Source organism: Oncorhynchus clarkii, chromosome 15 (assembly GCF_045791955.1).
Source record: "Oncorhynchus clarkii lewisi isolate Uvic-CL-2024 chromosome 15, UVic_Ocla_1.0, whole genome shotgun sequence".
NCBI lineage: Eukaryota > Metazoa > Chordata > Actinopteri > Salmoniformes > Salmonidae > Oncorhynchus > Oncorhynchus clarkii.
The window spans coordinates 25,385,334-25,512,616 of NC_092161.1; the positions used below are offsets into that span (position 1 = coordinate 25,385,334).

The 127,283-nt window shown below is 43.0% G+C and overlaps 2 protein-coding genes across 6 annotated transcripts in view; one reads left to right on the forward strand and one right to left on the reverse strand.

The window, feature by feature from the left end:
• The window catches only part of LOC139367102 (sulfatase 1), a 72,653-nt gene extending 61,652 nt beyond the window's left edge, over positions 1-11,001 (forward strand). The window contains exons 14-19 of one of the 5 annotated variants that reach the window (XM_071105148.1): positions 40-117; positions 1,065-1,237; positions 2,277-2,419; positions 2,584-2,710; positions 5,008-5,041; positions 7,476-8,249. In XM_071105148.1, the coding sequence (XP_070961249.1) occupies positions 40-117; positions 1,065-1,237; positions 2,277-2,419; positions 2,584-2,710; positions 5,008-5,041; positions 7,476-7,509 (589 nt within the window). In that variant the 3' untranslated portion in view covers positions 7,510-8,249. Of the gene's footprint in view, positions 1-39; positions 118-1,064; positions 1,238-2,276; positions 2,420-2,583; positions 2,711-5,007; positions 5,042-7,475 lie in introns of all 5 variants that reach the window. The other 4 variants (XM_071105150.1, XM_071105145.1, XM_071105147.1 and 1 more) reach the window with 4 other exon arrangements.
• A 5,534-nt stretch (positions 11,002-16,535) lies between these two features.
• On the reverse strand, positions 16,536-114,876 carry LOC139367104 (solute carrier organic anion transporter family member 5A1). Its single transcript, XM_071105152.1, has 10 exons — positions 114,797-114,876; positions 112,567-114,272; positions 43,835-43,967; positions 43,497-43,708; positions 36,834-36,998; positions 32,090-32,288; positions 24,154-24,313; positions 19,743-19,984; positions 18,697-18,761; positions 16,536-17,019 (listed from the first exon to the last, which is right to left on the reverse strand). Exons 2-10 carry the CDS (start codon positions 113,567-113,569, stop codon positions 16,553-16,555), a joined length of 2,646 nt encoding a protein of 881 aa, XP_070961253.1. The 5' UTR covers positions 113,570-114,272; positions 114,797-114,876; the 3' UTR covers positions 16,536-16,552.
• Between the last annotated feature and the right edge of the window lie 12,407 nt (positions 114,877-127,283).

Below are 127,283 nucleotides of genomic sequence, written 5' to 3' on the forward strand. Positions count from 1 at the left end.
CGGCATATTTAGTTGCTCTTCCCTCTCTACTAAAACCAGCTACTATAGCAAAGGAGAGAGAAACAGAGAGAAGGCAGAGAGGTTGAAGAACAAGAATGATCAGCTCCATCCCTTTAAGTGAGTTCGTCCTCTCCTTTAATTCAGTGTGTCCGTGTTTGCCACACATCGTCCGTCGCCCATCCCTGTTCGTCTCAACCATATTAACACTAAGGTTGCATCACAAATGGCACTCTATTCTCTATATAGTGCACTACTACCCTATAGGCCCTTGTCAAATATAGTGCACTACTACCCTATAGAGGGAATAGGGTGCCATTTGGGATGCACAGTGAGCCTGCAGTCTAGAAGTGCTCAACTGACCAATAGAATTTCATAGATGTACTGCATCTTTAATACTCTGTGAGTTTGATACGTTTCATCGCCAGTGTGGCCCCATTTGTCTTGTGCGTTATCCTGTCTTGTGGTACGTCTGCATGGTACTTGCATGGAGTGTGCATGCTCTCCAGTCAAACCCGGGCCGGCCTTTCAGTGCAGAGATCTGGAAGTGATCGTCCCAAGCAGCAGCATGGAAACAAAATAGTGACTCAGTGGAAGGAGGGAAACAGCCCATCTCTCTAACACAGCCATCGCCTTGCACTAGGTGGTTGAGTCTCTCACTTCTCATCAGGGCCCATAGGGCTCTTGTCAAAATTTGTGCACTATATAGGGAACGGGGTGCCATTTGGGATGCGCAAAGGAGGCACAGGGAACGGATTAGAATGCCAATACGAAGCAGCTGTGTTATGTAGTGACTTGTGTGCTTAGGAAAATGGGGCTAGGGAGAAGGGCAGAGGCTAGAATGGCCCAGAGAAAAATGATAATGTGGTACGAGAGGAGCTAGAACCTGTCATGTTCTTGGCTCCACCAGACAGGAGTTTGGGAGTTCCTGCCGATGGTTCCATCCATCGCCATGGTAACTGACTGGCAACATGGAGAGGGCACTGCGAGGGCAGAGAGTGTGATGATATCACTCTGTTGGGTCGTTACTGTAACCTGACTGGTGGGTGTGTCTGTCCGTCATGCAGGGAGGTTGCTCAGGAAGTGGATGGGAAGACCCAGCTGTTGAACGAGATCAGGAGGAAGAAGAAGGAGAGGAAAGAGAGGAAGAGGCAGAAGAAGGGAGATGACTGTAGTCTACCTGGTCTGACATGTTTCACTCACAGCAACGACCACTGGCAGACTGCCCCCTTTTGGAACCGTACGTTACTATGTTACTACAACTAAATGTAACTACACTAAGTAGTTACTACAACTAAATATAACTACACTAAGTAGTTACTACAACTAAATATAACTACACTAAGTAGTTACTACACCTACATGTGTACTGTACTAAGTAGTTATTACACCTAAATGTAACTACACTAAGTAGTTATTACACCTAAATGTGTACTGCACTAAGTAGTTACTACACCTACATGTGTACTGTACTAAGTAGTTACTACACATACATGTGTACTGCACTAAGTAGTTACTACACCTACATGTGTACTGTACTAAGTAGTTACTACACATACATGTGTACTGCACTAAGTAGTTACTACACCTACATGTGTACTATACTAAGTAGTTACTACACCTACATGTGTACTGTACTAAGTAGTTACTACACATACATGTGTACTGTACTAAGTAGTTACTGCACAGGTATTGCACTATGTAGTTACTACACCTAAATATAACTGTACTAAATAGGTACTACACCTACCCGTGTACTGTACTAAGTAGTTACTACATATACATATGTACTAAGTAGTTACTACACGTAAATGTAACTGCACTAAGTAGTTACTACACCTACACGTGTACTGTACTAAATCGTTTCTACACCTACACGTGTACTGTACTAAGTAGTTACTACACCTACACGTGTACTGTACTACGTAGTTACTACACCTAAATGTAACTGCACTAAGTAGTTACTACACCTACGTGTGTACTGTACTAAATAGTTGCTACACCTACATGTGTACTGTAATAAGTAATTACTACACCTACACGTGTATTGTACTAAGTAGTTACTACACCTAAATGGAACTGCACTAAGTAGTTACTACACCTACACGTGTACTGTACTCACATGCATTCTCATTTTAGTCATTCAGCACTGTAGCCTACACAGTAATTAAGCCACATTCACACATTTATTTTGGTTTCTCCCAGTTAGAGGGTTCTCTCTCTCTCTGTGTGTGTCTGTGTGGGTTCTATTGGTTAACCCTGTCCTTCCTCTCCTTCAGTTGGAGGGTTCTGTGCGTGCACCAGTTCCAACAACAACACCTACTGGTGTGTGAGAACCATCAACGAGACACACAACACCCTGTTCTGTGAGTTTGCTACGGGCTTCCTCGAGTACTTTGACCTCAACAACGACCCCTACCAGGTGAGGGGACCATAGACATGGAATCAATTCTATTTTCTATTTTACTCCATTTTCTGTTCTATTCTGTTTCTACGGAGTGGACTACTCACAGGCACCTTTCATTAGTAGGTTGTTTTATCAATAACGATGTATTAACCTGTGTGGATGTGTGTCTGTGTGTGTAGCTGACCAACGCGGTGTACTCGGTGGACAGAGAGGTGTTGAACGCCCTCCATGCTCAGCTGATGGAGATGAGGAGTTGCCAGGGACACAAGCAGTGTAACCCCCGACCCAAAGGCCTGGACACAACAGGTAAACACACATATACTACAGTACTAGTAGTAGCTACACTGCTACTACTACTGCTACTACTACTATTACTGCTCTCTCTATTGGGTTACCTCAGAGTATGGTAAAGTTGCCCCCAGGCGCTGATTGAGGGTCAGTTTGTCATTTCCCCCGCTAATGGTTAAGGTGAGGATTGGGGGAGTCGAAGCTGATCCTAGATCTGTACCTAGGGAAAATTTCACCCTAGACTGAAACGGATATGAAGACTAACCACTGCAGTGGTTGATTAGGGTAAACAAGTCGTACATTCAGACCAAATGTGTGTGTTGTTAATAAAACACGTTTCTCACTTTAGGGTTTAAAAATTTCAGTAACTTTTCCAAAATTCCCAGGTTTTTCAGAGCTCCCGGATGGAAGATACCTGGAATCAGTATGGAATAAGCAGGAAATCTGTGTAAAAAGTTACTGGAATTTTGAAGCCCTAAACTGAAACAAGATACTAGGTGTATGAATAGCACTATTTGACCCAGGTTCAGTCCTGACCTGTACCTGCATGTCATTAGTTGCATGTAAACGGGGGTGATTCTCTCACTGATGTACGCAAACATTTCAACATAGGAAGGAAGGTCGAGGGGCTCATCATTAAGTCCTCTGTGTGTCTCTCTTATGTCTCCATTGTCTGTTTATTTCTGTCTAAAAACACACACACACACACTCCCTGTCTTAGTTCTGACCTCAGGGATTCGTGTCCAGTCCGCAGCACCCCGATTTCTACTTTCACAGGAACTTGGACATCCATAATGTTTTCATCGCTGCGTGATTTGTATCGGTGTTATCCAGAGTTTATGGTCATTGGATTTCCCCTGGGTTTTACACAGTGAATATCTTGGTTTGTTTTGTATTGTAGTCATGACACGCACAGGGAAACCCTCTGCAGCCAAGCCGAGCCAGTCACTCAGAATGGTACGGCAACAACCCGAAATAGAGCTTTGAATTGGTTTCTGATAGAATGATAACCTAATATTGTGTCCCTCATTTCAACTCCTTCTACTGTGGAAGTGGTTTAGGTTTTCATCCCAAATTGCGCCCCATTGCCTTTGTAGTACACTACTTTTGGCCAGGGTCTACATAGTTCTGGTCAAATGTAGTGCACTACATAGGGAATAGGGTGCCATTTGGGATGCACCCTAATAGTGTGTCCCTCAGTTTAACTCATTCTGCTGTGGGTAGTGGTTTACAATCAAAATAAGCCTCCCATGTGGCACCCTATTCCCTATTAAGTGCACTCCTTTTGACCCGGGTCTATAGGCCATTTTGGACATCCCCCAAGTATTTTGCCACGTTCCCTATCCTATTGTGTGCTCTGGCCAGACACCCTGCCTTCAGTGACTCACACAGTGTTAGCTATGAGAGCTCTGTCAACAAGCCTATTGAGCCTGGCTACTCTGACGACTATGTCTAGCTTTTCACCACCATGACGGCTATTTACAGCTAAGTGTCCCTGAGAGATGACATCACACTAGCAGCAGTTAAAAACCTTGCCACGGTGATATAAGCTCTTGGTTTTAAACTTGCGCTCAATGAACTCGTTATACCAGCACAGTAGACGCACAATAGTTTATATTTCTGTGAAGGTATATATTTTTTTTGGGGGGGGGGGTGGGGGGGTGGGGGGTATATTGGCTTTGTGCTACGACGTTTAAGAACAAGTTGTCATATCACTGCTTGATGATTTGGAAACATTAACAACATCATGTGTTTGTGTTTTGGACTCACTCATGGACATCATCATCACCTGAATGACTGATTTACCTCCAAGGGAAGCTGGGACCCTTCATGAAGCCACACTCTCTATCTAGCTAGCTACAAAAAAAATGATTGCAGTAAAAGTGCCTTAACTGCAGTCGAAAAGCTGCCGAACTGCACTTATACTGCACTCTAACTACAGTTACACAGCAAAATGACTGCAGTAAAGATGTTTTTATTTTGGATGCAGTATTTACAGCATACTGCACTCTAACTGCAATCTTTTTTCGTAAGGGAACCCAAAGAAATATACCTTCATCCCTTCATCCCTATCTTTCCATCCCCTCCACCCTGCCCCAACCTGCACCTCCTCTCCTCCTTGTTCCATCGCTTCCTCCCTCTCTCCATCCATCCATACTCAAATTGCACCATCATTTCTCCTCTAGGGGCCTAGCGGGGTCTGTCCCGTGCATGAAGAGGCATCTCCAATGTGAATGATTCCTTATTTTCTCTTATCCCCCCTCTAATTTGATTTGAGACATTAACATTGAAACTGCTCTTATTTTCCTGATCAGGAGGTAAAGATGGAGGCAGCTATGAACCACACAGGTATCCACACTTCTTTTATGATCTCTCTGGATATGTCCCAAATGGCACTCTATTACCTATGGCGTGTACTACTTTTGACCAGAGCCCTATGGGTCCTGGTCAAAAGTAGTGCACGCCATAGGCTATAGGGCGCCATTTGGGACGTAGCCTCTCTCTTTGAAAGAGGCTTCTCTTCCTAATAACTGCATGGGCCAACTCATTGACTCATTCGCACTAATAATCCATAAGGCGCCGAGCTGCATGGTGTGTGACTGCATGCCGGGGAAGTTACCTACGCTAACTAATAATCGATTGATTGGATCTTTTGAATTCTTCTTAATTGAAGGTAGCTTCTTCCAATGTCATCGTGAAGTCTGTGGGGGTCATCTTTCTACAATGCAGCCAAATTCTCCATAATTACAGCAGAAAAATGTTTACCCGTCTGAACCCCCCCCCAGATCATACACCAACTTATCTGCTGTTTGAGTCAAACACCAACGTGCACATCTCTTTCTGTAGCTCCTTGCACCACCACATGCATCAGTCATATCCATCAGAATATCTGTCTGAAAAGTCACTTTTTGGCCGGTCTTGGCTTAACCACTAAGCTCAGAGAGCTCAACTGGTATGCCCGGCTCCAAGTTGAGAAGAAATGTATATTTAGTCAAACTGAATTGGACCTTTCTGGTCAGTGTGGCAGTTGTCAAGAAACATCAGTTTAATCACAAGTTTATCCTCAAAAACAAAATGCTGATAATTATTATAGCATTATATTTGATAGACATGAAGTATGAAAGAGCACAAAACATTTTCACATAAGGAACCCCCCTCCCCACACACCTGATAAATGTGTGTCCCCTGCATGTGAATGAAAACGCATGACAGCATATAGAGTCAACCATTCATCCATTTAATTCATGCATCGCACGATCACGGACATGTTACTAATATAACATCACCATCTTCCACACTTACCTGACCAAAGACATGGGCTGTCTCTCAAATAGCACCCTATTACCTATGTAGTGCACTATATAGGGAATATAGAGTCTGTCATTTGGGACGCACCCATGCATAAGTACATCAACTTACTTTTAGTAAGCCATAATGACACTCAGTCATTGTACTTGTGCAACATGGCATCATTCAAAATGGCATCCATTTTCCTCGTGGCATCATTAGAGTAGTAGAATGGACACGAGTTGCGGGGACTTCGTTCTCCCTCTTCCTCACCTCTGACCTATTGACCTCTGTTTCTGGGCACCTGCTTACCAGGCAACAGTGGCATCGAAAGTGGTCAAAGAGGAGACCAAGCCAGTCCTTTCTGTGAGTCTCTTAGCCTATAGTATACTGATATAAAACCCTCCCCTATTTTCCCTCTTTACAACAGGGAGACCTAAATCTGGGCCTCGAGTCCAGTTCCACTGCTTATTTTTAGTCCTTTAGTAAGGGACTGATTTAGACCTGTGACACCAGGCGAGTGCCATTAACTGCCAGGTAAAAATGACAAATGGAACTAGACTCAAAGTCCAGGTTTGAGTATCCCTGCTCTTTAGTACATCGTACATGCCCTGTAGGCCAGAGTGAGTTTGAAAGAGCTCCCTCTAGTAATCAACAATGATACAGGGTGTGTCTATCAGGGTTAGGGGGGTCGGTTCCATTTCGATTCAGTCAAGGACTTGTCCAATTGTTGGAATTTCACTTAATTTACTCAAATGAAATGGAATCCACTCCAACCTTATTGATAGTAAGCAGATACCCTAACTATGATTCCAATTTTACTATATTGGCCGTAACTGTATTTTTCTAATGCACCACACAGCAGGCTCATCATTCACTCTCTCCTTCCTCAACACTCCTTTTTTTTGCAGATGTTCATCATCCTATTTTCCTCCCCTCCTTTATTTCCCAGATTCCATTTTCTTTTTTTCCAGGTTACCTGGATACTCATTCGAAAACAACAAGCCTATCATCAGTCTTCTTTTTTTAGTTTAGCTAGTCTAACAGTAGATCTGAGAATGTTATGTATCTTTCAGGAAATATTGTCATTTTATGTCAAGATGACTAGTGTGTTTGCTCTGCTGCTTATGGCTTCAGCTTGGGTGCTGTGTTTACCGGGCCAAACTGTGTGTGTGTGTGGGGAGGGGGGGGGGGGGGGGGGGGGGGGGGGCACTAACCCCAAGGAGCTGACTGCCATAGAGGAGGCTGCAGGCTAGATTCTGCTGCTGGGCATGACTGCATGACATGTGACCCAACACAACCACACACTTCCCCTAATTACACCACACACTACCAGTCCGATACAACATTACCACCAATTCTCCCACTCACACTCCCATACACTACCACACTCCCAGTCCCATACAACATTACCACCAACACTCCCACACACTTCCACATTACCACCAACACTCTCTGCTCCAGCCCTTGACCCTCTCATCCTCTCCCCTCATAGCACTCAGCCAGTCTGGGACGGACGAGCGGGTTAAGCTGCCCAACCTGACGGAGGAGGAGGTGGACTGGCGAGGTCTGGAGGAGCTGTATAGTAGTGTAAACCAGAGCCTGTACCAGCACAGGACTGACTACAGCCTCAGACAGGACGACTGGCACATCTTCCAGAAGGATGTAGATAATATGTTTGCACTGAGACACGTTTTAGACTCAAAACTTCAAAACAACGACAACAACCAAACCCATAAGCTTGACTTAAAGGATGACCCGGCATCGGCAACTTCCCTGGCAGAGCAGGGTTCCGGGTCTGGGGCTGGGGGGCTGGAGGAGGGCAGCGGAGGAGAAGGTACGCCCAGCCGGGACATCTGGCCAGAACCGGTCATCCTGAATCGGGCCACAGAGGGATTACCGGAGACCCCATGCACTACCCATCCTGCCCCTAGCACACCCCCACCACCACCTCCTCCATTAACACCCACACACCCCACACCTCAGAGGTCAGAGGTTAAAGTTCAACTAGAATCTGTGAATGACCTCCCTGACGAGACTTATCCATTAGACAGACCCCCCAGAGTGGTGTCTGGGATGTCAGCAGGTCAGAGGAGAGGAGGGGTCAGAGGGGGGGAAGTGGTTGCCGGTGGTGAAGTGTGGTTGGCCCATCAGCTGGAGGAGGACTGGCTAGATGGCGAGGGGGAGGGGCTAGTCTTCAGCGGGAACGGGAACAACGGCCTGACTGAGATGGAGACGCGGCACGACGACCTGCTCCGCACCCACAACAGCCTGGAGATGGGGCTGGGACTGGGGTCTTACCCAGGCCAGGCCCAGACCCAACAGAGCAGTCTCATCCAGGGACTGGAGCTGGGACTAGACAAGGAGGAGGAAGAGGACATATTCCAAGGCCAGGGCTACCTCCCCCTCTCCCCACAGACACTGAAGCCCAGAGTACAGGCCTCCACCACCACCACTACTACCAGCACTAGGAGCCCGCCTCAGACTCAGACTGGCGCCCCACAGGGGACTGGGGTGGTAGTGCATAACCCCCAGCTCCAACAGGCACATCTACAGATAGAGGTACAGGTCGAGTCCCAAGCCCAGCTCCAGGCCCTGGACTATGAGGGTAGTGGGTCTCCCCCCCAGCCCTCTTCCAACCACACCCAGTGAGACACATACAGACAAACGCACGTGCTGGCCTGACATTGGGCGGCCCAGCCGGTCACCATAGAGACACAGAGAGACACAGAAACTGGGGGACATGGAGAGCCAAGAAGGCCAATGATGATGCCACCACCTGTCAGTCTGACTTAGAGCTGTATTATTCATGAGTATTAAAGTTATTATTATTGTTGATTTTTTTTTACAGGTGCTTCCATTTATTATTAGAAGAACTACAGTGTTATGTTGTTTTTCCAAAATATATATTTAGAAAAAGAAAAGCCTTAATGCAGCTGAAATTAACAAAATATGGGAATTTTAATAAAAGTCCAAGTGGATAACACCATTGTTTTAAATATATATTTTGAACAATAAAAACAGGTTTAGTCTGAAGGTTAGTGGTCATTTAGCGTTACCAGAGAGGAAGTGGCGAAGCGAGAGGGTTTACCAGGCTGAACATCTGTCCACGTTAAGCTAATTATTAAGCAATGAGTGACGAATTTTGTCAAGATAAAAATGTAAAGCTATTTTGATATGTGAGGCTTATTTGATCGAATAGAAGTTTCTTAATGCTTAGGTTGTTACGAGTTTACCGATATAAGTGTAATGCACGTGACATCCCAGCAACTTTGATAGTGTTTTTTTTCTCAAAGTTATACCTGTCGAATATCGAGACGGTCTATGCATTATCAGGAGGCTAGCATAGGATCTCACTCCATTGAATACAGGCGGTTGACATCAACACCCCTCATTGAATATTCAAAAAAGTATTCAAATACCGACATGTATCCACCAATCCAAAGATAGTAACAGATGGGAGCGTGATAGCCCACCGTTACGCTCTGTGGACAATGAATCCCATTATTAGGGCGGAGACACAAGCTTCTTGTCATTATATCCAGTATCTCTGGCATTACCTAACACCTTTGTGTGCTACAATGGCGTTGGCTAATGCTAACGTCTTGGTATGTGCTTCAATAGAGTTGGCTAATGCTAACATCTTGATGTACTACAATGAAGTTGGCTAATGCAAACACCTTGGTATGCTACAATTGAGTTGGCTAATGCTAACGCCTTGGCTAATGCTAACAGACTCAGGCCGGGATGAAATCCGATCAGCTTTAGATCTGCGTAGAGTGCTTTGACATGTAAAGGTAATTTCCAACTGAACGTTTTCCATGAATGAGATCTCCACGAAAGTGGAAACATTACCTTAAAAAGTTGACAAAGGAGGATAGGCTTGAATCCCGGCCTCAGTCATCTCTCGACCAATTATCACAGTGCAGTCCCATCAGAAATATGACCACTGACAAATCAGATGATCACAATAGTTTGACCATAAATGCACTTTGAACATTTATTTAGCTTTTCCCTTGTACTAACCGTTGCCTTTAGTTTAAATGTTTGTGGTTTGGAAACACGTATTCACTGTAACTCCAATGGCATCTCAAAGCTTAACACTAATCATTGGTATTTCATTTTTAACACAGTGAATTCACTTAAAGGGTAAGTTGGTTTCATGGATACTTGCTACTGCAAGTGCAACACTGAAAGTTCAGTTTTTTTTTTTTTTAAGTTAGCAATGAACATTGCTAACATAATTTTGTGAGTTGTAATTATTTAACTTAGTTCACTGTTATGTTACTCTTCTAGCTACAGTAACTTCAAGTTCACTTTTTGTTCTACACTCAGCCATCATCATCACCTAATTAAATTAAAACTTCAGATATTAAGCACAAATGAACTACCGCACACAATAAAACTCACATTAGACCAGTATTCCCTATTGCATTGATAATCAAGGATGCACATAATCATCCCCAAGTTACATCTCAAAAAGAGACAACGACCACAAAGCCAAAACCTAAGTATGTCCCAAATGGCACCCTATTCACTTTAAAGTGCCCTACTTTTGACCAGAGCAACATGGGCCCTGGTCAAACGTAGTGCACTACACTATATAGGGTGCCATTTGAGATGCCACCCCTAATCTTTTCCTCCATTGCTTGAATAGCATATGGCATTATTACTATGAGGTGATCTATGCGTCATTTATAATACTGTCTGTTAGACTATACTGTATATGCAATAAGCAAAAAATCATATGATTTAATCCACACCACTCCCATTACATATCATTGGGTATGTTTGCATTGGCCTGTGTCATCGCCACTCATTCTTACATCTTCTACTGATGGTTACGTTTTGGTTCAATGTTGCTTCCACCTAAAACCAACATTCATTGATTCTTAGATCAACAGTATTTTCCAGTATTTTCTTCCTTTCCTTATTCTGTGTGTAGAAGTGTTGCAACAATTCTGGTTTCAGGAAAGCCAAGAAGCTGTTTAGAAATAAACGTGTCAAATATTTTAGTGACATTTCAGCTTATTTAATTACCATTTCTTCATACATCCATCCATCCTCCCACACTCCTGTAATTTAGGTTTGCCAGAAATTCCCAGTTGGAATATTCCCAGAATCAGGATAGAATAAGCAGGAAATCCAGTATCCTCCAACCACGATTTCTAGAAAATCTGGGATAAAAAAAATAAAAAATCCTAGACACACCCTACCACATTATGGAAGCGCTTGATCAAAAAAAATCTGCTATACTGATTGCATAAACATAAACCAGACCCAAATCTCCTTTTTACAGTTTTTTAATGACACATATCAAGTATTCAAGGCATTTGTAAACCAAGGGTCCATTAGTTTAAGTTCAGAGTTTTTCCGTCTCAAAATGTGCATCAGCCAATTAAAATCGTTGATGTAGTTTGCACGTGATAAAACATTACTTTGGAAGTTCCCATTAGATAACCTGGCACATTTAGCCCTATGCTAACCTGACCAGGTGGCAGTGATCATGCCCGTTAACAAATTCTGCATCAGCCAAATACAAATGCTAACGTAGTGGGCCACTTTTCCATGAGAGCATCTTTAACATGACTCAAACCATCTGCTAATCAAAGTTTACTAAAATACATGCAACATTTCAACTGGACGGATAGGTCAGTGTTGTAAGTCTGGCTTCTGGTAATTTTTTTCCCTTCATGAGATGGGGGACCTCTAACCCACGGTTACTGTACTCCGAAGATTCACAGTCAATTACCTTAGTGGCATACGCTAACGATGTACGATAATAAACGTTTTATAGACCTTTATCTTTTTCCCGTAAAAGCACATGAACGTGTGTGAAATGGATGAGCAAAAATGTGCCTCTTGAATTTTAGTAGCTTAGTCAAGGATTCATTGTCATGAAATATTGGCACACTACAATTGTGACAGATCAAGTGGAGCAAAAGTAAACCTTTAATTTGGAAGTTTAAAATATACATCTGGTGGCCAAGTCGACCTATTTTAAGAAATGCCATTGGTTGATGGATATAAAGACTTAAGATCTTGATAGGCTGATGTGGAATTTCTAACAGGAAATAATCACTGCCGCCTGGTTAGCATATGGCTAAATGTGCCAGATTATGTAATGGGAACAACTAACATATAGCATTTTACAAGGTGCAACTATGTCACCGATTTGAATTGGCTGATGCGCATTTTGAGACTGAGAAAATGTTCTAATGTTCGCAAGTATGGAGCCCAAGTGTCCACAAATATGGTTTAGACTTCTGCTCCTGAGGAACACAAATCAAGGGCTGCAGACCTCCAGTTTGCATCCCAAATAGCAGCATATTCCCCATATAGTGCACTACTTTTGACCAGAGAGCCCTATGGGTAGTAGTGCACTATATAGGGAATAGGGTGCCATTTGGGATGGAATACACTGTCAGAGTACACTGTCAGTCCATGAAATAATGAAAACACGTTCTGAAGAAATACTGATCAAAAGAAAGAGAGCGAGAGAAAGGAGAGAAAGAGATGGAAAGCAAGTCTACAGTCTACCTTGGAGAAGTGTTGCGAGAAGGCTAAGGCTACATCTGCAATTGCACCCTATGCCCTATAGTGCACTATATAGGGAATAAGGTGCCATTTGGGATGCAGTTCAAGCCTTCCTATAGTACTGCTTACACCTTGTTGAATGGAGGTAAAGGGCATCCTGGGTAACAATACCATCCTGTCCCAATTGGCACCCTTTTCCTTACATAGGTCACTACTTATGGCCAGGTTGCGTGGGAAATAGGGGATGCATGGGGATTACTTTTGCACTACCAGACCCCTATGTGCACTATAAAGGGAGTAGGGTGCCATTTGAGATGCAAACTAAGTAGTTTTGGATGGAGCCAAAGAGAGGGCCTCAACACCAACCAATTCAAATGGAGCCATCAACAAAAAAACATATTGCAAAATACAACCCACTCCCCAATCTCCCAAATTCAATGTAACAGGTCGCTCCTATGTAAAATACTGTAGGTCATTCAGGCACAGAGAAGCAAATATACGGTTTCCTTGTTTTTGTATTTTTAAGTCATTTTATGATGTCGTCTACAATGGTTAGGGTTAGTTAATAAATACCTACTTCTAACTAAGTTTAAGCTCTATAATACGGTGATTGTATATCTTTAAATATTTACATGATAATAGTTTGGGAACAGTTAGCTACTAATTCATGATAATACTAATAAGAAACCATAACTTGGCATTTTTCAGCCAAGTATCATCATAGACGCACAGCAGTCTCTTACATAACTTGAGGACAAAGACATTTAGGCTGGGATTTAATCCCATCGCAGCCTTTGGACAATGTGCCATTTAAAGTCATTTCCGTTTGAGCCAACATATGCATCCTTTACTGTGACTGTGGTCTCCGCGCACGAGGGAACATTGCCTTGTGGACAAAGCCCATTGAATCCCAGCCTAATTCATACAACTTTACCACTGCATCAGATAAATCCGCTGTTCTTTGGAAACCGGTTTTAAAATCGCAAATATATAATGGATATGAGGCATGCCTCATGCCAAACAAGGTATAAATACTGTAGTTGCTGTTCATAATGGTTTATCTCCTTAAAAAGTGTCCTAGAAAACAAAAAACAAGTAGTAAATTCACAGCAGCAGTCCAGTTGTACAAAAACAGTATTAGTAGTAGGTCTGTGTAGGGTTGCAAAATTCCAGTAACTTTCCCAGGTTTTCCAAAAATTCCGGGAGGATTATGGATTTCATGCCTATTCCCTCATGATTCCGGAAATCTTCTTACTGGAATTTCTGGGAAACCTTGGTAAAGGGTAGACCGTTCACTGTCTTTTTCACTCCGGGCTGCAATTCATGTTTATGTCCAGCAGAGGGTGGGTCCCAGTCACTCCTGAACTGAATGATCAAAAAAAATCAGTTATATTGTTTCTTGTTATTGTGACTTATCTGTTGATATAATGAGCTTTGTTGATTTATTCCTTACTACACTACTTCTTAAATGCCTAAATGTCAATACAACAATGCTGAAATGAAGCAATATTGGACCTAGTGTAGAGTCAGTTTGTAAATGGGCTGGGTTCATGCTAGTAGATACCCATACACTTCCAGTCATTGCGCTAACACTAGTTAGCATTGGCTCGCAAAACTACCTCTAACTTCCTTCATCAAAATGGTATCCACGAGTTCATCTGACTTTGGGGAAGTAGATTGCCAAAATCCCGAATTACCCCTTTAACTTAAAAAGGGAAATTAAATTCAAAACAAATTCAATACTTTTTCAAACAAGTAAAAAACAAAAAAATACATTTTGTAGATATTTTTGGATGAGGATTATGACTGAGTTTTCCCTTCCAGCAAAGACCACCTAATGTTATGTTATAAATACAATACTGTGTTTGTGTTCCCCATTGCCCTGGAGTAAAGTTAAAGTCCTAATGAAGACTAACTCCACACAGACTAACTATCTATGGTGCAGACCACCACTCCTGACTAGGTGGCCAGTTCGTTAGTAACTCGTCTTTGGATATAGGCAGAGAGGAAGAGAGAGGCCCAACTCGAGGGAAAATATGTCTCCCTCGTTTGTTCGTTGTTTCACCCACCAAGCCTTGCTTGGTACGGAGGCTAATAAGAGTATCGAATTTGGTCAATACATTTTTTTTATGGCTTATTTGCTACATGAGGTTTACTTGATCTAATAAAAGTGTTGTAATGCTTAAGTTGTTACGAGTATACTGATATAACTAGGACACATGACATCCCGGCAACTTTGAGAAAAAACACTTCATATGAGTTGTCTCAAGATGGCTATGCATATTCATGGCATGAGGCTAGTAGCATAGCATCTCTGCCCATTGAATATATCGGTTCACGTCAACAACCTTCCATCGAATATTCAGGATTACATTAATGAAATGTATCCACATATCCAAAGAAAGAATAGCTGGGAGCTAGACAGCCAGTCGTGCTGCTTTGTGGACAATGACTCCGGTTGTTAGGATGGAGAGACATGTATCTTGTCACTATATCCATAATCTTTGATATAGGCTAGTTAGCCGGTTAGACTGGTAGCTATTAGCATTAGCCAGTATCTGTCCCTTGGATATTAGCTAGCTAGCCGGTTAGCCTGGTAGCTATTAGCATTAGCTACTAACTAGCCATTGGATATAAGCAAGCTAGTTGGCTAGCAGGTTACCCTCGTAGCTATTAGCATTAATCAGCTAGCCAGCAACCAATGATAGGCCCACACAGCCTGAGTTACTGTTTCAAAGGGGGCTAAAGAGTCAAATAAATGGGTGGCCCATTCTCTGCTCTGAACCAAGAGTTTAAACAGACGGTCACAAGGACAGACAGAACTGGACAAATGTCTCATGTATGACTGAGTTTTAAGTCGATATAATCCCCTCCTAAATAGTACTGTTTAATGTTGCTGCTAACCACATTCAATATTAGCTGGATATGCTCAGCTGTGGTATAATGTGATTGAATGGGTGATAGGCTGTGTCCCAGAAGGAACCCTATTCCCTGTATAAGGCACTACTTTTGACCAGAGTCCTATGGACCCTGGTCAAAAATAGTGCACTATATAGGGAATAGGGTGCCATTTGAGATGCAAGCACAGAGAGGGGTACAGTAAGTCAATACAGTACTGAGAGGTGTATGTCTGTCTGTATGGTAGTACACAGGACCTTGCATAGAATAGAACAGGTTTGTCAGTTAGTATGTTGTGCTTGAGAGAAACGCTGCAACTGTGATGAGGCATCATGGGTAATGTAGTACCCACATGTCCCTTCTGAGAAGAATAATATTAGAATATACTAATGCCCAGCCCATTTTACAGTACAGTAGCACCATGTGATCATGTTGATACACAAACATTTTGATTTATGAAATGTATCAGGGTTGGAGTCAATTCAGGAAGTGATTTGAATTTAAAATTCCAAAATTGAAAACTTTACATAAATAGCTTCTTTTCAGTTTGAGAAGTCATTGACTATCGATTCAGTTTGCTTCCTGAATTGACTGCCTTCAATTCGAATTGATCCCAAACACTAGCTCGACTCCCTATTGACCTACAGAGCTGTCTGTCTCTGCTGTGCACATCATTAGCTGCAGAGTGGAGGCTAGTGGGAGGAGCTATAGGATGGGCTCATTGTAATGGCTGGAATGGTATCAATGGAAACCACTTGTTTGACTCCATTCCATTAATTCCATTTCAGCCATTACAATGAACCTGTCCTATAGCTCCTCCCACCAGCCTCCATTCTGCAGCTAATGATGTGCACAGCAGAGACAGACAGCTCTGTAGGTCAAAAGGGAGTCGAGCTGTTCCCCTGTGACACGCCCATATAACTGTGGCCAGCTCTTTAATACCACAAATGCCCTCTGTCACTATCAGTCTATTGGTCTCTCTGCCTGTCAATCAGAGCCATGGAAATCACCGCCCCCACCGCCTGATTGGTGTATATTTTAGAAACAGGGTGGAGACAGGAACAGGAAGGCACGTGTCACAACCCCCGGGGAGGAACAGGTAGAGGTGTGACCTAAAGAGGAATAGGTGTGGTCTATTTACTTCCTGCTCTCATATGTGGGCGGAGCTACTGTGTGTGGCATCAGCAGAGAGGGAGGGGGCGGGTTTATTGCTCTGTTAACGAGGGTGATAGTGCTGTGACCCCGGTTGAGAAGGAGTGCCACGGGAGGGTGGTCGCAAGGCGGGATGAACACCGGGCAGGAGCGGGTTCGGGCGTGGCTCTTCTGGCCCCCCACGTGGCAGATGAGGTCAGAGACAGTGCCCAACGGGGGTAGTCGCTGGTGCCAGCGCTCCGCCTGCTCCTCCTTGTACTTGATGGAGTACCAGGTGAGGAAGATGAAGATGAAGCCAATGAACTTGAGGCTGGCGGCCAGGCCGAAGTAGACGAAGCGGAAGGAAGTGACGTCGTACTCCCAGCAGGAGCCGTGGACGCCACAGTCCTGCTGCCACAGCATACAGGTGGTGTCGATCACCGCCCCAAAATAGATGGGAGTAGGAATATATGCTGGCGGAAGAGAGAGGAGAGGAACAGTTAGAACACAGTATACAGGTGGTGTTGAAGTATGTACACCGCTGGGGAGTGAACAGAGTGAGAGACAATGCCATCTGCCATTCAGCTATGCTGCCTAAACTAGTGTTTGCAAAATACTGTTGGTTGTGACTGATCCCTTTAAGGTTTGTGTGCTTCTAAGTGCTAGACTGCAGCCGGAAACATGTTTTGAATGTTTAGAAGAAGTCTTTAGCTGGGTCTTACAGTGAAAACCAGTTTATGAATAACCACTAGTCATTCTAGACTAATGTAAGCTACCCCATAGAAACTAGCCTATATGATCTGCATGGGCTATACTATGCTGACGATAAACAGGAGAAAAGTCAACGCAGCAGTTGTCTGTGCAGTACTGATATGCCACCACTGGGTGGCGCCATATATCCACTACTGAGCTGAGATGAGTCGGCCCTAGATGCAGATTTTGGGTAAATGGAGCATTTCCCCCACTAATGGTTAATGTTAGGATTGGCGGTGGGAAGCTGATCCTAGATCTGTACCTAGGAGTAATGTCATCCCAGAGCTATAGTGCATGAGCCAAATATTTCAGATAAGTAGAGTCTGAAGTTCACACAAACCAACCCTGGACTAAACACCTAGATCTAACGCATTCCTTCTGGGTCGAATGGTGGTACTGATTCTGACAGTATTATAGGTGACATACTGCATCGTACTGTGAATGAAGTTACACACACACATGAGGCACACACCTTTTCAGGGTGTTGAAATATGAGAGTTCTATTCACATACCAGCAGTGAAAAGGTCAGAAGCAAGGTTATTATAGAAACGAAAACTTAAAAATGAAAACTAATCATAAACACTTTCATAAACTGAAATAAAATAATGAATAAGCCTGTTTGAAAAACTAAAACTATACTGAAACTCTTATCTTTGACTCCAAAACCAAATAAAATAAAAGCCATCATGAATTATGTTCAGTTCTTATCCTAAACTTTGGGCAAAAATCTAATGGGGTTTTAAAGCTTTTTATTCATAGTTTTCACACTTTTTCATGTCCTGGCAGCATTTACCTGCCAGATTCAGATGTTTCAAATAGCCATAGCTTGTGCATCACTATCACTACCTATCACTGGCTAACATTGAAGAAATACGCTACTTTCTGTCAGTAAACCTTAAATTAAATAACATAAAACAAAATAGAAATGTTTCTATAAAACTCAAACTAAATAAAAATGAGTAAATCAGGTCTGAAAACAAACTGAAACTAAACTGAATTTCAAATAAAAATCGAAACGAATATATATATTTTTTAAAGAATATAAAAACAAAATGATAATACTTTTGGTCAGAATGATGTTCTAGTATTACCCAGGCTGTTTCAGACCAGTCATGAAAGACCTTTTCAAATACTTGACTTCAGTGGTGGCTGGTGGAATTTTAAATCTAAGGAATGGAATATCAAACATGTTTTTCATGTGTTTGATACCATACCATACATTCCGTTCCAGACCAAAATTACTATCAGCCGTCCTCCCCTCAACAGCCTCCACTGGTTGGTTGAGTGATGTGGGAACACTACAAGCTCACTGTGCCTGTAAAAATACCCAGTAACTCATATAACTACATATAGAATCACATCATATGAATGATAGGATCTCTACGCAGAAACTTACCCAGAGTTCTTAACAGGACAAATTGCATCCCCAGAGCGAATGGTCTCTCCTGTTCATCCACAGACCTGAGGAGTGATGGACAGAGACAGATGGACGGAGAGTGAGACTGGATTACAGAGGAACACACTAAAATATAAAGTGCATACACTTCCTTATAAAAACACTAACATATACACTGAGTACACAAAACATTAAGAACACATGCTCTTTCCGTGACATAAGGGATCATAGCTTTCACCCGGATTCACATATGAAAACACTAACGTATACATTGAGTATACAAAACATTAAGAACACCTGCTCTTTCCATTCTATGTCATGGAAAGAGCAGGTGTTCTTAACATTTTGTATACTCAGTGTATATGTTAGTGTTTTTATAGGTGTATCCAGGTGAAAGCTATGATCCCTTATTAATGTCACTTGTTAAATTCACTTCAATCAGTGTAGATGAAGGCGAGGCGACAGGTCTTGAGACATGGATTGTGTTTGTGTGCCATTCAAAGGGCTAATGGGCAAGACAAAATATGTGCCTTTGAACAGAGTATGGTAGTAGGTGCCAGGCACACCGGTTTGTGTCAAGAACGCAACAGTTTCCTGTGTTCATCAAGAATGGTCCACCACCCAAATGACACCCAGGCAACTTGACACAACTGTAGAAAGTATTGGAGTCAAAGCCCCGTAAATCTAACATTTTGCAATCTTGTTTAAACTGGAGCTGGGCTCCTTTAATCGTGTTAATAGCAAGAATTTCAGAGAGTGTTAGCAATCTGACCTATGATAGATAAAACCTTCTCAACGCATTAATGCCGAATGCACATAATTCTGCACTTTTCACACATTACTACATTCAACACCGGAATTGAATTCCTATGTCAGACTTCCTTCATGATGAGTTAGGAATGAGTTAGATCAGTGTTCATGAAGGAAAGGGTTCAAGGGAAGGAATCTGGGTAACACTTTACTTAGTAGCGATATGCAGCATTCAGAAATCATTAATTTGCATGGCAAGGAGTTTTTAAGAGCTTGAGTGGCCACAGTCCTCCTACCTGAGAGTGACTATGATAGCGGAGGGCTGAGCGCAGGCGGTGATGAGTGTGACGATGAAGAGGAAGATGAGGAAGGGGATGAGGGTGTTACAGGTGCGGTCACACTTCCCCGACACCGCAAAGCCGTTCTCGTTCAGGTAGGTCTTAACGATGACCAGCTGCAGTTGGTTGCCTTGACCACCAGCGGGAGGGCTGATGACCTGTCGGCTCTGGACACACGTACACTCTGTGTAGTTCCTGATCTGTTGGTGGAGGAGATGGACATGTTTAATACATATACACTCCCCTAAGTATTTATTTGGACAGTGAAGCTACATCTTTTAACTTGGCTCTATACTCCAGCATTTTGGATTTGGGATCAAATGTTTCATATGAGGTGACAGTACAGAATGTCACTTTTAATTATTTTTTCAGACATATCTGTTTTACCGTTTAGAATTGAAAGCACTTTACTTATCTAGTACCCTCATTTCAAGGTGTTATAAGTATTTAGACAAAATCAGTGTATTACATTTAGTCAAAAGAGTAGTATTTGGTCTCCTCATCCCGGCACACAGTAGACAGCTTTCCACCACCCAGGGGTTTGCCCACAAAAGCGACATTTATGGAAACGCCAGATGTAGGAGGCATTTTCTAAAGATTGAATACATTTTTATATGTTCGACGGCTGGATTTGTCTTTTGCCAAAGTTTCTTCATTGCAACAAATGAGGGAACGTGTATTTCAAATAACTTCTATTGCAGAATCATTTTGAGGGTACGCCGGGCGGGGCACATGATGTTATCACGTCACATTTGTCTTCTAGGTGCACTTTCTAAATGTCGTTACAAAACAAATCACTGGACAAGTTAATGGAAACATAGCTAATGACGACGTCAAGCTTGTTGGATGCCGTCGCAGTTTGTTTTGATTGTGTTTTGGATTATGTTGTGCCCGATATAAATTAATGGTAAATAATGTATTGTGTCATTTTGGAGTTGCCTTTATTGTAAATAAGAATAGAATATCTCCCCCCCAAAATGCTAACCTCCCCCGTTATTGATAATGGTGAGAGGTTAGAATGTTTTATGGGTATGATCATTGTGCATTTGTAACCTTCTTGATAATCTTTATTCACGATTCATTCGTGATTATCCGTAATCATGGTGGCATCCACATTCATGTAGAAGTGTTGAGAAACAATAATGACACAGTATACACACACACCTGGCTGTGACTCCATGCAAAAAAAGACATTTCCATTTCACACCTCACACTTGTACACCCTCTAATTATACGTATACAAACACACTCTTCCATGTAAACACACACACACATATTCACAGACACAGTTTATGTGGTTTGCAGGAAAGGACAAAGTTAACTTGCACACACACACTCTTTCTGGGAAACTTGCCAGTGGGACATTGTATTCCATCTCCTAAAACCCTTAATGCAGCAGAAACATTCAACCCTCACTGGTAATCAAACCCATCCCTGCTCCCTTGGCTACATCAAAGGCACCTTGGGATGTTATACTGTACTGTAGCTATGTGGTGAGACTTCTGCACTGTGGGTGCATTGTGTGCTCAGCCAAACACGCATTCTCTCTAAGGCCAGTGTTGTGCCTAAATAATCTAGGGGTGTGTGTGACACATGAACACTGGTAAAAAGTAAGGCACTATATAGGAAATAGGGTGCAATTTGTAACCCGCCCCTAGGCATTTCCCTGTCTAGCTTTGCTGTGATATCCTGTCTGATATTGTTTTTAGGATGAGTCTTCCTGGCCAGGGTTTACCTCTCAGAGAAGGGGAGAGGGGGTAGAGGACTCAATGTTATTGTAGGCTGCAGCTAAATGGCTTACAATGGGCTAGCATAACATATTAGATCATCTTTTCAGGTTTACTCCCAAATCAACTCTCACAGAGCTTAAAAGTAAGATACATATTTTACTGAATACCGTACAGACTCGTTTGACCTTTTTTTTGTTTATTTTGGCAACCAGGGTTATTGGGAATAAGATGCATTTTGAATCCTGAATAATCTTCAGGAGACAGCTGGGATTAAGTCATGAAACAGTTCTGAACAACTGTTCTATTGCTGCTAGGAAACCAGCACACCTTTCACTGAAGCACCATGTGCGTCCTAAATGTCACCCTAATCCCTATATAGTGCACTACTTTTGACCAGAGCCTTATGTGCCATTGGGGACACACACAAATGTCTCCCAGAATGTCTAAAGGGCAGATACGGTTGTCGAGTTCCAGTGCGACTGTCCAGCTAGCTAGGGTTGGGCGATATGGCGTAAAAATCATATCTCGATTTTTTTTCAAATTTATGGGCGATTTACAATATACACTCAGTGGCATGTTTATTAGGTACACCACCACGTTAGTGAAAATAGTTGCTCCTACAGACAGTGAGTCAGGTACCTGTGACTTGCTATATAAAGCAGGCAGTCAGGCATCAAGGCATTCAGTTACTGTTCCATGTAATGGGCAAAACGAGTGACCTAAGAAACTTTGAGCGTGGTATGATCTTCAGCGCCAGGCGTGATTGTTCCAGTATCTCAGAAACATCTCCTAGTTCAGTCTCCTAGTCCAGTCTTTACACTGTACAACAGTGTCTAGGGTTTACCAAGAATAGTGCAAAAAACAAAAAACATCCAGTCAGCGTCAGTCATGTGGGCAAAAACAGCTCGTTGATGTGAGGTCAAAGGAAAATGGCAAGAGTCGTGCAAACTAACAGGCGGGCCACAAACAAGCAAATAACGGTGCAGAACAACAGTGGCATGCAGAACGGCATCTTGGAACACACAATATGTCGGTCTTTGTCACGGATGGGCTATTGCAGCAGACCACACCGGGTTCCACTCTTTTCAGCTAAAAACAAGAAGAAGCAGCTCAAGTGGGCACGCGATCACCAACACTGGACAATTGAGGAGTGAGAAAATATCCAACATACCCCTGTTCCTGTTGCGTCATGCTGATGGGAGAGTCAGGATTTGGCATTAGCAATGGCTCCATTCTGCCTGGTGTCAACGGTACAGGCTGTTGGTGTAATGGCGTGGGGAATGTTTCCCAGGCACACATTAGGTCCCTTGATACCAATTGAGCAACATTTGAACCCAGTATTAGATGGATGTACCTAATAAACTGGCCATTGAGTGGATATTGCGATTTCTCTGGATACGCTTTGTTGTACAATTAATGGTCAAAACACTGGATTTCAGACAATCAGCAATACTCTAATGAACTCAGGGCTTGAAATTATACCTAGAATAATTATTATTAAAAAAAATATATATTTCACCATAATTTAACCAGGTACGTCAGTTGAGAACAAGTTCTCATTTACAACTGCGACCTGGCCAAGATAAAGCAAAGCAGTGCAACGCAAACAACAACAACAGAGTTACACATGGAATAAACAAACATACAGTCAATAACGCAATATAAAAAATCGATATACAGTGTGTGCAAATGAGGTAAGATTAGGGAGGTAAGGCAATAAATAGGCCATAGTGACGAAGTAATTACAATTTAGCAATTAAACACTGGAATGATAGATGTGCAGAAGATGAATGTGCAAGTAGAGATACTGGGCTGCAAATATGGGGATGAGGTAGTTGGATGGGCTATTTACAGATGGGATATGTACAGGTGCAGTGACCTGTAAGCTGCTCTGACAGCTGGTGCTTAAAGTTAGTGAGGGAGATATGAGTCTCCAGCTTCAGTGATTTTTGTAATTTGTTCCAGTCATTACAGCAGAAAACTGGAAGGAAAGGCGGCCAAACGAGGAATAGGCTTTGGGGGTGACCAGTGAGATACACCTCCTGGAGCATGTGCTATGGGCGGGTGCTGCTATGGTGACCAGTGAGCTGAGATAAGGCGGGGCTTTACCTAGCAAAGACTTATAGATGACCTGGAGCCAGTGGGTTTGGCGACGGATATGAAGCGAGGGCCAGCCAACTAGAGCATACAGGTCGCAGTGGTGGGTAGTACATGGGGCTTTAGTGACAAAAACGGATGGCACTGATAGACTGCATCCAATTTGTTAGGTAGAGTGTTGGAGGCTATTTTGTAAATTACATCGCCGAAGTCAAGGATTGGTAGGATAGTCAGTTTTACAAAGATCCACTAATTGTAATTCATCAAATGTATTTATTTGATACAGCTGGCACACAACAGACCACTTAATTCAAACAACTGCCCAAATGACATCATGTATTGTCATTCAGTGAAAAGGGGCCTGTGGTTGTGTGCTGGCGCTAACAATGTGAGTTGAGCTGTCTCTCTACAATCTCTCAGGATCAAGGATACAGAGTCTTGAACGCGGGGAGCAAACACAATTCTTCAGGTCTCAGACAAGCCTACTCCTCACATACACACGTGTGTACAGGTGTTGCCTGGTCCGTCGAGTGTGTACTTACCCCAGTGCTGCCGTTGCTCACCGTGCTGCACCCAGCCAGGCAGGGGTTAAAGTAGGTGATGCTGTCAGAGCCACACACAGGGGCATACTCATGGATCTTACAGCCACAGTTCACATTACAGCCTCCAGTCAGGTTATGATGGGTCATAGTCAGGGTGGGCCTGGAGAGAGAGTTGAGTTACATTTCATTTTATTGGAGTAATGATATGTTGCACACCCGTATTTCCTACATTTTCAGAACATACAAGGAATTGTAAGATAGAAAAAGAGAGAGATGTGTACAAAACATTATGAACATGACATAGACTGTCCAGGTGAATCCAGGGGAAAGCTTTGATCCCTTATTGATGTCAATTGTTCAATCCACTTCAATCCGTGTTTATGAAGGGTAGGAGACAGGTTGAATAAGGATTTTTAAGCCTTGAGACAGCTGAGACATGGATTATGTGTGTGCCATTCAGAGTGTGAATGGGCAAGACAAAAATGTAAGTGCTCCTTGAACGGGGTATGGTAGTAGGTGCCAGGCACACCGGTTTGTGTCAAGAACTGCAACGATGCTGGGGCTTTCCAGGCTCAACAGTTTCCTGTGTGTATCAAGAACGGTCCACCACCATCCAGCCAACTTGACACAACTGTGGGAAGCAATGGAGTCAACATGGGTCGGGGGGGGGGGGGGGGGGGGGGAGGTGTTCTTTATGTTTTGTACACTCAGTGTGTGTGTATCTATATATATCTATATATCTATATACAGTGCCTTGCGAAAGTATTCGGCCCTCTTGAACTTTGCGACCTTTTGCCACATTTCAGGCTTCAAACATAAAGATATAAAACTGTATTTTTTGTGTGAAGAATCAACAACAAGTGGGACACAATCATGAAGTGGAACGACATTTATTGGATCTTTCAAACTTTTTTAACAAATCAAAAACTGAAAAATTGGGCGTGCAAAATTATTCAGCCCCCTTAAGTTAATACTTTGTAGCGCCACCTTTTGCTGCGATTACAGCTGTAAGTCGCTTGGGGTATGTCTCTATCAGTTTTGCACATCGAGAGACTGACATTTTTTCCCATTCCTCTTTGCAAAACAGCTCGAGCTCAGTGAGGTTGGATGGAGAGCATTTGTGAACAGCAGTTTTCAGTTCTTTCCACAGATTCTCGATTGGATTCAGGTCTGGACTTTGACTTGGCCATTCTAACACCTGGATATGTTTATTTTTGAACCATTCCATTGTAGATTTTGCTTTATGTTTTGGATCATTGTCTTGTTGGAAGACAAATCTCCGTCGCAGTCTCAGGTCTTTTGCAGACTCCATCAGGTTTTCTTCCAGAATGGTCCTGTATTTGGCTCCATCCATCTTCCCATCAATTTTAACCATCTTCCCTGTCCCTGCTGAAGAAAAGCAGGCCCAAACCATGATGCTGCCACCACCATGTTTGACAGTGGGGATGGTGTGTTCAGCTGTGTTGCTTTTACGCTAAACATAACGTTTTGCATTGTTGCCAAAAAGTTCAATTTTGGTTTCATCTGACCAGAGCACCTTCTTCCACATGTTTGGTGTGTCTCCCAGGTGGCTTGTGGCAAACTTTAAACGACACTTTTTATGGATATCTTTAAGAAATGGCTTTCTTCTTGCCACTCTTCCATAAAGGCCAGATTTGTGCAATATACGACTGATTGTTGTCCTATGGACAGAGTCTCCCACCTCAGCTGTAGATCTCTGCAGTTCATCCAGAGTGATCATGGGCCTCTTGGCTGCATCTCTGATCAGTCTTCTCCTTGTATGAGCTGAAAGTTTAGAGGGACGGCCAGGTCTTGGTAGATTTGCAGTGGTCTGATACTCCTTCCATTTCAATATTATCGCTTGCACAGTGCTCCTTGGGATGTTTAAAGCTTGGGAAATCTTTTTGTATCCAAATCCGGCTTTAAACTTCTTCACAACAGTATCTCGGACCTGCCTGGTGTGTTCCTTGTTCTTCATGATGCTCTCTGCGCTTTTAACGGACCTCTGAGACTATCACAGTGCAGGTGCATTTATACGGAGACTTGATTACACACAGGTGGATTGTATTTATCATCATTAGTCATTTAGGTCAACATTGGATCATTCAGAGATCCTCACTGAACTTCTGGAGAGAGTTTGCTGCACTGAAAGTAAAGGGGCTGAATAATTTTGCACGCCCAATTTTTCAGTTTTTGATTTGTTAAAAAAGTTTGAAATATCCAATAAATGTCGTTCCACTTCATGATTGTGTCCCACTTGTTGTTGATTCTTCACAAAAAATACAGTTTTATATCTTTATGTTTGAAGCCTGTAATGTGGCAAAAGGTCGCAAAGTTCAAGGGGGCCGAATACTTTCACAAGGCACTGTATATAGATATAGATATATATACACATATGTATATATATAGAGAGAGAGATAGACAGAGAGAGGGATATAGAGAGAGAGTGATAGGGACTGAATAAACATTACAGCAGTTCTGTGGGAACCAGGTTCTAACTCAAACAATGATCTGATCCCTCTAAACACAGTGGGGAAGAGAAGCCTGTCTCCAGTTGACTCTGGGAGTTCCAACACTGAGCTCTATCGGAACGATAGAACACAACACCTCAATATTCGGAGAACTTTCCCGAATACCCTGCTTATTTCCTCCTGACTCCGTGAATCTTTCAACTGGGATTACTGGAAAACCTGGGAATTGTTAAAACCGTAGTCAGGCTACAAACACCACCTTGCGAAAACACACAGACAGGAATATACTTTTACATTCAAAACATACAAATAGCATGATATTTTCCCCCACTTATATCATTACGCCACTATGCACCACTAGACCATGTTATGGCAACTCCAAATGATGTAAGCAGTCACGTTTTTGCTGCCTTTATTTAGTCATTGAGAACACGTTCTCTTTTACAATAACGACCTGGAGCCCCTAAATCAAATGATCTACCTTGTCAATCTGTCCGGTTAGGTCAGTTCAGGTCAGGTTGAGATAACCCTTCAGTTGTGAGTTGGGTTGTTAGGTCTGACCCTGACATAACAAACCCCCATCAAATTCCAGCACTAGGCCAACAGGCAGGGGAGGGGGCACAGAAGGGAGTCAGTCTGCCCCTGCTTGGCGAACCACTCGCACTATGGTGATTACAGATCCCCACTCTAGACAAAGCCACTGTGACTGGCTGGCTGCACCAGTTGGAGCCAGCAGATGCTACAGAAACATAAAATAACAATTCATATAGTCAACAGGATACAGATTAGTATACTATAGCAGAAGAGGGGGCAGTGGATGAATTCCCTGGTACTGTAGTTGTTTCACTACTGTTGGTATAATGTTCGCCTTGGGCGATAGAGGTCAGAGGTGAACTAGGGTCAGACACATAGTCTGCTTCCCAAGTGGAAGCCTACTCCCTATACAGTGAACTACTTTTGACCAGAGCCTGTATAGTGCACCAGTTTTTACCCAGGATAGCAATGCCCTATATAGTGTATAGGGTGCCATTTCGGATGCGGTCAGAGTGTGTGTTAGTGTGAATCAGTAGTTATGCCACTATTGACATTCCTCATGATATTGCCAGTAAACCCAGTCCTCTTCATCATCAGCTCACAGCTTCCTGTTAACTGATCTATACACAGACTCTCTGAGACAAAGGAATGCTCAGAACAGTCTGTCTGGGACAATGGTCAGGTCAGACAGGACAACGCTGACTCTCAGAGACAAAGGAATGCTCAGAACAGTCTGTCTGGGACAGTGGTCAGGTCAGACAGGACAACGCTGACTCTCTGAGACAAAGGAATGCTCAGAACAGTCTGTCTGGGATACTGGTCAGCTCAGACAGGACAACGCTGACTCTCTGAGACAAAGGAATGCTCAGAACAGTCTGTCTGGGATACTGGTCAGCTCAGACAGGACAATGCTGACTCTCTGAGACAAAGGAATGCTCAGAACAGTCTGTCTGGGATACCCGTTCAGCTCAGACAGGACAGTGCAGAAGTAGAAAAGAGAAGAGGGTCTGATACGGTAGAGTGGGTTAGAGACACATTACATACTGTCTGCGTCCCAAATTGCACCCTATTCCCTACATAGTGAACTACTTTGACCAAGTCCCAGTAGTCCACTATAGCATTGTGCACTACCATGACGTGATTTGGAGTCCCATAGGGCAGCGCACAATTGGCCCAGCGTCGTCCGGGTTTGACCAGGGTAGGCCGTCATTGTAAATAAGAATTTGTTCTTAACTGACTTGCCTAGTTAAATAAGGGTGAAATTAAATAAATAAATAGAGGAAATGGGGTGCCATTTAAAAGGCATCCACTGTACAGCTGTTGCTTTGGATCACATGTTAGCAGTGTGTCTGTGTGTCCATCCGTGTGTGTGTGTGCATCCACAATTTCCATGCCATCCAGGGACGCAGGATGGGGACCAAGCATGAGGAGTGATGATTACACAAACACCCAACACCTTGATGGGACTATATAAAACAGAACAGAAATAGAAGGTGATGTGGGGATGAATCCTCTGTGTTCCACAGCAGATGATAGTGTTGCGTGTGTGTGTGAGTGTGTGTGGTTGCTAATGGACCAGTCACGCCAACACCACGCCAATAGAACTAACGGCTGTTGAATAGGTGTTGATGATGGTTAAAATAGAACACTGGTGTTAAATAATGCATTCGCTCACAGTGGCAAATGATAAACCATTGAAGAATAGCAATAGTCTTCAGTGATATAAGGACTCATAGTAGTAATCATGTATAAGTCTTGTAGCCAATACCATAGAGTAACATAGTAGTAAGATAATACTGGGATTGCTGCTTGATATCAAGTCAGCTTTAGTGCTCAGTAACAGTGTTTCACTTCAAGGTGGACCCTGGAGTTAAACAGGACTGCATCATTGCACCCAGCCTGTTTTCTATCTTCATTGTGGCCATCCTCCACCTCACAGGCTCAAATCTGCCTCAGGGAGTCCAGATCCTGCACAGAACAGACTGCAAACCTGAACAGATTCAAGGCCAAGAGCAAAAATGACCAACACTTCCATTGTGGAGCTCCAGTATGCAGATGATAACACCATCACTGCCCACCCGGAAGAGGACTTTCAGTGCATCCTGGACTCTTTCGCAAAAGGTAGACAAGCTTCTCGGTCTGGCCGACCAAAATCCTCCACCAACCACAGCGTGACAAAAATACACCAGCCCCAGCAATACAAATGGACAATACCACTCTTGAAAATGTGGACCACTTTCCCTACTTTGGCAGCCTTCTCTCCTCCAAAGCCGACATTGACGCTGAGATACATCACCGCCTAAGCCATGCCAGTGGAGCTTTCTCAAGACTGAGCAAACGAGTCTTCAAGAATCGCGACATCCAGGCCAGAACCAAAATCCTGGTCTACAAAGCAGTACTTCTCCCTATTCTACTGTATGGGTCAGCAATATGGACCACATACAGCAGCCATCTTAAAGCCTTGGTGTCACCAAAGATGGCCTCAGCAACATCATGAGGATCAGCTGGGAAGACAAGCGCATCAACACCAGTGTCCCCACGGAGGCAAACATCAGTAGCACCACTCAACACCAGCTCTGATGGACGGGCCATGGTGCCAACTCGCCTCCCGAAACAGGTCAGTGGACTCCTGGAGGGAAAAAGAAGTGATACCAAAGACTTACCGCTAAAAGTACTACAAAAGACAGGTCGACATGGAGAAAAACTGTCCAAGAGGGGGTAGCGCAGTACAAAGAAGATCTCCGCCGTGGCGCAGAGCACAAGCGGCGACTTCGAAAGGAGAGACTTTCCATCAAGAAGGTCCAACCATCACTCACCCCCTGCCCATACTGCACCAAAATATGTGGCTCCCAGATCGGCCATCTGAAGACCCACAAGCAGGACCCATCAGGGGGACAATCATGCACGACCCGCCGATGATGATGAGTATATAGTAACGACTCTTACCCTGTGGATTTCACTGTGGTAATAGTCACAGTGATATCAGCGATCCTTATCCACTTAATGTAATAGTAACATCGGTGTAATAGTATTGTAGTAACTCTTACCCAGTGCTGTATGGGACGTAGCTAGATGTAATAGTTATACTACAATATTATTACTCTGATATACTGTATCTTACTCTGTGGTGTATGGTATATTGATGTAATAGTAATATCTGTAGTAGTATTGTACGAGTAATGCGGTAACTCTTACCAGGCGGTGTATGGTATGTTGATATAATAGTATACAGTACCAGTCAAAGGGTTTTTCTATATTCTTCATTGTAGATTAATAGTGAAGACTTCAAAACTATGAAATAATACATATGGAATCATGTAGTAACCAAAAAAGTGTTAAACAAATCTAAATATATTTTAGATTATTTAAAGTAGCCACCCTTTGCCTTGATGACAGCTTTGCTCACTCTTGGCATTTTCTCAACCAGCTTCATGAGGTAGTCAGCTGGAATGCATTTCAATTAACAGGTGTTGCCTTGTTAAAAGTTAACATGTGGAATTTCTTTCCTTCTTAATGCATTTGACCCAATCAGTTGTGTTGTAACAAGATAGGGATGGTTTACAGAAGATAGCCGTATTTGGTAAAAGACCAAGTCCATATTATGGCAAGAACAGTTCAAATAAGCAAAGCGAAATTACAGTCCATCATTACTTTAAGACATAAAGGTCAGTCAATATGGAAAAAGTTTCTTCAAGTGCAGTCGCAAAAGCCATCAAGCGCTATGACCGCCACAGGAAAGGAAGACCCAGAGTTACCTCTGCTGCAGAGAATAAGTTCACTAGAGTGACAGCCTTAGAAATTGCAGCCCAAATAAATTCTTCACAGAGTTCAAGTAACAGACACATCTCAACATCAACTCTTCAGAGGAGACTGCACGAATCAGGCCTTCGTGGTCGAATTGCTGCAAAGAAACCACTACTAAAGGACATCAACCAGAAGAAAAGACTTGCTTGGACCAAGAAACACGAGCAATGGACATTAGACCGGTGGAAATCTATCCTTTGGTCTGATGAGATTTTTGGTTACAATCCCCATATCTTTGTGAGACGCAGAGTAGGTGAACGGATGATCTCTGCATGTGTGGTTCCCACTGTGAAGCATGGAGGACGAGGTATGATGATGCTTTGCTGATGACACTGTCAGTGATTTATTTAGAATTCAAGGCACACTTAACCAGCATGGCTACCACAGCATTCTGTAGCGATACGCCATCCCATCTGGTTTGCGCTTACTGGGACTATCATTTGTTTTTCAACGGGACAATGACTCAACACACTTCCAGGCTGTGTAAGGGCTATTTTCCCAAGAAGGAGAGTGATGCATCAGATGACCTGGCCTCCACAAACAGCATATGTGGGAACTCCTTCAAGACTGTTGGAAAAGCATTCAGATGAATCTGGTTGAGAGAATACCAAGAGTGTGCAAAGCTGTCATTAAGGCAACTTACCCAGTGGTGTATGGTATGTGTTGATGTTATACTAATATCTGTTGAATAGTAGTAGTATTGTAGTAGTAGTAACTCTTACCTAGTGGTGTATGGTATGTTGATATTATAGTAATAGCTGCAGTATTATATTCATAGTTTTTCTCCATAACTTACCCGGTCGTCTATGGTATGTTGATATAATATTAATATATGCAGTATAGTAGTACTATTGTAGTAACTCTGTACTTGTATTGTAGTAACTCTTTAACTGCTGCCTAGTTGGGTTAAATAAAAAAAATAAAAACAACTCTTACCCAGTGCTGTATGGCATGTATAGTATTATATGTAGTATTATATTAGTAATATTGTAGAAGTAGTAGTAGCATTGGAGTAGTAGTAGTTGTGTTGTAACTTACCCAGTGGTGTATGGTACGTTGATGTAATAGTAGTATCTGTTGCAGTATATTAGTAGTATTGTAGTAGTAGTAGTATTGCAGTAACTCACCCAGTGGTGTATGGTATATTGATACCTCCCAGGTTGATGCTCTCACAGCCCACGATGAAGAGCGTAGAGAAGCAGAGCAGAGAGACCCCACTACAGATCATAGCCAGCTTGGCTGACTCTCTGGCTCCCAACTTCAGCTTCTTGATGATGTAGCCCCCTAGGACGATACCCACCCCAGCACTGGGCACGATGATCACTCCTGGGTTGAGGGAGAGAGAGTGAGAGGGAAAGAGAGAGGTGGGAGGGAGGCAGAGAGAGAGAGGGAAAGACGGCAAGAGTGATTGAGTGTCAATTATAGTTCAGGAAAAGCATTCAAGACAAGAAATGGGCAGAGGGCGTGGTATTAGAGGGATATTGTAACAAACATGGACAACAAGTTGTTGTGAAACATATTATTCATGGCTTGCACTTTCCTCACTCGGTCGCATCGTTGCCATTGTGATCAACGTTCTACAGATGCCTCAGCATATTGATGTCGCACTGATGCTTAATCCCAAGTCTTTCTGAACGGTGGCTAATGACTGTTTCGTCAAATTTACACGATAGTGGCCTGGAAATACGATGGCATTGCTAAAGTAGAGTAATAATTAGTAGGAAACAACTTTGCCGCCATTATGATGTGGTCAGGTTCACTTTAGAGAGATGTCAAATGGTACCATTAGCTAGCAAAGTTAGTCAGAAATAACTAGCAATGCTAATGGTAGCTAGCTAAAATTTCAGCGTTCTCCACTCTAGACAACGTTATACTGCATCTAAAGTCAATCTGGAGACATCACAATGATGACAAAAGCTTGTCCTACTAATTATTTGCCTCCTTTTGAAATGTCGTTTCTCCAAGCCACAGTAAATCACTTTGACGAAATCTTCATCATCACCCATTGAGACTGCATTGAGTAGAATGTTCAGTTGGGCATTAGTCCTAAAACAAAAGTTCAAAACAATATTGTGGCAAAATGCAACCCATTAATAACTGTGACAAAGAAGCTGTTGGGCAATAAAGTAGCAGGAGGTCGGTTACTGTACTGTATAATAGCAGTGAGTAGTGTGGGTTGGGGCTGTGAGTTATATTAGGGCCGGCTGGGGGAGGGCTGTAGTAGTTAGAGGCTAGAGCCGGGTTCGGGCAGCAAACACACCCACACCCTAGTTGACAGGCAGGGTAAGTCAAAGCTGACTGCTGGCAGCAGAGGCAGGACGGGGTCAGTGTGTAATTCCACTGGAAGACTAGGACCCAGAGAGGCTTCACATGCCTGACCTCTATCCCAGCCACAGGCCCTCTCGGGTGGGTAACAAGGCAGGGGAGACAGGGGATGAACAGGGATGGAGGGAAGACGGTAGGAAACATAGGATCAGAGAAGAGAGTGGTCTGAATACCGTGTGTGTGTTTGCATGGTTGGACACTCACATAGTATGTGCTATATCTCCCTCTCGCGTTCTCACTCACATACACACAAACACACACACATTCCCCATTTACATGACCTTTATATGAACTACAGATGTAGGACCTTAATTTGAGCCAGCTTTCTACAGTAGGAAAAAAAACCTGCAGCAACAGGACATATGAATAATTATGTGGATTATACAGTGCCTTCGGAAAGCATTCAGACACACCACATTTTGTTACGTTACAGCCTTATTCTAAAATGGATTAAATAGTTCCCCCCCCTCTCATCAATCTAGACACAATGCCCTATAATGACAGGCACAGATCTGGGACAACAAAACATTTCTGCAGCATTGAAGGTCCACAAGAACACAGTGGCCTCCACCAAGGCCCTCCACCCCCATATTAGAATGAGGCTGTAACGTAACAACATGTGGAAAAAATAAAAGGGTCTGAATACTTTCCGAAGGCACTGTAATTAATGGACTGTAGCTTATGATGATCCTGTAAGTGCTTCATGTGTTTCTGTGGCGAGATCTTGCTTGCCTAAACACACACACACACACACACACACACACACACACACACACACACACACACACACACTGAAGCTGGAGTCTTATATCTCCCTCTCGAACTTTAAGCATCAGCTTACAGATAACTGTACCTGTACACAGCCAATCTGTAAATAGCACACCCAACTACCTCATCCCCATATTGTTACTTCATCCCCTTGCTCTTTTGCAACCCAGTATCTCTACTTTCACATCAACCATCTGCACATCTATCACTCCAGTGTTAATGCTAAATAGCAATTATTTTGCCTCCATGGCCTATTTATTGCCTACCTCCCTACTCTTCTACATTTGCACACACTGTATACATAGATGCTTCTATTGTGTTATTGACTGTTTGTTTGTTTATGTGTAACTCTGTGTTGTTGTTTTTGTCGCACTGCTTTGCTTTATCTCGACCAGGTCGCAGTTGTAAATGAGTACTTGTTCTCAACTGGCCTACCTGGTTAAATGAAGGTGAAAAAATCTAAACACACACACCTCTCTTTGCCTCTTCACACCTCACACACATATCTGTCTGCTAAAACTTCCCTCTGCTGCTGCTGTCTTCTCTCTCACTTTCTCTATCCTCGCTCTCCGTCTTTCTGTCACCCTCTTGCTCACACTGGCATTCCTTTATGTGTGTGTGACAGGCCCTCTCGACCGGGTAGCGAGGCAGGGGGGACAGGGGATGGAGGGAGGGAGGGGGTTGGAAACACAGGAGCAGAGAGGAGAGCAGCGTTCTCCATGTTCTACACCTCAACAGCGTGTTATGTGCAGAGAAAAAGACCCCCTCTCTCTTCAGCGAGATCGCAAGACGGACCTCTTCTGCTACCAGGACAACACATGACGACAAAGAGGGAGGAGAAGTGGACAGGGGAAGAAAGGAAGGATAGAATGATGGATGAGACGGAGGACAGCACAAAGAAGGTTAGAAAGAATGTTTTAGCAGAAAGATTGTGTGTGTGTGTGTGTGTGTGTGTGTGTGTGTGTGTGTGTGTGTGTGTGTGTGTGTGTGTGTGTGTGTGTGTGTGTGTGAGAGAGAGAGAGAGAGAGAGAGAGAGAGAGGTGTGGGTGATGATGCTACTATTTCTGTAGCTGTAACTAATGAGCCGAGAACAGTGACAGTTCTCTCGTGCCCCTGAGAGAACGCAACTACACACACACACCACAGCACATGCACACTCCACAGCACATACCTATGCACACATACTTGCAAACGGGCATACAGGCATTTACACCGCCTCCCCTCCCCACCACACACTCAACACCTCTACCATTCCTACAATCCAATGACAGTATTCTCTTATCTCTTCGTAAAACAAGCTAGGATGTTCATACCCATAATGTTCAAAAAGCGTATCAGAGTAGGAGTGCTGATCTAGGATCAGATCTCCGCCCGTACATGTGATCTTATGCATTATAACCCAAAATACTACACTGATCCTAGATCAGCACTCTGTGATGCTTTGTGAATGGTCAGATCAGCCCTCATCATTCCATGACTCTGCTCCTCCTAAGGTATCCTCTGTTGACATCATCATCTTACACTACTAACCTATCTTTCTCTCTTCTTGTCTCTTGGCAACAGGCAGATGAACTAACGTCACCGTGGGTGCCTCACACACACACACACACTTCTCCCTCCCTGGGCTGTCGAAGGCTGCCCTGTCAATATCGAGTTGACCTGCTAGTTCCCAATAATACAGATTAGGGTGTTAAGTGTTATAGATTGGAAGAGACGATTCACTGATTAAGGTATAACAGCCCTCTGACCTCTGTATGTGTTGATGGGTGGTGAGCTTTTGAAGCAATATGGCTGCTGTGGTACATGTACATGTACACATGTGTTTAAAATACATGTTATTACAAATGCTACAGCAAAGGCCATGTGGAAACAATGTGTTTGTTGTGATCTGAGTGTGGGTTTGTGTCGCAAATGTGTGCCATTTGGGTCAGTGCATGAGAACGTCTCAGTGAGAGTACAGGACTGTTGAGCTTACACACACACAACAGTAGAGCTGACTAGAGCCCTCTGACTGTCCCTCTACACTACAGTACCATGTCCCCTCAGGTGTGTGTGTGTGTAGAGCGACTCAAGAGACAGGAAGAGTAATTGAGAGAAGAAGACAGAGGGCTATATATTATTTTACCTTTATTTAACTAGGCAAGTCAGTGGGTTAACTGCCTGTTCAGGGGCAGAACGACAGATTTGTACCTTTTCAGCTCAGGGATTTGAACTTGCAACCTTTCGGTTACTAGTCCAACGCTCTAACCACTAGGCTACCCTGCCGCTCTTCTGTGTAAATGAGTGATAAGGCTAGCTCCTCAGTATCTCTCTCCTCTCTCTAACCTTCACAGACACTACAAAAGGAGAGAGAGAGACTCATACACAGCAAAAGAGAGACAGAGAGACATTCACACACAGAGAGAGACAGAGACATACACATAGAAAGACACACACACACACACACACACAGAGAAAGAGAGAGACACACACACACACAGAGAGAGACACACACAGAGAGAGAGACACACACACACACACACACAGAGAGACACACACACATACACACACAGAAAGAGACACAGAGAGAGAGAGACACACACAGAGAGACAGAGACACACAGAGAGATAGAGAGAGAGAGACACACTCAGGGAGAGAGAGAGACACACCCAGAGAGAGAGACAGAGATAGAGACACAGAGAGAGAGACACAGAGAGAGAGACACAGAGAGAGAGACACAGAGAGAGAGACACACACAGAGAGAGAGAGAGCGAGAGCGAGAAACAGTGTTAGTCTTACCTGTGTATATGCTGGCGTTAGAAGCAGGGATGCCAAACTGGGACTCTATGAACTTGGGAATGAATGTGATGAAGGCTGTAACGATGGCACATTCTGCTGTGTAGGACAGACTGACAAACAGGAACGTCGTGTTGGACAGGATCCTTATCGCTGCCTTGGGGAGGTCTGGGGAAAGACCAGAGACATGAGTACACTAATAGACAAACATACAGTAGACACACACATGTACACACACACACACATCTTGTATGCTTGAAGGTCTGGAGACGCTAAATGTTGATTAACGGTGCATTACGGTGAGACCGGCAGTCTTTTGCATGACAATAATGTCATGCAAAATGTCATGAACGCCACAGCCCTATAAATAACCCACTGTTACCGGGCAAGGCAGGGTGGGACAAGGGACACTCACCTCAAATAACACCAATGACCCAATGAGAAATGACCAGAAGAAAAGACGGTGTGTTCTTGTGTGTTCAATAGCCCTGGGTGGTAATACATTACAGCTATCTAGACACACAGCTACTGTGCACTAATTGGACCATTTTTGCTCAATTTTTTCTATAAAACGTTGGATTTACATCAAGGATCCACAATACGCAACATCGACCAATGTGAGTTGTTTCTCTACAAGGAAGACATCCTTAACACGCTAGAGGTCCCATTTTATTTGTAACACCCCAGAGTGATCACTGCTTGGACAGCAGCTGTTTGTTATTGGTCACAGAGGAAACAGTTTCCTTTCACACCTCAGGAAGCATCATCAGTATCACAGAGATTTTACGCATGCACGCACACGCACACACACAATCCTCTGTGCATAGAGTGTGTTGTGCTGAGAGATTGTATATTTTGTGGAGTGTGGAGCCACTTGAAACACCACTTAAAGTTCAATTCCAAATATTTTTGTTGCACATATCTCTCTCTCCAGTCATAACCAGAATATGTGAATAAGCCTTCAGAAACCAGGAACGCAAAATTCTGCTCCCCTGCTGCCTGAAGACAATTTATAATTAGAGCTATAAGCTCCTCCTAACCCAATTTCACCCTTTCTTTGTTTTATCATTCATTGGATTGTGTGTGTGTGTGTGTGTGTGTGTGTGTGTGTGTGTGTGTGTGTGTGTGTGTGTGTGTGTGTGTGTATGTGTGTGTGTGCGTGTGTGTGTGTGTGCGTGTGTGTGTGGTTGCGTGCATGAACATATCTAGAATGTTTGGGTTCAAGAGGTCACGATGATACAATTTGGACTAGAGGTCGACCGATTAATCGGAATGGCCGATTAATTAGGGCCGATTTCAAGTTTTCATAACAATCGGTAAACGGCATTTTTGGACACCGATCCTGGCCGATTACATTGCACTCCACGAGGAGACTGTGTGGCAGGCTGACTACCTGTTATGCGAGTGCAGCAAGGAGCCAAGGTAAGGTGCTAGCTAGAAATTAAACGTATCTTATAAAATACAATCAATCTTGACATAATCACAAGTTAACTACACATGGTTGATGATATTACTAGTTTATCTAGCTTGTCCTGTATAATTGATGCGATGCCTGTTAATTTATCATTGAATCACAGCCTACTTCGCCAAATGGGTGATTTAACAAGCGTATTCGCGAAAAGAGCACTGTCGTTGCATCAATGTGTACCGAACCATAAACATCAACGCCTTTCTTAAAATCAATACACAAGTATATTTTTAAACCTGCATATTTAGTTAATATTGCCTGCTAATGCAAATTTATTTTAACTAGGGAAATTGTGTCACTTCTCTTGCAACAGAGTCAGGGTATATGCAGCAGTTCGGGCCGCCTGGCTCGTTGCGAACTGTGTGAAGACTATTTATTCCTAACAAAAACAGCCAACTTCGCCAAATGGGGGATGATTTAACAAAAGCGCATTTGTGAAAAAAGCACAATCGTTGCACGAATGTACCTAACCATAAACATCAATGCCTTTCTTAAAATCAATACACAGAAGTATATTTTATTAAACCTGCATATTTAGTTCAAATGAAATCCAGGTTAGCATGCAATATTAAACTGGGAAATTGTGTCACTTCTCTTGCGTTCATTGCACGCAGAGTCAGGGTATATGCAACAGTTTGGGCCGCCTGGCTCGTTGCGAACTAATTTGCCAGAATTTTACGTAATTATGACATAACATTGAAGGCTGTGCAATGTAACAGGAATATTTAGACTTATGGATGCCACCCATTAGATAAAATACGGAACGGTTCCGTATTTCACTGAAAGAATAAACGTTTTGTTTTCGAAATTATAGTTTCCGGATTTGACCATATTAATTACCAAAGGCTCGTATTTCTGTGTGTTATTATGTTATAATTAAGTATATGATTTGATATTTGATAGAGCAGTCTGACTGAGCAGTGGTAAGCAGCAGCAGGCTCCTAAGCATTCATTCAAACAGCACTTTTGTGCGTTTGCCAGCAGCTCTTCGCTGTGCTTCAAGCAATTGAGCTGTTTATGACTTAAAGCCCATCAACTCCTGAACTCGTTAGCGGGGTGCGCGCTAATAGCATTTCAATCGGTGACGTCACGCCCTCTGAGACCTTGAAGTAGTTGTTCCCCACGCCTTTTGTGGCGCGATGGGTAATGATGCCTCAAGGGTAGCTGTTGTCGATGTGTTCCTGGTTCGAGCCCAGGGAGGGGTGAGGAGAGGGACGGAAGCTATACTGTTACACTGGCAATACTAAAGTGCCTATAAGAACATCCAATAGTCAAAGGTATATGAAATACAATTGGTATAGAGAGAAATAGTCCTATAATTCCTATAATATCTACAACCTAAAACTTCTTACGTGGGAATATTGAAGACTCATGTTAAAAGGAACCACCAGCTTTCATATGTTCTCATGTTCTGAGCAAGGAACTGAAACGTTAGCTTTCTTACATGGCACATATTGCACTTATACTTTCTTCTCCAACACTTTGTTTTTGCATTATTTAAACCAAATTGAACATGTTTGATTATTTATTTGAGGCTAAATTTATTTTATTGATGTATTATATTAAGTTAAACTAAAAGTGTTCATTCAGTATTGTTGTAATTGTCATTATTACAAATAAATAAATAAATATTAATCAGTATCGGCTTTTTTTGGTCCTCCAATAATCGGTATCAGCGTTGAAAAATCATAATCGGTCTACCTCTAATTTGGACCCTAATTATTGAAAGCCAATAGCTAATTGTTTACTTAATTTGATTTGCCATCCCTCTCTAGTCACATGGTTGTGAGTATAAGGAGGACAGAAAGTTGGGATTCGCGTTTGTGTCATGAATGATCCAATGCGTTTTGACCCAATCATCCTTTAGTTTCAACAAGACATTGGCCCTCCCCTCCCCTATTGGTCAATCATTTGTCTAGTTCCCCCTTCTCAGTTTTGTCCACTTTTTCAGGATTGCAAAGAAAAGGAATGCAAACAGTGGAGAGATCAATTCCTAGAGTGTCTTTGGGCCAATGGATCAGGTACAAAGTGAGAGAGACAGTTTGGGTGAATGTAGCCTAGTGGTTAAGAGCGTTGGACCAGTAACCGGAAAGGTCGCTGGTTCGAATCCCTGAGCTGACTAGGTGAAGAATCTGTTGATGTTTCCTCGAGCAAGAAACTTAACTCTAATTGCTCCAGTAAGTCTCTCTGGATAAGAGCGTCTGCTAAATGACTAAAATGTATTAAATCATTAAACCACATCATGATTCCTAAAAACAGCCTTCAGAAACAACAGTGTGTTCAAAATGGTCCCCTATTTAGTGTAGTACTTTAGACCAGGGCCACATACGGTAATGCACTACATAGGGAATATGGTGTCATTTGGGACATGGTCATAGTGAGTCACAGTCTTTTTCAGAAGGTTGAAACAGCCACTTCAGTGGTCTCCTGCCTTTGGGGCACAAAGTGTTGAATTGATCCTTTCCACCCAAACACAAACATGCTGGCAGGCTGTACTGGACTCAAATACACATAATGAAAAGCCCAGAAAGCCGTGCCTCATCTGCAGTTTCAGAGTGATAAAGTTAGATTAGTGTGCGCTGTGAGGGGGAACATAACTAAGTCCCCCAGAGAGGAGAGGAGAGTCACAGGAGAAAGACTTTGGAAAATACTGGAGAGGAAATGAGGGGACTTTCTTTTTGACATAAGGACACTGTATATACAGTGGTTCATCAATTAAAGTTTTTGAGCTTCACGCCGTGACACGTTTGTGGTAGAGGGTGGAAAATTGAGTCATTCCGTCACACAATCGCAAGGGAGAGTTAGAACGTTGATTAGGCTTTGGTTATGCTTTTGGTTTCTCTCTCTTAAAAACAGAAAGTATTCTAAATAACAGACTGGCTTTATTTACCACAGTGTGGAAAGACTGATAGCCCCTCTATATAGAGTGAGTTTCTGAAACACAGAGTCCTTCTTTGCTGATGTTAAGAAGAAACTGAATGAAAGAGAGTCCAGCGAGAATACAGAGGGGAAAAAAGGGTTGCCCATATTTTCAATACATGAGCTATTTCATTTTTTTGTTTTATTTATGAAATTTAATATATTTGTTTAGGCTTGGCCTATTTAGTAGGCTATTTTGCAGCATAAAGCTATATTTGTCAGCGTAAAGCAGAGCGACTCACTCATTCGTGGCTTTGGATCAAAATAAATAAGTACCGACATTCTTTCTGATCATCTTTAATAAAGAAATGTTTTGACCGAGTTAATCTGCTCATGTTGTGTGTATGTGTTCAATTATATGTGACATTGTGGTTACAATGATGAATGTAAACAATCTGAATCAAATAAATCCTAATCATAATACAGTGATTTGGAAAGTATTCAGACCCCTTCACTTTTTCCACATTTTGTTACATTCCAGGCTTATTCTAAAATGGGCTAATACCCACAATAACAAAGTGAAAACAGTTTTTATTTTTATTTTAGCAATTTTTTTTTTTTTTAAACAAAACAGAAATACCTGATTTACATATGTATTCAGACACTTTACTGTGAGACTTTACTGTGAGCTCAGGTGCAACCTGTTTCCATTGATTGTCCTTGAGATGTTTCTACAACTTTATTGGAGTCTACCTCTGGTAAATTCAATTGATTGGACAGGATTTGGAAAGGCACACACCTGTCTATATAAGGTCCCAAAGTTGACAGTGCATGTCAGAGCAAAAACCAAGCCCGGTTGAAGGAATTTTCCGTAGAACTCCGAGACAGGATTGTGTCGAGGCACAGATCTGGGGAAGAGTACCAAAACATTGGGGGAGAAGGGTCTTGGTCAGGGAGGTGACCAAGATCACGATGGTCACTCTGACAGAGCTCCAGAGTTCCTCTGTGGAGATGGGAGAACCTTCCAGAAGGACAACCATCTTTGCAGCACTCCATCAATCAGGCCTTTATGGTAGCCAGTCCTCAGTAAAAGGCACATGACAACCCGCTTGGAGTTTGACGAAAAGCACCTAAAGACTCTCAGACCATGAGAAACAAAATTCTCTGGTCTGATGAAACCAAGATTGATCACTTTGGCCTGAATGCCAAGCGTTACAGCGGGAGGAAACCTGGCACCATCCCTACGGTGAAGCATGGTGGTGACAGCATCATGCTGTGGGAATGTTTTCCGGCGGCAGGGACTGGGAGACTAGTCAGGATCGAGGAAAAGATGAACAGAGCAAAGTACAGAGAGATCCTTGATGAAAACCTGCTCCAGAGTGCTCAGGACCTCAGACTGAGGTGAAGGTTCACCTTCCAACAGGACAATGACCCAAAGCACACAGCCAAGACAACGCAGCAGTGGCTTCGGGACAAGTCTGAATGTCCTTGAGTGGCCCGGCCAGAGCCCGGACTTGAACCTGATTGAATATCTCTGAAGAGACATCAAAATAGATGTGCAGTGACACTCCCCATCCAGCCTGACAGAGCTTAAGAGGATCTGCAGAGAAGAATGGGAGAAACTCCCCAAATACAGGTGTACTACGCTTGTGGCATCATACACAAGAAAACTCGAGGCTGTAATTGCTACCAAAAGTGCTTCAACAAAGTACTGAGTAAAGTGTCTGAATACTTATGTAAATGTGATATTTCCGTTTTTTTATTATTATACATTTGCAAACATTTCTAGAACCTGTTTTTGCTTTGTCATTATGGGGTATTGTGTATAGATTGATGAGAGCAAAAAAACGATTTAATCCATTTTGTAAAAAGTAAAGGGGTCTGAATACTTTCCGAATACACTGTAAATAATCAGATGCATGTTGCGAGCTGTCATTTTCCCTATTTTCTTTGCATCTCACCCTATTCCATTAATAGCGCGCTACTTTCAACCAGGGCCCATAGGGCCATTTGGGACGCACCCTAGGGTCAGAATAAGCATCACTCCAGCTTAGCTACAACAGATTGGTTAACTGAGGATCTCTAAGGCTAGGTCTATTTCAGGTGAATCCATGCTGATCAATGGGTTTTTAAGGATGACTGCATCACTGGTCTTCCATTGGCTAGCAGATTAGTGACTCATCATAGAGCTTCTGTTGGACAGCAGATGACTGAGCCATTATCACATTCATATTTGACAATATCCCATATGGTTCACAGACCCTCTTTCACAAAGGAAAACCAATGGACTGTTACATTAAATAGGTAGTCTACGGCCCTGTACACACACACAAACACACCTTTGATGTCCTTCCCGAAGCCCATGCCGGTCTGGACGTTCTGTCCCTCCCCCTTCTCCATCATAAAATCATCATCGCTGGACACGTCATCTACTGATGAGGTCATCTTCTTCTTCTTCTTCTTGTGGCGCGGGGGCAGCTTCTTAGGGAAGGCAAACATGGGGAAGATGACCAGGAGCATGGCTATAGAACACAGCAAGAACCCACTCCACCTGGGGACCAAAGGTAGACATTGATAGATATTGTTAGAACACATCAACACACACGGACGCATGCACGCACACACACACGCACACACGCACACACGCACACACGAACACACGAACACACCCTCTTACCAGTTGCCAACAAAGCGTGGGTCACTCTGGTCAATATGGACGACAGTTGTGGGGTCGACGTAGAAACCAATCAGAACTCCTCCTAACAGATATCCCGCTGCCGGCCCCAGGGCTCCCATCACATACATGACAGCTGGAAGAGAGAGACGAAGAAGGAAGAAGATTACTTCATTGCCCAATTGTACGCAGTTTGAGTTTCACTTTATCTCTACCCCTCTGAAAAACACACATACAAACACAGGTTGGAGAGGTTGGAGCAGAGGGAGAATCAACCAATCACAACCAGGGATACTACAGAAAGACAGCATAGGCAGCAGCTCTACAGAGATGAGATGAGGACTTCCGGGTTAAGCGAGCAGAGTGTCAAGAAGCAGCGCGGCTTGGCAAGTCATGTTTCGGGAAGACGCATGACTCTCGACCATCACCTCTCCTGAGTCGGTTGGGGAGTTGCCGTTGAGACCGGATTGTAACTACCAATTGGATATCACGAAATTGGGGAGATAGCAATCTTGTCTGAGTGTGCCAAAGCGCAGAAAAACTGATGGATTGTTTAACACTTTTTTGGTTACTACATGATTCCATATGTATCATTTCATGGTTCTGATGTCTTCACTATTATTCTACAGTGTAGGAAATAGTACAAATAAAGTAAAACCCTTGAATAAGTAGGTGTCCAAACTTTTGACTGGTACTGTATGAACAGACAATCTGACAACACTCTGAATTTACGCTCAGATCGCACACACTAGATGCATTTACGAACACACCCTTAGTTGTCTATCAAATATATTTAGTATTGATCAAATGGGCGGGCAGGCAGGCAAGCTCCCATTCAGTTGTCAAAACGTGGGTTTGGACAAGCATACATTGGCAGGCAAGCTGCAGAAGGACGTGCAGGCCAGTGCAATTTTGACAGCCAACTAGGTAAAACATTTGAGAGGGTTTATCTACTGTTCCCTCAATAGATTTTAGCTCATCTCGCTCCGGCTAGCATTAGTTGCTGACAAACTTGTTGATGTGCACGACTGAGGAAGAGAAAGACAACCTGTTCATGGCTGTTTGATCAATAGGACTGTAAAGTTCCCAAATGTAAGAGGACTCCCGTGGTATTTACAACATTTGCAGATATCCATTGAGCTTTATTTAGCAGTTTTGGCGAAAGCGTTCTAATGATATAAAGTTGCACTGTTGCTACTGGCTGTAAACAAACACACAGTCCAGTTCAAAGTGAATGATGGCAGGCCCGTATGGCAATTGGCTTATTTGCATAAAGGCCAATTGTAGCTCTGATTGGATATGGCGCAACGGTCTGCGTAGACTCCGGGACTGGACAAGACAGATGTTTGTATTAGGTTTTATTTACTGCAGTGTCTATTAATTGTCAAAACGCACTGCCGCTTTCCCACTCTATATTGCCATAGTAATTTCACAAATGACTTACTATACGCCATTCCCAAACATTCTATGAATTTATGAAATTTTTTACAAATATATATAATATAACCTTTGTGTGACTAGGCAAGTCAGACAATTCTTATTTACAATGACAGCCTAGGAACAGTGGGTTAACTGCCTTGTTCAGGGGCAGAACAACCGATTTTTACCTTGTCAGCTCAGGGATTCAATCTAGCAACCTTTCAGTTACTGGCCCAACACTCTAACCACCAGGCTACCTGCCACCTCAAAAAATGACCATATCTACTGAAATTGTCATATTGTTCCTATGAACAGACTTGAATAAGATTTCATGTCGCTAAAACGCTGTCAGTTCCACTTTAAATAATACGAGATAAGTGGGGTTGACATGACTGTGCATATGAGAGTTGTAACCATAATTTTCCACATGTTTTTCCATGTGCCCCTATTACAACTGTTAATGACACAGCTGGTAAAGTGGAGGGGTGGCAAGAAGAGGTGGAAGACAGGAGGAAAGAGAGAAAGCTGACCGGGAACCTGTAGGAGCTATTCATTAACCAAGGTGCTATTACTACAACCATCTAAACTAAAACAGCTGACCTGGAACCTGTGGAAGCTATTCATTAACCCAGGGAATATTACTACAAACATATAACAGCTGACCTGGAACCTGTGGAAGCTATTCATTAACCCATGGTATATTACTGCAACCATCTATAACAGCTGATCTTACATCACAACAATACAAATGGCACCCTATTCAAATGGCACCCTATTCCCTACATAGTGCACTACTTTTGACAAGAGCCCTATGGCCAGTAGTGCACTACATAGGGAATAGTCCCATCCATAACAACTGATTCTAGATCAGCGGGGACTTCAAATGAAGCCCGGGGCATTCAGACCTTCACCTCTCAGACAATACTGACCATTACTTTACAGGAGAGACGGGAAAACGTTTTACAACCTGGTGGATACACACACACACGCGCACACACATGCATGAATGCACACACACGCACTTCTCTGGACATGTGGAAAAACCACCCACGGACATAGAGTAGCCTGGAAAGTCAAAACAGTTATGGACCTTAGTCAGGAGTGAGGACTTCTATAATTACACCTAGAACATTTCCTAAACTGCCCGCCAGGTGTGTGTGTGTGTGTGTGTGTGTGTGTGTATGTGTGTGTGTGTGTGTGTATATATATACATACATATACATATATATATATATATATATATATATATATATATATATATATATATATATATATATATATATATATATATATATATATATATGTGTGTTTGTGTCCAGAAGCTTATCCAGTTTCCCAAGCTGTGAGTATTTAAATGATGTCGTCATCCACAGAGCCTGTAGATACAGCAGCATTGGTCTGTTCACTGTGCGCCTGCTGTCCCCCCCCCACACACACAGACAGACAGACTCAATAGAAACAGTGTTTCTTCCATGGCGGGGCCTTGAGCAGCGTCACCACCGTCTTATCAGGGGCTAATTAATTAAGAGCGAAATAAGTAAAATCTCTAAGAGGTCCAAGGGGATAAAGGGAGAGGGAAAATGATTCCTTAAAGCACAAAGAACCCATATGTAAAGCCTCTTATCTGCGTGCCACACACAGAGAGTGAGAGACAGAGAAAGACAAACAGGGAGCGACAGCGAGAGCGTTACTGAGAGAGACAAAGAGAGACACCACGAGAGAGAGAGAGTGACAGCGAGCGCGTTACTGAGAGAGAGCGAGAGAGAGAGAGAGAGTGCGAGATAGACAGAGAGCGACAGCGAGAGCATTACTGAGAGAGAGAGAGAGAGAGGCAGAGAGAGAGAGAGAGGCAGAGAGAGGCAGAGAGAGAGAGAGAGAGAGACAGAGAGAGAGACAGAGAGAGAGGCAGAGAGAGGCAGAGAGCAGGATGTGTACCATTCCCTGGGCTAATAGAGCACAAACAGAAAAAAAGCCTCGCTCAATTTACATATACATAAATCTCCACCATAGAGAACAAATTCCCCAACAGATGCTGGTTCACTCACACCTCTCTCCATATCAAATCAATCACATAATTTCATATGCACAGAAAGCACCTTTCATAAAAGCCATATTGCTATCCAGACACAGTGAGTGGAGAGTCATTACTTTTTCATTGTATTGGGTGCATTGCAAATGCCATCCTATTCCTTTTGGGCCCTGGTCCGAAGTAAGGCACTATATAGGGAATAGGGTGTCATTTGGGACGCAGCCAAGTAGATAAAGACGGGTCCAGAATACTACATGAGACAGAGACAATGAAGAGGGTGTCAGGGACAGTTAGAGGTCTGCTTTTACTATCTCTACAATGATTAAAAGATCCATTCATAAAAGGATATGAGAACAGGCGCAAGTGTGTGTGCGAGTGTCTGTTTGTCTTTGTGTTTGCGTGTGTGTGTGTGTGTGTGTGTACGCATGTGTGTGAGTGTCTTTGCGTATGTGCGTGTGTCTTGTGTGTCTTTGTGTGTGTATGTGTGTGTGTGTGTGTGTGTGTGTGTGTGTGTGTGTGTGTGTGTGTGTGTGTGTGTGTGTGTGTGTGTGTGTGTGTGTGTAATTGTGCCTATGTGTTATCATGCGTTTGTGGTTCATGGTGTATTTCATCCTGTTAGAAGGAGACCAATAAATGTTAATGATATGGTTGCATAAGCTACGGTGCCTTGGAGATCCTGTACATCAGCCTGTCAGCGCATCGTCAGCATATCGTCAGTGTGTGTGAGAGACAGAGCTATGTACAGACACAGTGAGCATAGCCTTGCTATTGAGAGAGACAGAGCTATGTACAGACAAAGTGAGCATAGCCTTGCTATTGAGAGAAACAGAGCTATGTACAGACACAGTGAGCATGGTCTTGCAATTGAGAGAGGCTGCCATTGGCAGACCTGGCTATCAAGAGAACAAAGAATATGTGCCCACAGTACACATTTTTTACCCATTTATTTTATTTATTTAACAAGGCAAGTCAGAAGAACAAACTCTTATTTACAATGACGACCTACACCGGCCAAACCCGGACGATGCTGGGCCAATTGTGCACCGCCCTATGGGACTCAAAATCACGGACGGTTGTGATACAGCTTGGATTCAAACCAGGGTGTCTGTAGTGATGCCTCAAGCACTGAGATGCAGTGCCTTAGACCGCTGCACCACTCAGGAGCCCATTGAGGTGGAAACCGAGCTGCACTTCCTAACCTCCTTCTAAATGTATTAGAGACACATATTTCCAACAGATGACAAAGATTTTGAAAACAAATCCTACATTGTTAAACTCCAATATCTATTAGGTGAAATACCACAAAGTGCGGTCATAGCAGCAAGATTTATGTCACGTTGCCGTGTGAAAAGGGAGAGGAGCACAAACACTAGAATGCCAAGAGTGTACAAAGCGGTCATCAAGGCAAAGCGTGGCTACTTTGAAGAATTCCAAATATAAAATATATTTTGATCTGTTTACAACATGATTCCATATGTGTTATTTCATTTAGAATATGTGTTATTACAATGTAGAATATAGGAATTTTAAAGAAAAACCCTTGAATGGGTAGGTGTGTCCAAACTTTTGACTGGAACTGTACATACATTCACACATATAGATACACAAAAATAAATACAAAATATCACAGCATACTATCCTTTCCCTCCAATACCCTCTCATATCCCCTGTTGGCCAAAATTCTTACTCCTGATCAATAGAAGGCAACTGTTCAAAAGGAAAAGTTCAGTACAACCTCTCAAAGTGTATAAAAAATAATCCAAGTGGTGAAAAGACATTAGGTCTTTCAACCAGGCTGATAAAATGGGAGGTTTGAAGGATTTCGAATTAAGCAAGATCTGCCGGCGGGCTATGAGGGAAGTTACAACGTCTGCTTTACTTTTAGTCAGACTAGGCAACAAAGATTGAACTCCAACTATATATATCAAAGGACAAGGAAGCAGGTCAATATCTAGAATTACAGAGTATTAAAAAAAGATGACCAATACTCAGCCAACTTAGAACATTCATATAACACAATGGTGTGGTCTGCTAGAGTGATTGAACATCTATCAAATGTGTCATTTGTGTCTGGGAGGAATTTACAACATTTTTCTTTGGTGTAGTGAATTTTCTGCAAGACCTTGAACTGAATTAAACTTAACCGAGCTCATGAGGATGTGGAGTTAACCCTAAGGACCTCCTCCCACCAGTAAGGTCAAGTTCAAGTTCAATACTCCAGTCTGTCTTGATATTGTTTATTGGAGATGTCACACCCTGACCATAGTTTACTTTGTATATTTCTATGTTTTGGTTGGTCAGGGTGTGATCTGAGTGGGCATTCTATGTTACATGTCTAGTTTGTCTAGTTCTATGTTCGGCCTGATATGGTTCTCAATCAGAGGCAGGTGTTCGTCATTGTCTCTGATTGGGAACCATATTTAGGTAGCCTGGGTTTCACTGTGTGTTTGTGGGTGATTGTTCCTGTCTTTGTGTAGTGTTCACCAGATAGGCTGTATTAGGTTTCACGTTCCGTTTGTTGTTTTCGTATTTATTTAGTTATTTCATGTATCGTCAGTCATTCATTAAAGAACATGATTAACCAACACGCTGCATTTCGGTCCTCTCTTTCAACAAACGAAGAACGCCGTTACAGAATCACCCACCTCACTCGGACCGAGCAGCGTGTTAACAGGCAGCAGCGAAAGGAGGACGTTATGGACAGCAATGGCATGGAGTATACTACTTGGGAGGAGATCGACAGGTGGGCGGTCGACCCAGGGAGAGTGCCGGAGCCCGCCTGGGATTCAATGGAGCAGTGCGCGGAAGGTTATCAGAGAATGGAGTTGGCACGGCGGCGCGGAAGGAAGCCCGAGAGGCAGCCCCAAAAATTTCTTGGGGGGGGGCTAACAGGGAGTATGGCTACGCCAGGTAGGAAACCTGGGCAGACTCCCTGTGCTTACCGGGGGGCTAGAGAGACCGGACAGGCACCGTGTTATGCAGTGGTGCGCACGGTGTCTCCAGTGCGGGTGCATAGCCCGGTGCGGTATATTCCAGCTCCGCGTGTCGGCCGGGCTAGATTGAGCGTCGAGCCTAATGCCATGAAGCCGGCTCTACGCAGCTGGCCCCCAGTGCGTCTCCTTGGGCCGGCTTACATGGTACCAGCCTTGCGCTCGATGTCTCCGGTTCGCCTGCATAGCCCAGTGCGGGCTATTCCACCTCGCCGCACTGGCAGGGCGACCGTGAGCATTCAACCAGGTAAGGTTGGGCAGGCTCGGTGCTCAAGAGCTCCAGTGCGCCTGCACGGTCCGGTTTTTCCAGTACCACCTTCACACCCCAGCCCTCCGGTAGCAGCTCCCCGCACCAGGCTTCCTGTGCGTGTCCTCGGCCCAGTACCACCAGTGCCAGCACCACGCATCAGGCCTACAGTGCGCCTCGCCTGTCCAGCGCTGCCAGAGCCTTCCTCCTCTTCAGCGCTGTCGGAGTCTCCCGCCTGTTTAGCGCTGTTAGAGCCTTCCTTCTCTACAGCGCTGCCGGAGTCTCCCGCCTGTTCAGAACTGCCAGTTTGCAAGGAGCTGCCAGTTTGCAAGGAGCTGCCAGTTTGCAAGGAGCTGCCAGTTTGCAAGGAGCTGCCAGTTTGCAAGGAGCTGCCAGTTTGCATAGAGCTGCCAGTCTGCATAGAGCTGCCAGTCTGCAAGGAGCTGCCAGTCTGCAGGGAGCTGCCAGTCTGCAAGGAGCCGCCAGAGCTGCCAGTCTGCAGGATGCCGCCAAAGCTGCCAGTTTGCAAGGAGCCGCCAGAGCTGCCAGTCTGCAAGGAGCCGCCAGAGCTGCCAGTTAGCATGGAGCAGCCAGAGCTGCCAGTTAGCATGGAGCAGCCAGGGCCGCCAGTCAGCATGGAGCAGCCAGGGCCGCCAGTCAGCATGGAGCAGCCAGGGCCGCCAGTCAGCATGGAGCAGCCAGGGCCGCCAGTCAGCATGGAGCAGCCAGGGCCGCCAGTCAGCATGGAGCAGCCAGGGCCGCCAGTCAGCATGGAGCAGCCAGAGCAGCCAGTCAGCATGGAGCTGCCAGTCAGCATGGAGCAGCCAGAGCTGCCAGTCAGCATGGAGCAGCCAGAGCTGCCAGTCAGCATGGAGCAGCCAGAGCTGCCAGTCAGCATGGAGCAGCCAGAGCTGCCAGTCAGCATGGAGCAGCCAGAGCTGCCAGTCAGCATGGAGCAGCCAGAGCTGCCAGTCAGCATGGAGCAGCCAGTCAGCATGGAGCAGCCAGAGCTGCCAGTCAGCATGGGGCAGCCAATCAGCATGGAGCAGCCAGAGCTGCCAGTCAACCAGATTCTTCCAGATCCGCCAGTCGACCAGACTCTTCCAGATCCGCCAGTCGACCAGACTCTTCCAGATCCGCCAGTCGACCAGACTCTTCCAGATCCGCCAGTCGACCAGACTCTTCCAGATCCGCCAGTCGACCAGACTCTTCCAGATCCGCCAGTCGACCAGACTCTTCCAGATCCGCCAGTCGACCAGACTCTTCCAGATCCGCCAGTCGACCAGACTCTTCCAGATCCGCCAGTCGACCAGACTCTTCCAGATCCGCCAGTCAGCCAGGATCTGCCAGAACCGCCAGCCAGCCAGGATCTGCCGGATCCAACTACCTGCCTGAGCTTCCTCTCAGTGCTGAGCTTCCTCTCAGTGCTGAGCTTCCTCTCAGTGCTGAGCTACCCATCAGTTCCGAGCTACCTCTGTCCCGAGCTGTCCTTCTGTCTCGAGCTGACCCTCTGTCCCGAGCTGTCATTAAGGAGGGTCACCGATCTAGGGACGCTAAGGAGGTGGACCAAGACTATTATGGAGTGGGGTCCACGTCCAGCGCCAGAGCCGCCACCGCGGACAGATGCCCACCCAGACCCTCCCCTATAGGTTCAGGTTTTGCGGCCGGAGTCCGCACCTTGGGGGGGGGGTACTGTCACACCCTGACCATAGTTTACTTTGTATATTTCTATGTTTTGGTTGGTCAGGGTGTGATCTGAGTGGGCATTCTATGTTACATGTCTAGTTTGTCTAGTTCTATGTTCGGCCTGATATGGTTCTCAATCAGAGGCAGGTGTTCGTCATTGTCTCTGATTGGGAACCATATTTAGGTAGCCTGGGTTTCACTGTGTGTTTGTGGGTGATTGTTCCTGTCTTTGTGTAGTGTTCACCAGATAGGCTGTATTAGGTTTCACGTTCCGTTTGTTGTTTTCGTATTTATTTAGTTATTTCATGTATCGTCAGTCATTCATTAAAGAACATGATTAACCAACACGCTGCATTTCGGTCCTCTCTTTCAACAAACGAAGAACGCCGTTACAGGAGAGGGTTCAGAGGAAAGCATAACGTCATATAATCTAGAAATCAGACAAAATCTCTTCTAGCAACGTCTTGGCAGATATTTGAGGAAAGATGGGCAAATGAGAGCGAACAAAGTTAAGGGCTTGAAAATAGCGGGAAATAATCAGCCAAATTACATTTAGCTATGAGATCATTAAAACTGGCAAACTTCCCAAACTAAATCTTTAAAATATACCAAACCTCTCTCTTGCCACAAAAAGCCTGGTGGTGTTTGGAGGGTAAGAATAGGTGGTTGATACAGATGGGGCCTAGAAGAGAAAGGGGCAGAAAGTCTAAAATGTTGACAAAATTGTCTCCAGATCTTCAAAGTAGAGAGCACAATGAGGTTTCCAGTATACTGCACTAACCCGGACGACGCTGGGCCAATCGTGCGCCGCCCCCGCCGTCTCTCGGTCACGGCCGGCTACAACAGAGCCTGGACTCAAACCAGGATCTCTAGCGGCCACTGCCCCACTCGGGAGGCCCGGTTTCCAGTATACTTTGAAAGTCACAAGGACAGTGGGGCACAAGTAGGAGAATGATTGGCTTGAGTGTGCTTCTAATGAGCACCAGTTGGTACTTCTAGCATTTTACCAGACCATAATCCAATAGTAAAGCAGTATATTTGGAAGTGCCAAACCTTCATCTTGTCTCCTTCTTTGAAGTACTGCTCGGTGATTTGCCTGCCCAAATAAAAGGACTGATGAGCCTATCCAACTTGGCCAAAAAATATTTCAGCAGAAAGATCGAAAGACATTGAAAAAGGTATAGAAACCTAGGTAAAATGTTCATTTTAACAGATTGGATTCTGCCAGCTAAGGAGAGAGTCAGACTATCCCAGTGTTGTAAGCCTGCTTTAACTTGTGTGACTAGACTTGCAAAGTTAGTTTTTATGGAGGGTAGCCAGAGAGTGTGTTATATTCATACCTAAATAGGAAAAAACCAGAGGGCAACAGACGGAAAGGCAGGGCTCCAGGGGGAATTTGCTTGGCAGCGAGGTTGAACGGAAAACATTCACGTTTTTAAATGTTCTATTTGTAACCTGAGAATGATCAAAATGTATTTAAAATATGCAGTATGTTACCAAACGAGTTCACAGTGATAGTGAAATATAATAGTAGATCATCTGCATACAGTGACACGTTATGTTATTCACCAGCTCGGTGGATTCCAGTGAAAGTGGATAATTTTAAGGCCAAGAAAAAGCAGTTCTATCGCAAGTGCAAAAAGGAGCGGGGACATAAGACACCCTTGACAGGTCCCTCTGGAGAGCGGGAAATATTTTGAATATTGAGAGTTGGTGTGTACGCTAGCCGTAGGAGCAGAATAGAGCAGACGTGAAATTGCACCCAAAACCAAATCTTCCCAAAATCTTAAATAAATAATTCCACTCCACCCGGTCAAAAGCCTTCTCCGCATCAAGAGAAAAAAACAATTTTGGGGTCTAAAGAAACAGAAGGCGAGAGTATAATGTTCAAAAGACGGCGTGGAAAACAGTTGTCACCCTTTGATGAACCCCGTTTGATCATCAAATATGACATACTGAAGGCAGGTTTCCAACCGGCATGCTAGAACCTTAGCTAATGGTTTAACATCAGCATTCAAAAGTGAAATGGGCCGATAGCCACCACATTCTGCCGGATCTTTATCTTTCTTGAGTATAAATGAGATGGAGGCTTGAGTTAACGTTGGGAGGCGAGAGCTCTGTGATAACGAGTCGGTGAACATATTTAATAGTAATGGGGCGAGTTGATCTGAGAATTTTTTTATAAAAATCGACGGGAAAGCCGTCGACAAACTTCAGACCGTTTGTTATCTCATCTAGATGCAAAGGGTTGTCCAGAACTTTACTCATGTCCATATCAATGAATGGAAAAAACAAGTTATCTAAAAAGTTGTTCATAGCCGTATTATCTGATGGGGGTTCAGATTTGTAGAGGTTAGAATAAAATGACACAGTTTACGGGACGAGTCATATACCTGAGAGATAAGATGAGATGCTGACTGGCGTTTAAGTTGGTGAAGTGTCATATACCTGAGAGATAAGATGAGATGCTGACTGGCGTTTAAGTTGGTGAAGATTCATATACCTGAGAGATAAGATGAGATGCTGACTGGCGTTTAAGTTGGTGAAGTGTCATATACCTGAGAGATAAGATGAGATGCTGACTGGCGTTTAAGTTGGTGAAGATTCATATACCTGAGAGATAAGATGAGATGCTGACTGGCGTTTAAGTTGGTGAAGTGTCATATACCTAAAAGATAAGGTGTGATGCTGTTCCCCTGGCTTTGCCGTTAAAATTAGAATGAAAAACCTGTCCAACCCATGCTTTACGCAATCTAGTAAGGTTGGTAGCACGTAGTTGCAAATACGATATCAGTATTCAGGCTCTTCAGATGTGAAAATACTCTGGAGCTCTTAATTTGCTCCCCATAGCCATGAATGTTCCATGTCACCAGTCTGACTGGAAGCCCCAAAACACCATCCTGACTTGTTGTTGAACCAGACATGAATCCTAATAAGAGCAGAAATCAAATTAAAAAGAAAGAGCAAAATACAGATTGAGAGAGGTGCAGCATGAAAAAAACATTTGAAAATGCCAACCCCACACCTCTTTAAAAGCATGTATATGTATGTGTGTCTTTCGTAGCGGTTGGGTTAAAATAGGAAGTCAAATTCCGGTTGGACCAATAAAATGATCTCTTAATCTGAATGTCTAAATGGCGCGCTACTCATCACAGTGCACTAATTTTGACCAGAGCCCTATGCGCCCTAATCAAAAGGGAAAATGATGTCATTTGGGAAAGCTCCGGAGGTAGGGCACTAGAAACTACATAATGTGCCATAAGTCATAAAGAGCATTAGGGTATTAGTCAAGAAGAACATTGAGTAACAAGAGTAACAAGAGTATTGTGGAATAAAGCAAAATACCCAGAAACCAAGTCTAAAAGCATGGTTGGAAAAGAAAACGTCAACCTTTATCAAGAGTCCCTAGAAATGTTCTACCTGTGGAGAAACATCCTCTTCAGTCACCTTGCCCACCTTAACATTAAAACCGCTGGGCCTCGGGGGACCCCCCCCCCCCTTCAAGCTAATGAACAATAATTTTGACTGCAACATTCTAACAGTGTATTTAATACATTTAATATATGCTTTCGCAAAATTATGAAGGTATAAGGTAACATTAGTATATTATTTTTTATTTGATTTCAAATAACAATAGCATTTTCAGTAGTTTATGTTACTGTAGGGTATATGTAAAAACAAAAAAACACAAATTAAAGTTTTCAATAAATTGTATTTGTGGTGTGCCTTTGTTACAACTATGAAACAGAAAGTGTGTGTGTTGGAACACGGTAACAGCTTATTTATTTTTTTAGAAATAACCCAACCACCAAGACCCATCGTCAGCAAGATGTGCAGTCAAATGATGAAAACATCAGTAGCCTAAACATCATTATAAGGGCCAAGCGTGCTTGATAAAGAGTGAAAATCAGCACAAAAGCAATAATGGCATTATAATGAACAGAAGTGTCGATATGACAGCAGTCAAAAATGTAATTATTTATACGTCGGATACCATGTCGAATGCATCTGTTTCTTTGTCATCGAAATGGAGGTAACGCTTGAACTCTCTGAAGCGATCCACTGACATGGTAAATTACACACGCTTTCACTGTGTACTCCAAGTAGTCAGAGCGGACTGATAAAACTGCTTGGATTTGGTGGACTGATATAGGGTACATTCCATTTTGAGATTATAATAAGAATATACCAATACAGTAGAATGGCCCGTCCTGTTCTTCACTCACAATTGGTGATTACATAATTATGCAACATTTGCTTCCCCTCGCTCATCAACCCCCATCTTCCCCCTTTCTCCCCAACATACTTTACTTAAAACTTCTTGCGGATCAGTGGGAAGCTACCGTCCCAACAGGCCAACATCCGGTGAAATTGCAGAGCGCTCGTTTTCCCTCCTTCAAAATACATACAAAATGAATCCCAAACGTTACCAATAAACTTATCTAAACAATGTTTATAATCAAACCTTAGGTACCCTAATACGCAGATAAACGATCAAATTTAAGACGGAGAATCGTTATTGTCTTTAACCGGGGAAAAATATCAAAGAACGCGCTCTCATTCACACGCTTGGAAACAGTACAGCCAAAATGGGAGCCACCTAGTAAAACTACAAGTTCTGGCTAATTTTTTCCAAAAACCAGCCTAAAACTCTTTCTAAAGACTGTTGACATCTAGTGGAAACCCTAGGAACAGCAATCGGGCACAATTTCACCCTATTATAAAAGTGCCAGCCATTGAAATCAGTGGTAGGGGGGTTTGTCCTTGGGGTTTCGCCTGCCATTTCAGTTCTGTTATAATCACATACATTATTGTAACAGTTTTAGAAACTTTAGAGTGTTTTCTATCCAAATCTACCAATTATATGCATATCCTAGCTTCTGGGCCTGAGTAGCAGGCAGTTTACTTTGGGCACACTTTTCATCCGGACGTCAAAATACCACCCGCTATCCCAAAGAAGTTAATTTATTTCATCTGTTGTTATTTGTATGAAATTATTTTCAGTATAGTTTAAGTTCAGGTTCGAGGCAGTTATACAGGGTGATTATCAACTGGGCAAGGCACATTCCACTGTCGGGAGAAGGAGGGGCAACGGGGGAAAACCATATAAAATTGACATGCCCTCATAAAACTGGTTATAGATCCAGTTCTGTTTTTTATATTAAGATTCTAACAACAACAGTGTGTTATATAGACTGATTTAGGAAAAGTCAAGGACGGAGGGGGGCAAAATGTCAGGGTAATAAAACAATTAAAATCATGAGTAATCAAAATGACTGCTTTAGCGGTTCTAGTGTTAACACAAAGCACTTCATGCAGTGTTTTCATTAGCACCATATGGTGTTTATCCAGACCAAGTCTAAGCATTGCATTGTAGCTACACAGTAACAACAAAGTCAAGGTAATACGAGCAGCGAGCTCATTATGATGAATGACTTCAATCACATACACCATTACTCTACTGACCCTCTCTGTCCATTCTCATACAACACACTGTCCATTAATTCTCTCTCTGGGTTAGGGAAAATAGGATTTTGAATGGCAATCTCTCTATTTCTCTCTGAAAATAGGATGTTGAATGGGAATCAATTGTTTGATCCCCACAAGAATAGTTAAACATACACGTGTGTGCATTCATTATGTGTGTGCATTCATTATGCGTGTGCGCACCATGTGTGTCCTACAACAGCTGATACGTCATACATCATGTCTCCCCTAGCATTATATATCTTTGTCATGCCAACCCCATCCTTCATATTAACAGTGTTCCGCTTGACAGTGTTCCGCTAAACCGTGTCCAGCACCAGTCACTGCACCGCCCCGCTGCTTGGCAGCCTGCCAGGGCTGTTGGCGGGTCCCGTTTCCACGATGAAGGGGGGGCAGGGTTGTCGCCGGGGTGAGGAATATGCTGGCGATGCAACATACCGCCGCGGCATCACACACACACACACGTCACAGGGGAGTGAGGGACGCATGCCGATGAGGAACACACACACACGCTTAAACACCAAAGTCTCCATTTAGTCAATTACGCAATGGGCCTTCTCCGGTAGTATGTGAAGGGCAGGGAATTATATTGTGTGCATATACTGTGGCAGTAATACATTACAGGCTCTCAATGTTTGGTTTTGCCATGTCAGCTAACCCCTCACTCTCTCAGAGGTTCCCAAACTTTTTATAGTCCCGTACCCTTCAAACATATAACCTCCAGCTGCGTACCCCCTCTAGCACCAGGGTCAGCGCACTCTCAAATATTGTTTTTTGCCATCAATGTAAGCCTGCCACACACACAAGATACATTTATTAAACATAAGAATGAGTGTGAGTGTGAGTTTTTGTCACAACCCGGCTCGTGGGAAGTGACAAAGAGCTATTTTTGGACCAGGGCACAAATAAGAATATAATTATAATCAATCATTTTGCTCTTTATTTAGCCATCTTACATATAAAACCTTACTTGTTCATCAAAAATTGTGAATAACTCACCACAGGTTAATGAGAAGGGTGTGCTTGAAAGGACGCACATAACTCTGCAATGTTGGGTTGTATTGGAAAGAGTCTCAGTCTTAAATCATTTCCCACACACAGTCTGTGTCTGTATTTAGTGTTCATGCTAGTGAGGGCTGAGAATCCACTCTCACATAGGTATGTGGTTACAAATGGCACCAGTGTCTTCACAGCACGATTTGCCAAGGCAGGATACTCTGAGAGCAGCCCTATCCAGAAATCTGGCAGTGGCTTCTGATTAAATTCAATTTTCACAGAACCGCTTGTTGCAATTTCGATGAGGCTCTCTTGTTCAGATATCGGTAAGTGGCCTGGAGGCAGGGCATGAAAGGGATAACGAATCCACATGTTTTTGTCGACCGTTTCGTACCTGCGTTATTGCGCACAGTCAGGTGCTTCGCTATATCACAGAGGTCATTTGCACACAAAAAAATCCTACAATGATGGAAATACCTGTGTGTTGTCCTTGATAATGCAGACAGAGAAGAGCTCCAACTTCTTAATCACAGCCTCAATTTTGTCCCGCACATTGACTATAGTTGTGGAAAGTCCCTGTAATCCTAAATTCAGATCATTCAGGCGAGAAAAAACATCACCCAGATAGACCAGTCGTATGAGAAACTCATCATCATGCAAGAGGTCAGACAAGTGAAAATTATGGTCAGTAAAGAAAACTTTAAGCTCGTCTCTCAATTTAAAAAAAAACATGTCAATACTTTGTCCCTTGATAACCAGCGCACTTCTGTATGTTGTAAAAGCATTACATGGTCGCTGCCCATATCATTGTGTAATGCAGATAATACACGAGAGTTCAGGGGCCTTGCTTTAAAAAAGTTTACCATTTTCACTGTAGTGTCCAAACCGTCTTTCAAGCTGTCAGGCATTCCCTTGGCAGCAAGAGCCTCTCGTGGATGCTGCAGTGTACCCAAGTGGCATCGTTAGCATCTGCTTGTCTACCGGTCACAGCTTTTGCGCCATCAGTACAGATACCAACACAGCTTGACCATTTGATGTCACAATGCTGTCCAGTACTTAAAACAATATCCTCTCCTGTTGTCCTGGCTTGCAGAAGAGGATGTCTTCCTTAATTGACCCTGCAAAAATGTAACGGACATATACCAGGAGCTGTGCCAGGCCCGCCACATCTGTTGTAATGCATAGAATTCACTGGCTTGTATGCAAAGCAGTGTTTCAAAACTTCTCCTGCCATGTCACTGATGCGTCGTGAAACAGTGCTGTTTGATCAGTGTTTATTTTTGCCAGTGAAACGAGGCTACTCAACCATGAAAAAAAACACCTCACCCAAATGTATAGCCCCGTTGGAAAATATAAATGGACTGTTTGAAAATGCAAATGACATTTTCATTTGGCGTACTCCCGACGGCATTGTATCCGAGCTTGAGAATAGCCGCTCTAAGTGAACATTGCGAATGATAATCGCCATGTTATACCCAAGTGGGTGCTACACGTTGGTGGTGGATGAGGTGAGTTTCCCTCTTGTATGCACGTTGAGCATCTGAAAAAGCACTTGATATAAATCCCATCAATTTTGAATGAGTCATTTTCAGAACGGATGGTCTGTTGGTCTTCTCGACGACGTCAGCCAAGGTAAAACAATCCCCCTCCTCACACACGCATCGATTCACATCTTGGGGCGGCAGGTAGCTTAGTGGTTAGAGCGTTGGACTAGGAACCGGAAGGTTGCAAGATCGAATCCCCGTGCTGACAAGGTAAAAATCTGTCGTTCTGCCCTTGAACAAGACAGACTGTTCCTAGGCCATCATTGAAAATAAGGATTTGTTCTTAACTGACTTGCCTAGTTAAATAAAAAACATAAAATTAAATTAAAAACATACACACACGAAAGGGGGGAGAAGAGGAGGTTGTTCAATTTGATGCTGACATCATTGACCCCATCTTTTCCATTTCTATGTTTGTGATGGATATGAAGCTGTCATGTCTGGCTGACAAACTCACTGATACCAGGGAGACAAGGTGGAGGAGGAACAACAGATGTATTGTACCCGGAAAGGAAGAAAGAGAGAGTGAGATGGAAAAATAGAGAGAGAAAGAACGATAAAGAGAGAGAGAAAGAGATGAAGACAGAGGGCTATCTCTTCTCCTGTGTTACTGAGTGATAAGGCTAGCTTCTCAGTATCTGTCCCCTCTCTCTAACCTTCAGACAGGACAAAAGGAAAGGAAGCTTTTACAGACTGTTTGGTCAACGCCTGAGTGGTGATGCTTGATGCTGTATGCTTTGTGTCCAAATACGTCCATACCCTTCCTCTTCTCAACTCTCTCTCTCCCTCCCTCCCTCTAACCTCTTCCTCTCTACCCTTTTCCTCTCTGACCTCTTCCTCTCTGACCTCTTCCTCTCTAACTTCTTCCTCTCTGACCTCTTCCTCTCTGACCTCTTCCTCTCTGACCTCTTCCTCTCTAACTTCTTCTCCTCTCCTCTCCCAGCACAGCCTCTCTAAATGAGCGAGGGAGTGAACAGAGGAGAGGAGAGGAGGAAGGGAAGGAGCAGAAGAGGAACAAAGAAATGGTGAGCGAGCATCTCACACCTAATGAGCCAGCTCCCCAATGACTTAAAACAAGTAAGACAGAGTAATTCATTAATTTCATTACAAAATAAAACAGAGCAATTTTCATGCCTGGCCAGGTTACCAGAGATTAAAAGGTCGAACAAGGCCATAATTTCACATCGTAGGGGAATTATTTAATTGTCTAAATCACCCGTTACCCCTTTATACATTGATGAACAACACCAAAGCATTACTCAGTGTGTGTGTGTGTGTGTGTGTGTGTGTGTGTGTGTGTGTGTGTGTGTGTGTGTGAAAGCGTGTGTACCAAGTACCATGCCGCATTCATTCTCAGGTAATTTTTCTATTCTCCCTGCGAGTCTCTCTCCTGCAAGGCACTGGAAAAGCAGGGTGAATTATGACCAGAACTCTCTCATCTCTCTCCAGTGTTTCAGTTGGAACATCGTTTCAGAAAACCATGTGGCTGCTACCTCACAAGCCATGCATCTCCAAACAAGCCTGTAGCTGGCCCAAAAGCTGGAGACGCACAATGACCTTGTGTGACCTTGCAGAGTCTTCAGTCTCTACAGTGTCATTCACACACCATGTATCATAGGTCTAATGTATGCAGTGTTCTGACAGTATTCTCTTTTACTGTGGATTCATGATAGAGTAGAAACGTTGATTACAAATGAAAGTCAAAAGCCAACGGGACAGAAGAAAACAACACTGCATCTAAGGAGATGTGGTCTGTGATATGATAGATCATCTATGCAGCTTTTCTCCAGAGAGAGAGAGAGAGAGAGACTGAAAGCGTGAGAAAGGGAGCGATAGAGAGAAAAATGATAGGGAGACATAACGCGGGAGAGAGAGAGTAGAGAGAGAAAGAGGGATCAATTCACCCATGTGATTTTGTGGCGTGGAGAAAGACAGAGACATAGAGAGACAGAGAGAGAGAGAGAGAGACAGAGACAGAGACAGAGAGAGACAGAGACAGAGACAGAGAGAGAGAGACAGAGACAGAGAGAGAGACAGAGAGAGAGACAGAGAGAGAGACAGAGAGAGAGAAACAATAGGAGGGAAAAGACAAAGAAATGGGGATGAGAATGGAATTGCAACCCTATGCATGCACAGTGAATTCTTCCATCACATATACAGCTGATTCTCAAGATCTTGCACACTATTGAGATGCTATTGAGCCCACTCTACTACACTGTCTGAGCCAAGGACTACATGCTTTCTGGTAAGTTTTGATTACAAGACTGGGTGCGGTGAATATATTTTATATGACATACATGATTTTCTGCTGACTAATAAATAGTAGCCTTCAGCAAAGTGTGTTTAAATCATTTCCAACATGTTAACAATTTCTGCTAGATAGTTTTTGCTACCATGTGGATTTTAGATTGCTTGAGCCTGATAACTGAGGAGTGTTAATTCACCTGTTTCCATACGTTTCATTTTAAAACATTTATCTCACAACGGAGTTGTTAAATCTAACTGCTTAACCATTTATCTGTACATTGAATTGTATTTGGGGTTTTTTCACTAATTTCTTTCTAATCTTTACAGGAAAATGCTACAGGCACTATCTGATGTGTGGAGACTTTACACTGCAGCTAATGTAGAAGGAAAAGCTGTGTACAGAAAATACTGTGCCAAATTATTTGTGAAGAATGAAACAAAGATACAGAATCATCTGGCCAAGTTCCCTCAGCGCTCACAACAAGCAACCTCTGACAGAAGTCCCTCTACTTCTATTCGAGGTGAAAATTATGAATCAGACACACTCCTGGAATCAGAAGTTTTTTTGATTCAATGGAGGAACGTAGTCAAAGAAATGCTGATGAATGTCTTGCTCGAACTGTGTATGCAACTGGTTCACCTCTGATGCTCACAGGCAATGTGGATTGGAAGATATTTCTGAGTACTCTTTGGCCAGCATACACCCCTCCAACCAGACATGCTTTATCTACTCATTTGCTGGATGCAGAGTTCAACAGAGTTCAAGTGAAGGTCAAGCAAATCATAGAGAAAGCAGACTGTATTGCAATCATCTAAACAGATAAACATGGAGGAGACATAATCAAGCTAGTCGTCTTGACTACTTTCTTGTCTCTTTCTCTCTTGCATCAAAGGTTAAAAAAGTTTTAATAGGAGACAGAATGCGATCGGATCATCATCTAATTGGCATTCACATAACTCTTATAGATTTTCCACGTGGAAAAGGGATATTGGAAATTTAATCAAAGTTTACTGCAGGACAAAATAATTTATAACTGAATATTTTCAGTATAATATAGGTTCATCAAAAACAATGAATATTGTTTGGGATACCTTTAAATGTACCTTCAGAGGTCATTCAATTCAATATGAATCAATAATAAAATAGCAGTTTCTGGCTAAAGAGACAACACTAACTAGGGAAATTCATGAACTAATACAGGTAGATAGCAATAAAAACGATACTACAGAGATACAAAATAAGTTAGAGGAAAAACCAAAAAAACTTGAGGAACTTATTCAAGAACGATCTAATGTAATCTATTATAAAAATAAAGCAAACTGGATGGAATATGGAGAAAAATGAACAAAATTATTCCTGAATACAGGAACAATACAGGAACGCTAACAAAAAGAAATTGCAGAAACTTCCTGAATACAGGAACAATACAGGAACGCTAACAAAAAGAAATTGCAGAAACTCGTTACTGAAGACGGAGTCATCTATGATTCTCTGAATGATATTTTAAAAGAGGAAGCTAATTATTTTAGGCAGATGTTCTTGTTTCCGTCTCATCCTATCCCACTGAATGAAGATTACGGTAAGGAATTCTTTCCAAATAATAAAAAAATGGGAAATTAACAAATGTACAGAAAGATCAACACGAAGGCCAAATTACATACTTTTTGAGGTTATTAAAACCTTTCAGTCTGGAAAACCCCAGGGCCTGATGGCATACCGGTAGAGGTATATCAAGCTTTTTTTTGATAAACTAAAAGCTAAATTGTTAAATTGTTTTAACTACTCCTATAGAAATGGTAGTCGGTCAGGTACTTAGCAGGAAGGTCTGATTTCTTAATTATTAAAACAAGACCCAGATGGCAAATATAAAGACCCAGTCTATCTAAAAACAAAAGGCCCCTTACATTTCAATGTTGTGATGCAAAAATACTAGTGAAATGCGTAGCACTCAGAATTAAAAGGGTTTTTATCAGGTATTGTACATCCTGATCAGACAAGTTTTTTTTACATGTTAAATATATGACAACTACTAGAAATAATAGAACATCATGAAACATCTAAGAAGCTAGGCCTGGTATTTACAGCGGATTTTGAAAAGGCATTTGATAAAGTAAGACTGGATTTTATTTATAAATGCCTGGATTTTTTAAATTTCGGTAAATTCTCTTATAGAATGGGTAAAAAATTGCGTATAGCAACCCCAGGTGTAAAATAGTAAATAAAGGCTACTTCTCTGAGAGTTTTGAATTGTCAAGAGGAGTTAAAGATAAACTTCTTGTTAATCTAGGCGCTGTGTCAGATTTCAAAAAGGCTTTACGGCGAAACCAAACCATACTATTAACTGAGGATAGCACCCCATCAAACAAATACAGACAATCATATTTCATCCCGCCAGGGGCGACACAAAACTCAGAAATAACGATATTTTCATGCCTTACCTTTGAAGATCTTCTTTTGTTGGCACTCCAACATGTCCCATAAACATCACAAATGGTCCTTTTGTTTGATTAATTCCGTCGTTATATCTCCAAAATGTCCATTTATTTGGTGCGTTTGATCCAGAAAAACACTGGTTCCAACTCGCGCAACATGACAACAAAATATCTAATAAATTACCTGTAATCTTTGTCCAAACATTTCAAATAACTTTCCTAATACAGCTTTAGGTATTTCTAACGTAAATAATCGATAAAATTTAAGACGCAGTGAACTGCGTTCAATAGCGGATAAAAAACAAAGTGGAGCGAGCTTTCAGGTCACGCGCCCCAACCACAACAGTACACTTCACTCGACCCTTGTTCTGAACTGCCTTACTTCCTCATTTCTCAAAGGAAAAACATCAACCAATTTCTAAAGACTGTTGACATCCAGTGGAAGTGATAGGAAATGCAAGCAAGTGGCTTAGAAATCTAGATTCCCATTGAAAACCCATTGAAAGAAGAGTGACCTCAGGGATTCGCCTGCCAAATAAGTACTGTTATACTCACAGACATCATTCAAACAGTTTTAGAAACTTCAGTGTTTTCTATCCAAATCGACTAATAATATGCATATCCTAGCTTCTGGGCCTGAGTAGCAGGCAGTTTACTTTGGGCATGCGTTTCATCTGGACGTGAAAATACCGCTCCCTAGCCTAGAGAGGTTTAACAAGGGTATCCACTGTAACCCTATCTATTCGTTATGGCCATCAAAATGCTAGCAATTTTTATTTGACCTTTATTTAACTAGGCAAGTCAGTTAAGAACAAATTCTTATTTTCAATGACGGCCCAGTGGGTTAACTGCCTGTTCAGGGGCAGAACGACAGATTTGTACCTTGTCAGCTCGGGGATTTGAACTTGCAACCTTTCGGTTACTAGTCCAACACCACTATGCTACCCTGCCGCCCCTGATTAAAATCTGATCCAATAACAACATTAGAGGATTAGAAATCCAAGGCTTAAAAACAAAGATGTCCATGTATGCCGATGACTCAAGTTTCATATTAAGTTCACAAGCTAGATAGATAAACCTATTTATGATAAGTGTACGATATTACATATTGGATCTTTAAAAAATACAACTTTTACATTACCCTGCAGTTTACCTATAAAAATGGGCTGATGGTGAAGTAGACATACTCAGTATTCATATCACAAAATATATAAATTAGCTCTCCACAATGAATTTCAATAGAAAACTTATAAAAATAGACAATATCCTGCAACCATGGAGAGGTAAATACCTGTCTATTTATGAAAAAATTGTCCTGATTAACGCCTTAGTCATATCTCAGTTTACTCACTTACTTATGGCGCTGCCTCCACCTGATGATTAATTTTTGAAATCATATGAGCAAAAAATATCTGGGATCTGAGACGCTAAACCAAACAAAATAAAACGTGCCTATCTATGTAATGAATAGGGTGGGTTGAGATTATTAAATATAAAAGCACTAAACCTCTCTCTAAAAGCTTCACTCATTCAGAAGTTGTACTTGAACCCTAAATGGTTCTCAAGTAGACTACTAAGAAAAGCTCATCCATTGTTTAACAATGGCCTTCTTGCCTTTTTGTAGTATTTTTATTTTTCAAACAAGCATTGCAGAACTGGCTACAATTTCAATTTCATCCCCCTGAAAAGATAGTACAAATTTTACAACAAATATTATGGCTGAACTCAAATGTGCTGGTTGATAAAATACCTGTATTTATGGGAAAAATCTTTGAAAAGGGTATTTTGTTCTTAAATTATATTGTAAATTGGAATGGTAGAGTTATGTCCTTCATGGAGTTATCAGAATTGTACGGAAAGGTCTGCTCAATCCAAGAGTAAACCAATTGATTACAGCATTACCCCAAACATGGAGGAGGCAGGTGGCAGCGAGAGGAGGTAGGAAATTGGTCTGTCTGCCCAATATAAAGGATCAAAACTGGCAGAGGGATAAAAATAGCATACATAGAAAAGTATACCAATTTCATTTGAGGACCAGGATGTTGACAACTGTGCCATACAGATTGCAAAATAGTTGGGAAGAGATTTCTGATGTACCGATTCCATGGTACAGGGTGTATGAGTTGATATATAAAACAATGCAAGATTCAACACTTCGTGCTTTTCAGCCAAAATTATTACATAGAATTCTTGCCACCAAAAATATTTGGAGCATAAAATCATCAAAGCTCTGCAGATTTTGTTGTGAGTATACAGAATAATTTGTTTTGGTATTGCCCTCGGGTAGCCTGTTTCTGGTCTCAGGTTCAGGAATGGCTGAAAATGCATAGTATTGATCTAAAATTGACCCTAGAAATAGTACTGTTAGGAGATCTGGAGAGACAGGGTCAGTCAATTACTAATATACTAATACTCTTAGTAAACGTATTTATCTTCAATTTACAATCTGTGGATTCTATTCGATTAGATAGATTGAAATTGTACGTTAAACATCACAGCATAGTTGAAAGATATGTGTTGCATAGAAACCCGAAGTGGGTGGCCAGCAGAGATAAATGGGATGGGCTGAGGGAAGCTGAAAGTTGGGATGTGGAATTGGAGACAAGTGGGAGTGGAGTTGCTGTGCGGGACATAGAATGATTGTCCAAGATAAAATACATTTAAAAAAAGTAAAAATAAAACATAATAAAAAGTATGTTTGAATGACACTGAGGGGCAGTGTTTTTACAGCTAATGCCGGTTAACCTGAGGCTGATGCTGTGCAGGTGTTTGTACACATGCATATACACACACTCTCATTCAAATAAACACATACAAGAACACACACATACATGTACTTGTGCCAGACATGCACACAAACATTTAAAGTTGGCATTGTTGTTATGATTTTAGTTGTCCCTGATGTCTTGTTTTAAATGTTTTTTTTGTTTTGTTTTGTTGAATTGTTTGCTGTTCTCTTCTGTCTTTTTCTTTTTCATCTTTAGTTCATTCTCTTGGTTGATGGTGCATTGGGGAGTTATTGGGGGGGGGGGGTCTATATTCCTGTTAATTCCCATATATTCCTGTTCATTCCCACATAAAGTTTCCACCTGTGAATATTCCCCAAAATGTGCAACCCTAGACCGAGCAGAGTCTTCTTACTGGTCCTAACCTTACAGTTTTACCCAGAGGGCATAGGGGGACTGATAAAGCCAGGAAACCAGGCTTACTGAATATAAATATACACACGCAGACACACACACACGTGCACACATAAACACACACACACACACACAAATACACACTTGATAAAACCAGTATTCCATACAGACACTCTGACAGTTAGAGCTTATATTATGGGATAGAAATAAACACACATGCACTGCACTGAATTAGATTCTGTGTATAGTGTATCAAAACATATTACAGTGTAGAACGCTGTGGAACATCAAATCATTCCCAGTATAGGACAGAAATGCACGTGATTACAATTTGTCATCTCACTAATACCCTACCTCCTACTCTACCCTAAAACACACATGCTTGGATACACAGTACACAGTACACACACACACACACACACACACACACACACACACACACACACACACACACACACACACACACACACACACACACACACACACACACACACACACACACACACACACACACACACACACACACACACACACACACACACACACACACACACACACACACACACACACACACACACACACAGGTACCGTAATGGAATTGGTACATACACACACACGCACGCGCACACACACCCGCACAGACAGACACACACACACACACACACACACACACACACACACACACACACACACACACACTGGTACCATAATGGCCTTGGTAAACACAAACATACATGCATACACACATACACACATATATACACACACACACACACACTTGTGATGAGATAGAGGGTGAGTATCTTAAATAATCCCACAGCAACAGTTGAGCTGATTAAATGCTGTAGTCTGGAATCAGATTGAGCTTTACATCTCTGTTGGCTCCAGGACAGTACAGTGGTTTGGCTGCAGCACCTAGATACAGCTCAGTGACTGTAGCCTCAGCATATCAGTACAGCAACAGAAGGTCTATTTACTGGCCTGGGGCTAGCAGTGGGTCTTTAGGGAGGGTAGTGGTAGTGTACCATACAAGCTGCACGGGGCAGTGATTTTGCGTGCTTAGCACCAGGGTTGTACCAGGCATCATGTGATACATCTGACTCGGGAACATCAGAGACCCTTACAGTACAGCCTGACACTGAATAACTGTCACCTCTCATACATGTCACTGAGGCATTCTGCAACCATCTGAAAGATGGAAAATACAACCATAGCTGTGTTCGAATACTCATACTAACCACACTAACCGTACTATTTGTGACATGAATTGAGTATATAGTAAGCTTATTGGTCATAGTATGGATATAGTTAGTATGCCAAAAGTTCCCGGATGTCCTACTAAATTCGCCAAAATATGAAGTATACACACAGAGGACACTATTTCTGTACATTAGGGCCCATAATGCAATTCTTCAGGAAATCGGTGCGACTTCACATCGTTTTCAGATTTGAAGAAAATGGCGTAAAATATGCACCCGAAGTACAACGAGAGCGGATACAAATTCATTGCTTTGACTAATTATGACAAATGTTAAGAAAATGTTGAGCAATGTAATAAAGTAATGACTTTTCAAATAAGGTACCTTACACATTATGTTGGTTGACAATTTCTTAGCTACGCTTGTCCTTACGAACCACATAGCATATCAACCACATAGCATATCATTATTGCAGTATGTACCGGTATGTTAGCTAGCTACCTAAAGTTAGTTGGTTGGCTACTTATACAAATCAAAACTTGTCAGTATATTAACTATAGTCTATCTAACTTACTACCCAACGTTTATTGACTTGATTCTTCTGGTCAATCTTAGCTTAGCTAAATTGTATAGTCGTTGTGTGTTCTCAATGGACATTCGGGCGCTTTCATAAATTCACTCTGGCTATCTACTCCAATTTCAGAGCACTTTATAGTGTGAGTGTACCAGAGCGCATAATAATGAATTTACGAGTGCTCAACACCCGCTGAATATGGCCGGTGTCAGTAAACGTATGCAAAAAAGCGTAATTAAATTGTTGCCAGCAGCACAGTTACAGTCACCAACGCTCTGGATAACATGAAAACTGCCTAACCAGCTCTGCTAGGGTGAGTAAAATGGTCAGAGTGGTCTCATTTGTGTCAGGATGTAGCTAGCAAGCTAGCCAACGTTAGCTTGGGTGCTTGACTGCCGTTGTAAGGTCAGATTGCTCAAATCAACCCTACTCCTCGGTCCGAGCGTCCATTGTGCGCTCCGAGTGTGAAATGCTCTGAATTTACAAATGGACAATCTGACAAAGCTCTGAATTTACGAGCACATGCCAGATTGAATTTAAGAACACACCGAAGTTGTAAAAATTAGTCTAACTAGTAATTTTGTGTGCTAACTAGCTAGCAAGAGGTTGCATAGCAACATCATCACCTTCCGGTAGAGCTAGTACGCTAAACTGAAAGGATACCGTTTGTTTACAGTATAATAAAATTAACTTAACAAGCCAAATTAAACTAGTTCAGACAGGACAACCCGTTCAGTAAGGGAGAGGAATGGTTAAAAAAAAATAATCTCACTTAAAGGGAATGTTTCTGATTAAAGTGATTATACTCATTAAGTATGTAGTATACAGTATATTAGTATGAGTATTCTAACACAGCTCATGTATCTTTCAGACAGACTCACGCCAAAGTGGGAAATTACAGGTAATAAGGGATGGACATACTGGAGAGGGTCAGACTAGCTACGGATATTATGCTTCTGATGATAACAGATACTGAGGAAAGAACCATGAGCTTGATATCTATACAATATACCAATATCCAGTAGGTTTGATACTAGGGTCAGACTAGCTACTGTGGGAGTCTGACAAATGATCAACAACAACAACATTATATAGCCAACTACTGATATAAACATGCTTCCTGTCTCCCCCCCCCCCCCCCCCCCCCCCCCACCCCCTGACATCACTCCGCCCCATAAGCTCCTAAAGTAGAGTCATAAAGAGTCACAAGGCACAGCCAGACACCTAATCCCCATATGACCCTGCCCCTCCCCACAAACACCCCATACCCTATGACCTGGTGACTCCTGTCTCTTCCAGACAGAGGGGGTGTGGTGATGGGATCTATGATTGATGGCTTCTCATACAGTGCCTTGCGAAAGTATTCGGCCCCCTTGAACTTTGCAACCTTTTGCCACATTTCAGGCTTCAAACATAAAGATATAAAACTGTATTTTTTTGTGAAGAATCAACAACAAGTGGGACACAATCATGAAGTGGAACAACATTTATTGGATATTTCAAACTTTTTTAACAAATCAAAAACTGAAAAATTGGGCGTGCAAAATTATTCAGCCCCCTTAAGTTAATACTTTGTAGCGCCACCTTTTGCTGCGATTACAGCTGTAAGTCGCTTGGGGTATGTCTCTATCAGTTTTGCACATCGAGAGACTGACATTTTTTCCTATTCCTCCTTGAAAAACAGCTCGAGCTCAGTGAGGTTGGATGGAGAGCATTTGTGAACAGCAGTTTTCAGTTCTTTCCACAGATTCTCGATTGGATTCAGGTCTGGACTTTGACTTGGCCATTCTAACACCTGGATATGTTTATTTTTGAACCATTCCATTGTAGATTTTGCTTTATGTTTTGGATCATTGTCTTGTTGGAAGACAAATCTCCGTCCCAGTCTCAGGTCTTTTGCAGACTCCATCAGGTTTTCTTCCAGAATGGTCCTGTATTTGGCTCCATCCATCTTCCCATCAATTTTAACCATCTTCCCTGTCCCTGCTGAAGAAAAGCAGGCCCAAACCATGATGCTGCCACCACCATGTTTGACAGTGGGGATGGTGTGTTCAGAGTGATGAGCTGTGTTGCTTTTACGCCAAACATAACGTTTTGCATTGTTGCCAAAAAGTTAAATTTTGGTTTCATCTGACCAGAGCACCTTCTTCCACATGTTTGGTGTGTCTCCCAGGTGGCTTGTGGCAAACTTTAAACTACACTTTTTATGGATTTCTTTAAGAAATGGCTTTCTTCTTGCCACTCTTCCATAAAGGCCAGATTTGTGCAATAAACGACTGATTGTTGTCCTATGGACAGAGTCTCCCACCTCAGCTGTATATCTCTGCAGTTCATCCAGAGTGATCATGGGCCTCTTGGCTGCATCTCTGATCAGTCTTCTCCTTGTATGAGCTGAAAGTTTAGAGGGACGGCCAGGTCTTGGTAGATTTGCAGTGGTCTGATACTCCTTCCATTTCAATATTATCGCTTGCACAGTGCTCCTTGGGATGTTTAAAGCTTGGGAAATATTTTTGTATCCAAATCCGGCTTTAAACTTCTTCACAACAGTATCTCGGACCTGCCTGGTGTGTTCCTTGTTCTTCATGATGCTCTCTGCGCTTTTAACGGACCTCTGAGACTATCACAGTGCAGGTGCATTTATACGGAGACGTGATTACACACAGGTGGATTGTATTTATCATCATTAGTCATTTAGGTCAACATTGGATCATTCAGAGATCCTCACTGAACTTCTGGAGAGAGTTTGCTGCACTGAAAGTAAAGGGGCTGAATAATTTTGCACGCCCAATTTTTCAGTTTTTGATTTGTTAAAAAAGTTTGAAATATCCAATAAATGTCGTTCCACTTCATGATTGTGTCCCACTTGTTGTTGATTCTTCACAAAAAAATACAGTTTTATATCTTTATGTTTGAAGCCTGAAATGTGGCAAAAGGTCGCAAAGTTCAAGGGGGCCGAATACTTTCGCAAGGCACTGTATCATCTCGACACGCAATGCCATTCTCTAGATGCATCCCAAATCTCACTCTATTGCCTATATAGTTTTCCAAGTTGGCGACAACGGAGATGGCAGCATTGCAACTAGTTCTTAGGAAACTTTGCAGTATTTCATTTTTTTATGTACTATTTTTTAAATTATTAGCTCAGGAAATGTTTTGTGTCATTACATACAGCTGGAAAGAACTATTGGATATTAGAGAGGCGGTAACTCTGCTGGTTTGACTTAGGAGGCGTGCACACCACCCACCGCTTCCGATTATATTACTCGTTAATGTTCAGTTTTGGATAACAAAGTCGATGAGCTTAGAGCAAGGATTTCTTTCCAGAGAGATATTAGGGCCTTAAACATACTTTGTTTCACGGCAACATGGCTCTCTCTGTGTACTCTGCCGGAGTCGGTAAAGCCAGCAGGATTCTCAGTACATTGTGCAAACAGGAATAAATATCTCTTCGGGAAGTAAGAGGGCGGAGGGGTGTGTTTCATGATTAATGACTCATTGTGTAATTCTAGGAACATACAGGAACTCAAGTCCTTTTGTTCACCCGATCTTGAATACCTCACAATTTAATGCCGATCATATTCGATCCAAGATGGCGTAGCAGTAGGACGTGTTGTCGTGTCGTGTCCCTTGTATATATCGTTTGTTTTCGGTTTTTTTCTTCGCATATCTTTAAAACATTTTGCTGAACCTCAACTTCTTCTAAATACTCTCCTGCAACCCGCCTCACCCAACGTAGCTATTTTTCCTAAAGTATTTATATTTACTTCGGATCTGGAACCCCTCAACTGAAGCTAGCCAACTAACTACCAGCTTCAGCAAAACATTGCTAGCGGTCTTCAGCTAACCGGTCATCAGCTAACCTTTAGCTCGGAAAGCTCTCGCCAGTTCGAACAACGCGACTCTAACCAGAGCATAACGGACTTATTTATTTTTTTATTTTTATTTCTCATCCCCGGATTCCCACCGCAAACGGAACATTTTGAGCTCCTGGGCTACAATATCCGGACCCACGACCGGTCCATCGATGTCACCGCATGAAGAGGAATAAAAAGACTCCCCCCATTAAGACGTCCCCAAAGGCTAACTCTCTAGCCCTTGCTATCTCCTTGCTTGCAAATTCGGCCTGCTAACTGCTAGCTTGTTTAGCCCGGTCCGCTAACTGCTACCGTGTTTAGCACCGTCTACTAACTGTTAGCTTGCTAGCACAGGCCTGCTAACCGTCTGAATCGGCGCGTCCCAAACACTCACTGAACCCATATTTACTTTCTATCCCTTTTCGATTTTTTATTTGTTTATACCTTCCGGTAACCTGCCTCACCCAATGTGATACGGAACCGCTATTATCTTTACATTTTTAGAACACACTCAATAACCTCCAGAAGCTAACCAGCTAACTGGCTACAAGCTATTTAGTCGTTGTTAGTTTTCTAACCTGGATAACACTCGCCAGTCCAGCTTCCCTGCCCCATCCACCGCTGCCCCCTGGACACTGATCACTTGGCTACATAGCTGATGCATGCTGGACTGTCCATTAATCACGGTAATCCATTCTGCTTGTTTATGTTTTATCTGTCGGCCCCAGCCGCACTTAGGCTCTGTGTGTAGTTAATCCGACCCTCTCTGCCTAATCAATCGCCATTCTACCTGCTGTTGTTGTGCTAGCTGATTAGCTGTTGTTGTCTCACCTACTGTTTTAGCTAGCTCTCCCAATTCAACACCTGTGATTACTGTATGCCTCGCTGTATGTCTCTCTCAAATGTCAATATGCCTTGTATACTGTTGTGCAGGTTAGTTATCATTGTTTTAGTTTACAATGGAGCCCCTAGTTCCACTCTTTATACCCCTGATACCTCCTTTGTCCCACCCCCCACACATGCGGTGACCTCACCCATTACAACCAGCATGTCCAGAGATACAACCTCTCTCATCATCACCCAGTGCCTGGGCTTACCTCCGCTGTACCCGCACCCCACCATACCCCTGTTTGCGCATTATGCCCTGAATATATTCTACCATGCCCAGAAACCTGCTCCTCTTATTCTCTGTCCCCAACGCCCTAGGCGACCAGTTTTGATAGCCTTCAGCCGCACCCTCATACTACTCCTTCTCTGTTCCGCGGGTGATGTGGAGGTAAACCCAGGCCCTGCATGTCCCCAGGCACCCTCATTTGTTGACTTCTGTGATCGAAAAAGCCTTGGTTTCATGCATGTCAACATCAGAAGCCTTCTCCCTAAGTTTGTCTTACTCACTGCTCTAGCACACTCTGCTAACCCTGATGTCCTTGCCGTGTCTGAATCCTGGCTCAGGAAGGCCACCAAAAATTCTGAGATTTCCATACCCAACTATAACATCTTCCGTCAAGATAGAACTGCCAAAGGGGGAGGAGTTGCAGTCTACTGCAGAGATAGCCTGCAAAGTAATGTCATACTTTCCAGGTCCATACCCAAACAGTTCGAACTACTAATTTGGAAAATTACTCTCTCCAGAAATAAGTCTCTCACTTTTGCCGCCTGCTACCGACCCCCCTCAGCTCCCAGCTGTGCCCTGGACACCATTTGTGAATTGATCGCCCCCCATCTAGCTTCAGAGTTTGTTCTGTTAGGTGACCTAAACTGGGATATGCTTAACACCCCGGCAGTCCTACAATCTAAGCTAGATGCCCTCAATCTCACTCAAATCATCAAGGAACCCACCAGGTACAACCCTAACTCTGTAAACAAGGGCACCCTCATAGACGTCATCCTGACCAACTGGCCCTCCAAATACACCTCCGCTGTCTTCAACCAGGATCTCAGCGATCACTGCCTCATTGCCTGTATCCGCTACGGAGCCGCAGTCAAACGACCACCCCTCATCACTGTCAAACGCTCCCTAAAACACTTCTGTGAGCAGGCCTTTCTAATCGACCTGGCCCGGGTATCCTGGAAGGACATTGACCTCATCCCGTCAGTTGAGGATGCCTGGTCTTTCTTTAAAAGTAACTTCCTCACCATTTTAGATAAGCATGCTCCGTTCAAAAAATGCAGAACTAAGAACAGATATAGCCCCTGGTTCACTCCAGACCTGACTGCCCTCGACCAGCACAAAAACATCCTGTGGCGGACTGCACTAACATCGAATAGTCCCCGCGATATGCAACTGTTCAGGGAAGTCAGGAACCAATACACACAGTCAGTCAGGAAAGCTAAAGCCAACTTCTTCAGGCAGAAGTTTGCATCCTGTAGCTCCAACTCCAAAAAGTTCTGGGACACTGTGAAGTCCATGGAGAACAAGAGCACCTCCTCCCAGCTGCCCACTGCACTGAGGCTAGGTAACACGGTCACCACCGATAAATCCATGATTATCGAAAACTTCAACAAGCATTTCTCAACGGCTGGCCATGCCTTCCGCCTGGCTACTCCAACCTCGGCCAACAGCTCCCCCCCCCCCCCCCCGCAGCTACTCGCCCAAGCCTCTCCAGGTTCTCCTTTACCCAAATCCAGATAGCAGATGTTCTGAAAGAGCTGCAAAACCTGGACCCGTACAAATCAGCTGGGCTTGACAATCTGGACCCTCTTCCTGAAACTATCCGCCGCCATTGTCGCAACCCCTATTACCAGCCTGTTCAACCTCTCTTTCATATCGTCTGAGATCCCCAAGGATTGGAAAGCTGCCGCAGTCATCCCCCTCTTCAAAGGGGGCGACACCCTGGACCCAAACTGTTACAGACCTATATCCATCCTGCCCTGCCTATCTAAGGTCTTCGAAAGCCAAGTCAACAAACAGGTCACTGACCATCTTGAATCCCACCGTACCTTCTCCGCTGTGCAATCTGGTTTCCGAGCCGGTCACGGGTGTACCTCAGCCACGCTCAAGGTACTAAATGATATCATAACCGCCATCGATAAAAGACAGTACTGTGCAGCCGTCTTCATAGACCTTGCCAAGGCTTTCGACTCTGTCAATCACCGTATTCTTATCGGCAGACTCAGTAGCCTCGGTTTTTCGGATGACTGCCTTGCCTGGTTCACCAATTACTTTGCAGACAGAGTTCAGTGTGTCAAATCGGAGGGCATGCTGTCCGGTCCTCTGGCAGTCTCTATGGGGGTGCCACAGGGTTCAATTCTCGGGCCGACTCTTTTCTCTGTATATATCAATGATGTTTCTCATGCTGCGGGCGATTCCCTGATCCACCTCTACGCAGACGACACCATTCTATATACTTCCGGCCCGTCCTTGGACACTGTGCTATCTAACCTCCAAACGAGCTTCAATGCCATACAGCACTCCTTCCGTGGCCTCCAACTGCTCTTAAACGCTAGTAAAACCAAATGCATGCTTTTCAACCGTTCGCTGCCTGCACCCGCACGCCTGACCAGCATCACCACCCTGGATGGTTCCGACCTTGAATATGTGGACATCTATAAGTACCTAGGTGTCTGGCTAGACTCTAAACTCTCCTTCCAGACCCATATCAAACATCTCCAATCGAAAATCAAATCAAGAGTCGGCTTTCTATTCCGCAACAAAGCCTCCTTCACTCACGCCGCCAAACTTACCCTAGTAAAACTGACTATCCTACCGATCCTCGACTTCGGCGATGTCATCTACAAAATTGCTTCCAACACTCTACTCAGCAAACTGGATGTAGTTTATCACAGTGCCATCCGTTTTGTCACTAAAGCACCTTATACCACCCACCACTGCGACTTGTATGCTCTAGTCGGCTGGCCCTCGCTACATATTCGTCGCCAGACCCACTGGCTCCAGGTCATCTACAAGTCCATGCTAGGTAAAGCTCTGCCTTATCTCAGTTCACTGGTTACGATGGCAACACCCATCCGTAGCACGCGCTCCAGCAGGTGTATCTCACTGATCATCCCTAAAGCCAACACCTCATTTGGCCGCCTTTCGTTCCAGTTCTCTGCTGCCTGTGACTGGAACGAATTGCAAAAATCGCTGAAGTTGGAGACTTTTATCTCCCTCACCAACTTCAAACATATGCTATCTGAGCAGCTAACCGATCGCTGCAGCTGTACATAGTCTATTGGTAAATAGCCCACCCATTTTCACCTACCTCATCCCCATACTGTTTTTATTTATTTATTTTTCTGCTCTTTTGCACACCAATATCTCTACCTGTACATAACCATCTGATAATTTATCACTCCAGTGTTAATCTGCATAATTGTAATTATTTGCCTACCTTCTCATGCCTTTTGCACACAATGTATATATAGACTCCCCTTTTTTCTACTGTGTTATTGACTTGTTAATTGTTTACTCCATGTGTAACTCTGTGTTGTCTGTTCACACTGCTATGCCTTATCTTGGCCAGGTCGCAGTTGCAAATGAGAACTTGTTCTCAACTAGCCTACCTGGTTAAATAAAGGTGAAATAAAAAAATAAAAAAATAAAATAAAAAATTATCTCCCAAGAAAATTCTCCTCCGTCAACGCCACATCCTCAAGCCGATACCTCGACAGCCCTCAAAGAACTTCACTGGACTTTATGAAAACTGGAAACCACATATCCTGAGGCTGCATTTATTGTAGCTGGGGATTTTAACAAAGCAGATCTGAGGACTAGGCTGCCGAAGTTCTATCAACATATCGACTGTACTACTCGCACTGCTAAGACTCTCAACCATTTCTATTCCAACTTCTGGAATGCTTACAAGGCCCTCCCCCGCCTTCCTTTCGGCATATCTTTCCACGACTCCATCTTGCTCCTCCCGCCCTATAGGCAGAAACTCAAACAGGAAGTACCCGTGTTTCGTACTATTCAACGCTGGTCTGACCAATCGGAATCCACGCTTCAGGATTGAAAAAGAATCTAGAAGCATACATGGATACGGTGACTGAGTTTATAAGGAAGTGTGTAGGAGATGTAGTACCCACTGTGACTATTGAAACGTACCCTAACCAGAAACCGTGTATAGATGGTAGCATTCGCACAAATCTGAAAGCGCGAACCACCACATTTAACCATGGCAAGGTGACTGGTAAAAAAGCAGAATATAAACAGTGTAGTTATTCACTCCGCAGGGAAATCAAACAAGCTAAACGTCAGTATAAAGATGAAGTGGAGTCGCAATTCAACGCCTCAGACACGAGACCTATGTGGTAGGGTCTACAGACAATCACGTACTATAAAAGGAAAATCAACCACGTTGCAGAGACCTAAGTCTTGCGTCCGGACAGGCTAAACACATTCTTAGCATGCTTTGAGGATAAGACCGTGCCACCAACGCAGCCCGCTACCAAGGACTGTGGACTTTCCTTCTCCATGGCTGACGTGAATAAAACATTTAAACGTGTTAACCTCGCAGGGCTGCCGGCCCAAACGGCATCCCTAGCCGCGTCCTCAGAGCATGCGCAGACCAGCTGGCTGGTGTGTTTACAGGCATATTCAATCTCTCCCTATCCCAGTCTGCTGTCACCAAATGCTTCAAAATTGTTCCTGTACCCAAGAAGGCAAAGGTAACTGAACTTAATGACTATCGCCCCGTAGCACTCACCTCTGTAATCATGAAGTGCTTTGAGAGACTAGTCAAGGATCATTTGCCCTCTACCTTACCTAGACCCACTTCAATTTGCTTACTGCCCCAATAGAGCCACAGACAATGCAATCGCCATCACTCTGCACACTGCCCTATCCCATCTGGACAAGAGGAATACCTATGTAAGAATGCTGTTTATTGACTAAGCTCAGCATTCAACACCATAGCTCATCATTAAGCTCGAGACCCTGGGTCTGAACCCCGCCCTGTGCAACTGGGACCTGGACTTCCTAACGGGCCGCCCCCAGGTGGTGAAGGAAGGAAACAACACCTCCACTTCGCTGACCCTCAATACTGGGGCCCCACAAGGATGCTTGCTCAGCCTCCTCCTGTACTCCTTGTTCACACATGACTGTGTGACCAAGCACTCCTCCAACTCAATCATCAAGTTTGCAGACGACACAACAGTAGTAGGCGTGATTACCAAATATAACGACACAGCCTACAGGGAGGAGGCGATGGCTCTGGGAGTGTAGAAGAACAAGCATTCCGCTACACCCGCAATATCATCTGCTAATCACATGTACATATATGACAAATAACATTTGATTTGATATAGTGCACTACTTTTGACCTGGGCCCATAAGGCTCTGGTGAAAAGTAATGCACTATAGAGAATAGGGTGCCATTTGGGATGCATTCTGTAACCACAACCTGCAAAGGTCCAGCTCACAGTAACTGCTGCACGCTACTGTGCTGGCACTCAATAGTCCATCAAAAAAACAAGACAATCTGCAATAGTGAGGGTATTAGCTACACTTTACCAAGTAGGTACAGACATATCTGGTTCCACCTTGTAGCCTTGTACAATAGCTATAATCTAACCACTTTGAAGTTGTAAGTCTAGTTCAATGCCCCAAGTGAGCGTATTAGCTACACTATACACAGTACCAAGTCACTTTGGGCATAATCTAGTTCCTTGGAAAGTTGTGGCTGTAATGTATAATATGACCACTTTGAAGTTGTAAGACTGGTCACAGTAAATCACTTTGGTTTGGCCAAAGGCGGAAACTGAAAAGAGAGTATTCGTATCTTCAATATTTGATGTGTATGTGTGTGTTTATTTGTGTGTGTGTGTGTGTGTGTTTATTTGTGTGTGTGTGTGTGTGTGTGTGTGAGTGTGTGTGTGTGTGTGTGGCATACGTAGCGGGGGTCCCAGAGAAGTACGGGGGAGACTAAATCAAATAGAAAACCTGAGAAAGCCCGTACAAAATGTTCAGTGGAGACAAGAGACAGGACTGCCAGTAAGGAAGTGATTCCCGCGTGTTAAAGCTGTGTTATGATTTGGGAAAAGTATGAGAAATAAATATATGTTTCAGCCGGAACAGATAAGATTGGATACTTAATTTACTGCAACAAAACAAGACAGAAACATGACATACATATGACTGCCCAACTGTTTATGAATGGAGCACACAGAAACACAGATAGCAGTCATTTGTACAGCAATGCAAGCACTAATCACTCAGAAGAAATAGCCTAGCTAAGCCGTTTGTTCAAATGCTATGTTTACAGACTGACAGACTACAGCATTAACGTTACACGCTGAAGAAGCTGAAATAGTTCTTGATTAAAAGGGAGGACCCTGAGGAAGTTTCCACACATAGTTTTGAGCTATAGTTCGGATCAGTTTGATTATTTGTTACACTGATAGTTTTCCATTTGGTCTGGTTGGTTTCAACATTGCCAAATGTCAAACGGTTAAAAAAACAAACCTAAACAAAACCACGTTTTCATGCAAGTCATTTGTTTATTGGGGGAAAATGCTCTCGTTAATCCTCTATCATTATCATGAAGCATCACTTTTGTGTCCCAATCTTCATAGTACTTTCGCTTTGGTCGTTCAACTACACGCGGGAGGAAACTGCGACGTGACAAACTACTATATTCAGTAACCTATATCCCTGGTTTAGCCTCCGGCGGCTCCTCACTGCTATTACTCACGTAATGTTTCTGTGTATCTGTGCTTTTGAGGGTAGATTCAGCAATGCACAAAGTAAACAGCAATATCAGGCTGATTTTCACAACAATACTGTGACGTTTGCGAGGCGAAACGTTTGTGCTTGTTTTGGTCCCGCAGCTATCACCCGCAGATATTTTTTGGTTTATACACATTTTGACAGATGGAATTTCATGACTTTTCCATTACTTTGAACCTAATTTCAATGACCAACAATTGGCGGCATCTCTTACAAAAAAGTAAGCGTAATGTGGTATCGACACTGGGAGGCTGCTCTCTGATTCCATGTACCATCTCCTGTCGTTGAGCAAGGCTCTTAACCTCCCACAAAGTAGAATACCTGTTAGGCAACTGTATAAAACACATGTTGTCAACCCTCAGTCTGGAGAGCTACTGGATGTGCAGGCTTTTGATCAAGCCCTGCTCAAACCCATCAGAGCCAGTTTATCAAGGTCGGTTGAACAGCTCATTTCTAAAATGTGGTTTGTTAGAGGGGGACTGGAATAAAAGCCTGCACACCCATTGGCTCTCCTGGAGGATGGTTGACCACCCTTGATTTAAACATTGCAACATTACAACCAAATACGCGTATGCTTTTTTGAAATAATTTGCTCATTCAATATATTAAAGATCAAATGGCTATGGTAGGCTACACATCTTTTTATTTTGCTGAAGCAAGCCCACAAATTTTGCTGAAGCAAGCCCACCATTTTTTTTGTCATATTTAGCTACCTTAGAAAGCTGATTGTATTGCGTTACAATGCTACATTGTACATTGGATGCCTAAATCAACTGGAAGTATCTACAAAATAAGTTATGAATCCACATAATCCAAAAGAAAAACTACATCTAATCATTTTTCCTAAAATTCATGTTCACGATTCACAAATTATTATTTTAATTCACATGATTGAACCGATTCAACGCGATTGAACCAAATCCCAACTAATACAATGGAAAAGTGAATTGTTTGTTTCATCAAAAATAATTGTTAAAATAAATCATATGAATTGTTCAAAAAAGTTTATCAACTTTTTATGACCTTATTCGCGAGTATCGGTGCAAAGATTTTGGGGACATCCATGACATGACGAAAATATTTATAGCTTAACAGTTAACTAGAGGGTACAAGATATGTTTGAATTGTCTACCTACCTAGTTGTCCGCCTCTCTCTCCTTGAGCAACGGCCCACTCGTCGCGCACCTGCAGGTGATGCGCGCAAACACAGACTCTAAAGTGTCACTCCGAGCCTGGCTCATATGTTGATTTTTATTTGATTGTTAAAATATTTTAACACTGTGCCTAAATAAATTACATTAACATAAATGTTGTTAATTTCCATTACTTTTCCAACACTTTTTGGAATTTATAATTTTCCAAAACTTCCAGGCCTGGAAAACAGCATTTTAAAATTCCATGACTTTTCCAGGATTTTCGTGACCATACAAACACTGTGTATCACGCTCATATGCAGGGGCTCCTGAGTGGCGCAGTGGTCTAAGGCACTGCATCTCAGTGCCAGAGGTGTCACTACAGACCCTGGTTTTATTCCAGGCTGTATCACAACCGGCCGTGATTGGGAGTCCCATAGGGTGGCGCACAATTGGCCCAACGTTGCTGGGCTATCATTGTAAATAAGAATTTTTCTTAACTGACTTGCCTAAAAATACATTTTTTTAAATGGGCCCTGGTCAAAAGTAGTGCACTATATAGGGACTAGGGAGCCATTTGGGAGAGAGAATCTCTGTTGACTTGACACCCTCTGGTGCACCTGACAGACAATTAATTTACTGTGCTTCAGCCCATCTGAAACCATTGCAGCGAAACTCAAAGTTTGAATCCAGTGTTTTCAGGAGCCCAATGGGACTCCAGTTTGGCGGGTTGAGAGAGAAATAGAATGGGGAGCTCCTTTAATCTTCCCAACATGCCTTGAGGGTAGTCTTCCTCACAGACTCAGACGGTCATGTCTCTCTCGCTCGCTCAACGTGATGTGGGATCTAAGCACGGCAGCACTCCCTAACTGGCTTAGTGCTGGAATGCCATTAAAAAGCACAGCCTTGGAGAAATGTATTAATCCCTTTGTACTGCCTTGCTCTCCCTCTCTAGCCCTCCCCCTCACTCAATAAGTAAATCACTCCGTCTCTCTTCATCTCCCTTTCTTCTCCGCCTGTCTCTCTCTCCATATCTCTCTCTTTCTCTCTCTCTCTTTCTCAGGGCTGCCATGCCGACGGCAGTACATACTTTCTCTCCCCTTAATTCCCTAATCACATGTTAATTACCTAATCACTGGTGGAGTTTCCCCCTTTCTTTGGGTCGCCTAGGTTCATACTACAAACAGAGGGATGGAGGGATGGGAGGAAGGGAGCAGGGATGAAATGAGTCAGGGCTTCAGTAAGAGGTAATAGTAGTTCATCTCAGTCCACCCTACCACAACTGATTACAGCTGAGTCTATGTCCCAAATGGCACTCCATTCCCTATATAGTGCACTTCTTTTGACCAGAGCCCATAGTGAATAGGGTGCTATTTGGGATGCACACTGAGTGATTAGGAGGTAGTAAAGTCTGCATCTAAATGGAAGGACAGTTGAGACTGGATGGGAAAGACAGATAAAGATATTGAGAAGGACATTCTGGTCGGAGGATTCTGAATTTCCTGCTTATTCCCTCCGGATTCTGGGAATTTCCAGTTGGGATTTCTGAAAACCTGGGAATATTGCAACCCTACAGTACAGAACAGTGACTCTGGGTTTTTTCTCTGTGTTTCCGTAGTGCGAATGAGAAGGACATACTGTATCATATTTCACTCCCTCTTCTCTACCTTCTCTTCCTCTGTACACGCTCCTGAAGCCACTTTCAATCACTACATATCAAGCTTCTGCCTCATATCCTGGGAAACTCTTTTCCACCTTCTCCTTCCCCTTAATCCTCTTCCTCCTCCTCCTCCCTCTGCGGACGACTTTGTCAACCACTTCGACATGCACGTTGACGGCATCCGCTCCTCATTCACTCGGCCTATTGAGTCTGCTGGTCCCACTCACATTGAACTGAACTGAACTGGTCCCACGCTTTGACCTCTTCTCCCCTCTCTCTCCTGATGAAATCCTGCGACTAGTGATGTCCGGCCACCCGACAACCTGCTCGCTCGACCCCGTCCCTACCTCCCTTCTATAGAACATATCTGGAGACCTTTTCCCCTTCCTCACTTCCCTCATCAACTCACCCCTGACCACAGTCTGCATCCCCTCTGACTTCAAGATGGCCAGAGTTAAACCCCTCCTCAAGAAACCAACACTCAACACCTCTGACGTCAAAAACGGTAGACTTTTCTTTCCAAAACACTTTGAGCGTGCTGTCTCTGATCAAACTCTCTTGCTATCTCTCTCTCAGAATGATCTTCTTGGCCCTAACCAGTCAGGCTTCAAGACGGGTCACTCAACCGAGACCGCTCTCCTCTGGGTCACGGAGGCTCTCCGCTTAGACAAAGCTGACACTCTCTCTCCTCTATTCTCACCCTTGTAGATCTATCCACTGCCTTCTACACCGTGAACCATCAAATCCTCCTCCCCACCGTGAAAAGTGCGTGCGTGTGTGTGTGTGTGTGTGATGGGCGTTGGTACACAGCGTCTTAACATTCTCCATCAGTGTGCTTTGTCATTCTCACACTAGCTAGCACCTGCAGCCTCTCCACCTCCTATTGACTGACTTGCACTAGGGGCCACATTGCTGTGCCATGTCTGTGTGTGTGTGTTTTGTGTGTGAGTGAGAGAGTTGCACTAGGGGCCAGATTGCTGTGCCACCTCTCTCACTCACACACAAAACACACACACACAGACATGGCACAACAAGCTGACCCAGAGTGCCACTCTACTGACCGGAGCCCAAGGTAGTGCACTCCATAGAGAATAGTGTGTTATTTGGCACTCAGATTGTAGTTCAACAATATCTACTGTGGAAAACATGATGCAAAATGTGGTCTTACTACGTATTTATTTATTTAGGCAAATCTGCAGACAGCTATGTTGTCTCCTCTCCCTGTTGTATTTTACCTGCAGGCTAAAATAGGGCTGTGTGTGTGTGTGTGTGTGTGTGTGTGTGTGTGTGTGTGTGTGTGTGTGTGTGTGTGTGTGTGTGTGTGCATATATCCACAGCCACTGTTCAGTCAATAGGTCTTACACACAGGTCTCTCAGCAGTATCCATAGAGGCACTGATGCACAAATACCACTGCAGGCTTGGAGGCCAACGGAAGCTCTACTAACCCTACACATACACACACACCTCACAGTCAGGACCCCTATCCCCGCTCTCTCTTACACACGCTTGAGTTATGAGCCTCGCACGAATGCACACACAAGGTACAAGCCCTCTGCCAGCTTTCCTCAACAGCTGTTTTCCCCCTACTCTCAGGATGCTTCGGCCATAAACCATGAACACAAAAGAAAGAAAGAAAGAAAGAAAGAAAGAAAGAAAGAAAGAAAGAAAGAAAGAAAGAAAGAAAATAAAGAAAGAAAGAAAGGAGGTGCATGGAAAGAGTGAACGAGAAAAATTGATTTCAGTGATTTCAGCTAATTAAGCTTATTCTTCCCCTAGTCAACATGATTCATTGTACTTTACTGTGCTCTCTCACAAACTAGATCATTAGCCAAAGGGCCTGTTATTCTTAATGCTGCATGTACCACCATAAAGCTGACTATAGTGACGTAATAGTTCCCGAGAAACTGGTGTTGCCAACATATTCAAATAATGATTGACATATTTTCATGAAAAACTTTTTGATTCATTTATTCAAATTATTTCTTCCTTCCACGAGATATAGTCCCAACACAAATCTAGGGTTGCTACCCAAGCTGGCTGGTCGTTCTTTCTATCGGTTAGGTTGCCAGAGACGCGACCCAGTCGTGAAGTCTTTTTGTTCTAAATGTTCCATTTCCGTGATGGCTAGCAACGTTCTTATCCCTTGCTTGCTAGCTAGCCAACTTCGGCAAACACAGTCACGTCTAACAGTGCATACAGATCAACAGCAAAGTGCAGCATTTGTGTTTGCACAAGCTGTTTTCTAGTGACATTTATTTCGATACATCCATAACAATGAGCTAATGATGTGCGATTTTGCCTGGCATAGAACATTTGCTTTCTCGCCAGGACACTGTTCAGTGGAGCTAGCCAAATACACAGCTAAAACAATCACTTCATTTTCATTTAATCTCACAATCACTTTCTTGTTTTTCTATTGACATTTCTTTGTATATATAACCATAAAAATGTACGATTTCGACTGGCTGTGAAAAGCTGCCAGCCTGTCTGTCTCGTCTCGACACATTCATTACCATAGCACAGCGGGAGATCGAATTTCCATATTGAAACAATTTTGCAAATGTCGGAGAGACAGACAGCAACGTTTATACAAATCTCCGCTGTTGAAAACCGAATGCTAGTCTAAAAGAATGGGAGACGATGTCTAGATGCTTTTTACAGTGGAGATCTAGTATATACATTGCCTGGCTAGGCTGATGAGACAGTGGATTGGGCAGTCAGATGGAACAGGGTAAACAGGCATTTTATCGTTAGAGATTTAGCCGGTGGTAACTTTTGGAATAGACACTGGCTGGAATGCGGTTTTAACCAATCAGCATCCAGGATTAGACCCACCCGTTGTATAACATGCCATAACACACACACACACACACACACACACACACACACACACACACACACACACACACACACACACACACACACACACACACACACACACACACACACACACACACACACACACACACACACACACACACACACACACACACACACACACACCATTCTTGGTGAATTTGCTCTGAAAATATAGTTCACCAAGCTACCAATTACTTCAGACTGGAAGAAGTTAAGCTACACTAAATGTAGTGTACTATGCCCAAACTACTTTGTGAAAAATGTTCATATGTACACCTCAAATGTCATAGACTACAAATTGCAAGAACAGATCACCTTGGGGTCATATGTTAACAGAATGTGTAATTTAGCCTATATAGCCAACTTCTACTGTTTATGTAGTCTGAAGACTGTAAATACCCTCTCTCTCTCCATCCCTCCCCCTCTCTCTCCATCCCTCTCTCACTACCCACCTCTCCATCTTGCTTTCTTTCTTTCTCTCTCCTTCCCTGCACCCTATGCACCTCCCTCTCTCTTCCTCCCCCTTTCTCACTAGGGTCAAGGAGAACAATACTGTAACAGAACAGCTCCAAGGGAGAACACTGGAGTACTGGAAAAAAATTCAGCCACCATCAATCCAAACCACCAGCCTCCCTTAGATTTATCCCAAGGCTATACTAAGTTTGGCTTTGTGTCCCAAATGGAACTCTATTTCCTTTATAGTGTGCTGCTTTTGACCAGGCCCCACAGGGGTTAGGGTGCCATTTGGGATGCAGATTATGAGAGATCCGCTGGACATAGAAGAACAGAGGAGAACAGAGAACAAGTCTCCTACAGTCAGACAAGGACGTGTAGCTTATAACCAAACCTTTATTTTTTGTCCTGTGTGTTTTCAGCTTGGTGGTTAGAAAGGAAGGAAGAAAATCTAGTGATGACTCAGGGGGCTTTCACACCAAATTGTTTTTGAGCGTTTTTTTTTCTGAAAACAGGGGCGCGTTTTCACCCTTATTTGGGTTCGTTTGAACACTATCTGCACACTAAACAACGCACCTTGCTTCGTTCAAAAAGGGTGGTCTCGGTCCGATTCCATTGATTCTGAGGTGGGGTTCGCTGCAGGTGAGGAAAATCTCAAGAGGAGCACAGTATTATTGGTTGTTTGACTGCGATCATTTGATGAAACGCACGCAGTACCATAGCTTGATATTTCTGAAACATTTTGTGAGTAGCAGCAAATTTATGAGCGCACTCGATGCAGATTAGGGGTGACGGGTACTATACCGGGGATATAGGTCACTGAATATAGCCTTTTCACATTGCAGTTAAAGTGGCTATTGTGCAGTTTCCTCCCGCATCTTGTTGAAAGACCAAAGCTAAAGTGACGTTTGGGACACACAAGTGATGGTTCATGAGAGAGAGAGGATTGGTGGGGTAAACATCATAGATAGAGAGAGGGGGTTGGTGGGGTAAATGTCATAGATAGAGAGAGGGGGTTGGTGGGGTAAACGTCATAGATAGAGAGAGGGGATTGGTGGGGTAAACGTCATAGATAGAGAGAGGGTTGGTGGGGTAAACATCATAGATAGAGGGGGTTGGTGGGGTAAACATCATAGATAGAGAGAGGGGGTTTGTGGGGTTAACATCATAGATAGATAGAGGGGGCTGATGGGGTAAACATCATAGATAGAGAGGGGGGCTGGTGGGGTACACATCATAGATAGAGAGAGGGCTGGTGGGGTACACATCATAGATAGAGAGGGGGTTGGTGGGGTAAACATCATAGATAGAGGGGGTTGGTGGGGTAAACATCATAGATAGAGGGGGTTGGTGGGGTAAACATCATAGATAGATAGAGGGGGCTGATGGGTTAAACATCATAGATAGAGAGGGGGGCTGGTGGGGTACACATCATAGATAGAGGGGGTTGGTGGGGTAAACATCATAGATAGAGGGGGTTGGTGAGGTAAACATCATAGATAGATAGAGGGGGCTGGTGGGGTAAACATCATAGATAGAGAGGGGGCTGGTGGGGTAAACATCATAGATAGAGAGGGGGCTGGTGGGGTAAACATCATAGATAGAGGGGGTTGGTGAGGTAAACATCATAGATAGATAGAGGGGGGTGGTGGGGTAAACATCATAGATAGATAGAGGGGGCTGGTGGGGTAAACATCATAGATAGAGAGGGGGCTGGTGGGGTAAACATCATAGATAGAGAGGGGGGCTGGTGAGGTAAACATCACTCCTTAGCCAGGTTCCAGATCTGTTTCCACTTTCTTGCCAACTCCGACTCAGACAATGTGGGACCAGGCAAAAAAAGAACAAAAACAATATGTTGTATAATCTGAAATGTGTTGTTTTACAGGGTTAGCCATAGTAGTACAGAACCCCTGGAATGTGCCTTGCTCAAAGGGAACATTGACAGATTTGACATCTTGGGTATTCAAATCAGCGACCTTGTCACGACTTCCGCCGAAGTTGGTCCCTCTCCTTGTTCGGGCGGCATTCGGCGGTCTTCCTTCTAGCCATCGCTAATCCTCTTTTCATTTTCCTTTGGTTTTGTCTTCCATCACACTTGGTTCCAATCCCATCAATTACATGTTGTGTATTTAACCTTCTGTTCCCCCTCATGTCCTTGTCGGTATTGTTTATTGTAAGTGCTTGTGCACGTCTGTTCTGGTGTGCGGCAGGTTATGTACCCATTATTTGATTGTTCTGTTTTCCGGTGGGGTTTCTTGTTACTAAACTGCGCTGTTTGGAAACACAGTTTTTGCTCTCCTGTGTCTGACTTCTCTGCCGCCAGTACGGACCCCTTACAGACCTTTTGGTTATTGGCCCAACACTTTAACTGCTAGGCTACCTGCCACCCAGGCAACTCCCTCCCTGGCAGACTGGTTGTACCTGTCAGATAGGGATCAAGGGTACAGTGTTCTGTACCATACAGTAACCACAGCTGAATTACACAAAACAGATTATTTCCTACCAGACAACAAGCAAACACAGGGACGTGCATGTCTGCGTCCCAAATGGAACCCTGTTGTACTACTTTTCACCCTATGGGCCCTGGGCGATTTACTACAAAGCAAGATCACTGAGATAGCAAGGTAACTTTGATGAACAACCAGAAATAACTATAGATTGTCTGGTTCATTCATTTTAACGCGGTGGGTTTAAACAGGGGTTTACACAGAGCGTTTCTTGGTAGTTTTAAACAACTCTACTTTGAGACAAAAGTGTACACCTCACACACATGTAAGGTGTACAAACTTGAAATGTATTCAAGTTTGAGTTTGCATCCCAAAATTACACTTTATCTACGTCACAGAAGACTGAAATATAACAAACCGCCTAGTTTGTTTGTTGAGCTGTACACTGAGGTGACTATGCAAAGATGCTCAGCTGGTCAATATTCCCCTCCAGTGATTCCCTAACATCTTGTCAACATGTGCCTTGAAAATGGAGCGATATCTTATGCCATTCTGACTGCATGTGCTTTTATCTGTAACAAGGCCCAGATGTCTTTTAGGTGTCAAAAACCTCTCAAATTGTGTAAAATATTCATTCCTATAACTTAAATGACAGCATTTGTTTGGCCAAAATTACATTCTTTGATGTAGACGAGGCATTCACAAACTGGGGTACATGCGCAATACCGTCAGGGGTACGCAAAATAAAATGGTGATTCACATTTATTTTTTAAATATATATTTACATTTTTGGGAGAAAAAAAAAATGTCTTCACATTTTCAAACAGATTTATATTTTCCAATGGGTGAGTTTTTTCTCTCGCCTGAGTAGCCTCATTTCAGGGCCAAAAATAAAATTCAAACATCTAGTGTTCCACTAACGGTCCGTATGTAGCCAAACGTAGCTGCTACTCGTGTTGGTATCTGTACTGATGGCGCAAAAGCCATGACAGGGAAACATAGTGGAAACGTGAGTGCAAGCAGTTGCTCCCGACGCCACTTGGGTACACTGCAGCATCCACCGAGAGGCTCTTGATGCCAAGAGAATGCCTGACAGCTTGAAAGACGGTTTGGACACTACAGTGAAAATGGTTAACTTTATTAAAGCAAGGCCCCTGAACTCTCGTGTATTTTCTGCAATATGCAATGATATGGACAGCGACCATGTAACGCTTTTACAACTTACAGAAGTGCGCTGGTAATCAAGGGGCAAACTATTGACACGTTTTTTTTAAATTGAGAGACGAGCTTAAAGTTTTCTTTACTGACCATAATTTTCACTTGTTTGACCGCTTGCATGATGACAAGTTTCTAAAACGACTGGCCTATCTGGGTGATGTTTTTTCTCGCCTGAATTATCGGAATCTAGGATTACAACTATATTCAATATTCGAGTCCCTGGACTTGTCTCAACGATGTTCCTATCTGCCAGGACATTGCAGGACATCTAGTTTGACTAATTTTCCCTGGCTTTGAAAAGACTACAGCTTAACAGGAGCCCTACTTACTTGTACCCACCCTCAAAGAAAGGCTTTTCAAAACAGGGGTGGTACTAGTTTACAAGTTCACCGGAGCTATGTTACCATGCACTGTCTATCCGAGATTGCTACATACACTACCGTTCAAAAGTTTGGAGTCACTTAGAAATGTCCTTGTTTTTGAGGGGGGAAAAACACATTCTTTGTCCATTAAAATAACATCAAATTGATCAGAAATGCAGTGTAGACATTGTTAATGTTGTAAATGGCTATTGTAGCTGGAAACGGCAGATGTTTTATGGAATATCTACATAGGCATACAGAGGCCCATTATCAGCAACCATCACTCCTGTGTTCCAATGGCACGTTTTGTTAGCTAATCCAAGTTTATCATTTTAAAAGGCTAATTGATCATTAGAAAACCCTTTTGAAATTATGTTAGCACAGCTGAAAACTGTTGTTCTGATTAAATAAGCAATAAAACTGGCCTTCTTTAGACTAGTTGAGTATCTGGAGCATCAGCATTTGTGGGTTTGATTACGGGCTCAAAATGGCCAGAAACAAATAACTTTCTTCTGAAAATTGTCAGTCTATTCTTGTTCTGAGAAATAAAGGCTACTCCATGCAAGAAATTGCCAAGAAACTGGAGATCTCGTACAACACTGTGTACTACTCCCTTCACAGAACAGTGCAAAGTGTCTCTAACCAGAATAGAAAGTGGGAGGCCCCAGTGCACAACTGAGCAAGAGGACAAGTACATTAGAGTATCTAGTTTGAGAAACAGATGCCTCACAAATCCTCAATTGGCAGCTTCATTAACTGGCAGCGACTCCCGGGATGCTCGCCTTCTAGGCAGAGTTGCAAAGAAAAAGTCATATCTCAGACTGGCCAATAAAAATAAAAGATTTAGATGGGCAAAAGAACACAGACACTGGACAGAGGAACTCTGCCTAGAAGGCCAGTATCCCAGAGTCGCTTCTTCACTGTTGACTTTGAGACTGGTATTGACAACAGAAGATTTTGATGTACTGCAAGTCTCCTGGAAATACATGAAGACTGATAATGAGGATGTGTAAAACATGAAGACTGATCATCAGGATGTGTTACCATACAATAAACCATGTTCATCTGTAAACTGGTTTGTTTTGTTACACTCACAGTCAATAATGGGTCATTGAAATGGGCTGTCAGCAAAGATATGAAACGCTTGAGGGGGACTTGACTTGTAGACAGTCTAGTGGTGTATTGTTGTATATAAGCACCTACTACAATCGAGTGAATAGCCTAGATGAGTATACTAACAGCCCCTCTCCCCCATGCCAAAGAACTGACTGGAAGGGTGTGAAAACTTTGAGGAGCACTTGTCTTGTAGAGCACTTGTCTTGGTGATATTGGGGTTTTTTTGCAAGAGGGTATTGTGGTTTCATAAATACGTTTGGTTGTCCTGGCTTGTTTCAAAGTCATATTCTGTGGTGCTCGAGTTTATTCCAGGCTGAAAGCCTTTATCCAATGGGTCTACAGGCTCTGTACTGCTAAAGCTGGGGTCAAGGTCATCTTCATCAGCAGCAGGATTAGTCTGTAGGACACACCGTAGTCATTGATTAGCCAACATTTGACTACTTTGTCCCCATCAATACACACTCCAACAAGGTACTATATCCATCCACCCTCCTCATGTCAATAGATCATGCACACTAACCTTCACACACAATTCCCACCCCCAAAAGTCTAAAGTCAGTCACCCACACCATCCCCTCCTTCCTAATACCTCCTTTCCTCCAATTTAGACTTCAAGCCTTGCATGAACAATCAACTAAGCCTCCATAATACAGAGAAAAATACAGTAGAAGTTGTAGCCTACTTGTAAACGCACCAACAACAAGACACGGACCATGCTCCAGTACATTTATTTGCTCATCATGGAAAGATTTAGTATATTTTAGTACGATTTTAGAAGGTGACTTACACTAGTTCCTGGTCCTGAGCTTGATGTTGATGCATCTGCAGATGTTGATGGGATCAGATATTAGCCTCTGCGGTAGTTAGTTAGCTAGCTAACTAACGTAACCTAACGAAGCTAACCTTAGCTTGCAAAGTTACAAATCCCATTGCCAGATAGCAGCTGACTAATTACATTGATATTGATATGCTTTGGAATGTTTACCCAACATATTATAAAAGCTAGCTAGCTAGGTTTGAGTTTAGATAAACAAATGTAGTTCGCAAGCTAGGTGACGTTAGCTACGTTACCTCAGCTTGACATATTTTCTGCTGTGCTGATGTTGGCTGATCGGATACCTTCCTTTGAAGTGAAGGCTAAAATCAAAGTATTAGCATCACTTTTCAACGTTTAACAACATGGCAACCCCATCAGTTGAAACTTCAGCTCTGTTTCAAAATCCTCTGGCTGAAAATGCTAGATATTATGGTTTGCTTACAACCAGGAAATGCAGCGAGCCCATTTCTACCGGTGAGATGCAAAACGCTTGTATTTGCGTGTAGTGAGGAAATTCAAAAATGTTAGGACAGATATAATGTTAATAACATATTAATGGACATATATAGTCAAATAGAGCAGAGGTGAAATTTCCCTTTAAACTATCCACACGGCTCTTAAATTAAATCTGAATATGTTTAACTGGTGAATAATCCAATTAAAGACAAACCATATTGACAATGTTCATGTAATCCCTGTCTGTGTAGATTATCGTAATTAGTGTTCATAGTCTGAAGAGAGTCTAATTAACCATGTGCTGTGTGTGTGTGTGTGTGTGTGTGTGTGTGTGTGTGTGTGTGTGTGTGTGTGGGCGGGGGGGGGTACAGGAGGGTCCGGGTCTCATTAAGTGGACTGGCACAAGCAAGTATGCTATGTAGTACTCAGCCATCAAGTCCTATTAGCATCAACATACAGGTTCCACATGACAGATTACTGTCTGGAAAAGAAGGGGGTTGTGGATCATATTTTGACTGCGTCACTATTCCGTTTACAGAGCACTAGTTTTGACCACAGCCCTATGGGCCACCTATTTCTCTGGAAATGAACACCTTGAAATGGAGAGCCTATTTCAACAAGGTGACAAGGTGATCATTACATTTTGTTGGGAGCCAAAGATGAAAGCGTATTCCAGGAGTGACATCACAAATGCAGGTAAAAAGCCAGCATAAACAAGAAACAACATAACTTGTATTCTTTAACACGGATCAGACAAAGAAATGTCTACATAGTTGTCTACACGGCTCAAAGCCGAGGCTTGTCTGCATAGTTGTCTACACGGCTCAAAACCGAGGCTTGTCTGCATAGTTGTCTACACGGCTCAAAACAAAGGCTTGTCTACATAGTTGTCTACACGGCTCAAAACCGAGGCTTGTCTGCATAGTTGTCTACACGGCTCAAAACCGAGGCTTGTCAGCATAGTTGTCTACACGGCTCAAAACAAAGGCTTGTCTACATAGTTGTCTACACGGCTCAAAACCGAGGCTTGTCTGCATAGTTTTCTACACGGCTCAAAACCGAGGCTTGTCAGCATAGTTGTCTACACGGCTCAAAACCGAGGCTTGTCTGCATAGTTGTCTACACGGCTCAAAACAAAGGCTTGTCTACGTGCCCAATTAACTTCACCACACAAATCTGTCCGGACATTTCCTCCTGGCCCATGGTATTGTTGTCAAAACATTGGCTGGGCTCTGGAATGCTTACTTCGTACTTGACCCCTAGCCACTACAATCTAGGCCACTAACCCAAGCCACTACCCCTAGCCACTACCCCCTAAGCACTCAGATAGGTGTAAAAAGCATGGAAATAGTTCCACATAGCCTATCAGTTGGCAATGAGAAGCTACTACACTAGCTTAATATAGATCCTTTGGGAAAGTCATACGTTTGCTTATTGGTTAGAATGGGTGCAGTACATTTACTAATTGGTTGGAAAACAAATAGTTATTGTAACCATAGTGGAACATTTTTGGTGCTATATGGAACCTTTTTTTAAGCTTCTATAAAGAAACATTCCATAAGGTTCTAAATGGAATGTGTATGGTGCAATAAAGAACCCTTTCCTAAGGTTCTACAAAGAACAAAAAAAAAAGGCTTCTAAATAGCCCCAAAAATGGTTATAACCATAGCGGAACCCCTTTCTTTGTGCTATATATACGCTTTTTATGTTCTTTATATAAACTTAAAAAAGGGTTACACATAGAACCAAAAAGGTTATTTGTAGAACCATACAGGGTTTTTTATTCTGGATTTATAGCCATACTATATTGTTAAAATTCCATAGGTTTTATTATTGTGTTTATTAACAATACGATTCAGGTGTGCTAGCTCTGGAAAGATTGGGGGTCACTGAGGAGAGAACAGAGAACTACTGATTCAATTTATTTGGTTATTCCAAAATGCATTACATTAGCCAGTCAATCAGTCATGATTGGTCTGGTGGGGTGGTTGACGGTGTTTGTAGCTTTGGGGAGGGAGGGAAAGGGATGGGGTCTGAGCTGGCTGAAGGTGGCACAAGGTCATTCACAAGTCTTTCATAAGACACCATCAGCAGTCATAGTCATATTTAAAATATAATCGCATAACACAACAGATAAATTGGAATGACACTCTCACTCACGGTTGCACAAAAAGAGCTGTGCGCAAACCACGCCCCAAAATATTCTAATGAACCGCCATCCATAAATTTGAATTATCACTAAAAGGAAATAACCCTTTTTTGAACTGCATCACCCTTCCCAAAGAACCCTTGAGGAATCCAGATGTTTTTAGTGTGTAGTAAATAGCAGGGGAGAAGTACGTGTAGTGATGGTAGAAAGCTTACTCAGTAAAGTAGTGACAGTCAGTAGTAAACTAAGCTTACTCAGTATAGTGGTGACAGTCAGTAGTAAACTAAGCTTACTCAGTATAGTGGTGACAGTCAGTAGCAAACTAAGCTTACTCAGTATAGTGGTGACAGTCAGTATTAAGCTTACTCAGTATAGTGGTGACAGTCAGTATTAAGCTTACTCAGTATAGTGGTGACAGTCAGTATTAAGCTTACTCAGTTTAGTGGTGACAGTCAGTATTAAGCTTACTCAGTATAGTAGTGATAGTCAGTAGTAAGTTTACTCAGTACAGTGGTAACAATCAGTAGTAAACTAAGCTTACTCAGTATAGTAGTGACAGTCAGTAGTAAAACCTGCTCAGTATAGTAGTGACAGTCAGTAGTAAACTAAGCTTACTCAGTATAGTAGTGATAGTCAGTAGTAAGTTTACTCAGTACAGTGGTAACAATCAGTAGTAAACTAAGCTTACTCAGTATAGTAGTGACAGTCAGTAGTAAACTAAGCTTACTCAGTATAGTAGTGACAGTCAGTAGTAAGTTTACTCAGTACAGTGGTAACAATCAGTAGTAAACTAAGCTTACTCAGTATAGTAGTGACAGTCAGTAGTAAACTAAGCTTACTCAGTATAGTAGTGACAGTCAGTAGTAAACTAAGCTTACTCAGTATAGTAGTGACAGTCAGTAGTAAAACCTACTCAGTATAGTAGTGACAGTCAGTAGTAAAACCTACTCAGTATAGTAGTGACAGTCAGTAGTAAAACCTACTCAGTATAGTAGTGACAGTCAGTAGTAAAACCTACTCAGTATAGTAGTGACAGTCAGTAGTAAAACCTACTCAGTATAGTAGTGACAGTCAGTAGTAAAACCTACTCAGTATAGTAGTGACAGTCAGTAGTAAAACCTACTCAGTATAGTAGTGACAGTCAGTAGTAAAACCTACTCAGTATAGTAGTGACAGTCAGTATTAAAACCTACTCAGTATAGTAGTGACAGTCAGTAGTAAAACCTACTCAGTATAGTAGTGACAGTCAGTAGTAAAACCTACTGAGTATAGTAGTGACAGTGGGTAGTAAAGACCACTCAGTGGAGAAGTTATAGAGTCATGGACTGTAGTAACCTTGTGGCAGCAAGGTTATAAAAATACTCTTCTGCTGAGTAACCCTCTGAAACAGGACGCAGTGGTGAGAGAGAGAGAGAGAGAGAGAGAGAGAGAGAGAGAGAGAGAGAGAGAGAGAGAGAGAGAGAGAGAGAGAGAGAGAGAGAGAGAGAGAGAGAGAGAGAGAGAGAGAGAGAGAGAGAGAGAGAGAGAGAGAGAGAGAGAGAGAGAGAGCGAGATAAACACACACACAGAGCGAGAGACACACACACAGAGAGAGAGACACACACACACAGAGAGAGAGACACACACACACACAGAGAGACACACACACAGAGAGAGAGAGACACACACAGAGAGAGAGACACACAGAGCGAGATAAACACAGAGCGAGATAAACACACACACAGAGAGAGCGAGAGAGAGATAGAGACACACACAGAGAGAGAGGTGTGAATTCTACAACCACCTAAAAGGAAGCGATTCCCAAACCTTCCATAATAAAGTCATCACCTACAGGGAGATGAACCTGGAGAAGAGTCCCCTAAGCAAGCTGGTCCTGGGGCTCTGTTCACAAACACAAACACACCCCACAGAGCCCCAGGACAGCAACACAACTAGACCCAAACAAATGACTTGACACATTGGAAAGAATTAACAAAATAACAGAGCAAACTAGAATGCTATTTGGCCCTAAACAGAGAGTACACAGTGGCAGAATACCTGACCAATCTGACTGACCCAAACTTAAGGAAAGCTTTGACTATGTACAGACTCAGTGAGCATAGCCTTGCTATTAAGAAAGACAGGCTATGTGCACACTGCCCACAAAATGTGGTGGAAACTGACCTGCACTTCCTACCCTCCTGCCAAATGTATTACCATATTAGAGACACATATTTGACTCAGATTACACAGATCCACAAAGAATCCACAAAATATTTTGATAAACTAACATATCTACTGGGTGAAATACCACAGTGTGCCATCACAGCAGCAAGATTTGTGACCTGTTGCCACAAGAAAAAGTCAACCAATGAAGAACACCATTGTAAATACAACCCATATTTATGCTTAATTATTTTCCCTTTTGTACTTTAACCATTTATACATTGTTACAACACTGTACATATACAGTGCCTTGCAAAAGTATTCATCCCCCTTGGCATTTTTCCTATTTTGTTGCATTACAACCTATAATTTAAATAGGTTTTTATTTGGATTTCATGTAATGGACATACACAAAATAGTCCAAATTGGTGAAGAAAAATGAAAAACATTACTTGTTTCAAAAAATGTATAAAAAATAAAAAAATGGAAAAGTGGTGCGTGCATATGTATTCACCCTCTTTGCTAGGAAGCCCCTAAATTTAGATGTGGTGCAACCAATTACCTTCAGAAGTCACATAATTAGTTAAATAAAGTCCACCTGCGTGCAATCTAAGTGTCACATATATATAATGTATATATCAGGGGCCTTTCGGTATATATTCTGAAAGGCCCCAGAGTCTGCAACACCACTAAGCAAGGGGCACCACCAAGCAAGCAGCACCATGAATACCAAGGAGCTCTCCAAACAGATCAGGGACAAAGTTGTGGAGAAGTACAGATCAGTGTTGGTTTATAAAAAAATATCAGAAACTTTGAACATCCCACGGAGCGCCATTGAATCCATTATTAAAAAATGGAAAGAATATGGCACCACAACAAACCTGCCAACAAACCTGCCAAGAGATGAGGCAACAAAGAGACCAAAGATAACCCTGAAGGAGCTGCAAAGCTCCACAGCTGAGATTGTAGTATCTGTCCATAGGACCACTTCAAGCCGTACACTCCACAGAGCTGGGTTTTAAGGAAGAGTGACCAGAAAAAAGCCATTGCTTAAAGAAAAAAATAAGCAAACATGTTTGGTGTTCGCCAAAAGGCATGTGGGAGACTCCCCAAACATATGGAAGAAGGTACTCTGGTCAGATGAGACGAAAATTGAGCTTTTTGGCCATCAAGGAAAATGCTATGTCTGGCGCAAACCCAACACTTCTCATCAGCCCAAGAACACCATCCCACAATGAAGCATGGTGGTGGCAGCATCATGCTGTGGGGATGATTTTCATCAGCAGGGACTGGGAAACTGGTCAGAATTGAAGGAATGATGGATGGTGCAAAATACAGGGAAATTCTTGAGGGAAACTTGTTTCGGTCTTCCAGAGATTTGAGACTGAGACAGAGGTTCACCTTCCAGCAGGACAATGACCCTAAGAATACTGCTAAAGCAACACTCAAGTGGTTTAAGGGGAAACATTTAAATGTCTTGGAATGGCCTAGTCAAAGACCAGACCTCAATCCAATTGAGAATCTGTGGTATGACTTAAAGATTGCTGTACACCAGCAGAACCCATCCAACTTGAAGGAGCTAGAGCAGTTTACCTTGAAAAATGGGGCAAAAATCCCAGTGGCTAGATGTGCCAAGCTTATAGAGACATACCCCAAGAGACTTGCAGCTGTAATTGCTGCAAAAGGTAGCTCTACAAAGTATTGACTTTGGGGGTGGTGAATAGTTATACACGCTCAAGTTTTTAGTTTTTTTGTCTTATTTCTTGTTTGTTTCACAATAATAAAAGAAATTGCATCTTCAAAGTGGTAGGCATGTTGTGTAAATCAAATGATACAAATTTTAATTCCAAGTTGTAAGGCAACAAAATAGGAAAAATGCCAAGGGAGGTGAATACTTTCGCAAGCCACTGTACATAATGACATTTGTAATGTTCTTTTGGAACTTCTGTGAGGGTAATGTTTACTGTTCATTTGTATTGTTTATTTCACTTTTGTAAATGATCCACTTCACTTGCTTTGGCAATGTTAACATATGTTTCCAATGCCAATAAAGCCGCGAGAATTGAATTGAAGAGAGAGAGCGAGAGAGAGCGAAAGAGAGAGAGAGAGCGAAAGAGAGAGAGAGAGAGATGGGACTTTGAAAGAGCAGGACAGGGATATGTCTGTGAGAAGGGCAAACGTGTGCCCTGTTTGCACCCGAAACATGATCTACCAGACCAGAGGGACAGTGGGTGTGTGTGTGTGTGTGTGTGTGTGTGTGTGTGTGTGTGTGTGTGTGTGTGAGTGAGTGAGTGAGTGTACCTTTGGTTGTTTCTAATCAGGACAGAATATATAGGTAAATTGACTAAGCGAGCAGAAAGAGAGAAAGAGAAAGAGAAAGAGAGAGAGAGAGAGAAAGAGAGAGAGAGAGAGAGAGAGAGAGAGATAAAGCCATAGACTGAGACCACTACAGATATCCCCTGAGTGACTGAAAAGCAGAAGAAGACAGATGTGCTAAACCTTCTGTCCTTACTCTCAGAACACAACATAAGGTACATGTGGGGTTGCAATATCACACACAAAGCACACTCCATCCACACACGCACTCCGGTACTCACTCACACAGGGGGAGCGAGCATGGGGGGGGGACTAAGACTCTGAGCAGCTCTTCTCTTTCTAAATTTATCGGAGGAGAGCAGAGAGGAGAGCACTCTCTGTGTGTGTGTGTGTGTGTGTGTGTGTGTACGGGGACACACACTGGACACACACATGAGCTCTGCTTGCCACAGTAGCAGAACAGTTTATGCTCAAAGATAAAGACAGTGAGATCTTACAGGAGTTCGTATGCACTGTTAAGACAAAGAAACAAACCAGTCCAAACAAACCAGTCCTTTCAGCTGACTGCAGTCAATGCAGGCATCAAATCAAATCAAGCTTTATTTATACAGCACATTTCAGACATGGAATCAATGTGCTTCACAGGAGAAAAAAAACGAACAAAAACAATGTGTTTTTGTGAAATGTTTACTACACAACAAACATAAGAGGATTAAAAACAAAAGAAAAACAATAAAAACTGAACGACTAAAAAACACCCAAAGGTAAAGCAAAGCTAAAAATATGTATTTTAAGATCTCTTTTTTAAATGACCACAGTTCCAGCCCTGCTTGTAATAAAAGCATGGATGAGTCTCTCTGTATCAGACTAAGAGAGAAACGGCCGCACCTTGGTAATGTTCCTCAGCTGGTTAAAATATATATTGGTCCTCATGTGTGATTCGAAATGGAGTTCAGAATCTAAAATAACACCTAGGTTTTTTACCTGGTGTTTTATCTTTATTGCCCGTGAATTACAATGTGCGGCCAGATTCTCTCTCTGTGCTTTGGCACGAACAATAAGCACAATATATACAAAAGTATGTGGACACCCCTTTAAATTAGAGGATTCTGCTATTTCGGCCACAACCATTGCTGACAGGTGTATAAAATCGAGCACACAGCCATGCAATCTCCATAGACAAACATTGGCAGTAGAATGGCCTTACTGTAGAGCTCAGTGACTTTCAACGTGGCAGTTTGTCAAATTTCTGCCCTGATAAAGCTGCCCCGGTCAACTGTAAGTAGGGATGCACGATATATCGGTGAACATATTGGAAACAGTCGATATTAGCTAAAAATGCCAACATCGGCATCGGCCCAAAGTCTAGATTAACGGCGATGTGCAAAATCGATGTCAAAGCTGACGTGCATAGCTATATAACGTAGGTACATGACGTAATGACGCCACTTGAAATACAGCATTCCTAACTTAGCCCACAATGTCTGCTGCTTGGATCGAGCAGTCAACAAGTCAAGCAGTCATTTGAAAGAGTAAGACAATTTCAGCGAGACGACTTAAAGGTGAAATCCATTAAAGCCAAGATAATGGAATTAATTGCCCTTGACAATCAACCGTTCTCTGTCGTAGGTGATGTTGGCTTTCACCGACTGGTCGAGCAGCGGTACACACTACACACTATTTTTCAGATGTTGCCCTCCCGGAGTTACACAGTAATAGCGTCACTGCTATTAGCTTCACAACTGACATTTGGACCAGTGATGTCAGCCCCATGAGCATGCTGAGTCTGACAGCACAGTGGGTCGACGAGGATTTCGTACTGAGGAAAGCTGTATTGCATGCTCAAGAATGTGCTGGTTGTCATACCAATGCTGCCATTTCAATGTCATTTGAGAACATGTTTGAAACTCGGAAACATGAACACACTCCTAGCTCCATTCGAACAACTGACTCGAGAAATAAGCTCATCAACTGCGCCTGTAGCAGACGTGATACCCTCGGTCACGGCACTGAAAAGCCTGCTCAACAAAACTGCCGACACAGGCTGTGAACAAGCGATTCGATAGCATTCTCTCTTTACTGTGTCACCACCATGTTCGATGCTAGGTACAAGGACAGCTACTTTGATGCAGACAAGAAACAGTTACTCCCAATCACAGCCGGAAGTGATACAGCCTGGATTTGAACCAGGGACTGTAGTGACGCCTCTTCACTGAAATGCAGTGCCTTAGACCGCTGCTTGTGTGTGTGTGTGTGTGTGTGTGTGTGTGTGTGTGTGTGTGTGAACTATTTAACTGTTCTAGAATGCTTGAAAGGCCACAAAAAAAAGTAATATCGGTTATCTGTATCGTTTTTTTTGGCAATGAAAATATTGGATATCGGTATGTAATATCGGTGCATCACTAACTGTAAATGTTGTTATTGTGAAGTGGAAAACGTCTAGGAGCAACAATGGCTCAGCCGCAAAGTGGTAGGCCACACAAGCTCACAGAACGGGACCGCCGAGTGCTGAAGCGAGTAGCACATAAAAATCGTCTGTCCTCGGTTGCAACACTCACTACTGAGTTCCAAACTGCCTCTGGAAGCAACGTCAGCACAAGAACAAGAGCAATGCGAGCTTCATGAAAATGGGTTTCCACAAGCCTAAGATCACTATGGGCAATGCCAAGTGTTGACTTCAGTGGTGTAAAGCTTGCTGCCATTGGGGGAAAGGGGGATACCTAGTCAGTTGTACAACTGAATGTATTCAACTGAAATGTGTCTTCCACATTTAACCCAACCCCTCTGAATCATAGAGGTGCAGGGGGCTGCCTTAATCAACATCCACATCTTCAGCACCCAGGGAACAGTGGGTTAACTGCCTTGCTCTGGGGCAGAATGACAGATTTTTACCTTGTCTGCTCAGGGATTTGATCTATCAACTTTTCAGTTAATGCTCTAACCACTAGGCTACCTTCTGACTCTGGAACAGAGGAAACAAATTCTCTGGAGTGATGAATCACGCTTCACCATCTGTCAGTCCGACGGACAAATCTGGGTTTTGGCGGATGTCAGGAGTACACTACCTGCCCAAATGCATAGCGCTAACCGTAAAGTTATGTAGAGGAGGAATATTGGTCTGGGGCTGTTTTCATGGTTAGGGCTAGGCCCCTTAGTTCCAGTGAAGGGAAATCTTAACGCTACAGCATACAATTACATTATAGATGATTCTGTGCTTCAAACTTCATGGCAACAGTTTGGGGAAGGCCTTCCTGTCACAGAATGACAATGCCCCTGTGTACAAAGCGAGGTCCATAAAGAAATGGTTTGTCGAGATCGGTGTGGAAGAACTTGACTGGCCTGCACAGAGCCCTGACCTGAACCCCATCGAACACCTTTGGGATGAATTGGATCGCTGACTGTAAGCCAGGCCTAATTGCCCAACATCAGTGCCCCGACCTCACCTCACTGATGTTCTTGTGGCTGAATGGAAGCAATCCCGCAGCAATGTTCCAACATCTAGTGGAAAGCTTTCCCAGAAGAGTGGAGGCTGTTATAGCAGTAAAGGGAGGACCAACTCTATATTAATGCCCATGATTTTGGAATGAGATGTTCGACAAGCAGGTGTCCACATACTTTTGGCCATGTAGTGTACCTCAGTCTTGTTTTGATTTAGCTGAAGGAAGTTGTGAGCCATCGAAGTATTTAAATCACTAATATAGTCTAATCATTTATTTGTGCAGCTAAAATCCTCTGGTGACACAGAAATGTAAAGTTGTGTATTGTCCGCGGAACAGTCTAAATAAATGCTGTGCTTTCTGATAACGCTGCCAAGGGGGAACATATATAAACTGAACAGTAACGAACCCAAAATCAAACCTTGTGGAATGCCACATGTGATATGTATTTTCTATTAGTTATGTTCACCAAGGGTGACAAAAGGTCCCAATTTAGAACTGGACTGGAGAAGCCAACCCACCTCTCCAGTCTATCCAGAAGGACGTCATGGTCAACAGTGTTGAATGCGGAACTTAAATCCAAGACAGAGAGCTGTTTGGTATCTGTGTTGGCTCTAAGATAATTTACCACTTTAACTAAGGCCGTCTCTGTGCTGTGGTGGGCCCGAAAACCAGATTGGATTTTTTCTTTTTACATATAGTTGGCAGTTAGAAAATCATTTTGCTTTTAGAACACCAATTTCTCCAGAATTTTGCTTAATAATGGAAGGTTAGAGATTGGCTGAAAATGGCTAAAAGCTGAAGAATCTAGATCACTTTTCTTCAGAAGGCATTTCACCACAGCAGTTTTTAGTGTGGTGGGGAAAGTGCCTGTGGACAGGGAGTGATTAACAATAGCTTGCACTTCTTCAGATATGCAATTAAAACCTGTTTTGAAGAAGGTGGTGGGGATAGACAGGTAGAAGGCCTAAGTTGTGATACTACTTTCCTGAGCATGTCTGTGTCAACCAGGGGAAATAAATCCGTAGTGGCTCTGCATGGTAGTCTTCGGCACGTATATCATCAAACTCCTCATCAGGTCTTGCTTGACTGATACCCAGCCTAAAGTTTGTTATCTTATCTCTCAAATATACTGCAAACTCATCACATTTGGAGGAAAGTTCACATAGGTTTGCAGGGGTAGGCTTTATCAGGCCAACAATTGTCAAGAAGAGCTCTCGAATTATTATTAGTTTATAAATGTTTCGAGCTAATTCTTTAGAGCACTACTTCACTGCTCTGGTATCACTGAGGGGGGCGAGGAGTGCATGGAGGGACTGAACCATTTGATTTGTGGTTAAAAAGGAGAGCAGTCCAGAGACAGGTCAAAAGCCATCACCAACAACACTCCTAACCAGAGAATCCTGGAAAGACAAAAGTAGTGCAATCTGAACTAGAGGTTGACCGATAAAGATTTTTCAACGCTGATACCGATACCGATTATTGGAGGACCAAAAAAAGCTGATACCGATTAATCGGCCAATTTAAAAATACATGTATTTGTAATAATGACAATTATAACAATACTGAATGAACACTTATTTTAACTTAATATAATACATCAATAAAATAAATGTAGCCTCAAATAAATAATCAAACATGTTCAATTTGGTTTAAATAATGCAAAAACAAAGTGTTGGAGAAGAAAGTAAAAGTGCAATATGTGCCATGGAAAAAAGCTAACGTTTAAGTTCCTAGCTCAGAATGTGACAACATATGAAAGCTGGTGGTTCCTTTTAACATGAGTCTTCAATATTCCCAGGTTTAGGTTGTAGTTATTATAGGAATTATAGGACTATTTCTCTCTATACCATTTGTATTTCATTAACCTTTGACTATTGGATGTTCTTATAGGCACTTTATTATTGCCAGTGTAACAGTATAGCTTCCCTCCCTCTCCTCGCTCCTACCTGGGCTCGAAGCAGCGTTACCCATGCAGAGCAAGGGGAACAACTACTCCAAGTCTCAGAGCGAGTGACGCTTGAAACGCTATTAGTGCGCACCTCGCTAACTAGCTAGCCATTTCACATTGGTTACACCAGCCTAATCTCGGGAGTTGATAGGTTTGAAGTCATAAACAGCTGCTGGCAAACACATGAAAGTGCTCTTTGAATGAATGCTTATGAGCCTGCTGGTGCCTACCACCGCTCAGTCAGACTGCTCTTTCAAATCATAGACTTAGTTAAAACATAATAACACACAGAAATATGAGCCTTAGGTCATTAATATGGTTCGAATCCAGAAACTATCATCTCGAAAACAAGACGTTTATTCTTTCAGTGAAATACGGAACCGTTCCGTATTTTATCTAACGGGTGGCATCCATAAGTCTAAATATTGCTGTTACATTGCACAACCTTCAATGTTATGTCATAATTACGTAAAATTCTGGCAAATTAGGTTTTAATTGGCCCATACACTGACTCTGTGTGCAATGAACGCAAGAGAAGTGACACAATTTCACCTGGTTAATATTGCCTGCTAACCTGGATTTCCTGGATTTCTTTCAGCTAAATATGCAGGTTTAAAAATATATACTTCTGTGTATTGATTTTAAGAAAGACATTGATGTTTATGGTTAGGTACACATTGGAGCAACGATACGCACCGCATCGATTATATGCAACGCAGGACACGCTAGATAAACTAGTAATATCATCAACCATGTGTAGTTAACTAGTGATTATGATTGATTGATTGTTTTTTATAAGATAAGTTTAATGCTAGCTAGCAACTTACCTTGGCTTACTGCATTCGCGTAACAGGCAGGCTCCTCGTGGAGTGCAATGAGAGGCAGGTGGTTAGAGTGTTGGACTAGTTAACCGCAAGGTTGCAAGATTGAATCCCTGAGCTGACAAGGTAAAAATCTGTTGTTCTGCCCCAGAACAAGGCAGTTAACCCACCGTTCCTAGGCCGTCATTGAAAATAAGAATGCGTTCTTAACTGACTTGCCTAGTAAAATAAAGGTGTAAAAAAATATATATAGGGGTGGGGACTGTGAAGAGAGTCTTGTTCCATCCCAAATGGCTCCCTATTCCCTTTATAGTGCACTACTTTTGACCAGGGTCCATGGGGAATAAAGAGCCATTTGGGACACAGCCAGGGACAGAAGAGTGGGAGTGTGAGGAGAGAGAGAGGAAGAGAAGAGGTAAAAGTCACCCCCATACCTCTGCTGTTTCCATAGTGAAAAGGTCAACATTTTAAGGGTATGGGGGGCCACTTTTGAGGAATGCCTTCGCTCGCACACACTTTATTTATTTATTTTATTTGACCTTTATTTAACCAGGTAGGCTAGTTGAGAACAAGTTCTCATTTGCAACTGTGACCTGGCCAAGATAAAGCATAGCAATTTGACACATACAACAACACAGAGTTACACATGGAATAAACAAAACATAGTCAATAATACAGTAGAACAAAAGAAAACAAAAGGTCTATATACAGTGAGTGCAAATGAGGTAAGATAAGGGAGTTAAGGCTTGAACAGATGAAGGATACACACCCCATGTACCACACACACACACACACACACACACACACACACACAGACAGACAGAGACACAGACATGGACACACACATACAGAGACACACAGACACACAAACAATTTAAAGACAAAGGCAATCCAATTTTTAAAAATAACTGTATCAGGGTTTATTCTGGGTCAAAAAGGAGCTGAGGTGGTGGTCATGGATGGGTTGTGGTAACTGGTGCCCTCCTGTTGGCAAATTTCTTGCAATTCTACACCTTTTTACATGTTGCGGAGAGAAAATGTTGCAGTTTTAAAGCTAATTTTGTGTTCTACTCATTTTGCCATGGCTATCTGAGTGACTCAAATGTTATAACAAAATGAATGGGGGCACCATGCCATGACAAAAATACTTCCCCTGACTGTCTAGCTTTTATTTTGATGATTATTGGTTCTCAAAGATGATTTCATTTAAAAATATTTAGGTCCATGATCTTTTCTACATACTTTCTATCTGCTTTTAGTCATTTAAGTTAACACTGAAAAAGTTTTTTTTACTGTTTGGAAATAGGCGGACCAAAAAAACACACGCAGAGCAGAATAAACCCTGTGGATATCTGTCACTATCGTTAATGACCTTACGTAGAAGTCAACACACCCTCACTCACGCACGCACATACCTTAGAAGAGCCAAAGGATTTTTTATCTGCTCATCTCCTATTCACAGTAAGTTGACATGCACAGACAAGTCTCAAGTCCTTGTAATCACCAACAACACTACTGTTGAAATGAAACAGACTATCATCAACGTTGAGTGACGGACTGAACAAAGCCAACACGGTCAACGGAACGCTAGCCTAGCGACTGGTGCCTCTGTCACAGACTGTATCCCAAATGGAACCCTATTCCTATACGCTCTGGTCAAAAGTAATGCAAGATAGGGAATATGGTGCAATTTGGGCCACTATCTCTACGAATGCTGCCTCTAATCAGCCTTACAGGGGTGATGTGTTTGCCCAGAGCATCCTGTTAAAGCCAGGGTTAAAGAAAGCTAATATCAGAGCCATGTTTTTCTCCCAGTGCAGTCCCAGCCACGCTGGAGTCTTGTGTCGTAAGGGACGGTCAATTATTGGTCCTGCAGGCAGTTTGTGTGTAGTGTAGGTGGACTCTGCTAAGCATGCTCCGTAGGGTAGGTAATGATGTGAGGGGCCTTGTCAGCTCAACCTTCAACCCTCCATTCATCTCTCTCTCTTGCTCTCTCTCTCTTACACAAACACATACACACAAACAAGGACACATGCAGGCACGCTTACTAATGCATGCAGTGCCTTCAGAAATTATTCATCCCCCTCGACTTACTTTTGTTGTGTTACAGCCTGAATTGAAAATAGATCAAATATTTGTTTTTTTCACCCATCTACACACAATACCCCATAATGACAAAGTGAAAACATGTTTTTAGTTTATTGAAAAAGTTTATTGAAAATTACATATATATTTAATTTAAATACAGTTGAAGTTGGAAGTTTACATACACCTAAGCTAAATACATTTAAACTCAGTTTTTCACAATTCCTGACATTTAATCCTAGTACAAATTCCCTGTCTCGGGTCAATTAGAATCAACACTTTATTTTAAGAATGTGAAATGTCAGAATAATAGTAGAGAGGATGATTTATTTCAGCTTTTATTTCTTTTATCACATTCCCAGTGGAACAGATGTTCACACACATACACTTAGTATTTGTTAGCATTGCCTTTAAATTGTTTAACTTGGGTCAATGTTTCGGGTAGCCTTCCACAAGCTTCCCACAATAAGTTGGGTGAATTTTGTCCCATTCCTCCTGGCCACCTTGCTCGCACACGCTTTTTAAGTTCTGCCCTCACATGTTCTATAGGATTGAGGTCTTTGTAGTGACTGGGTGTATTGATACACCATCCAAAGTGTAATTAATAACTACCATGCTCAAAGGAATATTCAATGTCTGATTTTTATTTTCATTGTGAGGAATTGGGAAACCTCCCTGGTGTTTCTGGTTGAATCTGCGTTTCAAATTCACTGCTCGACTGAGGGACCTTACAGATAATTGTACAGTGGTTGCTCCACTAAAAGTTTAGTGATTATGCTGCGGTACTTAGAGGTCCTTTGTGGTTTAGTACGGTACCCTGCGTCACCACTTCATTGCTCCAGACCAGCGCAAGGGGAAGTTAGAGTCCTGATGATGCTTTTGGGTTCTATAATGTGTCTCTAATTGACAATGAATGGGCGACATAAACCTAAATAGAAACTGATAATTGTGCACAGCTTCAGTATTACTTACTAAAACTGTTGTTACACTAAGGTTTTTATTATTTTATTTGGATGATTTTGCACTTACTGTAGTAGTGTAGCCCAGTCTTTAATAAAGACATGTTTTGGTTATCCTGACCTGGACACCATGTACAGTATTATAATAGCCCATTATGGGCTGTTAGCAGGACAATATACCTTGACCAAAACCTCTCTGTATTTTGATAGTTTGTGGATGGGGCCTCCCCATTGGCGTCGCTGTCTAGGTCACCGCATCACAATGCAAAATTAGTTGCTACAGATACTCATGTTGGGCGCCACCGGGAGACCCATGAGGCGGCTTTTGGTTTTAATTTAGAATCCTCCAATCCTCTATATCTAATTATTGCCGGAGAGTCACGTCACATTTGTCGATATACTGTAGGCCTATGAGTCTCACTAGCGTTGAGTAATGTGCTGTTAAAAGTGGTGTAGGTTTTATTTATTTAAAGGGCATATTGAAGTTAGAAGCAATAGGATTTGAATCAATAGCCTACAACTATTTTAGCACCATTTTGCTCTATTCTGAGAAAAGCATGGGGACTGGTCTTGATAAATCAATGAGATTTTTATTTTCACTGAATCTTCGTTTGGGTATTGGTTAGATGAAAATGACACAATTAGGGTGTATAAATGTTATGCTCTTAGTGTATCCTTTATTTAACTATTCAAGTCAGTTAAGAACACATTTTTATTTACAAGGACAGCCTACTCCTTCCTCCCCATCTGGGAATTGAACCCTGGTCTCCCACGTGCCTGCACAACACGGGGATTCTTTAGCTAAATAGCCAAGCACTGTATCCTACTCCCGCCCATCACGTTGTACAGTGCCATATTTTACGTTCCATCCCAACGGAAACACCATAATATTAATCAAATTAATTAAGCAACATTTCTTAAAATCAGTCCCATATATTGTTCTTACAAAAAAAGGTTTTAAATTCTCGAGCACAGCCACTATTGAAGGCTATGAAACGCTTCTCAAAGATGCCCTCTGGTGGTCAAACTAGCACTAACTAGCATTAATGCTACCAGTGGTTGGAAATTAAATAACGTGCCATAGAATTCTGCGGCACCACGCAAGCTGTGCTGCAGTACGCTGCAACTTTTAAAGGACGAACCACTGTATGTGTAGTGTACAGATATGAGGTAGTCATTCAAAAATCATGTTAAACACTATTATTGCACACAGGGTGAGTCCACACAACTTATTATGTGACTTGTTAAGCACATTTTTACTCCTGAACTTATTTAGGCTTGCCATAACAAAGGGGTTGAATACTTATTGACTCAAGACATTTCAGCTTTTCATTTTTCATTTGTAAACATTTCTAAAAACATAATTCCACTTGAACATTATGGGATGTTGTGTGTAGATCAGTGACACAAAATCTCAATTTAATCAATTTTAAATTCAGGCATTTTAAATGCAGTGGCAGCCATGATTTAGCAGTATAGGGGAAACACTGACGTAACACCCTGTCTAAGCCAGTGTTGGGACATTAAGCAGCTGTTACCCCAGACTGAGGGTTGTCCCCTTTGCCCCAATTACCCAGCTGGGGGGTATGGGCAGACTGCCCTCTAGATCCTGCCCTTAAGAGTCCAACAATAATGTTTACATTATTTATCACATCATTAGTCTGCTCATAATTTACATAATTGTGTACAGACTGCTGACAGCCTGCCTTTGTTAGAGTTCCATGAAGATGTGAGGTGAACTACAGAGGAAAGGCTCTAGTCATAAGGAGACATTGTAGGAACCTGGGTTCTACAGGGGGCTAGACTAGTCGAGTAGAGATATGGTAGAGAGATATGGAAGACCATCCCTCACCATAACCTCCACATGTGCCGGTCTAGCCACATTTATAACGGAACCCAATCAGCAAAGCTAATTGAGACTAATTCTGTTAGCGACGGCTAATTGTTTGTCCCCAGAGCTCTGAGAGGAATGTCTGTTTCCGTCCCTGTTCATCCCCCGACCTCTATGCTAAACAGAACGCATTGGAGAACGTACAATACAACAAAATTCCCTCTGACTGTAAATTCAATTCAATTTCAATTCCTCAGAATGATTATGTCACTATACTAGTTATACTTGAAATATAGAAATACAAGTTTAAATTATTATTTTAAAATCCTGCAGTCAATGTTTTATACTAAGTGCATTAACTCCATTACATAACTGTGAAATGTACATATATTGAATTCTAATTCAATTCAATTCCAAAGATGAAATGTTTTTACAATTCCAATACAAAAAGTTTAATTCAAATTCAATTCCAATCCCATAACCTAAAGATTGTTGAAATTCTTTTTTTTTTTAATTCGACCTTAAATAATTCCACTGCACAACCTCACCTTACTAGCTCTAACTTTGCTGATAGCTACTTTATTGTGGAAAAATGTACTTATTATGACTGTGATATGGTTCTCCCAACCTAGCATTCTTAAGATGAATGCACTAACTAAGTCACTCTGGATAAGAGTGTCTGCTAAATGACTCAAATGTCAATGTTAATGTAAACATAAATTCTCCACTTCATGAGTGAATTTAAGAATTTCTAATTGAATTGGAATTGACCCCAACTCTGATGAGAACATATGACAGGACTATGAGAACGATGTGAACCTCATGATCCGCGAAATTCCACTTTCCAGGGATATATATATACTGTATTGTATGCACAAGCTACATACGTTTAATAACACCTGAAACAGTCAGTAGCCCAGTTTACTCAGCAAAGGGGGCCAGTAAAAACCTTTAGAAATTAGATTGTTATAACAGATATATAACGATTAATCAAAGGTGTCTTACCGAGGTAGAGGGAGGCATTCTCCTTCTTGACGTTGTCGTCCAGGTAGGTTGGTCCCAGGGTATAGATGGGCGTCGACCCCATACCCACCAGGATCTGTGCACAGATAAATAGCGCCACGTACAGGTTGTGTTCGTTACCCTCCTGGTCTCGGGGGCACGACGCCACGTCCAAGGCATCCCGCCCGCTGCCGTTCCCGCTCTGGCACAGACCCTCGTGGCCCGTGGACGAATTGAGCTCCTGGATCTGGTAGGGTGGTGAGATGAAGTGTGGCAAGGAGAACAGAGCCGCTCCTACGGCTATGAACACCCCTCCTACCGCCAGCCAACGCGGCCTCTGACCCCTGCCTCCAAAGTAGGAGATGAAGACGACGACGAAGAGAGAGCCGATGTCAAAGCAGCTGACAAGAAGGCCGGACTCGGAGCTGCGGAGGCTGTAACGCTTCTCGATGGTGGTGATGACGCTACTCAGGTAGCCCGATACCATCAGCGACTGGATGAACGTCAGGTAGCACATGCAGAACAGGAAGCAGCGCGAGTCGGCCAGGATGGCTTGCACATACTTTCTGGCGGGGATACGGAGGAAGCGGGTTAAAGAGAAGCCTAGTTTCTTATCCCTGGCTCCAGTGGCCATGGAGCTTCTCAGCCCCATCAGGCTGGAGGCCGAGGGGGACTGGAGCTTGAAGTCTGTTAGAGAGGAGGGAGACTCTGCCTGGCTAGAGTCAGGGTCAGTGGGGCTTTGGCGATGGAGCTGGCTGCTGTGGTGGTCGGTGGCTGCTGTGGCCATGGAGGTTTGGGTGGTATGGACCAAACGTGGTTCCCCCAGCAGAGGCTCATCACAGCCTGACAGACAGGGCCCATTCAGGATGGGGAGACTCTTGGACTTGAAGCAGCTCCCTGTGTCATGGGTCATGTACTGATACTGGTTCTGGAACTGTAGGACCTCACGGACCTCCAGGGAATCTGATAGGTCGGAGCCCGTCTCGTCGTTGTCTGATGACATCATTGTGTTTGTTGGGCTACTGAAGATAACTAAGGCTTGAGTATCACTGTATCTCAGTTTAGCTTATTTGGATCCCCATTAGCTGTTGCTCGGGCAGCAACTACTCTTTCTGGGGGCCAGTGTCTCAGAGTGGATAGCTAGAGCCACATTAGCACACAGTACTAGTGTGACTACTAATACTTCTGGGCAGACAGCAGTAGAAAGTACACTGCCCTGACAGTAGATATGGAGACCTGTGTTGGTGCTGGTGGGACTCTCTAGCAATGGACATGATTCAGCTGCATTGCTGTTTGCACTTAGCAGAGCAATGCTGCTTTGCTTATATCACAAACATACTATGTATGCTCCTCATTTGGGCTAAAATAAATCAATAAAAATATCTCACAAACAACTAAACAGCGCTATCTGGGTTGGATAGAAAAACATAACGTTTTTCAACTGTGTGATTCCAGCGAGCCAGCCCGACGTTATTTCTATGAAGTAATTCTGTTGACAGGCAACAAGCAAGCAAAACACTAAGGGAACTATGTAAGCTATCTGAGATGTTTGGATTTGGAGAAGATAATAGGTCCTTTGTATAGTTTTTTTTTCAGTCCTGTTTTTCGTTTTTCTGGTCAGTGGTGATTTGATCGCTCTTTGTTTAGTTGTCACTGCATTAAGTCCTCGTGGGGAAGCTTGTTTCTCTCTCAAACAGCTGAGCAGAACCCTACAGAGAAATGACAGTGGAGACAATTTACCACAAAAGCATTCACCTGACAGCACTTTGTGACATAAACTGGTGTAAGAAGGGCTTTATAAATACATTTGATTGATTGACAAATAGGCTATTCTCCATGTGTAAAAGGTTGTTACATGTGTTACATCTCCATCGTGGTTCGTTTTTCCTATATCCCACTGGCAACATTGTGTCATTTTTGAAACAAGTCATACGATATAGGTTACATATTCGATGAATAACGGTCAACAAGAAACAGTAATTTCTTACAAAACAAATCAACATAATTGAGTCGAAATTAAAACCTGCCATAGCAAATCTCCCGTTCTGTCAAGCGATGAATTCAGAGAACAATGAAAAACACCACTGGTTACCCTTTCAGAAAATATAGGCTACATGATTCAAGTAACTATTCAGACATACAGCTGTAACCGTTCTTGAACCTAACTGTTATGTTGACACCAAACTTCCAGACAATGTAAAGAGAAAAGCGACCGTAAGATGCCATCGTTTACCGTATTGAGGCTCGAATCCTCGCGCAGGACCGAGAGACGGAAGTAGGCTGTTGTCTCCAACGCTGCCACCTCAGTGAATGAGATTGCGGATGGTGTGGGGGAATAGGCTAATGTAAAGGGGCGAATTATTTTTCACGCAAGCGACCGGGATTTGTAGTCTTTCCATCGCCATGCTCTCCCTTAATTTCCCTTACGTTCTCTCCAAACATGAGAAACAAGTGGTGATTGTCTGCTCTAGCCTACTCGGATTGTCGTGAAAACGACACACGGAGCGTCAGAAAAGATGATGTATGTTTCGCTATAAATGTCATCGATTATGTGGACAGTGAGACACAAAGTTCCAAAATGATTGGTCAGCCGCTCAGCTCATTCAGAACACAGCATTATAATCGACAGCTGGGACCCTCGTTGACCCCACCGGGGTTTGACTGCGGGAATGAATTGGCTATTTGCACAATCGCCTCTATTCTTGGGGAAAAAAACCTTACTGCAGCCACTTATCCAGAAGTTGCATGGCATTTGAATTGAAAGTAAGGAATACTTTCAATTCAAATGCTATGCAGCTTGTAAACTCAATGTGTGTGAATTAATTTTAAAGCATTGCGTTTGTTGTTTGCTTCTGTAGTTTTCTCCATATATATCAAGGATGTTTTCTAGCATAATGTTCTCTATAAGGTAAAACGTATTTAAGTAGCCTATGTTTTATTCAATACCTTATTAGCTTTCTTATTAATTAGCCTAGATAGGTAAACACACTGGAGCATTAATATAACTATTAGCCCCCACCTTCAAATAACCTAGAGCAGGGGTACTCTGTTAAAAACCCTGTAAAGCCCTGTAAAGTGGCCATGAATTTGACAGTATCTTAAAGGCAGCTCTGTGGCAAGTACAATTCTGTATGTCTTATACGCCTACTATAATCAGGGGTGTCATGCACCCCAGACATCTGAGGGGGCACAAAGTACATGAGGATGGCTGGGGGGTGGTCCGGAGATGGGCTTGCATATCCAAGCATCTCCGTTATTATCTATGCATAGTCACATTAATAACTCTACCTACAGTTGAAGTCGGAGGTTTACATAAACTTAGGTTGGAGTCATTAAAACTCGTTTTTCAACCACTCCACAAATTCAAATTTCTTATTTAACAAACTATAGTTTTGGCAAGTCAGTTAGGACATCTACTTTGTGCATGACACAAGTCATTTTTCCAACAATTGTTTACAGACAGATTATTTCACATAATTCAATGTATCACAATTCCAGTGGGTCAGAAGTTTAATACACTAAGTTGACTGTGCCTTTAAACAGCTTGGCAAATTCCAGAAAATGATGTCATGGCTTTTAGAAGCTTCTGATAGGCTAATTGACATAATTTGAGTCAATTGGAGGTGTACCTGTGGATGTATTTCAAGGCCTACCTTCAAACTCAGTTCCTCTTTGCTTGATATCATGGGAAAATCAAAAGAAATAAGCCAAGACCTCAGAATTTTTTTTATACCTCCACAAGTCTGGTTCATCCTTGGGAGCAAATTCCAAACGCCAATCTGTACAAACAATAGTACGCAAGTATAAACACCATGGGACCACGCAGCCATCACACCGCTCAGGAAGGAGACGCGTTCTGTCTCCTAGAGATGAACGTGCTTTGGTGCGAAAAGTGCAAATCAATCCCAGAACAACAGCAAAGGACCTTGTGAAGATGCTGGAGGAAACAGGTACAAAGGTATCTACAGTATATCCACAGTAAACCGAGTCCTATATTGACATAACCTGAAAGGCCGCTCAGTAAGGAAGAAGCCACTGCTCCAAAACCGCCATAAAAAAGCCAAACTGGTCACAAATGGGTCTTCCAAATGGACAATGACCCAAAGCATACTTCCTAAGTTGTGGCAAAATGGCTTATGGACAACAAAGTCATGGTATTGTAGTGGCCATCACAAAGCCCGGACCTCAATCCTGAAATAGCGTGTGCGAGCAAGGAGGCCTACAAACACACTCAGTTACAACTTCTCTGTCAGGAGGAATGGGCCGAAATTCACCCAACTTACTGTAGGAAGCTTGTGGAAGGCTACTCAGAACATTTGACCCAAGTTAGACAATTTAAAGGCAATGCTACCAAATACTAATTAAGTGTATGGAAACTTCTGACCTACTGGGAATGTGATGAAAGAAATAAAAGCTGAAATTAATCATTCTCTCTACTATTATTCTGACATTTCACATTCTTAAAATTAAGTGGTGATCCTAACTGACTGGGATTTTACTAGGATTAAATGTCAGGAATTGTGAAAAACTGAGTTTAAATGAATTTGGTGTACAAGGTGTATGTAAACTTCCAACTTCAACTGTGCATGTACATATTACCTCAATTACCTCAACACTGGTGCCCCGGCACATTGACTCTGTACCGGTACCCCCTGTATATAGCCCCGCTGTTGTTATTTACTGCTGCTCTTTAATTATTTGTTATTCCTATCGCTTACTTTTTTTAAACATATTTTCTTAAAACTCCATTGTTGGTTAAGGGCTTGTAAGTAAGCATTTCAATGTCTACACCTGTTGTATTTAGCGCAAGTTACAAATAAAATGTGATTTGATTTTGACCTCTTGAGCGGTCTTTATCCTCCAGACTGGTGGTTCTTTTTTTAAAGAAACTAAATATGCTTTTCTGCATCTCTGCTAAAATCTAGGTAAAATATTTAAAGGAATGTGAGTCTTATTCAGTACACTCAGTTATTGCTTGCTTGCTTTGCTAAAGTCTACCAACCTTGCCAGCAGGAATGACAGCTAAGATAACCATTAGTCATGGTTGGCTAATAGCTAACCAGCATAGCCGTCTCCTCCTCCCTCCTCTCCTCCTTCCTGTGGTCCCTCGCTCCCAGTCACGGTTGGCTAATGGTTAACCATCATAGCCGTCTCCTCGTCCTCTCTCATCTTCTGTATTTGACGAAAGTTACAAATAAAATGTGATTTGATTTTGACCACTTGAGCGGTCTTTATCCTCCTGACTGGTGGTTCTTTTTTTAAAGAAACTAAATATGCTTTTCTGCATCTCTGCTAAAATCTAGGTAAAATATTTCAAGGAATGTGAGTGTCACGCCCTGACCTTAGATATCTCTGTTTTCTATATATTTTGGTTAGGTCAGGGTGTGACTAGGGTGGGTACTCTAGGGATTTTTGTATGTCTAGGGTTTTTGTATGTCTAGGGGTTTTTGTATATCTATGTTGGCCTGATATGGTTCCTAATCAGAGACAGCTGATTTTATCATAGTTAGGCAGGCCTTTTTTTCACAGTTGCCTGTCAGCACCATATTGTATAGCTTCACGGTTTGTTTGTTATTTTGTTAGTTTGTTCGGTGTTCATTCTTTTAATAAAGAGAATGTACGCATACCACGCTGCGCCGTGGTCCGATCCTTTCAACGAACGTGACAGAAGATCCCACCCAAAATGGACCAAGCAGCGTGTTCAGGAGGTATGGACCTGGGAGGAGATCCTGGATGGAGCAGGACCCTGGACGCAGGCGGGGGAGTATCGCCGTCTGAGGGAGGAAATTGAGGCAGCGAAAGCGGAACGGCGACGTTACGAGGAGTATTACCAGTGAGGCAAGCACGAGAGGCAGCCCCAAAATATTTTTTGCCGGGGGCACATGGGGAGATTGGCGAAGGGAGGGTTTAGACCTGAGCCAACTCCTCGTGCTTACTGTGGGGAGCGTGTGACTGGTCAGGCACCGTGTTATGCAGTGATGCACACGGTGTCTCCAGTGCGCATTCATAGCCAGGTGCGCTCTATTCCAGCTCCCCACATTTGCTGCGCTAGAGTAGGCATCCAGCCAGGACTGGTTGTGCCGGCTCAGCGCTCCTGGTCTCCAGTACACCTCTTCGGACCAGATTATCCTGCGCCGGCTCTACGTACTGTATCGCCAGTACGCCATCACAGTCCAGTGCATCCTGTGTCAGCTCCCCACATGTATCGAGCTAAAGTGAGCATCCAGCCAGGACGCATTGTGCCAGCTCTACGCCCCAGGTCTCCAGTGCGCCTCCACAGTCCAGTACGTCCTGTGCCTCCTCTCCTCACTCACCCTGAGGTGCAGTGTCATCAGCCCGGTGCCACCTGTACCGGTCCCACGCATCAGGTCTCCAGTGCGCATCCACAGTCCAGTACGTCCTGTGCCTCTTCCCCGCACTCGCCCTGAGGTGCGTGTCATCAGCCCGGTGCCACCTGTACCGGTCCCAAGCATCAGGTCTCCAGTGCGCATCCACAGTCCAGTACGTCCTGTGCCTCTTCCCCGCACTCGCCCTGAGGTGCGTGTCATCAGCCCGGTGCCACCTGTACCGGTCCCAAGCATCAGGTCTCCAGTGCGCATCCACAGTCCAGTACGTCCTGTGCCTCTTCCCCGCACTCGCCCTGAGGTGCGTGTCATCAGCCCGGTACGGTCCCACGCATCAGGTCTCCAGTGCGCATCCACAGTCCAGTACGTCCTGTGCCTCTTGGTTTCTAATCAGAGACAGCTGTTTATTGTTGTCTCTGATTGGGGATCATATTTAGGCAGGCCTTTTTTTACCACTTTCTGGTGTGGGATCTTGACTATGTGTAGTTGCCTGTCAGCACTATATTGTATAATTCACGGTTCGTTTGTTATTTCTTTTAATAAAGAGAATGTACGCATACCACGCTGCGCTTTGGTCCGATCCTTTCAACGAACGTGACAGTAAGTCTTATTCAGTACACTTAGATTTTGCTTGCTTTTCTAATGTCTACCAACCTTGCCAGCAGGAATGACAGCTAAGATACAGGTAACTGCCAAAATAATGGAAACACAAGTAAATGAGGGATACAAAGTATATTGAAAGCAGGTGCTTCCAAACATGGTTCCTGAGTTAATTAAGCAATTAACATCCAATCATGCTTAGGGTCATGTATAAAAATGCTGGGCATGCCATTATTATGGCTACCATGGCTATGCCTGCATTTCTAAGGTCTTCAAAAGCCAAGTTAACAAACAGATCACCGGCCAGTTCACATCCCACCGTACCTTCTCCGCTATGCAATCTGGTTTACGAGCTGGTCATGGGTGCACCTCAGCCACGCTCAAGGTCCTAAACAATATCATAACCGCCATGGACAAGAGACAGTACTGTGCAGCTGTATTCCTCGACCTGGCCAAGGCTTTCGACTCTGTCAATCACCACATTCTTATCGGGAGATGGTTTCTCAAATGACTGCCTCGCCTGGTTCACCAACTACTTCTCAGACAGTTCAGTGTGTCAAATTTGAGGGCCTGTTGTCTAGACCTCTGGTAGTCTCTATGGGGGTGCTACAGGGTTCAAACCTCGGGCCGACTCTTTTCTCTGTATACATCAATGATGTAGCTCTTGCTGCTGGTGATTCTCTGATCCACCTCTACGCAGACGAAACCATTCTGTATACTTCTGGCACTTCTTTGGACACTGTGTTAACTAACCTCCAGACGAGCTTCAATGCCATACAACTCTCCTTCCATGGCCTCCAACTGCTCTGAAATGCAAGTAAAACTAAATGCATGCCCTTCAACCGATCGCTGCCCACACCTGTGCGCCCGTCCAGCATCACTACTCTGGACGGTTCTGACCTAGAATATGTGGACAATTACAAATACCTAGGTGTCTGGTTAGACTGTAAACTCTCCTTCCAGACTCACATTAAGCATCTCCAATCAAAAATAAAATGTAGAATTGGCTTCCTATTTCACAACAAAGTATCCTTCACTCATGCTGACAAACATACCCTTGTAACACTGACTATCCTACCGATCCTTGACTTCGGCGATGCCACTTTCAAAATAGCCTCCAACACTTTACTCATTAAATTGGATGCAGTCTATCACAATGCCATCAGTTTTGTCACCAAAGCCCCATATACTACCCACCACTGCGACCTGTATGCTCTAGTCAGCTGGCCCTCGCTTCATATTCGTCGCCAAACCCACTGGCTCCAGGTCATGTATAAGTCTGTGCTAGGTAAAGGCCCGCCTTATCTCAGCTTACTGGTCAACATAGCAGCACCCACCCGTAGCACGCGCTCCAGCAGGTATAGTTCACTGGTCACCCCCAAAGCCAATTCCTCCTTCGGCCGCCTTTCCTTCCAGTTCTCTGCTGCCAGTGACTGGAACAAACTGCAAAAATCACTGAAGCTGGAGACTCATGTCTCCCTCACTAACTTTAAGCACCAGCTGTCAGAGCAGCTCACAGATCACTGCACCTGTGCATAGTCCATCTGTAAATAGCCCATCCAACTACCGCGTCCCCATACTGTTATTTATTTGATTTATGATGCACACTCATCATCTGCACATCTATCACTCCAGTGTTTAATTGCTATATTGTAATTATTTCACCACTCTGGCCTATTTATTGCCTTACCTCCCTTATCCTACCTTATTTGCACACACTGTATATATACTTTTTTTCTATTGTGTTATACTGTATGTTTGTTTATTCCATGTGTAACTCTGTGTTGTTGTTTGTGTCGCACTGCTTTGCTTTATCTTGGCCAGGTCGCAGTTGTAAATTAGAACTTGTTCTCAATTAGGCTACCTGGTAAAATAAAGGTGAAATAAAACAAATAAAAAAATTACAATGTCCCCGTCCACAGGGCACGAGAGGTCACTGAATGGTGAAAACGATGTAAGGCATATTCCATGGCTTCTTGGTAGCTAGTTATGAGATTGGACGATTGGGAATCTATCTGGGCTAGCTAAATGGGGGGGACAGAGGGTTAAATACACGACAAGTAATGAGGGAATGTAAACCAGGTGTGTGGGAAAACAAGACAAAACAAAAATTAAAGGTGGATCGGCGATGGCTAGAAGACAGGTGACGTCGACCGCCGAACATCGCCCGAACAAGGAGAGGAACCGACTTCGGCAGAAGTCGTGACACCACCTAGCAATTTTATTAAGTATTGCCTCTCCTTGTTCGGGCAGCGTTCGGCGGTCGACGTCACCGGTCTTCTAGCCATCGCCGATTCACCTTTAATTTTCCATTTGTTTTGTTTTGTTTTCCCACACACCTGGTTTACATTCCCTCATTACTTGTCGTGTATTTAACCCTCTGTCCCCCCCCCATGTCTGTGTGTGAAATTGTTTGTTGTAAAGTGTTTGTGCACTCTGACTGGTTTGCAATGGGTTATTTTGTACCCATATTTTGTTGTTCTGGGTGCCATTGGATTTGCATATTAAACTGCTCCGGTTATTACCCAGTTTTTGCTCTCCTGCGCCTGACTTCCCTGCTGCCAGTCACGCACCTCTTACAGGTGGCTAGTAGTATTACAGAGAAACAACAATTGTTATAATTATTTTAACAGGAGAAATCTGAAGGGGCACGTGCCCCTGTGGCATGAACATCTATTAACCTGAAGGTTGCGTGTTCGAATCACATCACTGACATCTTTAGCATTTTAGCTCATTAGGAAGTTTGCATCTACTTACTACTACTTTTTAGCTACTTTGCAACTACTTAGCATGTTAGCTTACCTTTCCCCTAACCTTAAACCCTAACTCCTAACACCTAACCCTAATGCCCAGGGTAGCTAACGTTATTCGCCTAGCCATCTAGGTAATGTTAGCCAAAACAAATTGGAATTTGTAACATATCGTAAATATTGCAAATTCGTAACATATTATACGAATTGCATTTCTTAACATATCATACTAAATGAATGATGGACTTCCACTGGAGAGGAGGATTCAGGTTGCAGAGCAAGGTAGCTTACTTCTCTCCTCAAACAGGCTTATATTAGTTTTAAAAAGTTGCTGAACATTAGTGACCTAGACTACTCAATCAAGAGCTGTAAGAGGAATAGAGAGAGAGGAAAGAGAGACAGGAGGAAAGAGAGTGAGGAGGGAATAGAGAGTAGGGAAGGGAGAGCGGCCAGTGGAGATGCCAGTGGAGTTTAGTGAATTGTGCAATAAGGAAACCGTGAAGAAAGAGATGTTTAAATTAGAAACTAATACATAGGTCTATATTAATACATTTGTATGCTAGCCTGTATATAAGGCTATATATTATGCTCCTACAGTGAATCTCGCTGACCACGTGCTATGCTACAGGCAGAGACAAAGAAAGATATCTGCTGGAGATTACCCTTATCAATAAGTGACTACACAGATTTAGTCACTCATTCCGATCTGATCTTGTTCCATGCTGCTCTGAACTTGCCAGTCATGGCTGTATCAGAAGGATGGATGACTTTCCACAATGTTATTCATTTATTTCCTGGGACAACGTGGTGTAGGTGACGGTTCCTCCTCTTTCCATCCCTTTTCTTCCCTCTCCTCCCTACTTCCTGTGGTCTCTCGCTCCCAGCCATGGTTGACTAATGGTTAACCAGCATAGCCATCCTCTCCTCCTTTCTTCTCCCTCCTCCTCCTCTCCCCCATCCTCCTCCCTCCCAGTTGGCTAATGATTAACCAGTCCAGCCGGTTGGGGGATGGATGGATGCTATCTGAAATTAGACACTGCAAATTGTTACACACAATGCAAAGCAATTAATGACAACATTGCAGAAAGTGATGGTCCTCTAGTCTATCCAGCAGAAATGTAGCCTGGTGGAATCAGCTTGGTCTTGATAGCTCACCTTCTGTTTCACTTCAAATTAAACAAAACATGAGTGCAGCGGTCAGTCTGCATTACCAGGCTAGGATAAATGTCTTCTACTTTCTCAAAGGTAGTGCATAATGTAGGGAATAGGGAACTATTTGGGATGCAGAACATAAATTGGCAGACATAAAATGGGAGAGGCCTTGTCACTCTATTCTGCATGAGATTCTCTCTATTCCCTATTTCAATCTGCAGTATAGTGAAACCTGACAACAACACACGAGACTGGCTCCTCAATAGAACTGCACCCAAAATGGCACCATATTCCCTATATTGTGCTCTGCTTTTGACCATAAAGCTCTGGTGAAAAGGAGTTGTTCTATATAGGGAATAGGGTGCCATTTGGCACACATCCTAAGACCCATTCAGGCGGCCTTCCTGAACACTGATTGACTCCCAAAACTCAATAAGAGGATCAATAAGGACCATCATTGCCCATCGACAGACAGGTCGTTTTGGACGTGCGGAAAACCCCCTCCATAATTTAGGCTAAGTATCCACGCCCATCATGAAACGAGAGATAAGTACCTCGGTGAATACCAGAGAACCTCGTATTTAGAAGTTGTCTGTAACCTGTAGAAATGACTTGTTTTTCGTTCCATGTTATTGCAACCAAACTGAGGTTTTATGGTGACAGCGTCCATGGCTCGCTTGCAATGGAACTTCTGGAAATGTGTGAATGTGATCTGAAAAATGGTTCCGATTATGTTCATAAAACATAGGCCTATTTGGCGGCCGTATATCGGTGAGTGGACATTCTCCCTTTCTATTTCTATTGGATATTTGTCCAGCCACTGTGAAAAGTTTGGATGTGCGTAAAACCCTCCATGGTATGCGTTGTTTTAATATTATATGCCCCACTGGGAGAAATTACGGCGAATGTAAGTTTGACAAATCCAAATAAAACAAATAGATTTGTTTAGAATTTGATTCAAAATATTTGTTCAATTTTCAGGCCTTGTCAATCATTAATTGAATCTTGCTTATTGACTATGTTTGTGGCATGTCCATGCTCAGCCATAATGTAATTTACAGTAGGCCTAACCTCTATATCAGTGTGTGCCATTGAAGTCATGCAATTCCTTAGAACAATGTAGACTGCAAATGGGTTCAAGCTAACGTATTTATCAAAGTTAAGTCTAGATTTTGTTATTTCGTTTCTGTAAACCATTTAACTAACTATAACGGACTAACATTGGAATTGGAGTTGATTCCAAAGCAATACATAAAAGACCGTACATACACAACTTGAAGCAGCCACATTTTCCGCATTGTAGCATGTTCTGATTGGCCAGTGACGTGTTTATTCATCAAAACCCAGCCCTTTCGCGCCAACGCCCGCGGGAAAAAAAGTGTGATAGACCCTGTACCTATAGCGCTACCGCCTGCGCTTGGATTTACCATTGCGTGCAGTCAAGTGCAGTCAAAAAACCATCCAGCGCTATGATGAAACGGAAGAGCCAGATTTACCTCTGCTGCAAAGGATAAGTTCATTAGAGTTAACTGCACCTGAGATTTCAGCCCAAATAAATGCTTCACAGAGTCCAAGTAACAGACACATCTCAACATCAACTGTTCAGAGGAGACTGCGTGAATCAGGCCTTCATTGTCAAATTGCTGCAAAGAAACCACTACTAAAGGACACCAATAAGAAGAAGAGACTTGCTTGGGCTAAGAAACACGAGCAATGGACATTAGACTGGTGGAAATCTGTCCTTTGGTCTGATGAGTCCAAATTTGAGATTTTGGGTTCCAACCGTCGTGTCTTTGTGAGACGCGGTGTGGGTGAACGGATGATCTCCGCATGTGTATTTCCCACTGTAAAGCATGGAGGACTATCATTTTTTAGTGGGAGTATACATTTTTTTCAGCAGGAAAATGACCCAAAACACACCGCCAGGCTGTGTAAGGGCTATTTGACCAATGAGAATGATGGAGTGCTGCGTCAGATGACCTGGCGTCCACAATCACCCGACCTCAATCCAATTGAGATGGTTTGGGATGAGTTGGACCGCAGAGTGAAGCAAAAGCAGCCAACAAGTGCTCCGCATATGTGGGAAGTCCTTCAAGACGGTTGGGAAAGCATTCCAGGTGAAGCTGGTTGAGAGAATGCCAAGAACGTGCAAAGCTGTCATCAAGGCAAAGGGTGGCTATTTCGAAAAATCTCTCAAATATAAAATATATTTTGATTTGTTTAAATAAGCATCAGTTTGGGGTCTTGGCCTGACTCCTCTACTGTTAGTGTTAACAGGGCTCTGCTGGCCCCTAAAGATGGCCACCAGGGGCTTTGGTTATAATCACTAGACATTGCCAATCACAGCCCAGGAATTTGGCATCTTTGTGATCTCTGGCGTTGCCATTGGTTAAGCACTCTGTATAGCAGCTGTCCCACGCCAGCAGAGACTAAAGTTGTGGCTGACCTACACAAACACATGCGCACACACACACAGGCACGCACACACACACACACGCAAACAAACAGACACACATGCACACACACACACAAACACACGTATCCCGACATGTCATATACGTACACATGCAGGGTTTACAACACAAATATGGTCCAAAATCAAACCAAACACTGGTATAAAACATGAACAGTTGCAGTTTTATTACTTATTGATTAGATATGCAGACAGACTGTGGCGTTATTGATTAAACAACATTCCCCACAGATTCTGTCTAGTCCAGTGGAGGCTGCCGATGGGAGAATGGCTCACAATAATCGCTGGAACGGCGCAAATGGAATGGCATCAAATCATGTGTTTGATGAATTTGATACCATTCCACAGATTCCGCTCCAGCCATTACCACGAGCCCGTCCTCCCCAATTAAGGTGCGACCAACCTCCTGTGGTCTAGTCCTGCTGATTCACCAAAAATGTATATAATTTACATAATCTATAATGCGTCCCAAATGGCACCTTATGGGCCCTGGTCAAAGTACTGAATTCATAGAGAATAGGGTGCTATTTGGAATGCACTCTATATTATGATGTGCTAATGAGAGAACATGAAGGTGTCTCTGCTACCCACAGGCACTGATCTAGGATCGGTTTAGCCTCCCCAAATCTTTCCCTAAACAATGAGGGGAGAAAATACCAAACTGACCTAGGGGCATGTTCACCCTACTCCTTGGCTCTCTCTCAATTCATCCTTCCTCAATTTCTTTCATCCTCTCTCCTCGCCTTCTTCTCAAAACGTATTGGAAGGTCAGAGGGTAGGGACTTTGGACCTTCTCCTCCAATATGGTTGAGAAGGAGGGGAGGAGCTAGGACATGAGGAATCAAAGAAATACAATTGAGATTCACTCTAGGGGTAAATTCACCCTCCTCCTTATGGGTTGCTTAATTGATGATTGTGGTGGTTTTCAGTATAAAGGAGGATACCACCCCCTAGTGGTATGAACTAAAAGACACATCTAATACTTTTAAATTGCACTTCTCTTGAATACCACATGGCACTGTAACCTATTGATTAGTACAGGCCAGGTAGGCAAAAAGTAGTCTACCTGAGGATGAGGCTTGTATTTGTGTGCAGTTATTTTTCTTACCCAGAGGATGGACCCAAGCCAAGACCCCACACTGTCGCTTATTTACGAGAGGTTGTGTTTTCAGTTGCAATTCTAGTAGGCTATTAGGACATGCCTAAGGTATTATTGTCGTTATGTCATGTGGTTTATATGTGTGGAATGTAGATGGTAAAACTTCTGTGACTTGCAGACTGCTTTGAGTGGACTGTTTGAGTAGGAGTGTAACCCACTGAGACTTTAGTAGACTGTGTTTGAGTGTCAACCGAAGATGGTAAGGTAAGATAGAGGAAAGAGATTAGAGATGCCGTACAACA

Bases quoted from the DNA above. Each gene is read 5' to 3' on its own strand.
- LOC139367104 (XM_071105152.1), bottom strand. From the start codon at position 113,569: ATGATGTCATCAGACAACGACGAGACGGGCTCCGACCTATCAGATTCC. The intron at 32,289-36,833 runs GTAAGACTAACA...CCCTCAACCCAG, and splicing joins TAACGCCAGCATATACACAG to GAGTGATCATCGTGCCCAGT. The intron at 18,762-19,742 runs GTAGGAGGACTG...ATCACTCCTCAG, and splicing joins GCTATCATAGTCACTCTCAG to GTCTGTGGATGAACAGGAGA.